The 126,714-nt window shown below is 36.1% G+C and overlaps 4 protein-coding genes across 10 annotated transcripts; all 4 read left to right on the plus strand.

Moving 5' to 3' along the window:
• The first annotated feature begins 9,516 nt into the window (after nucleotides 1-9,516).
• LOC110100105 (UDP-N-acetylglucosamine--dolichyl-phosphate N-acetylglucosaminephosphotransferase) lies at nucleotides 9,517-49,014 on the plus strand. Of its 3 annotated transcripts, none has more exons than XM_020827503.2 (12): nucleotides 9,517-9,755; nucleotides 9,844-10,274; nucleotides 20,158-20,245; nucleotides 20,624-20,715; nucleotides 21,251-21,369; nucleotides 21,568-21,683; nucleotides 21,794-21,921; nucleotides 22,022-22,108; nucleotides 47,637-47,697; nucleotides 47,783-47,823; nucleotides 47,897-48,017; nucleotides 48,682-49,014. In XM_020827503.2, exons 2-12 carry the CDS (start codon nucleotides 9,877-9,879, stop codon nucleotides 48,736-48,738), a joined length of 1,308 nt encoding a protein of 435 aa, XP_020683162.1. In that variant the 5' UTR covers nucleotides 9,517-9,755; nucleotides 9,844-9,876; the 3' UTR covers nucleotides 48,739-49,014. The 3 variants fall into 3 exon arrangements, with proteins under 3 accessions (XP_020683162.1, XP_020683163.1, XP_020683161.1); XM_020827504.2 differs by having other exon boundaries at nucleotides 9,517-9,727; nucleotides 9,823-10,274; XM_020827502.2 differs by having other exon boundaries at nucleotides 9,517-9,727.
• Nucleotides 49,015-53,270: 4,256 nt separating this feature from the next.
• Nucleotides 53,271-57,582, plus strand: LOC110100109 (inactive leucine-rich repeat receptor-like protein kinase CORYNE). The gene is made up of 2 exons (XM_020827512.2): nucleotides 53,271-55,271; nucleotides 56,943-57,582. The coding sequence occupies exons 1-2, from the start codon at nucleotides 54,367-54,369 to the stop codon at nucleotides 57,250-57,252; spliced, it is 1,215 nt and encodes a 404-aa protein (XP_020683171.1). The 5' UTR covers nucleotides 53,271-54,366; the 3' UTR covers nucleotides 57,253-57,582.
• Nucleotides 57,583-62,615: 5,033 nt separating this feature from the next.
• LOC110100118 (54S ribosomal protein L19, mitochondrial) lies at nucleotides 62,616-91,122 on the plus strand. 4 transcript variants are annotated; one of them, XM_020827534.2, is made up of 2 exons: nucleotides 62,616-63,155; nucleotides 90,833-91,122. In XM_020827534.2, exon 1 carries the CDS (start codon nucleotides 62,616-62,618, stop codon nucleotides 63,147-63,149), a length of 534 nt encoding a protein of 177 aa, XP_020683193.1. In that variant the 3' UTR covers nucleotides 63,150-63,155; nucleotides 90,833-91,122. The 4 variants fall into 4 exon arrangements, with proteins under 4 accessions (XP_020683193.1, XP_028552546.1, XP_028552547.1 ...); XM_028696713.1 differs by lacking the exon at nucleotides 90,833-91,122 and adding an exon at nucleotides 87,443-87,767 and having other exon boundaries at nucleotides 62,616-63,154; XM_028696714.1 differs by lacking the exon at nucleotides 90,833-91,122 and adding an exon at nucleotides 86,110-87,419 and having other exon boundaries at nucleotides 62,616-63,154.
• Nucleotides 91,123-104,174: 13,052 nt separating this feature from the next.
• On the plus strand, nucleotides 104,175-110,936 carry LOC110100115 (auxin response factor 2A-like). Of its 2 annotated transcripts, none has more exons than XM_020827525.2 (15): nucleotides 104,175-104,515; nucleotides 104,630-104,742; nucleotides 104,840-104,935; nucleotides 105,036-105,092; nucleotides 105,236-105,391; nucleotides 105,518-105,602; nucleotides 106,366-106,456; nucleotides 106,546-106,710; nucleotides 106,836-106,955; nucleotides 107,060-107,135; nucleotides 107,198-107,363; nucleotides 107,468-108,393; nucleotides 109,723-109,913; nucleotides 110,057-110,263; nucleotides 110,552-110,936. In XM_020827525.2, exons 1-14 carry the CDS (start codon nucleotides 104,413-104,415, stop codon nucleotides 110,238-110,240), a joined length of 2,529 nt encoding a protein of 842 aa, XP_020683184.1. In that variant the 5' UTR covers nucleotides 104,175-104,412; the 3' UTR covers nucleotides 110,241-110,263; nucleotides 110,552-110,936. The 2 variants fall into 2 exon arrangements, with proteins under 2 accessions (XP_020683184.1, XP_020683187.1); XM_020827528.2 differs by having other exon boundaries at nucleotides 107,468-108,363.
• The last annotated feature ends 15,778 nt before the right edge of the window (nucleotides 110,937-126,714 follow it).

Below are 126,714 nucleotides of genomic sequence, written 5' to 3' on the forward strand. Positions count from 1 at the left end.
ACTTGTGACTTTAGGCAGTATTTGAACATCTTCAATGTTGATTGGTTCAATTGGGGCAGGGGTCCCCATTTTATGGTTCTTTCCATCCCTCCTCTTAACTAATATCAATTCCTCTTCATTCTCATTAATAACTTTCTCTTTGTTGATGACCGGAAGAACAATTGGTTTGTCTTGGGCTTTCGCTTGATTTGGACTAGAACAAGTATCCCTTTAGTTGAAATGGGTTATTGGAAGGATGTGGAGGATGGGGTAGGTTGTTACTCAGGATCATATTTGTATTGAACAATGTGATAGTTGAGCATGTCATCAATTGATTATACTTTTTCAGCTAGATGCTTAAATCTCATGCTAAGCCTACCTCAAGTTCATGAAAGAACTTTGTGCATGTATCCTGAATTGATTTCATCAAATTCTCCTAGAGAACACTCAAATCTTGAGCTAAAGTTGGAAAGGGTGCTTGTTGAGGAGATTAGGGGGGCTTGTTGGGGAGGAGGTGGTTTGATGGGGAGTATGAGAAGTGTGGGTGGGAAATTCTATTTTGGCTGTTAGGGAGGGTAATTCCTAAGAGGAAAGAGAAAGACTACTTGATGCAAAGTTTTGGATGCCTAGCAAATTGTTTGCTTCCTTTTGGGTAACTCCCTAGAGGGCATAAAAAATCTACAAAAAAATTATTTGTTAGCCCCAATTTTTCTTAGAGGTATTAATTGAAATTTGCTGCATGAAAAAATCTACATCCATACCTATCTTTCCTTTAAATTATCAAATAAATTAGAGGCATTCACGGAATTATATATAATATTAACACCCTATCGAAGGAATAGGGCCTTCAGTCAGGGTACCTAGGGACATGTATTGAAATGTGCTCTATGAATCAAATCATCATAAGATCAAATGTAAATTAACAAATTAATTAGTGAAATTAAATAAAAATCAGACCAAGAACTCTAACTAGCAATAACCAACATGCAGTTACAAAGAAGAAGACAAGCCCTAAACCTTTTAAAAATTGTCAAAATGAACAAAGTAAACATATACTTTTTTTAAGTATGCAATTAAAATGTAAAACTAAAAATATAGTTTATATGCATAAAATAAGCAGTTAATATGCTCATACGAAGTTATTGGCAAGTAAATAACTGACTAACCTCTTTTGAAGGAGAAGCCATTAGTGTAGATGAAAAATTGATCAAATGCCAGAAGTTACAAGGAGAACATTGAATGCGGGAGTTGCAAAGAAAATATAGAATGACAAAGAAAAAAATGAGTACTGGCTTGAAAAGTGAAAATTATTGCAATTTTAACTTTTTTCCTTGGACTTTGGCCAGGTTGGTCAGGCTGCCAAGATAAAAAAGCTGGGTCGGACAAGTTGACAAAAAAAAAAGAATACAAATGAATATCCAATTAAGGTTGGCAATCCACGAATCATGATTTTATTGTTGTATGGCGCTGAGGTACATCCGAACTCTACACAGAATAATTTCCTAAAACAAGGATGTACCACAAGATCTAATCTCCTACCATGATATCTCTGTTATAACCACATAAAGTAGTAGGAAAAGGGGGAAAAGACCTATAGCGAGCTACTGTTTTAATTTCACATGTTGGATCCTACTTCAAATTTTGGAAAGTCAAATTAAACTTGATTTAAATAAATTGGAAAAATTTTGAGCTTGAATTGAAATGAATTTGAATTGATTTAAGTCGATTTGAGTTCGAATTAGCTCGATCAAGTTAATTTGGTGAAACTAGAATTAAATAGATGTTGACTTGAGTCAAATTGGATTTGACAAGACTCAATTGGGTTGATCGAGTTCAATTAGGTCCGATCAGGTACGATTCAACTCAATTTGAGTTGAGTCAGCACAAAAAATGCAAACAATGTTCCAAAGTACATGTATAATTTATCTTATCCTTAACCACCCAATCATTTATCATCTCATTTCATTGATCTTTCTTTTGACATATGATATAGTGAGAGGGAAAAATCATCATAGGGAGAAGGTGGAAATAGGGAAGAAGGAGAGCTCGTTCTAGCTATACATTATTCCCATAACTATCCTCAAGATGAATGGACTAAACATTTTGAATGGTTGGAACTAAAAGTAGATTAGAACATTCAAAATGGAAATGTCTATTATGATCAGCTAAAGCATCAACATGATGAGAATTGAGCAAGATTTTAGGACAAATGCCCCCAAATTCACATCTACTTTCACTTCTCCTCCACCACCACTAAACCCCGGACCACCATGTATTAAGATTTTGAGTGTATTTGTTTCTCCTATTTTATATTCTTTCTATGTTTATTTACTCATCCTTTTGGAGATGTTAAAGGGGGAGTATTATTTGTATTTTTTTATTTGTGTTATGTGTATTACTTTTGGATGTATAATATTATTTCAAGTTGTTTTATATTTATTTACTTGTACTTGTGTTGTCTTTTAAAAGAAAATTTTTAATAATAATAATAAATATATTTTTGTATAATTTTTTTTATTATATTGTATTTATATTTGGCTAAATATTATTAGTGGCATAAATTGACAGAAAAACTACTTTCAAAAATAATTTTCTTTTTTATACAAGGCCTAAGAAAAAAATATTGGCCGTCATAAAAAGGGGTTGATTGTTACACCCTATGAGCTTATAAGCCTATTAAGATTTTGATGATTATAAACATTATTTTCATGTTGAATTTTTAGATGATGGGTTTGTGTGTGCAAGCTTTCTATTTATACTAATATTTTAAGTATTTAATAGGAATAGGCCAATAATATACTAAGTATATAAATATAATGACATTCACCAATTATAGCAGGTTCACTCAACCAAAGCATGAGTTAGAAACATTTATGAATAATCTAAATCCATGGCAATTTGCTTGTTGAAGTAAAACTTCTAGAAATTGTACTAGTTCTTGATAACAAGCATGGATGACTTTAATCATCTGACTTTAGTAAACAATTCTTCAACTCTTTTTAATAACACCACTTCAAATAATTCTCTTAGAGTTTTCAAAGTAGCATTGTGACATCTTGGGAGCACTCCCTCAAAATGGACATCAGCATCTAACTTTTATCAGTAGTCTTTTTAGTAATTATTCTAAGTCTCCAACCCAAGGCTGACTAAGTTTGAAGACATCTTTGGATCCTTCTTTGCAGCTAACTCGATTAAGATAACCGGGGGGGGGGTGTTTGGAAGATGAAGTATCTCATTTATAAAAGTTGAACAAGATTTCTTAAGAAGAAGTATTTCATTTATAAAAGTTGAACAATATTTCTTAAGAAGAGTAATATAAAATTTTACCTAACTTAATCCTACTCTCTCTCTCTCTCTCTCTCTCTCTCCACTCAACTCATTGTGAGTTATTATTCAATAAATAGCTTCTCATTGAGGAGCTTGAGCTTGCTCACTAATAAAAGAACCTCGTAAAGCTATCAACTTACTAGAAATATTTATATAATTTTTTAATTTAATACTTTCTTTCATAGTACCCATCTCTACACGTGAGAAAGTGGGCATTGATGGAGCAAACTATTTAATGACATTCACAAGTGAAAAAGAATTGTGGTTAGCTAATGGTTTTGACGAAGAAGTAAGTTCTTGAAAACATCATCTATTTATAGGCTAAGTATTTACTAACATGAATGAAAAGATAATATCAAAATTCAAAATCAACTTGATTGATAAATATTTAATATTAAAATAAATATTTATGAATGGTTTATAAATAATTACTAAAGAATATTCTTTATATTCACATATTCTTTTCATCGTAAATATTTAAAGATATGAGAGAATTGAGGAGCTAAATATGTATTAAAATATTTATGAAATAAGGTTTAAACCAAATCGACAAAATTCAACCAAGCAAACTTGGATTATTAGGTCTTAGCTCAGAAGAGACTTGATATTCTAGAAGTGAACTCACCTCAAGCTGGTTAGTACAATCTAATAATATATTAGTAAAACTTACGAAGTCGAGCTATGAGACTATCGAAATGAGTGCTTTCGTAGAAATTTATTAATCAACCATTCAACTATTGTTCCATCAATACACTCCAATATAACAACTTCTTAACAATTCGACATATAACTTCATTGAGTCAACCATTCAATTTAAGCTTACATCTCTTGTGATGTTCTCATAGTTGTTTTATGATCTCTGTAAAAGTAGGAGAGAGAGAGAGAGAGAGAGAGAGAGAGAGAGAGAGAGAGAGAGAGAGAGAGAAGCTCTAAGTTCTCTGTAAAATAGGTTTAAGTACAAAAAATTATGTTAACTTAGTACATATCTTGAGCCCTTATTTATAATTTTGTATATGGTTCTGAGCTTTACAAAATTTTTCAGAATCTCCTTGAAATCCCAAGAACTTAAAACCATAGAAATTCTCAAAGAATCTCCTTCAATAGAAGAAAGTTCATTGCATTGCTAAAACCTGACGAACTTCAAACCATGGAAGAAAAATAAACTCGTAGACCGATGAATGAGTAATGTCACTCAACGAATCTTGTACACCTTCAATAATGACTGATACATCATCAAAAAATTACCTTGATCGAGCACGAATCTCGAGGCAAAATCAAGTTGGAAACTTCAAAAATTAAATTGGAGAGTATCTGAATTTCGATTTCAGCAAACTTATAGTCGAACTGAGTGTCTCGGAAACACAAACCCAACGACACAAAAATCGACTCAATTCGAGCCCAAATGAGTCCAAATCAAAGCCTCGACGCATTTTTTGAAGGATTGAACCACAATTTGGGTTACCAAAGGATCTCCAATCATGAGATGCTTATATTCGAATCGAGCGGCTCGATGAGACGAATCCAACGAGCCCAAGATCATCAAATTCTGATATCATTAAGACAATTAAATATCCATTGAACGGTGCATGATCTTAAGAATCAAGATCCGTCGTCCATTCGAACCACTCCAAATTTACCCTTGATCTTCCACTTATTTTCAAGCCACGCCACTCAAGAATTCTATAAATATAACCTCATTTCCTCATGAGAAAGGGGGAGGAAGCCAAGAGAGAAGAAGGAAGAGAAAGAAGAAAGCTCTAGCCGCCTAGCTCCTCCTCGACCACCGTCGGAGTGCTGTCGCACCACCGCCGTAGGTCTGTCGCACCACCGCCGGACCACCAAGGGACACCGGAGTACTGCCGCACCATTGTCGGAGTACTGCTGCACCATCATCGTAGTTCTATCGCACCACCGCCGGACCACCAAGGGACGCCGGAGTGCTACCGCACCACCGTCGGACCACCAAGGGACGCCGGAGTGCTGCCGCACCACCGACGGACCACCAAGGGACGCCGAAGTGCCATCCGAAGCTGAAGTACCACCTGACACTAAAAGTGCGATTGTCGATCCACCGCCTGACACCGGAGTGCTGTCATACCACCATCTGACAGTGGAGTGATGTTGTACTTTTGCAAAACTCTCAGTTGATATTTGTAATCTGGTCGTCTTCAAGGATAAGTCAGACCATTGTACTTTCCTCAAATTTTAGTGGAATCATTTTCAACTGGGCTAGGCCTCGCGATTTTTTTCTTTTCCGGGATTTCCACGTAAAAAATATTGTGTTCTCTGTGTGTGAGCTGGATATCCGTGCATGCTAAGACATAGAATTATAACTCTATCGCCGCGTATATTCTAGCCCGCAACAGTTTGGCACCGTCTGTGGGAAAAGATTCCTAACTGGGGGGCAAATTATGCAATTCTTAATCGCCCCTCAGATATCAACTAATTCTGCATCAATTTCACTTGAGTCAAATGTAGGCTGGGGGCAACCATGACTGCAAACATGGCCAAGAAAATTCCTCCAAATCTTCTGACATCCACGATATTATCTTTGGAAACTATTTGTCATAAAGTTGCTAGAAAATGCAATGATGCTTCCATTAAATTGCAAGCTGCTTACAGTCTCTGGCTGGACTTTCTCATTCTTGGCGTTCGCCCCCTCCCAATCAAGGAAAAATTAATCCTTGGTGGATTCTCTCGACCTCTTTTATACAGGTTAACATCGTTGAGCAAAGACTCTGACATACAACCATGGATATGTCTCACATCCTTGGTGGATTCTCTCGACCTCTTTCACAAAGGTTAACGTCATCGAGCAGGGCTCTGACATACAACCTCGGATAGGTCTTACATCCTTGGTGGATTCTCTCGACCTCTTCCACACAGGTAACGTCATCGAGCAAGGCTCTGACATACAACCTTGGATAGGCCTTACATCCTTTGTGGATTCTCTCGACCTCTTCCACACAGGTTAATGTCATCGAGCATGGCTCTGACATACAACCTCGGATAGGTCTTACATCCTTGGTGGATTCTCTCGACCTCTTCCACACAGGTTAATGTCATCGAGCAAGGCTCTGATATACAACCTTGGATAGGTCTTACATTCTTGGTGGATTCTCTCGACCTCTTCCATACATGTTATCGTCATCGAGCAAATGCTATGACATATAACCTCATATGGGCTATATATCTTTGACAAATTCTACGCTCTACTGCCGTTGCCATATCTTTGGTTGTCTTTCTACCCGGACACCAAGTAGCGCCGCTCTTCTACCCGACATCTAAGTGATGCCGGCCTTTTACCCGGCCTCCAAGTGACGTCGGTCTTTTGTCCGATCTCTAAGTGACGTCAGCCTTCTTCCCCGCCTCTGCGTGACGCCGGTCTTGCACCTAACTTCAGAGTGACGACGGCCTTCTATCTGGCCTCCAAGTAGCGCCGGTCTTTTACCCGACATCCAAGTGATGTCGGTCTTCTACCCGGCCTCCAAGTGACACCGGTCTTTTATCCGATCTCTAAGTGACATCAGCCTTCTGCCCCGCCTACATGTGATGCCAGTCTTGCACCTGACTTCGGAGTGACATCGGTCTTCTACCCAGCCTCCAAGTAGCGTCGGTCTTCTGCTCGACCTATAAGAGCGGCCTTTTACCCGACCTCCAAGTGATGTCGATATTCTACCCGGCCTCCATGTGATGCCGATCTCTCACCCAACTTCGGAGTGACATTTGGCCTTCTTCCCGGCCTCCATGTGACGCCGGTCTTGCACCCAACTTCGGAGTGATATCGGCTTTCTACCCGGCCTCCAAGTGTCGTCGATCATCTGCCCGATCTCCAAGTGACGTCGGCCTTCTATCCCGGCCTCCATGTGACATCGGTATTGCACCCGACTTTTGAGTGATGTCGACCTTCTGCCCGGCCTCCAAGTGACGACGGTCTTCTACCCGACCTCCTAGTGAAGTCGGCCTTCTTCCCGGCCTCCAAGTGATGTCAGCCTTGTACCCGACCTCCAAGTGATGTCGGTCTTCTGCCCGACCTCCTAGTGACGTCGGCCTTCTTCCCAGCCTCCAAGTGACACCGGTCTTTCGCCCGAATTATGGGTGACATCATTTTTCCGCCCGATGTCGGCCTTCTGCTCGGTTTTCAAGTAATACCGGTCTTCTGCCTAACTTCCAACCTCACACTTTCCTCTTACTCAGTGAGGGTCCCCAGGGCTGAACAGGGGATACCCATCTGAACAGGGGATACCCATCTGAACAGAGCTAGGGGAAGGCCTCAGCTTGAGAAAGAAGAGAAGAGAGGGGAGGTGTAAATTTTCATACCCCAAAGGGGGTATTTATAGTGGTGTGAGGGAGAGATGAAGAGCCACTAATTTTAATTTATACAATAGTTATAAATTATGCCATTAATTTTAAGTTATACAACATTTATATAAAGTGGCTTTATAATTTTATAAATGTTATTATAACGTTGTATAAGTTAACTATATTAATTATATGTGTTAACCTTATAACGTTATTATAATAAAATTTTATAAATTACCTACACTAATCATATCTGCTAACTTTATTAGTTATATATTAATAAAGTTATACGGTATGTTTACTCATATATAACATTTATTATAATGTTTAATATTTCAGTTATATATTAATATATCATTTATATAAGTTATATATTAAAGTTAATATATTAATATATTAATATGTTATTAACGTCATATATAGCTTATTATATATGACATCATTTTTTTAAGAAATATGCTATCAAAGCTTAAGAACAATCTGAAACTTTGTTTTCATGTAAAGTGTGTGTTATCGATTAACTAATTAATTAAATTAGTAATCATATACGTATATATTTATACATATATAATTTTATCTTGTAAAAGTATGATTGAGATATTTTAATTTTTAAATATTGAAATTATACAAGTATTTTTGAACTTTGCAAGATTCGACGTCCAAAAATAGGGGGGCAACTGATACATCATAAAAAAATTACCTTGATCGAGCACGAATCTCGAGGCAAAATCAAGTTGGAAACTTCAAAAATTAAATCGAAGAGCGTGTGAATTTTGATTTCAGCAAACTTATAGTCGAACTGAGCGTCTCGGAAACACGAATCATCGACTCCAAAATCGACTCAATCCGAGCCCAAATGAGTCCAAATCAAAGCCTCAACGCATTTTTTTTAAGGATTGAAACAAAATTTGGGTTACCAAAGGATCTCCAATCATGACATGCTTATATTCGAATCGAGCGGCTCGATGAGATGAATCCAACGAGCCCAATATCATCAAATTCTGATATCATTAAGACAATTAAATATCCATTGAACGGTGCATGATCTTAAGAATCAAGATCCGTCGTCCATTCGAACCACTCCAAATTTACCCTTGATCTTCCACTTATTTTCAAGCCACAACTACTTTTGCAAAACTCTCAGTTGATATTTGTAATCTGGTCGTCTTCAAGGACAAGTCAGACCATTGTACTTTCCTCAAATTTTAGTGGAATCATTTTCAACTGGGCTAGGCCTCGTGGTTTTTTCCTTTTCCGGGTTTTCCACGTAAAAAATATTATGTTCTCTGTGTGTGAGCTGGATATCCGTACATGTTAAGACATAGAATTGTAACTCTATCGCCGCGTATATTCTAGCCCGCAACAATGACGAAGAAGGAAGAAAACTAAGGACTAACTTGTGAAGTGCACATGTTGATGAAAAGGAGAACGTTTCAAAATATTCATTAGAGGATCAAAGCATACATTGAGAGGGACTTGACCTTTATGACAAGAATAAAAATAATAATAAAAATGGTATGTCCAAATTATTGAATACATTGTAATGGATATATAATATTAAAGTTATGAAATGCATTAAAGTGGATATATAGATAAATAACTGATTTTAGTTGTTAGATATATAAATAAAAATTCATTAAGAAGTTCTTTAGTTGGCTATAAAGTGAATGCAATATAAAATAATATAGTATAAAATAAAAACAATGTAATCTAACTATTTGAAATTATTTGATTCTCTATGCTAAAAAGCTATTTTTCCTATTTAATTGGAAAGTAAAATAAAATCAGGCCAATTTAAACGAGACAATCGGACATTTCCTAAAATAAGTTTATTTACCGTACTAAAATTCCCCGACTGATCGAAGATCCAAGGTGGTCCGAGTAACAAGTATCTACGACGTAACGCGCTTAATAATTTCTCATTCATTTCATACCCAAATTTCCGAAACCTCGACGACAAAGACGAGGGAACCAAAATCGTCAGGGCCGGCGGCTTGTGAAGTAGAACTGTAGAAGAGGAGTTCGTGCAAGGACTGTCGGCGGAGATTGAGTGAAAGCCCTTACTTCTGTAAATCAGATTGTTCTCAGGCTTTTGCAGATCGCGTTTAATCTTAAACAGGTGGGATGCTACTGGATTAAGCATAACTGTATGTTTTGCTTGCTCCAAATAACTGTTGGTATGATTTAGCCTTAATAATCTTGAATAAATCTCAGTTAAATGTTGCAACCAAACAGATCTAGTTTTCTCGCGTCATACTTTCTGAAGTTATGGCTCCTAGGAGAAGGGTTTTGTCAGCCTCAGTGGAGCCCCAGCAAGTGGAGCCTCAGCCGATGGCGACTGTGGCAGAGGATCCGCCGATGTCGACTGTGGCAGAGGATCCGCCGATGTCGACTGTGGCAGAGGATCCGCCGTTGGCGCCGCCAAAACTAGGGCTGGTCCTGTTCGCCTCCGCCCATTTCTTTTTCCCGTTTGTCTATCTAGTCTTCATCCACTACAGGATCGAAGAGGAATTGAGGCGGTCGATTGCCATTTGCGCAGCTATGAGCTTCGCCGGGTTTGTCGTCTGTCTGAGGATGATACCAGTGGCCGCGCGGTACGTGCTGAAGAGAAATATGTTCGGATACGATATCAATAAAAAGGGAACACCTCAAGGGAACATCAAAGTGTCAGTTTTTTACTTCACAAATGTTTTTTTTTTTCTCGTTTGATTTGCTTTCTGCATATTCTTTAGTCATGCAACTTTAGCTAGTAGTAGGTTTTGATGTGGTTACTGTATTGCCTTTTTTATTTTTTATTTTTCCGAGATAAATGTAAAACATTGCCAACACTCAACAATAATAAATTTAGCTTGTGGCGGGGTTCCGGATTTAACCCTGCAATGAAGGAAGATGTGATACTTAGTTTTTAATCAGAGACTCAGAGTATCCTTTTTTTCCTGAGCCGTGATAGTAATATAGCCTGAACTGCATATGCTTAAAGATCATGAATTCGGGAAATACGTGAAAGAAGAAAATCAGGATATCTCAAATGATTGGGAAAAGAAAAAAAAAAGTGCTAATAGGAGTAAATAGTGGAAGGAGATTAAAGAAAGGCAGCGCCTTTACCAAAGATAATTGACAAATGCATACACAATTTGGAGGTGACCCTCTCACAAATCGTACCTAGAGGAAGTACAAAACAACTTTGGAAGCAACTTCCTTGACATAAAAGTGGGTTGGCCAAGACTCTCAACATGTGGAGTTTATTTTCATTCATCAAATTCAATGATAAATTTAACCAACAAGACTCTCCTTTATAGAAGAGGGCTAATGGTTCAAAAGCTGAAATAATCCTTAGTAAAGGGTTACCCCTAAAAAACTAACAAAACATAGTTTAAAAGGGTCAATTTTATTTATGATGATCAGATGGACTGAATAAGAAAGCAACCTGCAAAGCGTATCCATCCAGGGTATTAATTGATGACATTGCAGTAGTCGGAAGAAAGAGGATGTGAGAAAACTATGGAAGAACAAAGAAATCTAAGGAAGAGGAGATTGAAACCAAAATGAGAGAAAAAAGGAAAGAGAATCTATTTAATATGAGAGTTGATAAACTTCACACACATAGTCTGAAGGTTATGCATTTACACTACTTGGATGATGGGGAAGTGCGCACGACATTTGAAGCAACAATTCTTCTCTAAAATGTTGGTTGAAAATTATAGAAGCGCCGTAGTTTTGATTTAACATGACAATATTTACAAAATTATTTAAGAATTTCTTTTATAGAAGAGGGTTAATAGAATTGAAGACAAAAAACCTGCAAGAAACTAAAGATCATTTTTAAGTAGAAAATGATGTACTTGATAAAGGAGATTGAACATCCTAGGAGGTTGGAGTTTATTAAAGGGTTCTTAAAATTAATTTAAAACTAAATACAATGAGAAGGAGAATCACTAAGCAAGTTATGGCTTAGCTTTGGCTTATTTCAACATTAAGTCAGATTCCATGAAGACCTTAATTGTCATGCATTAATTTTGTTGAATTGTGAACAAGTTTTTTCAAAAGAGTTTGGGTGGTGGCTACAACGGATGGCTTATGATGTAGACAAAGGGGGGGTCAACACAAGCTGTTTTCTAGTTCTATGAAGCCTTGGCTGATTTCGGTTTTGAGCTTTAGTTGTTGAAATTTTAGTGGTGCAAGCTCATTATTATCATGTGGAGTTGTAGCTCATTATGAGCTGAGGTTTAGCTCTAAATTCATTATGAGGTGCAAGCTTTTAGGTGAGTGGAACTTGTCTCTTCCTCTTCTTCTTTGCCTCTTGAGCTGCTGCATTACTTTTCCCTCAATTGGCTGATGGAATCGTGGCCTTCAATGTGCTTTAATGATTGGCGTTTGGGGTTTTTCTGTGGTGGAACCCGTGGCCTTTATCCCCTTTAATTGATGTCTTTTTCAATGTGCTGGAACCGTGGCTTTCCCTTGAGAATTGCTATGACGTTTGGAGTTTCTCTGTGGCTTTTAAAAAAAAGCTTGCTGCTTTTGGTTTTCCTATGCTGGAAACCGAATTTTTCTGCCCTGTTTCCTGTGCTGGAGCCGTGACTTGCTGCTGTGACATTTGGAAATTCTGTACAGGAAATTGATGGCTTTTATCACTCCATTTATGGGAAATCTTGGGCTGTTTTTAGGCAGAATTTGGACAGTTTTTGGGGACGGTTTTGGAAAGAATTCTAAGAGTCTTTTGCTGAATATTGGGCAGATTCCTGCTACAAATTTAAGTGCCTTTTGATCTTCTTTAATTAATGCTTTTAGTGGCTATTGGTATTCCTTTCTTTGGTCTATAAATATAAAATGTGTGGCTGTTTTAGGGTGTTAAGAGAGTGATATGATGTTATTTTTGGAGTAAGAAAACCTGAGAGGTTTTTACTTTGGAAATCCTGCGGGCTCTTTCCAATCTTCTTCCCCTCCTCCTATGGAAATCTTGCGAGCTCTTTCCAACCTTCGCCTTGGCTTCTAACCTCTTTCTTCTCTCCGCAAGTGTCCACTCTATTGTATCCTTCTTCTCAAGAAAATGCAGTTTTAGGATTGATGTTTATGTCATGTTTGTGTCAAAGTTTGTAAGCGTCGTTTGTAAGAGTTTTTGTTTGTAAGTCGTTTTATTATATAAAGTTGTGTTTTATAGTATTTGTGTTCTTTTAAGTATTTTATGTCTTTCTATCATCCTAGAAAGAGTTTTTCTTTTTGTGATAAAAAATTTGGGTAGGTCCCTCCCCAAATTTTTGATTGCATCAGCTTAGGAGGTGGTTGGATTTGCTTAAGAACAACACATAGAATGACAGACTAGCGATCACAAATACAAGTAGATTTGAAGGTTTCCAGGCATGGTCTCAAGTAATTATGCATCTTTTACATATCTATCCTCAATACTGGGCAATCAATCGAGAGGAATGTTTTATTTTCTGTTTCAATATTCACTTAAAAAAAGACATTTCCTTATAAATGAAAGATGATGGGGAAAAAATGGAAACTTGATATTGTGCAGGTTAATGCCTTCTGCTACTTTTTGAGATTAACTCAACTAACCCTTGACTGCCATATTTGTTTGGCACTTGCTTTGAAATCCTGTTGGCTACTCCATATCGTTGTATCAATCATTGTTCTCTCCGGGAAGAAAGGCATTCGTCACCTCCATCTTCTTTACTCGCCTTGACTTGCTTTTTGGTTGAGGATCTAGTGGATGCATTAATGGAATAATGGCAATAGACATGACAATGGTGGCGAACAGGGATCAAGATCAACTAGTACCATTCGTAGCTTTTTAACATTACGTACCGGAAAACCTACCAAAAGGAATATAGGTTTGAGTGTGTTTTTGCTAGGACATTTAACTGTTTAATATTAAAAGAACGATATGGTAAAATAAGGATCCCCCTAGAAGTTATGCAAAAATCTTAATTGAGTAGAATTTACAATCCACAATTTGTACCCTAATAAACACTGTAGACAGGAAGCAATCCCTCATATAGATTCTGGCGAGCAATAACATATTAAAGAAATCTTAACCTTAGCCATTACAGATGGTAAACTAGCTAACTATTCTATTTAAAGGAAGCTTCATTGTATCATACAAAATGGAATTTGCTGTATCATACACCATGGATGGAATTCCCTTCCTATTGCTAGGTTCTTGTTAGAGGCAGTCCTTCCAATATCCATTTAGAGTTGTGCAAAGAGGTGTTGGATAAAATTCAAGCAACCTATAATTCAATTCTAGGAGAAAAAACTAGATAAATTAACTGCTTAAAAGAAAATGGTATTACAAGTAATCAAACGACTGAGAACCTGTGGAGTTTTCTGGGATAAAGTAGATAGTTGCCAGAGTCTGTAGAGAGAACTGCGACACAAGAACTTGGCTTCATCTCTTTGGGTTCATTTTCTCGTTCTGTTTCATAGACTGCTATGTATAGACGAACTTTGCTGGAATTTCCAGCAGACTATAGTGAAACTCTGGAAGAAAATGGGTAGATTCTGCTCATCAAAGTGAAGACAAATTAAGAAACAAAATATGAAAACATATAACCTGATTTTGGAGCATTTCTTGATGCATTAAATTACCTTGGATGTGATGGTTTCCTAGAAATCCTTTCAAATAGTCCAATCTCCAATTTCTTGTGTGTGTTTTCCTCTACTGTTTATGGGCTGCTGGTTTCAAGATAACTCAAGAGAAAGATTCTTGTCAACACTTGTTGTGGTAGATTGCTAAGGAATTGCAGATTAGGGGTGTAAACGAGTCGAGTTAAGTCAAGTAGTTGCATTATCGAGCTGAGCTTGTTTAGCTCATACTAAGCTCGATCTTGACTTGATTGCTCGAGCTCGTTAAGAAGCTCGATCTTGTCTCGAATATGGAGCTCAATTTTCTAATTTTAAATTTAAATTTTATGTTGGATATGACACCATTGGCAATAATTGAAAATTTCAAAATTATGAAGATTTTTGATAGTATGAATATTAGGCATTTAGTTTCAGCATTATTTTAACTAGGCATTAATTTTTAGCATTGAGAAGCTATAACAAACATTTTACTATAATTAAATCTTATTATTAAACAAACATCCTAATTCTATATTAATGATATCATGATAAACCTTAAAATTTATGCATATATAATAAAAACATCTTATTTAGACTTGCTTTGCCTCACAATAACGGTCATCATTGCTTTATAGATGATGAATGTGATTAAATAAAGTAGGAAAAAAAAAACCACTTCTCTACTCAATATGCTAATGTATAATGACATTCTTTTCAATACGAACAACAACAACAACATCATCATCAAGCCTTTATCCCACTGTGGGGTTCGCTATATGAATCGTTTTTCTCCCTTGTGTCTTGTTAAAAGCAATGCTTTGAAAACTGGACCGGATCGGCCGGTTCGACCGGTTCGGATCGGCCGGTTCGACCATGAACCGGTCACAAGGCCGGTCCGATTCAGCTCTATAACCGCTTCTACAAAGGACCGGACTGAACCGGCCAGAACCGCTGGTTCAACCGGCGAACCGGTGAACCGGTCCGATTATTTTTGAACCGGCCGGTTCAAATCTCACAAATTTTAAGTATTTTTTTAAATAAATAAATTAATATATATTAAAAACATTTAATTAAAGTTAAATACATTTTATATAATAAGTATTTTTGTCCTCAAAGCATCATGAAACATCTTCACATGACCTCCCCATGTGCTCTCTTTGTTCAAGAAATCTAAATATGCTATATAAACAATAACAAGAAAGTGCTATAATAAATATTTATTACGTCATCCGGTTCGACCCCGGTCGAACCATCAAACCTCTAACCCCTTCTTCTTCCGGTTCATTGACCGGTCCGGTTTTAAAAGCCTTGGTTAAAAGTCAAATTCTCGTTTAAATTTAATAAAAAAAGATCATTTTAATATTTTCTAATCAAGTCTTTTTAGGTCTACCTCTACCTTTTCTAACATAAGTTAAATCTAATACATATACTTTCCTAACCGGGTCATCGGAATGCCGCCGTTTTATGCGACCAAACCATTTAAGGCGTTTCTCTCTAATCTTATCTTCCACTGGAGCTACTTCAACCTTTTCACGGTTATGTTCATTTCGTATCCTATTTCTATGGGTAAAACACTCATCCACCTGAGCATCCTCATCTTTGCAACACTTAACTTAGTATTATGCTTCTCTTTTAATGACCAACATTCAACACCATAAAGCATGCAGGTCTCACCGCCATCTTATAGAATTTTACCTTAAGTTTGAGGGGTACTTTTCTATCACACAACAAGCCTGATGCATTCCTTCACTTCAACCATCCAACATGAATAATGCTGATAATATCGCCATCTATTTCACCATCACTCTGAACAATATATTCAAGATATCTAAAACGTGTACTCTTATTAATGACTTGATCTTCCAAAGTCACAATCCCCTCACTAGGTCTATTACTACTAAAATTACACTTTATATATTTAGTTTTAGATTTACTCAAGCCAAAATCTTTTGACTCTGAGCAAAAAGAATACACCAAGGTACATCCTCTTGCAAATGTCTAGTGAGAACACCCATGACTAAAGCAAAAAGATATGGGCTTAAGGCCGATCCTTGATATAATCCAACAAAAATAGGAAAATGCTTGGTCAAACCACCTTTGGTTTGAACACAAGTAATAGCTTATGCATACATATCTTTAATAATTTGAATATAATCATTATTAACTCCTTTTTTTCAAAACTCTCCATATTCTTTTCAATACGAAATTAAAAAAAAATGCAAGACAAAATATATAATTCAGTAGAACACCACACCATTACAAAATGATTGGAGATATTATCCAAGATTTTACATCCTAATTAAACACGTTCATAACAACTTAACAAAAGCTATCCAATAATGATGAGATTCCCCAAGTACATGTCTTTATTCTCCTCCTTCCTTAGCACCAATGAACTAAATACATAACTAAAAAATATAAAAATACATGCATTAAAGTCTAAATATGAAAATAAATAAGTGGAGAAGTGCTTGGAAGTAACAAAACCCCAAACGAATTAATACAGAAAATTGAACGTAAAGTTACCGTGAAAATGCACACTTGTTGTAGTAAGAACGATGCAAAAAGCACAACAAACACACACTTGCTGTAGTATAAGGGAAATATAAAGGAGAGGAAGCGAAAAAATTGCATGATTTTTTGATTCTATGGATGATTATCGTGAAAACACCAAATCCGATGAGCAACAAACAAGTAGAACAACCTTGGAAGCGAAAAATGCGGCGATGGGAAGGATATAAACCTAAGAGACGAAGAGAAACTTGAAGACAAAGTCAAAACCTCGAGCTGTCTCCCGTGATGCCAATGTGTGGAGTGTGGATTGTAATTTGCAAAATGACTGGGCGACGTGTAGCTAGGGTTTTTTAATTTCATTCATTTAATTTAATATTAGATAATATTTTAAAATAAATATAATATAATTATTTAATATAATCGAGTACCTCGACAAGCTCTCGAGTCGAGTCAAGCCGAGCTTGATTATAGGCTCAAACTCGAAGAACGATAAGCTCAACTCGCGAGCTTGTTAACGAGTTGAGTTCGAGCCGGCTTGGCTCACTTACTCCCTTACTGTGAACAACACCTTCCAGCCCAATTGCAACAGTTTAGAATCTTTCCAGCCGTTGGATCCTGATGTGGCCCGGCTTAGTTGTTAATCAAGTGGCCTACAAGTTCTAGGATCAATCATGGAGAAGTCTCGGGATTCTGTTATTGTCGCTTCTTTCTCCACCTCTTTATATTAAGAGGAAAATGGAAATCCACCCCAAAGGGTAGAAAAAAATTCTTCCCAAATAGGATTAAACCTAGAAAATACATTTGAAAAAACTCCCCTCTCTCAAAATAAGGCATGCACATATATAGATACCTATCCCTATTAACAACTATGAGCCATAATTACAAAATTGCCTCTGTGAAGCTACTTTGTATCTCTGTACTACTTAATTAATTGCCGAAAAGATTACTAAGGGGAAAGCAATTTAGACCATGTCAGATACCATGATAATTGAATTAGTAATTAAATCATTTTATATCTTAAGTGCTACATTCACACATCCTATCATAGAATAGTGAACATGATAAGTATTCAATTAAAGGTTTTCATGAGCATAGAGAGTGTACAAGGGTTTTTAATATGAGCAGCCCAATAAATATCATAAGGGGTGCATTAATTCAAAGCAGAGTTCACTATATCTTGGATAATTATCATGAATAAAATTATCAGAATAAATAAAAATTTCATTAAAGCAGTCATCATTGTATTGTCTTTTTGCAAATACTCATGTAAATCTAAAGATGGTGCATATTTTTTATCATATGGAGAATATAATAACATCAATATGTTGTGTGCATGGATTAATTGCATTTACGTTTTTTCTAGTATCAGCTGTCATGCTTATGTTCAAGCTTTTGAGATCATGTTGGTTTACTAGATTCAGGATATTGTGAAGTCCTTAAATTCTGTTATTTTTCAAAAATAGAAGTATTTTGTATCTGATTGTGTTCACTGTGTGCTTGCTGTGTTGGAAAGGCTCGACTATAAGTACTGATAGCAATAATTTGCAACTTTGCATATCAATTTTATGATTTTGTTGATAGATTTTATCAACTATACTATAACATTTGTGAGAATGACTTTTTCTCATGATGTCTATGCATATCTTTTAACTTAGATTCATGAGATTAGTGTTCAGGTTTCTAAAACATATTTATTAACAATTCTCTCACTTTTGCAAGCACTATTTTAAGCTTCCTCTAATGATTCATGATAGTAATATTTTTAATCATTTTTAATTTCATATCCAAGTCTGTTACTAAAAAATATCTAAGTTGATTACTAAACCTTTTTAAAGCTTATCAGATCACATTAGAAGATACTACAAGGTAATAATAAAGAAACTAATTTTCCTTTTCTTAAGTTTTTGTATCATTTTATAAATTTCCAATTTAGTTGATGGATGTTCATGTTTTAATCTAAAATTTCATGTATTTCCACCTATAGGTAGACAAATATTCATACATTTTGATGTTACACTTGATTAGTTTTCAATTTTTTTTGGGCAAAACTAATTAACTTAGAGCTAAAAGATTCTCTTTTTATATTCAGCCATGTAGTTACAAATAAAATAATTTTCTAGATTATTTAACCAATTGATAAATATATGAGGGTGTTTTGGTATGATGCAATATTCATGAATGCAATAGTGAGTGTAATCGTGTATGCCCATCATATTGATATGCAATATAATTCCCACTAGTAATGCAACTTGTTGTTTATGATGTCAAACACCATTGATGACGAAGTAATTACATAACAAGAATACCTATCAACGTTCTTTTATAAAGTTCTAATAATCAATTCCTAACTTGTATTTAGTTTTCCTTATCATAGTGATTTGAATCCTTTGCTCCTAAAAAGAATACATGTTGGCTTAGTAACGATTACAGGTCGTCCATGATGAACAATAGTTATATGGCATAAAAGCGATGCATCTATTTGTTCTTGAATATATATTGGTTTTAGATGATATAGATGCTCATGGTTTTTGAAATAGGGAAATCTCATTTTTTAGTGGTTGACAAGGGCTATGGTTAGGGTTTTACGAATTAAGGGTAACTAGGAATGGGCTTGTTTTAGAATGGTTGTTTTTGTTTGGATTTTGCGGAGGATTGTACAATGTTTGTTAGGGTTCTCCTAAAATTTAGGAGTTTAAATCTAACTTTTGAAATTCTTCTATTACTCCCAAGTTTAAGGAGAGATTTAAGAATGTAATACATTCAACTTCGACTACTTCTTGATTAATTTTGGTGCACCTTTTTACCTTTCAAGGAAAGGGTGCTGAGGAGATTGATGCAGCAACAAGCCTCAGCGATGTACTAGGTGTTCAATAAACGAACTCTCTTATATATTGGAAGTATCAAAATATTATCGGCAATTCCATGTTGGAGTTAGTTTTGACAGTTGATACTATAAACAGGAACAACACCCAACTTACACCAAGTTGATGTCTATGGGTTAGGGGGAAAGATTATGGATTTTGGAAATTCATTTGAAGTACTAAACCATAGTACCAAGATGACTCGAGTGTTTAGAAAACAAAACCAAGAAGATAAGTAGAAATTAGACAGTTATGAAGATTAGATAGAGATAGTCTCCAGTGTTTAAAAAACCAAACCAAGAAGATGAGTAGGAATTAGACAAGGAGGTATGAAGATTAGATAGAGATAGCACCTTATTCCAAAGAGATTTGAGAGAACCCTGAACACATCCACAGTCTGGAGCTAGCTTCCATTGGCTGCAGAATATGATTTGTTCATGTTCCTGCGTTTAAGCAAATCAACTCTAGATATGATGCTTGAGCAAGTTTAATATTTTCAAGTTGACCTAATCTATGTGAATTTATTTGTACCGTGTTATTGATTTTATTTTCCATCTGACCTGTTTTTCAACATAGTTGCATGATTATCTTTTTTTCTTCTTTCCAGGCCTGAATCATTGGGCATAGTCATCGGGATTGTCTATTTGGTCATTGCAATACTGTTTCAGCATTTCAATTTTACCGCAGACTCTAATGTATGTTTTTGTAGCCAACATACTATTTATATCGCTGTCACTTTGCAATTTGTGGATATTATAAGCTTTCATTTTTTTTATTTATCATTTTTTGTATTCATTTTGATAATTGTATTTATGCTGCTACTAATTTCCTTGCTGTTTATTCTTTTTATCAGTAATTACCCTTGAAATTTTATTGCATTAAGTAATATAGCCTTTTAATTGGTTAATATATGTTAGATGCAACACCTTAGGCGTTGAAGTTGGTTTACTTCGTGACTCCAATTTAAAGCTTTTAAATTGACAAAAAGATAATGAATTATTTAGGTTGGAGTCAAACCCACTCTTGGAATTGCTTTATAGGTTCTTGACGGGGCTTTTAATTCTGTTTTGCAGTGGCTCGTTGAATACAATGCAGCGCTGGCATGCATTTGCTTCATGACTCTGCTTGGATTTGTTGATGATGTTCTTGATGTTCCCTGGAGAATGTAGGTACCTACGTTATGAAATATATAAACATGCACATAGAGGTGTTGTTGGAGGGGTTTGAGAGGGAGGGTTTCCCATCTTACCATAGTGGAAATATTATTTCTCCTTGTCATTGGACATTCTTCATGCAACATCAAAAAAGAAATCAAGATTGTCTGGCAGGACTGATTTGATTTGAATAACTTACGGCAAAGAAAATAAAGATTGTTGCATTGCACTCATTATGCTAATCATTAATAACATATTGACTGCCCACTTGCAACAAATAATGATCATGAACATCGATGCTTTGATTAGTTATAGTGTCTGAAATCAAGATTGGTGGCGTTGATTGGCATTTTGTGCTATGAATATATTCTTATTGGGAAGAAGTGACTAGATAAAATGAAATTTTCATTTTAATAAACATCAGACTCTCATTGTATATGTGGTTTAGATCGTTTGCTTGAACTAATAAAGTTTTTTCTTTAATGCGTCTTAAGTTTTGAATTCTTCTAAATTTTTTGTTATAATTTTATATTTTTTGATAAACAGAAAATTGGTGCTTCCATCATTTGCCGCACTTCCATTGTTGATGGCATATGCTGGACATACATCAATAGTCATACCAAAGCCTTTGGCTCAGTTTGTTGGTGTAGCATTCTTGGATTTAGGTATGTCTAGTATATGGACTCACACATCCAAAAGGCAATAAATACCACCAAATTCTATGCCATCATAAATTAGACGTACATATCAATGTATCACATTTTTTTTTCTGGACCATTCAAATCTTCCAATATGTGCGGGTATGATGGAATCTGATTCATTCAGAAAACTAAAGTTATTTTTCTAATACTTTTGAATGGCAGGCTGGATATACAAACTCTACATGGGAATGCTGGCAGTGTTTTGCACAAATTCCATCAATATACATGCTGGTCTCAATGGCCTTGAAGCAGGACAAACAGTTGTTATTGCAGCTGCAGTAAGAAAAAAGGGTTTTGAGCGTACTTGCTGTTGTTACTGATGTTTTTACTGCTCAACACCGTAACAGGTAACGCTAATACAGAGATTGATATATCCATTTGATTGCAGATTCTTATACACAATGTGATGGAAATTGGTACATCTTCAGACCCTGAATACAAGCAAGCTCATGCATTCTCTATTTACCTAATGCTTCCCCTGTTGACTACTTCATTAGCTTTGCTTTCATACAACTGGTAATGATTGCTTGGAAGATTATTTTTGACGTCACTAATTATTTTTTTCAGGTTGTTTTTGTTACTTTAACCTGAATGTAGTTCATTTATTTTAATTCAGGTATCCTTCTTCGGTTTTTGTTGGTGATACATACACCTACTTTGCTGGAATGGCCATGGCTGTAGTTGGTATACTTGGTCATTTTAGGTCAGTTTTTTTTCCCGTATGTGCTTCTTAATGTGCCAACTGATATCACAAGTTTTGTTGTGCCATATCTGTAATATTACCACTTATTTTTTTCTTCAAAATTTAATTCGCTTTAATTGATTTTGCTACATATCGACTAAAATTGTCTTTGCGCTAAATAGAGGTGACACCTCATGTAACATTAAATAGGAATAGGAGGATGAGGATTCATAAAACTAATGATGATGATATACTGGAGAATGCAGAGCTGGAGCTGACGTTCCAGTTTGAGCTGGTTTTGATGAGGAGCGCTCCTCTAGCTTTTTTCTATCAACCTCTGGAATATATTTGATTTAGAAAATAAAGTTTATGCAAAACACGGAATACAAGTAACTGCTTTGAGGACTTCACCAAAATTTAGATGGGCCTTAGAGGCAACTAGAGGCTTAAGCTCCCTTGGGTCAGGTGAATTGACTGGTGTTAGGTTTTTTAGATGGGCATCAATTTTTTGTTTTCCTTAGTTTATGTACCTCACATTTTCAATATCTATGGAGTAGTGGTTCACGGCCAAAGAGTAGTAACTCAAGGTTTGGCGAGGGGGATCTAATTTTCTAGCCATTTCCTAATTTTAAATGATCTTATATTTATAATAAAAGCAAACAAAATCCTGATATAAACAAGAAAGTTTTATCCAAACACATGCAAGCATGAAAAGATCTTATAAAATAATAGCAATTAACATGTTACCTTCCTAGATATGAAACAGTATACTTAAATATAAGGTGTTGCTAGACCAACTTATTAACTATAACTTCTTTTCTGGCTTGAGTGTCGGCTCCCCCTTGTATTTTGCTGAAATCCCCGTCCCAATTTTTTTCTCTGTAGACGTGCATAGTTCATCTTTGTAGAATGTGTATAAAAGATAGATGCATCTATCCATGTTGCCGGAGAAGTACAATTATAAATATACATGCATTAATTATAACAACCCTCCTCATTATGCACTAACGGAATTTTGAGGGAGTTTCAAATCATGCTGTTGCTGTTGTAGTCGATTGTCACTTTATTTAATTCCCTTACTATTATAAGGCACTTTGTACAATCCCAATGTTTTTCTTATATTAAAAAGACATCATTAAATGAGCATAGTACTTAAGTCGTGTAGCGTCAATGCTTACAAATTGTGATCAATTATCATATTCAAGGGCCTTCTCCTTCACATACCCCCAACTATTAGAGGACTAAGTAAACTGCAAAACAAGAAGACTCTTTATTGCATTAGCTAATTGTTTCTTCTCTAACTCATATAATGTCTCTTCAGATCTAATACATAGTTTTGAGTATTACATGAGGTTTAACACCTCTATCTTTAAAATATGGAATATATATAAAGCTTTATCCCCTTTATTTTTTTTCTATTGCAAAGGTGGATGAATTCTCTGATATTAGTAAACAATGGATCAAGTTCTTAGTATCTTCCCTATACGCCTCCTCCAACTACATATATAAGTATCCATCATCAATCTATATACTCTTGGTGAATTTTCAACATTCATACAAATTCTCAAGAATATCTTAACATCTCTATGGTGCAATGTTCTTTCTTAGTAGTCCTCAACTATCTCTCTTGCGCATTGTCTCAAAGAACCATCTCAACATAGATTATGTTCTCATATTGTTTTCTCCCTTAAATAAACTTCTTTGTTTTCCTTTTTACCACATCACTACACTCCTTACCTAACATCCAGTTCTTGCACATAGCTTCTAGGTTCCTTGACGACATTGTCTTGGTAGCCTACCTTGCAACTCTTCATGGCCTATTGCACACGTCCTTAAAATCCTTCTTGTCGACACCTCCATCCATCTCATACACCTTCAAAACTTGTCTCAACACCTTGCTAACACTAACTTGCAATCCATCTCAAGGTTTAAAATTGCGTAACTGCGCCTCGAGGCGGTTTTCGTCCGTGAGGCGAGGCGTAAGCCTCGAGGCGGTCTGAGGCGTAAGCCTCACGAACACAGAATTGCGTAAATGAAAAATGAAGGATTTTAGCAGGAAAATAATAGCAATATTGGAAAATAAGAAAGTAGATGCAATAAAATTATGTCCCAAAGTACAAAATCACAAAATATCAGTTTAACAAAATTCTCAAAATACAAAAAACATATAAAATGAAATCATATCCCATCACAAAATTTCGCAGCTATCTCGATGGCATTCCCAACTACCTTGGACACCTTTTTTGATCACCTCGCCTCTTTGGCCTCCAACAAATTTTCTCAACACTTAGCTAATCTAAGGTACCTAAGTGTATAAAACATTCAAAAATTTCGTATACATTTTTATTATAACATCTCTAATATTACTTTGGAGCTTAATGACATTCCCTTGGCTACACTACATAAACACTCTTAATAACCTCATGATTAAGCAGATGAATTCCTTGACCCAAAGGTAAAGTTTTTCCTTCTTTTATCATCTCATATTATATTTTACCATCTCGAAAATATATTTATCTGCCTTGATAAGACATTTTATCTTGGTAATATATCGTATGAATCGAGACATGTTTCTATTAGGCGACCACTTATATCAGAATTCTCCTCTTTCTTCCACAATAATATTAGCTAAATAATATAATAGATGAATAATGTTCCTAGGAGACTAAGTCCCAACAACTTAAAAATCACTTATTACTTAATATAAAACAACCAATGGAGGCTTATAGGACTTCATTTGATAGTCTTCTTTGTTCTCACATATTTACAACTTTCTGGCATTGAATGCTTATTTTTAAGCTATTGGTAATGCTTAATGAGCATTACCTCCTTGGAAAGACATGGTTTCTTCTTGATAATACATAACAACCTCTTGATAAGGTCCATAAAGGCCTTGACAAGCTATGTTAGACTCATGACGACCTTATTTATGGTCTCTACTACCTTATTATTACTTTTTTCATCCTCTCAAATGTTCTTATATACTTGACATTCACCTTACATTTGTTTCAATTACAAACATAGATCTCTTGCTGAGAATCTTTAACTCTTAAGCAATTCTAAACAACCTTTCTAATATAATATATGCTCCATGACTCATCTTCTATGCCATATAAATTCTTTGCAAGGTCTTTTACAAGTCAAATGTAGCTCTTATGTCTCATTAGTTATGGTTTAGGCTGACAATTTGAGTCAGAGCTAGTTTATGTTTGGTTCATTAGTTCATCAAGCTCAATTCGTAAGTCATTTATTAAGTTTTGCTCGAGCTGGCTCACTATTCAGCTTGACTTAGTTACACTCTTAGGTTCAGCTACATTCACTGGTGCTTTTTATTTATCTACAAGTGGCTCAGCTAGTTAGGCATTATTTTGTTCAATTATATTACTAAGCTTGCATTGGTGTAATTCCTCATCTCTGTCTTTGATAACCCAAGTTATCAATATGGTTGGCATCTATCACTTTCAGGCATTACAGTATAGTTTGACATGCAGGTGATATGATAATGGCTATTAGACCAAAAAGGCTAGTTTAAATAATGTATTTGTAAATTATGTTGAATTTGATATCTTCCTTATTAATATGCAGGCAGCAAATTTAATCCATCCTGATGTTCAACTCAAATGTCTCTCAAGAGACCCTTACCCCATTTAATTATTATATATTATATATTATATGTACCATCATTTTCTCATTCATATCATACTTCACTTATTTCCTTTCTTTGAGAAACTCTGAGTTGGTCATGTTATTTAACACTTTTTTTGGGTAAGATAGGAACCATATTTTGTTGTTAGCAAATGATATTTCAGCATCATTTAGTTGATTTTGATAAATTTATTTTGAAAATTTTGACACATTTTATTCATTGTAGACTTTGTAGTGCAAAGAAGCTGTTTATCTCATATCCCTAATCTTGAATACACTCAAATATGGGAACATTGACCTTAATTCTATGGGCAGTATCATGAAGATCATCAGTTGGATGATGTTAACCGACTGTAGGTGTTCTTTGAGTGTCTTCTCTATACTAGTCTTATCTTTGGCGTGGATGGTTTTGATTAGTAATATTGTTCTGAGCATGTCCTTGATAATGAAGGATGTCTTTTGGCCTACAACATGATAGGTGGGCTATGCAGGCTGGTTTAAATTCCCAATACCTCATCAAGGATCCTAGAATTTGCTTTAGTATTAGATGAAATTTTCTGTTTTATGATGTCTACTAGTAGATTGCCCCATTTGCACATATTTGTGTGATATTTTTCATCATTTTTTAATAGTGGTCAGTGTTCACGTTATTCTCTAGGCTATTGATTTGTCATCTAAGTTTATTCTTTAAAGATGTGATTTTTATCAATACCAAGCAGACGATTGGTGTCTATTCTTTAAAGCAATCATTTTTGGCAAGATATTCTCCAAGATTATATTTTTGACTTGTTCTAGAGTGATATTATTGAAAACATTAATTTTGTAGGTTACAAAGTATAACTTAATTTGACATCTAAATGATATGTAAACAAATTTTCTTGAAATAGTTATAAGCAATTATTATTGCAAAAAATAAATAATTTTCTTTCACTATCAAATTCAAGTTCATTGCTTTTGAATATATAGAAAATAACTTTGTTTTAGAACTTTTAACAATTAACAAAAGAACTTTATGGAATACTCAGCTCACCTGCATGTTGTTCCTATCAAATATGATAAATTATAAGACTAGCTAGGCCAGGAGATCAACTAATAAGTTGTTTGTGCAGAACTATAGATTTGCTACAGATGTACAATTATCCTAACATCAATAGAGATTATACCTTATTATAGTATTGCCACATTAAAAAAGTTTTGATCTTTGTGCAAATAGAAGATATTCCTTTAGTAGTTGGTGGCTATGATAGTCAATGGTGAGTGGTTATGGAGTCGTGTTGTCGTGCACATGTTGATGCTGAGATTGAGGTTTCAGTTAGACGAATAACTTTAAAAAAAAAGTTAGAGTCAAGGATGTTGTTTTTAGATTGTAGTTGTGGGAGTGTCATTGCGTGGCTATAAGGGATATGTCAAATAAGATTGAAACAACAGTGTAGCATGAGTGGTTGACAAGTGATGCAGACATCTGAATATCTGATCATGAAGATTTTCAAAGGAGGAGACGAACGATCGACGGCCGATATCACTCCGTTTTATGTTAGTTTATTAATTGTATTTTGATTTAATTTTATATTTTTTTCCCTTTTTATCTTTTTATTTAAGAGTCTTGTCTTGTGTAATCCCAAGGGGCAAATTTGTTTTTTAGTTTCTTTTGAGGCCTATATATAGAGGCCCCTTCTCTTGTATTAGGTATGATGGATTTTTAATAAAAAAATTATTCTGCACTTTTGTTCTTTAGGAGGACGTTAGTGAGAATTCCTATGGAGGAAATCGTAGTTTTCATCTGCCGCAGGATAAGCCCGGGCTCGTGGCTTGAAGTCCCTTGGTGAAGGGCAACGCATCACCCGTCAGTCTTTGGAAGAGTACAAGGCTCGCGGTTCTATCTTTTTTTTTTTTTCTTTCTTTCTTTGTTTTGTTTTTCCTTATTTCTCTAAACCGTCACCTCCCCCTTTCCCCCCTCCAAGCCGCTGGTCACCTTGTGGCCACCCTTTTCACTAACCCCACCCAACTTCAACCCTAACTGCCACCTTTTCCGTTCCCTCTTCCCATTGGCCGAGATCCACCATGGTTCAACCCACTCATCAGACCACCTCCTTCCCTCCAAAAATTCCTCTTTCCTTATTTAGGTTGCCATTAATTTGAAAAGATTTTAAATTCAAATTAATCTAATTTGAATTTCATATCCATCCAAACTCCCTCTTGATTACCTTCCTAAATTAGATTTTGTTAATTTGAAAGTCATTTAATTTTGAATTTAAATAAATTTAAAATTCAAAACCTTTCATATTTAATAAATTATACATTAGGGAGCCTCCTCCAATTACTCACAATCTGAAATTAATTTCAGATTCAATGCCTCTAATCCTATTTATCCTATTTAATGCTTGATCCACATACCTCGAATGTGGACATTATCTTTCCCTCCACCCATGGCCGGCCCCTCCCCTTTCCATATTCTCTCCTTAATTAATTCTCCATCCCACCAATTAAGGCCATTAACCCCTCTTTCTCTTGATTGAAGCCAATCTCGCTTTGATAACCTACTTTCCTAAAATATTATAGATAATTTTGGAAAGAGAATCAATTTGATTTGAATTCAAATTCAAATTTTAAATTCTTTCCTAAATATCTAGGATTAATTTAGGAAACCCCTTAAATCAATCCCAATCAATTTCAAATTAAATTGGAGTAATTATCTCTCTTTCTAAAACTGAAATTCAATTTAGGAGAGCATTAACTCTACCAATCCACTCCCCAAATCAATGCATGCCGCCTGTTTTCCTTCTCCCCCTAGAATTTGAAATTCATATGACCCCCTCCCTTATCGTTCTACATCAACAAGAGAGCTGGTTGTTATGCGGTTGGGGTAGTGGTTGTATGGGGGAATACCAAAAATGTGTGGATGTGAGGGAAACACTCTACGACTATGAGGGAGAAGTTTTAGTAGCGTACTTAGTAGCTTTAGGAGTGTAGGGAACTAAGCAAACATAGGGTAAGTGGATATGGTAACAACAACAAGAAGCCTGCATCTCTCTATGTAGGGTCGGCTATATGAATCTTTTTTCTCCATTGTGTCATATTAAGTCACATTCTCTTTTAAATTTAATAGAAAAAAATAAAAATAAATAAATAAATAAATATATATATATATATATATAGGCCTACTTTTACCTTTATTAACATAGGACGATCACCCAATGTCACACCACTAGATCTATTACTACTAAAATTATATTTCATGTATTTGATTTTAGATCTATTCAAACAAAGGCATTTAGACTCTAAAGTTCACCTCCATAATCCAAGTTTTTCATCAACTCCCTCTCTAGTCTTGTAAACAAGATAAATATCATCGGCAAAAAGCATACACCAAGATACATCCTCTTGCAAATGTCTAGTAAGAGCATCTGTGACTAATGCAATAAGATATGGGTTTAAAGTTGGTTTTTGATGTAATTCAATTAAAATAGAAAAATACTTTATCAAACCACCTTGTGTTTGAACACAAGTAACAACTAATGCATACATATCTTTAATGACTTAATATAATCATTATTAAGTCTTTTTTTTTTTTTTCTAGAACTCTCTAAAGCATTTCCCTTAGAACTTTATCATATGCTTTCTCTAAATCAATAAATATCATATGTAGATCCTATACTTTTCCATCAAACTTCTCAACAAATGTATAGCTTCCATAATAGACCTACTCGGCATGAATATAAACTAATTTGGAGAAACATTAGTATCACGTCGTAATCTATGCTTAATTATTTTCCCATAAGTTTAATTTATTACACATTAACTTAATTCATCTATAATTTACATACTTTTGTATATCACCTTCATTTTTAGAAATAGGAACCAATATGTATAATCATGAATGCATTCACAGGTAGCAAATAGATCATGACGATGATGCTCGCTATCAAGAAGGTTTCCTTTGGGCCACTCGTATGAGGATCATCAAAGTAATTCGACCAAAGAGATCAGCGGGTTCTACTCGTCCAAACCTACTAAGAAACTTCCCAGCACGGGGTGAATAGGAGAACCCTCGTCAAACCTTCACCTATCGCCATCTCTCTCATTAGCTCTCCCTCAAAACATTCAAGCTCGCCCAACTTAACTACAGGAAAGAGCCTATTACGACAACTCCCCACACTATTCATCTACTATTGTTCATCCTAAAACTCTCCAATCCTGCACTATCCCACTCATCTTCTTCCCCCAAGGCAACCTAAGATCTCAAACACTGGTTATTAGTTACGCCTGACCATTCATGTAGGCTCACTTACAAACTCGCTTGGAGCTTATTCATCACCATTGAGCTTGCCCACAGAGAGCTTATTCATTGATTTCATCATTCTCCAACTTTTTAGGATGTGACATGTGTTTATATTAGCTTGTAACATTGTATTATGAGTATTATGTGTAGCTTCTAATTTTATACAATTTCTTTATATAGCCTTTATTATAGCTCTTAGAGCCCTATAAATAAGGGATGATGAGAAATGGTTTACGGGGACCTGATTTTTCTTAGATAGTGGATACTTTGTTAGTTTTGAGATTTGTAGTTCTTTTTCTCTGCTCTTTCTACTCTCCCTGCACTCTTCATTCTTACTCACAGGTTCTAGCTCCGAAGTATCACCCATTGACAAATTTAGATTCAAAAGAACACACTCCTTTACTCATTTGACTTTTATTAGTATTCAAAATAATATTAAAAACTTTATTAAGCTAAGAAATTTCTTGATCTCCGAAGTATTTTCACACTTCTATTGAAATACCATCATGTTTTACTGCTTTTTCACAATTCATTTTTTTTAAAGCCTCTCTAATTTCAGTTTTACTAATACGACGATAAAAATAAAAATATCTATTTTCATTTAGGGTGCTAAGGTCACTAAAGTCAATTATTTTCTCACAATATTCATTGAAATTTAGTGAAATATCTCATTCACTTATGTTGAATTTCATCTTCTAAGAAAAATACTTATTGATGTTCATTCTTAATGTCCTTCACTAGAATTAAATCTTTACTTCTCTTATTTCTTTATTTGGCTATATATATATATATATATATATATATATATATTTCACTCTCCTTAATTTGTATTATATTATATAAATCACTTGAAGTTAAATTTTTGAATAATATATTGCTTTCCTAGAATCCCTATGAGTCTTTTTATATCTTTCTCAAATTTTTAAGCTTTTATGTCTAAAATAATTTTTATAAAAATGCTTTTTATTTTTGATTTTTTCTTATACATTTTGATTCCACAATCAACTATTATTGTTGTTAATAGTTTTATCTTTTGATTATTCAAGCATATACTTTGTAATATTCTTAATATCACTAGTTATATTTTTCCCACATAACATTAGCTTTCTCATGAATAACTTAAATCATAAGATTTCTAATTTTACTCTAAAAAATATTTTTATTAATATTCTTAGGATAATAATTTATTTTATTTTACATTTTTTAGTCTTCATCATAATGCTTAAAACTCATAAGTGATATTTGATATATAAACTTTTATTCAGAATAATTTTACAAGCTTTGCAATCTAAATGATCTATTTTTTATAAGAAAATAATTAATTTGAGTCTTACTTGCCTATTTTTATAATTGATGAGATACTTCTCTTTTTTCTTAAATAAAGTATTAGTAATCATAAAATTGTAAGCTAGTTCAAAATCTAATATGATCCTACCACCTTTATTAGTCATTCCAAATTTATAGCCACCATATGCTTTTAAAATCTTCTTCCACTCTACTAGCATGTCTATTTAAATCTCCTCCAATAAAAAATTTTCTTTAAGAGGTATCCTTTGCATTAATTTTTCAAATTCATTCTAAAATTTTATTTTGGAACACATATCCAAACCTTTGCCCACATCCATCCATGATATGGGAACCCTTGCTTATTTATCATTGCATATGAGCAACAGGGAAACAACCCTTGCATAGTTTTCATTGTATTCAAGCCATACAATGTATCATAATCTTCTTCCACTCTACCAGCATGTCTATTTAAATCTCCTCTAATAAAAAAAATTTCTTTAAGAGGTATCCTTTGCATTAATTCTTCATATTCATATCAAAATTTTATTTTGGAACACATATTCAAACCTACTTAAGGAGCACAAGCACTTATAATATTAATAATCTTAGCATTAACAAACATCTTTAAAAATATAATTCTATCTTGTATTCTATCAATTTCTATAATATTGTCCGTCAATCTCTTATTTGTAATCATTCATACGTTATTTTCGGTACGAATCCTACATGAATACCAAAGTTTAAATCATATACTATCAAACTCCTTAGCTTTTTTTTCCCAACCCATTTAATTTCCTGAATACATAGAATATTCATCTTCTTATAAATAATAATATTTATTATATCATTAATTTGTTGGTAAGAGTACATATTTTCTATGTTCTTATTCTAATTTTAGTTTCATGTACTAGCTTATTTGCCCACATCTATCCATTATGTTGGAACCTTTGCTTATTTATCACTGCACACGAGCACTAGGGCAACAAGCCTTGCATAGTTTTCATTGTATTCAAGTCATACAATGTATCATTTTTAGGAATTAAGTTGGCTTTAACACTATGTGTTAAAGGGTTTATGTCATGATTGTTTGACAAGTTTACGCTGGTTGTCAACTATCTAATGTAACTCTATACTTTTCTTATCTAGGGCTTGGGATCTATCAACGATAGTGTTAGGATATGAGTACACACGAAAAAAATCGTGGGTGTGAGGGCTTTTTATATAATTGTTGCACTTGATGGAAGAAGCGATTGTGAATGAGAAAGTTGGGGAGGGTTGGATGGTGTTTGTTGTTATGTGTGCGACTGTAGAAGCAGGATGCAAAAATTGTGATGTGTTGCACGATTGTGAGATGAAAGTAGGGTGAGCAATATGTAACATGGTGTTAGCATGTGAGTGTGATTAACGAGATTAGCTCTAAAGAATTCTAGTTTCTTTACGGAATAAGGTTTGGTTGATGTGGCTAGTTCAGGGTTTCGGAGGGTCCAATTATGGGAATTTAATGTGACACTACATATGAAAGGCTATGATATCAAATTTGATGGAGATGATGAAGAAAATTAACTACACTTACACAAGTTGGAGTGATTCTTGCACAGAACTTAGACCTTGAGAACACAATTGAAAACAAATAATTTGCATTAATTTACTCATCATTCAATAATACAACTACACAACCTATTCTTATTTATAAAAATAGGTTTACTATGATAAATTTAAACATCTAAATTCAACACTAATCAATCTAAATACAAATGTTTGAATTTAAATTTATTCTTATCCAAGATAAAATCAACCTAATAAATTCAAATTGGAAAAAGGGAGAAATTCGGTTATAAATAGAATTGAACCTAAAAAAGCTTGAAAATGGGTCCGATTCGAATTTGTTATGGCTTAATTTGATTTTTATAATTGGCCTATGATTGCTTGGGCTTATGTGGGCTGATTTGACTTGTTTAAAGGCCTATACTGCATCACCCAACATCTTAAATCTGCTACTATTGTTGAACAATGCAGAAAATGGTAATAGCAAGTTGTACCATAGACCTGTCAATATTGGACCCGACCCGAAAACCCGACCCGAACCCGACCCAGAATTTTCGGGTTTGGGTTGACCCGAACCCGAAGCGGGTCGGGTTCGGGTCCGGAAAATCGACCCGTTTACAAAAACGGGTCGGGTTGACCCGAACCCAAATATTTCCGGGTCAATTCCGGGTTGACCCGAACCCGACCCGTAATCCGAAATTGACAGGTCTATTGTACCAATGGAGTCATGTTATTAGAGATTTCCATTTAACCTGATTGGCACCATCATCCTTTGTTGCAATGACTCTAGGCCCATAAACTTGGAAAGCCCGGTTAAGTTGCCATTGCAATTGACTGTTCCTCTATATACTTTTTAGATTCCTTGAGTATGTTTGTTGAGGTTTAGACAGGAAAAAAACTCCTTTTTCTTCGCAAGAACCCAGTGTTCCTCAACTATCGACATAACTGTACATAAATTGACGTTTGAAGGCCAATTATTTCCTTTTATCGTTGGAAAAACTACTTGCCTATTATTAATACTCTTGGAGGAATATTTACATAGAGGCCGATGGTTATTTTTGAATTGCTCCATAAATCCTAAATAATTAAATATTGCACTTGTAGCTTTGAAATTTTTTCTCATAAACTCCAAGAGAAATATTAAATATTCTTCTTCAATTGCCACTTCAAACTTCATCGATTTACGAATTGCAGTACCCAAAAATTTATTGGGAACTGCATGAGATTGTGTTTTGGCCAACCACCTCGATGAAGTTAGTTTAGCGATTTGCATAACACTAATGTATCATTGCAAGTAGCCCCTACAACTGCAAGGAGCCCTTATGTAGGCTTCTCAGTCGGCTAATACTGTATTGGGGCTGCAAGCAGCCCTTGGGCAGTTTGTGGTGCTAGAGCACATAACATGAAATTATGGATATTACATACAATGACTTTTATAACAGCATAGCACCAGGATAGTGATGAGTAAATACTGTTGGTTCTCGATAGTTAATAGTGACAGTGCTTTGAGAGCAGTGGAAAGCATCAATGAACCATGGGATTTGGGGAAGAGTATTGTTGTGCAAAAGGCCTGCCCAACCCAGTTGGGAGGCAGTGCTATTATTGTAGGATGGTTGGTTTATTAGCTTGTTCGTAAGCTTTAAGGCTTTGCTGGTAAATAATATAAATAACAAATTTCCTTGTTTTTTGGGATGACTAGATGGGATGACAGATATGCATCACTTGTTAATCACACTTATTATTAGAGCTTTAGTATCCCGCTGGATGAAGTGATGGGGACATCAGATCGTGGAAGGTTTATCCGAGGCGTGGCCGCCGATCTACGGCCACGATCGAGTCATTGTATTTTTTATTCATGTTATGTTTATTTGTGTCATTGTATTTGTTTTATTTTTTATGTTATTTTATTGTACCCTTCTAGTAAAGGGATGTCATATACTCATATGTAAGTCCCGAGGGCATTTTCGTCTTTTATTTTTTGAGTCTCATGTATTAGGCTATTTATAACCCCTTGTTTTATTTTCAAGGTAATGAATGATTGATTAAAATTTCTTCTTTGGATGAGTTCTTGTGAGAGCTTGAGAATTTGATTGGAGAGAAATCCCTAGGAGAGGGAGATCGGATCACCCAACAACCTTGGAGACGGCCGGGTTCATGGTTTTCTTCCTTATCTTTTTCCTTTCCCCTTCCACCACCACTATTGGACATCATTACATCCAAGTCATCTCCATCTCCAAGCCATTGTCTCTTCCCAACCGAGCTCCACAAAATTTTCCCCACTAACCGCCGGCCACCTTACCCGAAACCCCCTCCACCCACCGGCCATAGCCTTCTTCCCCTTAGATTTCCATTGCCTAATTTGGATTGGGTTAATTGGGATAGATTTTGAATTCAAATTTAATCAATTTGAAATTTAAAATCTTTCTAAAATTCTCAAATCTATTTTAGGAAAGTTTCTAAATTAACCCTATTTGAATTTCAAATTTAAATTAGAGTTAATTTAAATCCTTCCTAATTCATAAACCCAAAATAGGATTCCACAATTCCCTCCCACCCTCATGATGCCGTCGGCCCCGCTCAAATAAATCCACTTGGATTTATTGCCAAACTCTTCCACCCTTCCCTATTTAATTCCAATTGCTTTTGAATGTATATGAATTTGAAATTAAATCCAATCTAGATTTCAAATCTTTCCTATTTCCTCTTAATCCTTTTTGGAATGGTCCTAATTTAAATCAATCAATCAATGATAGATTGATTAAATTAAATCCCTTATTCCAAAATACATTGCACCTAGACACTTGCTTCCTCCCCTTGCTTGGCCAAACCCTGTCATCCCCCACCTCTTGATTTCTTTCTTAAATTCAAGCCTCTTTCTCTTAGAATTAAAGTGGGAATAATTCCTAAATCCCTCCCATTGAGAATATGAAATTTATTTTATATTTTCTACTTGTGTTCCCCCACTTGATCTACTACTCCTCTCCCTCTTCCCTAGGCGATTTTATTTGGTTCGGTTGACCGGATGCAAGAAACATCCGGTCCTAGGCAAAAAAATGCCTGTACCGTGGTGTACCGAGTTTTTTTTGAAAAAAACTTGGTACACCTCGGTACAGGCATTTTTTTGCCGAGGACCGGATGTTCCTTTGCATCCGGTCGGAGGACGTAATAACGGCTCCTTCCCTAGGCCGGCCACACGTTGCTGTCCCACTACAAGTTAAAGAGAAACTTCTTGCTCTTCAACAAAATTCGAGACTGCTAACACCCTTTGGAAGAGATCATCCTTGGCATCCATGAATGGCGGATCCAGAAACTAAATACGACCTTTCCTTCGACGAGCACGGATTTGTGTGCATCTTACATTCAACCTTCTTCGACGTCAACCCGAGGATTTATCACTCCGTAGAAGATTACATCGAACGAATCTTAGACACGTTAGTGGAAGCTATTGAAGAACAGTTAGAGATCATCGAGTGGTGGATTGCCGTCGATCCTTGACGAAGGTTTCCTACTCTTCCTCTTGGTGTCTTTCTTAAGCCTAATCTTTCTTGTGAGTTGATTGTAGTCACGAATGACGCCTCCATCTGCTTCTGCTAAAGCTTAGTAAGTGTAGAGATTTGAGTGTACTTCTTTGCTTACTAATTCTTACTGTTAATTTATGTATTTTTATTGAAACTACTATTCCGGCGTGATGTTATTTTCTAATTTATTTTAAAGTTTCAAATCTCTGGTTATGTGACTTAGCCTAAGCGGGCGTGACCCTTCTTTCATTTTACTTCGTCGTTTTTAATGTTTGTTGTTTTCCTCATTATTCTCTAATCAAGAGTTGTGCAAGATCTTACAAATCATCACATTCATACGTAGTTCTACATCATCTGGTATCAGAGCATGGTATGGTCTTGCATGTGTTAGGATTCCTGGTAGTTTCTCTTTTCGGCATTTTAGTCATCGCATTGGTGTCATTTGAGTTGCTGCCCTATTTGTTTTTCCCATCATTTTGCATAGCATCATTGTGTTTTACTTATATTAATTGCTTCCCATTACATCCTAGTCACTTTAGGTGTCCCGTAGTAGATCCCAATGGACCCGGAACAACTAGGAAGGATCTTAGACTTGTTGGTAGGTCAAATGAACAACATTAGTCTGCAACTCAAGGAGAACCAAGTCGACCTAGCTGAACTTCGTATGAACACCACTGAGAGGTTTGACACAATTGAGCGAGCTAGAGAGCACCCTACTCCTTACACCCCATCTAGACCACCTTCTATTTATGGGGATGAGACCTATCTGGATGAGAGGCAGTATCGTGCCAATCATCGAGTACCTTACCACGGACATGACCCACGTCATGATCCAGATATGCCACTCATGAAAAATATTAAAGTTAACGCTCCTACCTTTGATGACACACTCGATCCTCAGCTCTTCCTGGACTGGGTCAAAGGTATGGACAGTTTTTTTAAGTGGTATGACATCTCTGAGGCTGGGAATGTTAGTTTTCGGAGATGAAGCTCACGGGTAGGGCTAGTCAGTTTTGGACCAACTTAGAGAGCTTTAGGGAAGCTAGGAACGATTACCCCATTACCGATTAGTCGTCCATGAAGCGGGAACTCAAGCAGAAGTACTTGCCTCCCTCGTACTTCCCCCGACTATTGGACATTTGGAATAGGCTTACTCAAGGCAATAAACCAGTGAAGGAGTACATCGCCTATTTCGATGACTTCTTGATTCGTTGCAAAGGGGAGACCTCTACCAACCCCACACATATCTTATCTATGTTTCGTACCGGGTTTCGAGAGGATCTTCACAATGAGTTGTTTGCCCAGAACATCACGACACTGGAGAATGCCTACAACCTAGTGCTTGATTTAGAGGAGACCTGTTCACAGCACCCGAGCCGTTCACATGACTCTAAGCCCTTCTACAGATTAGCTGGTCGTTCCACCCCGCACACTTCTGCTACCCGACCCACTTCTGGGAGCATGAACTAACCACCCATGGGTCCTGCATCTCGATCTGATTTTAGAAACAAACCTCCCACCCCGAATACCCCTTGGTCCAGTTCGAGGACCAAGTGCTTTCGATGCTAGGGGTATGGACATATCGCTTCTCAGTGCTCTAGTCCATAGAAAGTCTCAATCATCGAGGAGATTACTGAGGATGATTTCGAGCCCGAGGTTGATCAGATCCACAAGGTCGAGGATGAAGGCGAATACTTCGAGGAGGATGACGACACTATTGTCCTCCAGTGCCTTCAGAAATTGGATACCTCTCCCATCTGCGTGGTGAGATGTGCGCTATCCCACCCGACACCCACGAATGACTAGTGTAGGACCTCGATTTTTCATACATACACCAAGATCAAAGGCAAGAACTGTAAACTCATCGTGGATAGTGGTAGCTGCATAAATGTTGTTTACTCCTGCATGGTATCCCAGTTAGCTCTTTCTGCCGTTCCTCACCCCAACCCATATAAGGTAGCATGGGTCAACTCCACTGCCTTGGAGGTGAAAGAACGAAGCCACGTCCCATCTCCTTTGCCACTTATAAGGAGAATGTTTGGTGCGATGTGCTTACAATGAATGTTGGACAAATTTTGTTAGGTCGTCCCTGGAACTATGATAACATTCTCCACTTATAAGGAGAATGTTTGGTGCGATGTGCTTACAATGAATGTTGGACAAATTTTGTTAGGTCGTCCCTGGAACTATGATAACGATGTCCACATTTTTGGGCGTTCGAACACCTGCGTGTTTGAACATGCGGGCAAAAAGATTAAGCTTTTGCCATCGCAGCCCCGGGTTATGGATGACTCGAAATCCAACCCAGCTAAATTTAAGAAAGGAGTGAATGTTTTCACCGCCAAGGTTCTGACTACTGAGGTTACTCAAGTCGTCCCTCTCTACGCCTTAGTGGGCTGTGAGATTCCCACCGAATCTAACGAACCCATTCCTCAGGAAGTTCGACCTATTTTAGGACAGTATGTTGATGTCTTCCCCAATGATCTTCCAGATCAGTTACCACCTCTTAGAGACATTCCACATGTCATAGACTTCGTGTAAAACCCGGAATTCATCATTTGAGTGCGTCGCACGCATATCGATGCGCCGCGACGAACTTAAGTGAAATTTCGATGTCGTCAAATTAAATAAATTTTATTAAATTTGTCACGAAATTTCGATCGAAACGGTATAAAGAACTTATATCCAATTTCGTACGGTTTTGAAATTAAAATTCGTCAAAGATCGTTTAAGTAAATTCTGGCTAGATTTTCCATTTTTACCCCTAAGACCTCTTAAGGAAAATGATTCTAGTGAGGGTACATGCGTAATTTCCCTCTCAACCCTTCTCTTAAGCCCTCATATCACTTAAGGGACCGATTATTTCGGTCCCTTGGTGATTTTTTTTGGCCGAACACAAGAGAGGGCTACGGGAGAGAGGAGGAAGCGGCGGGAGGAACTCCAAGGCCGGCGGCCGGCGGGTTTTCCGGCGAGCTTCTTTAGGAAAAATGTAGGGGAAGGCTTGAGGAAGATAAAAGGTAAGTTCTTTTTGAAGAATATATAATTTTTCTTGAGTTTTATTGAAGTAAGAAATTTTAGGGTTTGATTTTCTTAGGGATTTCTTTAGAAAACTTTTAGGGTTTGTTTGGATCTATGGTTTTATTCCCTACATGTTAAGATTTTTTAAGAAAAAAAAAATTAAATCCGAAATTATGGTTTCTCTTTTTATGTTTTATTTTGTAGGGATTGTTAGAAGAATGTGAGGGAAGGGTTTTAGATTAAGAAATGCAAAGTTTTCTTAAGGAATTTTAATTTTAAAAATTAGGGAAAGCTTAGGGTTTTCCTAACTTAGGGATTCTAGGATTGCATGTTCACTAAAGCTATTCCTAATGATTTAGAGATGTCTCTAAATAAAAGAAATTGCAATTTTGAGAAAAAAATAATTTTCTTAACTATTTTATGATTTAATTCCGAAAATAATAATTATTTGTTTATATGTATAAGAAAGGGGAATGTTTTAGAAGGATTTAGAATAAATTGGATGAATTTTTAGGTTCATATAATTTATATTTTATTTAAATCTGAAATTCATTAATAAAAAAATCAAAATTTGGTATGAGATTGATGATGTTGTACCTTAAGAATAGGTGTAGGAAGATTATAGGAAGCTTATAAAAGAATTCAAAATTTTATTTTGGCAAAAGGTTTAAGTTAAATTATTTTTCTTTAGATGGTGGCAAGAAGAAGAGTAATTAAAGAGGAGAAGAGGAGGAATTCATAATTTTTGGAGGTAGGAAATCTTTTCCTTACATGTTCATTTGTTATTTCATGTTTATATCCCTTATGATATGTTTTATAGAAATTGAATATTTGTTACACATGCAATATACTTCATTATTTCTTTCATACTTAAGTGCTTAAGTGTAATCATTACATGTTATGAAATTCATGTTTAAAGATTTCATGTCAAACATTTTATATGAAACGAAGGAATATATGTTCATATGAAAAGATATAGAATTGATTGTACATGATTGATTGCGGAGTACCAAGTACGGTGCAAAAGCACATATGAACAATACGGGAACATTATGGCCCTTGGGCAAATGAGGAAAAAAGGAATAAATGGCCAAAAGAGGTTTTTGTACCTGATCATTACACCCCTGGTACTCTGGGACGGTTGTATATGTTAAATAAGTAAGCATTTTGAGATGAAATTCATTTCATATACATATCTAATGACATATGCATATGACACATAAATTATCTCTCATTCATATGACATAAACAAGATAGCATGAGTAAGAAAAGAAAAGCATGTCCCCTTTAGTTTAAAAATGTACATTTCATTTTTAAGTCATATGAGCATGTTTAGGATTAGAAATTTCTATTCAGTGTTAGCTCATTCCCTAATGTGGGATACTTTTCAGAAGAAATTGGAAGAAGAGATGGCTGCCTGAGGTATACTTACAGTCGTCGTACCCCGGGTGACAGGGTCTTTTATTATGTTTTTTTTATACTAGTTGTAGTTCCTTACTTTTGGATGGCTTATCATAGTATGATTAGTTAGAAGTTAGCCATCTTGTATATATTGTGAACACTTTTTGGAATGAAAATAAAAATATTTAGAGGCGCTTTTTTGTTCTTGAGGTATTTTTAGAAAAATTTTGTTTACATGAAAGATGATTAGTGACTGATCTGAACGTCCGATTTCGTTCCCGCCTCGTATATATGAGCTAACCGGGCCAATTGTGACACTTCGTCCCTGGAGCCTCCCTCCCGAACCTGCCACATTATCGCATGAACCCCATGGAACATGCCGAGCTTAAGAAGCAGGTCGATGAGTTACTACTACGAGTTTTTATTAAGGAGAGTCTGAGCCCGTGCGCGGTGCCGACCCTTCTTACCTCGAAGAAGGACGGATCGTGGAGAATGTGTGTTGATAGCCGTGCTATTAACAAGATCACTATCAAATATCGATTCCGTATTATGAGGCTTGATGATATGCTCGATATGATGACGGGTGTAGGGGTGTCAAAATATGACATGACCCGAAACCCGACCCGGACTCGACTCAAAAAATTTCGGGTTCGGGTCAACCCGTTTAATATATGGGTCGGGTTCGGGTTTACATTTTTGACCCGTTTGTAAAATCGGGTCGGGTTCGGGTTGACCCGAAAACTCGATTTGACCCATGAATTTCAAAGAATTGCTAAATTGCCAACCCGCGTCAGTGGGAGTGTTGGACATTGAGACTGATTCTTCTTTATGTTTAACTTATATTTCTATGATCACATTAAATAAGGCTATTAAATAAGTCATGATATGACTCTTTTTCAGGAAATCTAATCAGATCTTTTGCATTTAATATTTATATTTTCTTTATACTCTTGGAACTCGTGCTTATTATTATAAAAATAAAATTAGTAGATCACTTCTCAACCTGTCACAGTCCCCTTCACGTTAGCTGTCATTCATTACTTGTGAGCCATCCTCCGCATCCGAATCCAAAAAGCAAAATGATGCCAACGGCTTGTTCGTCGATCCAACATGTCCTTCGACTGTTAAACGACACCGCAGGAGATACATGCTTTGGCGACTATCGGTCGCTCGACCCAGCAGGTCATCTGCAGTCCGCAGTGGCAGGCCACCAGGCTTCACCGGCACCGCCAGCTGACGTGCCGTCTCCATTCCTTGCTCGACGTCGCATGGCTTTTGTTTAATCAAATGGGTTCGCGGGTCGGGTCGGGTCAACCCGGTAACCCGCACAGGTCGGGTCCGGGTTGACAAACTTGACCCGTTTGTAAAATCGGGTTGGGTTAGGGTCAACCTGTTTACGACCTGGTCAAATCGAGTTCGACTCGAACCCGACCCGTTGACCCGAATTGACACCCCTAGACGGGTGACACACTACAACAACAACAACAACAACATCAAGCCTTTATCCCACTACGTGGGGTCGGCTACATGAATCCTTTTTCTCCATTGTGTCCTATTAAAAGTCAAATTCTCGTTTAAATCTAATAAAGAAAGGTCATTCCTAATATTTTCTAACCAAGTCTTTTTAGGTCTACCCCTACCTTTCTTAACACAAGTCAAATCTAATACCTCTACTCTCCTAACGGGTGACACACTATTCTCCAAAATTTATCTCAAAAGTGTGTACCACCAGATCCGGATCCGACCCGGAGATGAGTGAAAAACTGCCTTCAAGACCAAGGATGGTCTCTACGAGTGGTTGATCATGCATTTTGGGTTAAGTAACGCCCCTAGTATCTTTATGAGGATCATGACTCAAGTTTCGCGTTCGTTTATGGGAAAGTTTGTCGTCTACTTTGACGACATTCTTATCTATTGTCAGTCAATTAATCAGTACTTAGACCACTTAAGGCAAGTTTGTGAGGTCTTAAGGAGCAACTGTATGCCAATCCGAAGAAATGTACCTTCCTTGTAGATCGCGTCATATTTCTAGGCTTCATCGTGTCAGCCTAAGGGGTTTCCGTAGACCCCGAGAAGGTGAGGGCCATTGTGGAGTGGCATGTCCCTCAGAACATCCAGGAAGTTCGCAGCTTCCACGGATTAGCCACCTTCTATAGGAGATTCATTCGGAACTTTAGCACTATCGTATCTCATATATTGATTGCTTAAAGAAGGGCAATTTCCACTGGACCCCTGCCGCCACTAGAGCTTTTGATGAGATCAAGCAGAAAATGGTGGAAGCCCCAGTGATGAGACTTCCTGATTTCTCCAAAGTCTTCAAAGTGACCTGCGACGCTTCGGGGGTCGGAATTGGAGTCCTCTCCCAGGAAGGTCACCCAGTAGCTTACTTCAGTGCAAAGCTTAATGATATTCGACAGCGTTATTCCACGTATGACAAAGAGTTTTACGTTGTGATCCAATCTCTTCATTATTGACGACACTACTTGCTCTTGCAAGAGTTCGTCATTTTCTCGGATCACGAAGCTCTGCGTTATATCAACTTCCAAAATAAATTAAATGCACGTTATGGTCGATGGGTCGAGTTCCTTCAGGAGTAGACATACACCCTTAGGCATAAAGCGGGAGTTGAAAATAAGGCTGCCGATGCTCTCAGTCGTCGTATGATGACCACTATTGAAATGAGAGCAGAAGTCGTGGGATTTGACCAAATAAAAAGGGACTATTTGGAGTGCCCCTACTTCAAGGAGACATACACTCTCTTGTCCACAGGTAGCACGCGCCTTGTGGATGATTTCCTATTAGAGGATGGTTATCTCTTCAAAATTCAGAGGCTTTGTATTCCGAACACCTCCCTTAGGGAATTTCTGGTCTAGGAACTCCACGCCGAAGGCCTCGCTGGGAACTTCGGGCGGGACAAAACTATCGAATCCATGGAGTATCGTTTTTATTGGCCCAGCCTGAAGAGAGATGTCAGTCGGCTGGTCAGTCGGTGTCACTTCTGCCAATTGTCCAAGCAATGTAAGAAAAACACGGGTCTTTACACTCCTCTACATGTCCCTAATTGTCCTTGGCATGATGTTAGTATGAACTTTATCTTAGGCCTTCCCAAGACACTCCGTAGGCACGATGCCATTTGTGTTGTGGTTGACTGGTTTTTCAAAATGGCTCATTTTATTCCTTGCTCCAAAACATCTGATGCCTCTCACATTGCAAAGTTATACTTCAATGAGGTCGTCCGTTACATGGTCTACCCAAAACCATTATATCAGATAGAGATATGAAGTTCACGAGCTACTTTTGTAAAACCCTGTGGATGAAAATGGGCACCAAATTGCAATTTTTCATGGCCTTTCACCCACAAACGGACGGTCAGACTGAGGTAGTTAATAAAAGTTTGAGTAATTTGTTGCGGTCTTTGGTTGGTGATCACATTAGATATTGGGATTCCATTTTGCTTGCTGCTGAGTTTGCCTATTATAATTTTATGAACCGAACCACGGAGTTGTTAATAAAAGTTTCATTAGTTCAAGCCTAGACATCCATTAGATCTGAAACCCATGTGTTCTAGGTATAAGATTTCTAAGTCTGCATCATCATTTGTATCCCATTTGCATGAGCTTCATAAAGAATTGCACAACAAATTGAAAGGAGTAATAATGAATACAGACTACATGTAGACATGAAAAGACGCTTTAAAACTTTTGAGGTTGGTGACTCCGTGATGGTGCAGATTCGTCCGGAACGGTTCTCATCGGGAACGGTTAAGAAGTTGCATGCCAAGAGTGCTGGACCTTTCAAAATACTTAATAAAACTAATGATAATGCCTATGTAGTAGACGTGCCTGCAAATTTCAACATTAATCCCTCTTTTAACATAGAAGATTTAGTTGCATATGAATGTCCTGAGTTTAACCCTCCAAATACACTCATACAACAGCCATGTGTGACCCCACCATGTGAGATCCCAAACCTACCTCTACTATCAAATATTCCTAAATCTCCCATAGCAGAAAAGGTGGACACGATCCTAAGTAATAATATCATATCTACAAGAGAAGGTGGGCGAAGGAGATACTTGATTAGGTGGAAAGGAAAACCCGAGTAAGAGGATACTTGGCTAGACCGCGAGGAGTTGCAGTAGATTGACCTAGATGCACTAGAGATGTACGAGACTACCAGAGACACTTACTCGACGGAGTCGAGTTTTCTCTCACCCCGGGAGAATAATGGGGACATCAGATCGTGGAAGGTTTATCAGAGGCGTGACCGCCGATCTACGGCCACGATCGAGTCATTGTACTTTTGATTCATGTTATGTTTATTTATGTTTCATGTATTTGTTTTATTTTTTATGTTATTTTATTGTACCCTTCTAGTAAATGGATGTTGTATGTAAGGTTTGAGGGCATTTTCATCTTTTATTTTTTGAGTCTCATAACTATTTATAGCCCATTGTTTTATTTTCATGGTAATGAATGATTGATTACAATTTTTTCCTTGCATGAGTTCTTGTGAGAGCTTGAGAGTTTGATTGGAGAGAAATCCCTAGGAGAGGGAGATCGGATCACCCACCAACCTTGGAGACGGCCGGGTTCGCGGTTTTCTTCCTTATCATTTTCCTTTTCTCTTCCACCACCACTATTGGACATCATTAAATCCAAGCCATCTCCATCTCCAAGCCATCGTCTCTTTCCAACCGAGCTACACAAATTTTCCCCCACTAGCCGCCGGCCACCTTACCCGAAACCCCCTCCACCCGCCGGCCCTAGCCTCCTTCCCCTTAGATTTCCATTGCCTAATTCGGATTGGGTTAATTGGGGCAGATTTTGAATTCAAATCTAATCAGTTTGAAATTTAAAATCTTTCTAAAATTCTCAAATCTATTTTAGGAAATTTTCTAAATTTAAACCCAAAATAGGAAGCCCCAATTGATTGCCACAATTCCCTCCCACCCTCATGATGCCGCTGGCCCCCCCTCCAATAAATCCACTTGGATTTATTTCTAAACTCCTCCACCCTTCCCTATTTAATTCCAATTGCTTTGGAAAGTATTTGAATTTGAAATTAAATTCAATCTAGATTTCAAATCTTTCCTATTTCCTCTTTATCTTTTTTGGAAGGGTCCTAATTTAAATCAATCAATCAACTCATGATAGATTGATTAAATTAAATCCCTTTTTCCAAAATACATTGCACCTAGACACTTGTTCCCTCCCCTTGCTTGGCCGAACCCCCTCATCCCCCACCTCTTGATTTCTTTCTTAAATTCAAGCCTCTTTCTCTTAGAATTAAAGTGGGAATAATTCCTAAATCCCTCCCATTGAGAATCTGAAATTTATTTCAGATTTTCTACTTGTGTCCCCTCACTTGATCTACTACTCCTCTCCCTCTTCCCTAGGCCGGCCACACCGTGCCGTCCCACTACAAGTTAAAGAGAAACTTCTTTCTCTTCAACAAAGTTCGAGACTGCTAACACCCTTTGGAAGAGATCATCCTTGAGCATCCATGAATGGCGGATCCAGAAACTGAATACTGCCTCTCCTATGACGAGCACGGGTTTGTGTGCATCTTACATTCAACTTTCTTCGACGTCAACCCGATGATCGATCACTCCGTGGAAGATTACATCGAACGAATCTTGGACACGTTAGTGGAAGCTATTGAAGAACAGGGGGATCGTCGAGTGAAGGATTGCCGCCGATCTTTGACGAAGGTTTCCTACTCTTCCTCTTCGTGTCTTTCTTAAGCCTAATCTTTCTTGTGAGTTGATTGTAGTCATGAAAGACGCCTCAATTTGCTTATGCTATAGCTTAGTAAACATAGGGATTTGAGTGTACTTCTTTGCTTACTAATTCTTACTGATAAATTACGGATTTTTATTAAAACTACTATTCCGGCATGATGTTGTTTTCTAATTTATTTTAAAGTTTCAAATCTCTGGTTATGTTTCTTAGCCTAACGGGCGTGACCCTTCTTTCGTCTTACTCCGTCGTTTTTAATGTTTGTTGTTTTCCTCTTTATTCTCTAATCATGAGTTGTGCAAGATCTTACAAATCATCACATTCATACGTAGTTCTACATCATGAAGCGGCCCTATTATAATAGCTGGTAGTTTAGGGTGTTATATTTTGTAATATTTGAGAGGTCGGTGTTTAAGGAGTATTCAACAAGTTTTATGTTATATATAGTTATAAATATCCCTAGTCTATAACTACCCCTGTAGGAACATCAGTTGCTCATACAACTATGCATACATACAGCGCTGATAAAATTACTTGTGCTATATATAATTGTTTTATTACTAGTTTGTTAGAAGAAATACAACTAAAGATTAACAGTTTTATTAAAATTTCTACTCATAAAAATTTCATATATAGAGTCCTGATGAAGAAAAACTTCTTTAATTTTTCAACACCAAATATGCATTGCTTTCATAAACCAGTCACAAGATGTTTTTCATAAGTTGCTATATTGTGCTAAATGAAATGGAAATCATAATACAATTAGCATCTCTTTCCCTCGCCAAAAGTACAGCTAATGGTCAAAGTATATATATATATATATATATAATGTAAAGATCAATTAATAGAAGTTATTACTATTATTATTATTATTATTATTATTGCAAAAAATTGTACGTTCAAGTAACTCATGACTTAATCACAGAAAATTCACTTCTGAGTATGCATGCGAAAGCATGAAAACAACTAGGCAAACCACTAGTTGCAAACATGGGCTCCTTAGTCGTGTTTGGAATCTTGCATGCTGTTGCAATTTTTTTCTAAATCATGAGTTACTTGAACGCAGTTGTTTATTTGATTACTTCAAAATGACTTTTCCATGTTGCAACTAACAGCGAGGCACTGATAGTCTTCTTCTTGCCTCAAGTTCTGAACTTTCTCTTATCATGTCCTCAGGTATTCAGTATCCCACATAACTCCTTCAGTGTCATTTGAATATTTCCACAATAAATCTTTAACTTATTATATATTTGTTTCACAGCTCTTGAAGTTTTATCCCTGTCCAAGGCATCGCCTCCCAAGGTTTCTCTTGAAAACCACTTTTGTAAGGTTTTGCAACCAAATAAGACATTTTCTTAACCTGTATTTCATACAGTTTTGATCCTAAAACTGGGCTGCTTACTGGAACTGATGATGGGACGCTTGTTAACCTATTCCTCAGAAAATTTGGCAAATGCTCAGAAAAATCACTGTGCATCAGGCTTCTAATTTTCCAGGTAATCCCAATTCATGTCCCACTTCACACTAATTATGAAAATATTATCAATCTCTGTTGCTTGCTCGGCTTTAGAATACTCTCTCTTGATAGGTAGGGGTGTCAATTTCGGGTCACGGGTCGGGTTCAGGTTGAACCCGAAACTGACCCGACACTTTTCGGGTCAACCTGAACACGACATGTTTTTGCAAACTGGACAGTTTTGTGGACCCGAACCGACCCGCTTTGGGTTCGGGTCGACCTGACCCGACCCGAATAACTCGGAACAGACAAAAAACTACTAGTTTTGGGGTCCAAAAACTGGTCAATCACCACTTTTCGGGTCAAAATGGGTCAATCTCGGGTTGCCGGGTCAAAAACGGGTTTTCGGATTAACAACGGATCAATTTCGGGTCACACTAATTATGAAAATATTATCAATCTCTGATGCTTGCCCGGCTTTAGAACACTCTCTTGATAGGAAATAACATTATATTTCTCGTGCATAAAAAAAAAATATATTCGGAAATTTCTTCAAATATTTTGTCCTGTAGACCAGTTTCCTCTGTTCTTCTGCAGATTATGTAGAAGGATGGGAAAAAGTTTGTTCAATTGCTTTCTAAATTGCTTGTTGTTAATTGGGCAACTTATGGAGATTCACAGCTGCCTTACATTGTTCTTAGCAGGCTTTGGCATGTCTCCTGTGTTTCTGGTTTAAGCACATCCTTGCAGGTTGGAGGTAGGGATTAGAAACTATTGCAAGCTTTACAATCACCTTGCACTTCTTTTTGGCACATCAGCTTTTTATCAGAACAATATTTATTGAGGATTTTATGCTCATAGTTTTTGCTATGCGTGTCTTGAGGCTATGAATATCTAAAGGTCATAATTTTTTTCCCAATCTGTAGTGTTTATGTATAACTTGGCACCGGTGACAATAATCTGCAACTGAACATTTGTCATTAATCTTATCCCAATTATTTGGAGTCAATTTAATAAGAAATCCATCTGAACTTTTATTTTGTGTTGTATGAAACTGGTAAATCATTTGTAGGGGAAGTTCTTTAACCTAATTTTGGGCCATTAAATATTTTTATTCACCTTAATTTTCTGCTCATTTGATAGTTATTCTGCTTATCATCATATTTGTGCATCTTTGTAATATAATTATGTTTTGGCTATGTTATTGCTTATTGTTTTTACTCTTAGATACTTTTATAGTTTACTTGTTTCATTTGTTTTATGATATATTTATATGATGGATAAGATAGATAAATAGTACATTTCAAGTTGCTTAATAGGTAAGCTTCCTAATGCACGTTTATTTGATGGAATATCTACTGTAGCACGAGAAATTATTCTATGCGGAATCCGGTTATAGAGATGTGTTTGGATGCCAGTAAAATCATTACACGTGACGTGCTTACGTGGAAAGTTAGGATATTCATTTGACTTCTTACTCGGCACGTTTGTCTTTTCGGACTTACTACAGACGAAGAGAAATCCGCAACAAATAAGCAGAAAATGCACAACATATATGCAACAAATACTCAATAAATATGCAACAAATACCCAATAAAATACTCAATCAATACGCACATTTTACGCAACTAATACGCAATAAGTACTTAATCAATACTCAAGTCAAATAAATATCGCGGACTTTTAACTTTCCACGTAAGCATCCGAACACAGCTCTATAATCAGATTCCGCACATAATAATTTCTCCCGTAGCACAGCAGCCCTAAAATGCCTTACAGAAGGGTGCTTTACTATCACAATTATTTTTTTATTTTTTTTTACTTTCCTATCACATTTATTGACGTCTGCCATTCTTAGATTTAGGGTTTAGGGTTTATCCAACACATAAAACCCAATAATCATTAAATAGGACATCTTATAATAGGATTTAGAAAGAGGAGCGTGATATAAATTAAATTTAAAAAGATCAAAAAATGCATTGCATGCTTGCGCTTTGTTTGAAAATTCAAAAAAAAAAAAAAAAAAAAAAAAAAAAAAAAAAAAAAAAACGATTGCATTTTCGGTAAAAATGCAATTTTTTGCGTTTCCAATTTTAAACTATTTCTCTGCTGAGTTTTTTGTGATTTTTTTTTTGCTGTCTAATTGGCGAGAAAGAAAGGGGGAAAGAGAAAGTGGGAGAGAGAGAGACGTTAGAGAGAAAAATTTGTTAGAGAGTGTGTTATATTTTGAAGTTATAAAATATTTCTTGTACCTCCTATTAAAATTTTTTGTTTTTCAAACTTTGAAGTTATAAAAAATATCTATTAAAAAATTTTCAAATTTCAAAGTTATGAAAAATATATATTAAAATTTTAATAGTTATATTTATTATTTAATATTTTAATTAATTTTAATATATATAACTTTTGATTAATTGTAATTAATTTAAATTTTTTAAAAAAGCTTTTGAGTTATATTTTAAAGATTCAATAAAATTAGCTTGAAATAGTATAACTATTATATTTATTTTAAGACATAATTTTTAGTTAACTTAAATAGAAATATAATTTAAAATTAATTTAGTAATCATAATTATAATTGATCGCAAATCTCCGTAAAATAAACCCTAGGCGGGTTCTATTCAATTAAAATTATAAATATAATATTTAATTATTTATATATTATATTTAATTCAAATTAAATTCAGTGATTTATAGATTCATCCTTCTAAATTTTTTATAACAACATTTTAACTTAATTTCTTCTCATAATCATTAGCACAAACTTGTATGGACCTTTTGGAAGCTTTATTTATGGCCGAATATATGAAGCACTACCGAGATTCTCTCATTTCCAATGAATGTCTCCCACTGGCATTCATCCTGACCGTTCATTCCAACAAAGAAATGATCTTAAGATAGATAGAGCACATATGCTCTCTTATCATGATAAAGTTCCATTTTAGGTGTTGAAAGTTCTCTTTCGGCTTTCATAGTTTAGATAAAGGGGGCTTTCGTGAACTTAAACAAAAATCATCTAATGATTAAGGTAATTAATATGGGCAAGTAAGATAGTGCCATAGTAAAAACTTGTAAAATTAAAATTAGGATCAATCAATTTTCAATTTTCAATTTCAACACATTTATTGTCGAGCTAAACTTCATCATAATATGAACCCAACGACATCAAGAGTGATCTAATCATAGCTTGAATTGAACTAAATCAAGGGTCTGAAACATAATTGAAAATTTCAAGACATTAATTGGATGGTCAAATGGTCTCCAAATTGGACATGCTTAGTTGAATCAAACATCTTCATGAGGTGAATCTGACAAGCCTTAAGGCACTTAAATGTTGAACAAGCACCTTATGATCAATGAAATAAATATGGGTCATTTGATATAGTGTTCTAAGTTTTTGTTGTAGTTAAGAAGGATCTCACTCTAAAAAATTATAAATAATCCATCAGTTTTTACATAAAAGGGGGGATGAGAGTTGGAGCTTGAAATTAGCTTGAGATTCAAGATATCTCTCAGACTCAAGTATCCCAAAGTACCCCTGAGTAGAATTGTCGGACCATTCGTTGTTAAGTCTTTATTAATTGATTTGTGAAACCCCTAAATTTTCTTATAAGAATTTTTGATCTAGAACAGTCAATATTTATTTCTGGAGTCATAATAAGTCCAAATCACAAACCGTTTTCGCAATAACATTTATAATGTTGTGTTTTAACTTTTCTATTTTTTTTCATAATTTTTTAACACTGTTGAATTTTCTTAAGAAATTCGCACCTGTCGGTAGAAGTGGGATTTTGGGGACCATTTTCCTTTTGGTGCACTCCATGAATGCATTCTCATGCACTGTATTCTTAATTTAATTCTCACAATTTAGTTAGTTACTAGCAAGTTTTCTAATAGTGATAATCTCCTCAATTATTTACTTAGAAAAAATTCATCATATCTCAACCTAATAATCAATACGAAAATTTGTATTCTTATCACATTATCAAACATAATCAAACATAATAGAGTAACAATTACTCTTTGCATCATCATTTTTTCTTAGGATAAGCTAAAGTGTCAAGATAGTGGAAAACTAAAGGTTAGTAGCATCAAAGAACAAATTGAAGGGAAATTGCATAACACTCAAGAAGATCATAAGTTTGAAGCATTTATTATATTCTACCTCACACCCTCAAATTTGTGTCTTTGACAATGTAATGATTCTCCATATGGATAGCTAGTTTGGATATTTAAATGCATAATAAAGTAAATCAAATGAATTAATTTTATAGAAGATAATGAGGGCACGTCCTCATTCCTCAAGTTTGAATCTCTTTGAATTCAGTTTTTTTTTTTTTTTTTAAAATTCTAAGCAAATGTTCAAAATAATATTTGAATAAGATTGAATATTATTTGGACCTAATTTTGAACCTTTATTTTGAAACTAATGGTCAACCCTTAAGTTTTAAAAAGAAGTATGAATTTTATTCAAATAAGATTCAAATAATTATAACTGTGAAACTTATTTAAATCTAGCACGAACCTAATTTTGAAGCTAATACGCATATCTTAATAAATTCAATGCATAAGTTAGAACTTCATTTGAACAGGGTTCTAACCCATAATATGAGGCTTGGAAGGGTTTGAAAAAATTTCAAACCTAAAGCAAACTCATTTAACTCTCGCTTTTTTATTTAGGATTTTATCCTATTGTTCTAAGCTCCAATTCAAACTTATCTTTAGAACCCTTCTCCTTTTGTCTCATTCCTATTGTAATTTAGAAGGGTGATTGATGATGGGAGAGACAACAGATGAATTCCAATTCAAATTAAATTTTAAAAAAGTAAAGCTCGCCTTTTCTATTGGAATTGGGATAGTGTGACAATTTGATGAAGACTTCGACGACACTAACTTTAAAATTTGCTAGGAAAGAATCTTCGAAGGAGACACACACATATATATATATATATATGAACTCATAGTATTATGATTAGAAAAAAAATTGATAAATCAAGTTAGAGCACTTATTTGATTAAAAAAATATAAGAGATTTTTTTTTAAATTATAAGAATTATAAGGCATATAAAGTCAGAATATTTTGCTTAAATTTATTAAATTTTTAATAATTTAATAAAAAGAGGGAAAAAGTATGAAGCATAATGTAGTAAAAAAAATTGTTAAGAGAAACCTACGGTGATGATTTCGTCTCTTCCCGCACGGGCATGAATCCGAGTATCCGACGCAAGACCTCATTTTTTAATATTTAATCGCTGATGACGATGATATCCGCTTCAGCGGCTGCAAGGCGGGAGTTTCCGACGTTAAAACTCCGCGGTAAAAAATCCTTTTAATTTTTGTGGGACTTCCGTGGTGAAAAATCCAAATTCCCAAAAGAGGAGAGAGAGCGAAGGGACAGAGAAAGCAGAGCAGTCACGCGAATCGAGAGCTTTTTAGTTTTTCCTATTTTCTTATGATAAAAAATTCCGATTCCTGCAATTGTAGTTTGGCTCGCTCCCTTGTTTTTCCTTGCGATAAGGTAATGATTTGCCGGCGTCGGGAGGGAAAACAAAGGGTATTGGCGCTGTCTGAGATGGATTATCTATCAATTTGTCCATAAGGTCGCTTTTTTCCTTTCATTTTATTTTTTAAACTTAGCATGGACTGTGGAGTTTTGTGACTTTTGTCTGTACTGTGTTTTCGCGATTTAGGCTTACTGTTCTGAAAAAATGTTACGGTGTTCTGTTTCTATTTTTCTATGAAATGAACTTGTTTGTAGCATCACAGCTGGTTCGGAAAAACAAAATTCATTAGCTTATTTGAACTTTCTTCTTTAAAAAAAAAAAAAAAACTTATTTTCTAGCGCAGCTAATTTTTCTCTCAAGAGATTTAGATTTGAGGTTTTATACTTTTATGTATATATTATATATGCGAATTTATGATTATATTTATTTAATGAAGCATAAATAAAGTTAAAAATATTCTTTTTCAAAAGATCCTTGTTTTTATGTATATCGAGGCTTGGTGCGCTCCTTGTGGTTTCAGTTTGAGATTCTTTGATTGCCCCCTTCAAAAAATTTTTTTTTGATGAACCCCATTCAAAATTTTCGGTTTTTAGGTGGTTCTCTTGATTTGATTGCAGTTCTGTTTTGTTTTCTGGATACCTAAAAAATGAAGGTAGCCATTTTTATTCTGATTTGTTGTTTTTTAGTTGAGGCTTCGCTGTGTATTGAGGTATTTTAACTCGTCACCCACACCGCCAAGAACCTCAAGGACAAAACCCCCCATCTTGGTTTTTCTCCTGCTGATAATGTGCTTTTAAGTTCAGTATCCAGCAGGGAAACCAAGAGCATCTTGGCCTCTGCTTGAGAATGTCTTGAGTTTCCCACCTCCACCTCACTGATTCTCTCATGGAGAAGAAATTTTTTGGAAAAACCCTAGCTCTGCAATACCTTATTTGCCTATTCTTCCTCCTCTCCCAAATCACAGGAACCTCCTTCTCACCATTTTCTGATTCAAACTTATCGCAACCTCCAAGTTCTTCCCCACCATCCAATCTTCATCCATCCTCAAGCCGCGCCAGTCTTAGGCGAATCCTCCTTGGTATCCTTTTCGGCTCCCTCACTGGTGCTGTTGCCTCCATCGTCTTCCTCTTCTCGATCCGACTATTCCTCCTGTTTGCCAACCGTACCCCAATACTCAAAGGTCCAGTCATCTTCACCCCCAAAATCTCTCCTAAATCTCTGAAAGTTATTTTTTCCGGCAACGATGAATCTCTACAAATGCTTGGTTCCAGCCCCAATGGCAAGTACTTCAAATTATCACTTAACAATGAGGTGACAGTTGCAGTAAAGGTGCTTGAATCCACTTGCTCTAGTGGTTCCCCTGGAACAAATTCCAATTCATGGAAAAGGAAAGTGCAGAGAGAGCTTGAATTGCTTGCAAAGGTTAGCCACCGGAATGTGATGAGCTTGAGAGCTTACGTACGAGACCATGATCGGTTCTCTTTGGTGTACGATTATATTTCAAATGGAAGCCTAGAGGATGCCATGAAAAGGGTGAGATTGAATCGGTTGAGACTGGGATGGGAGTTGAGACTTCGGATTGCGATAGGGATGGCGAAGGGTTTGAAGTATCTACACTTCGAATTCATTCCAAGGATTTTACATTACAATCTGAAGCCCACAAATGTGTTGCTAGATGAAGGTTTCGAACCAAAGTTGGGAGATTGTGGCTTGGCGAGGCTGGTAGTGGCTGGTGTGGATGCGCCAATCTCCTCTTGTTATGTTGCACCAGAGTGTTTTCAGAGTTGCAGGTATGGTCTAAGTTCTAACTTTTAATTATGTTCATGATTCAAGTTGATAAGGTGCCCATACGAACTGCACTTTTATGGGTTTGTGTTTTTTGCTAAATAAGAACTTGTTTCACTTCAAGCATCTGAGACTTGTAGCTTCATCAAATTCTAGCTCCAAATAGTTAGAATCTTGCTAAGGGCATCTCCAACAGAAGATCAAGCCTAACTGCAAAACTTCCGGTATTTGGTTGTAGGTGAACATTGTGACGCTAATATTGACGTGCACTGTGCACCCGCGTTATTTTTTTGTCTCTACCGGATTTGTTGAAAAAAATGCGCTAAGGAGGAGAAAGGAGGTTATCTTCTACGAAGGGAGCAAAATGGAGTTCGATTGGAGATGAATCACGTCATTTTTTAGTTTTAGTGCATTTTGGAGTGAAAAATGAGATTTTTGGTTGGAGATGCCCTAAGATTATGTTGATGTCGTTTGCGCATTTAATCTGAATTCTGCTAACGTTGATCATAAGTGGTTATGTTAATTTTTTTATTGTTAGTTGCCCTTAACAGTGATGTGTGATGACTGGGCTACTGTGTTTGAAATTTATTAATGACTTGCTGCAAACTCTGCAGACTGGATTATTCTCATTGTTGTTGCTACTATACAGCAAGTTGTTGTTGTTTTTTTTAATCATCCACAAAGTTTTACCCTTGATTGATGCTTTAGATTTTACTGCAAATTTTGCCTATTTATTTATGAGCACCAGAGTTTTTAAGCTATTCTACTATTTATCAGCATTTTGATAAGTTCTTAGCTACTTCAACATTTGGTTTCTTGTTGTTGGGTGTCAAGATATGCTTTGAAGACTATGTATGACTTGCGCTATTCTGATGGGAAATTGGAATTTGGTGCTAATTTCATTATGAAGTTGGAGTTTTTTGTTTTATTTTAGGGATTTTTATATACATAACATCTAAAACTATTAAAAATATATATTGAACATCTAAACTTTATTTTTACTAATATATCACCTAAAATCCCCCTTTCTTTCTATTATATCACTCCATTGAAGCGATAAGATACTTGTATTCACTGTGAAAGGATGCCATTGACGGGAAGACGATCACTTATAGTGATTTTTTACGAAAGGTTTAAACGGAATGTTAGAATTGATTAAAAGATGGGTTTTAGGTGGTATATTAGTAAATATAGAAGTTTAGGTGTTAAATATGTATTTTCAATAGTTTTAGTTTTAGGTGTTATGTATGTAAAAATCCCTTTATTGTATTATTGTTCTGTGTATCTGTTCTGTATCTTATTTCTTGGGCGTTCAACTTTAATTAGAATTGATTTAGTACAGATTCATCTGAACAAGGAGAATCCATAATTATAGATAGGCAATACAAGTGAATTTTGGTTATCATTTCTCGTACAAATATTAAGCAAGCTCAGATACCTATAAGGTTTCAATTGTGAAACAAAAAAATGCCATTTTCCTTACCATCCCTCTCATATTTGCAAACTGCATCATGTTCCAATGAATTTTCCACCAAGTATTTGTCAAAAGGGGACCATACAGATAGATCATACATTCTTCATGATACTTATACATAATTGATTCTCTCAATCTCATATATTACAACAGCTTGTTCTAAATCAAATAACTATGGAATTTGTTCTGTTTTATTGAACAGGTACACTGATAAAAGCGACATATATAGCTTTGGAATGATCCTCAGCGTGTTGTTAACAGGGAAAGATCCTTCGGATCCATTCTTCATGGAAGAGATGGGGAGGGGCGGTCTTGGTCCATGGCTGAGGCACTTGCAGCAGGTTGGAGAGGCACGAGAAGCCCTCGACAAAGGAATGCTAGCTGAAGGAGAAAAGGAGGAGGAGATGTTGATGGCAATCAGAATTGCTCTTGTTTGCCTTTCAGACTTGCCTGCTGATCGTCCTTCTAGCGATGAGCTCGAAGCAATGCTTACACAGCTCCACAGCTTCTGATAATCAGATTTCGTTTGGGATGGCTTTTTTATTGCTTCTTAAAGTTGTTTCCTAGTAAAAAATTAAAAATTTTGTACTAAAAAGTTATTTTAAAAAGCAATAAGAAAGTTGTCCTAAACGAAGTCTCAGAATCTCTTTGTGCATATTAGCTCTCATGGTTATGATTGTCTGGATTTCTCTCGGTTTCATTGATGCCTGACCGTTTGGGAGTTTGCCGTGAGCTTCAGCCTTCAGCTATGCTATGAATTTTGATATTTGCATTTAGAATTGTGCAGCCTAAGGCCTCTTGAGTGCTTGTATTGTTTTGTTGACTCTTTTTTTAATATATATATATATATATAATGCAGTAAACGTGAATGAAAAGGCTGACAGGGGGCAGGCATGCATGTGGGAGTACTGGAAAGTCTTTTGATATCTGCCCCACAGAGAGGGAGAGGGAGAGGGAGAGGGCGCCCATGGATTACAAAGCAAAAGAGAGAAGTGGAAAAGCTGAACGCAGCAAAAGAAAGATCGGGCTTGGTGTTGAGTTATTAAGCCTAATTTACTTTGTTCCCCCTATGCTTAATGCTAATGAGATAAGTTTTAATTAGGAGTGTAAATTCTGGTCAACATATCGGGTTTGGGTTGAACCCGGAACTGACCTGGCATTATTTGGGTAAACCCGAACTCGACTTGTTTTTAAAAATGGATCAGGTTTTCGGACTCGAACCTGACCGGATTCTGGTTCGGGTCAACCCGACCCGACGCGAATGACCTGAAGTTGACCTAAAATTGTTAGTTTTCGTGTAAAAATTGGGCCAATTTTTGATTTTCGGGTCAAAATTGGGTAAAAAAACGGGCCAATCTCAAGTTTCTAAGTCAAATAGGAGTTTTCGTGTCAATTTTGGGTCATTTTCGGGTTGCTGGGTCAACCCGAACCTGACCCAATTTTTAAAACGAGTTGATTTGTTGAACCTAAACCCGACCTGTTTCGGGTCCAGGTTGACCATAACCCGAATTTTTCCGAGTCGGGTTCAGATCCTGTCATAAATTGACACCCCTAGTTTTAATTAAGCATTATAAAGTGAGGGAATTTTTTTTTTTTAATGTTTTTGATAAACTTTGCTAGCGTTTGAAAAATGATTAAAAATGAAAGAATGGTGACACAATTTGTAGGCTTATTAATATTGTAATTGCCATTGAATAGGGATATATGCCACAAAATCTCATTCACTAACAACTTCATAATTAATTCACTTTATAAGTTGTTATGTTAACTCTCTGTGGTTAATTTGGAAATCACATGAAAGTAGTAAGCTCTTAGAATAAAATATCTTTTCATTAAATTTAATAAATTGATAATTAATTACAAATTTATTTTAATTACTAGCCACATTTTTCATTCAAAAAAATTCTCTTGCATAAGGTACATAATAGAGCTTATCAATAATCAAAATCCCAAGCATAGACTCACATTCATTTCATATATAGCCAAATATACATAGAAGCCTCTTATTTGGAGATAGATAGCTTGCATACATAGCATATTTCTTATGTTGGAGCATTTATTTGTAAGCATGATTTTAATTAATATATATCAATGTCATCTTAATATGCATGATAATGATTGTCTTGACCCAAATAGGACTGTGCGTCTATTTGAGTAGTTTTGATTGTATATAATTGGGTTATCTCATATATGCATTCCTCATTCTACCATAAAGTATAAGTGATCTTTTCAATCCACCTCTCAACATTCATTTGTTTAGCAATTCTAAATTTTCTTTTCTCAAATTGAGATCACAAATCTAACTCTAGATGATGTAATTTATAGTCACTGATAGAGCACTTCACGATTAGGTTGGGCTGACTATCTTCATAGTTTCGTGATTTCAAGTTTGATAGTATAGACAACGAACTCACGAAATTATGAATAAATTGTTTCTATATTTTCCTAAGCTCCTAACTTTTATGTATCACCTCATTGAGCATTTTCATTCTCTTTTGATTTTGGTAATTGAAAAAAAAAATTGTATAAATTTTTTATATGGAGAGAGTTGTCTCACTTGGTTAGTGTGATGCCCCATTCCTAAGCACCTAACTTTTATCTATCACCTTATTGAGCACTTTCATTCTCTTTTGATTCTAGTAATTCAAAAATAATTATTGCTTAAAAATATTTATATGGAGAGAGAGCTGACTCACTTGGTTATTGTCACTTCTTAGAATCTAAATAAAAAAATTGTTTCTTTTTTATCTTTGTATTATGATCAGAGTTACTAATTATCCATTAATTTTATAAATTCTAGCAAAAGCCAAAGCAAATCAAATGCATCGAAATGTAATTCTATATTCATTCATTCATAATGCAATTTAGAATAGCTTGTAGATTAGTCAATAAATTAATCTATCTTTCAGCTCCTAACTATATACCAAAAAAAGAAATACAAAACAAAATAAAACCTAAAAACACTTATCAACCTCACTCTTTTGAATCACAACTCCTTCTCTGACCTGAAATCATAACCACATAATAAGCTTACAAATCCCAACAAACAACCAAAACTACCAATGCTTCCAATTGAATGCCTCTAGAATCAATATGCATGCTTATCTCAATCTTCATAAAATCATTCATCATCAGTATATACAATAAACAATTTGTGAAATCACAATAAGAACCAAAATGATTAGTAGATCGAAAGCATCTCATAGGAATATATTAATATATAACAAAACAAATAAAAGGTTATAAAACAATGTCAAGAGTCGTATAATAAAATAAATGTTGATTATCTATCAATTATATTTATACTAATAATTTTATTACTCACTTCTATCAATTATTATGTCATATCAGTATGCTGTATTAAAATGTTTATCAATGTCTTTCTTTGTCCATGTCATATTTTATGTTATATTATATTAGTCTTAATATTGGTTTTATTAGTTCTAGTGGCGGAACCACGTTCAGCCCTTATAATAGGGTTAAGTAAGTAATCCCCTCCCTCCCTAAATCTCATCTTATGTCCCCTCTTTTGCCCTAATCGCCTACATATGCGTGAAAGAGTCACACTATGCAATCATCACTCATGTTTTCCTCCTGGCTCCCTCTTCTTCTTCTTCGTACCGTGAGCAGATCTCCACCTCTCCCCTCTAGGTTGTCGGTGCCAACTACCTCTTCTTCATGCTTATGCGTCCACAATTGTTGGCGTCCATGATAGCAGCCATCCCGCCCATCCTGCGTGTTTGTAGTCGTCAAAGCATCTTCTTCAGTTGTTTCTTTGGCTTATCTGGTGAGCCTCTTCCAATATCTTCATCTTACTCATTTTCATGAATCGTGACCTTTTTAAGTATTTTTTTTTTTAAGTTGAGTTTATTTTTTCTGTTTTGTTAAATTTTTGACATTGGTGAATGGTGGAACAAAATTTGCATTTGTTATGTGCTTCTTATTTGTACGGTGTGCCATTTTTGATATCATACCTTTTGCTGTTCCACAAATTCACAACTGAGAGGCATAGACAACATTGAATAATTTAGTTAGGGCTATTTGGCATCCTATTGTACACACACACACAAAACTAAAGAAAAGTTAGCATAACAATCATCTATCCCAATCTTATCCATTGCCATCTTATTAAGTAGGCACACCACATAAATTATCAATGATTAGGGACCAAATAGTTGAAAAATACCTTTAGCAATAAATGTATAAAAAATGATACTTTTTTGTTAGAAATGCAAAATAAAATGAAAAACTAATAATTTTGTTATTTAACAATTATACTGCAATCTAAGAATTTGTTTTGAATTTTATCTTATACCCTTTCCCCAAAAACTAAGACTGGTTCCACCTCTGACCAACTTTATATCAATTCTATCCATCAATAAGTTCATATGCTCTTATGTCAATGTATGTAAACATGGATACAATCATGAATAGCAAGACATGGTGTTTTCATGTATCTTATATCAACATCAAGTGTTAGGTGGCTATCTATGAATAGTCATCTCTCTCTTCTCCTCTTGTCTTCCTCTTCTCTCTTCCTTTCCTTAACTGACAAGAATCTAGAATTGGGATGGGTGGGATGGTGGTGGTGAGATGTGGAGATTTATATAATAAAAATATTTTTCGATGACCAATGCCCAACACCGTGGCGCCCAAGACTAGCACTATTGCGATGGATGCCGCCCCCAAGAGTTAGTGTAGAACAGATAGCAATTTTAATTAGAGGTAATCTATATTTATATTAAATTAATTCATATGTGAAATTTCAATCAAAGAAATATAATTCCGCTTCATCTTTTTTTTTTCAAAATTTAAAATTTTTTTATCAACATTATTATTTAATTATTATTTATTTTTATTAAACTTTTAATTTCTTTTACTGGGCAATCAGATCAGGTACAATGAAAGTTACTATAATTTTTTTATATTGAAATTTAATTCGCAGACATTTGAATTCATAATTTTGTTTTTTTGTTGTTGTCGAATTTAGAAACATAAGAAGCTATCGAGCCTTCATACATTGTTGTAACTGAGCTTATAGGAGTTTTACAAATTTTAATATTAGCAATTATAGCTAATGTTCTTTCAAGGAAATTTCTTGCATTTTAGGTACAAGGTTTGCAATATATTAAAGTTGTTTAAGTTGGCCTTATAAATTATATAATTATTTATTTATAACATATTATATAAAAATTAATAATTATTTATATGCTTTGCATTTGATTAATAGTTTATAACATATTAGTCAAATATAAGTGTATTTTTTTATAAAAAAAAAAGTGTATTTTTTTATAAAAATTTATTAATTAAATTCAATTTGAAGTTATAAGTTTATTTTTTTTATTTTTTAACTCATATTTGATCTTATGATAGAATATATCTTCCAATTAGAATCATATCAATTAAATAAGAAGCAAGATTTTTTTTTTGTTGAATAATGTATTCCATTGATATTAGAGACTGAATAAGCAGCTCAATACAATAAATAAATATTCAATTGATAACATAAATGATAATGAAAATATATCCATATAGGAGCAAGATGTGCTTGTGACATATTTTAAATTATTATATATATCATTTAACAACATAAATTTTTATTAATAATTAATTAATATATATAATTTGTTATTCGGCATCACCAATATATAATGAGTTTCAAATACTATTTAATCATATTATTAAGAATCAAATTCTCTTTAGAATTATGCATATTTTTTTATCATTAAACAAAATATAATATGTAAAACTATTAAATAAATCTTTTTAAAATAAGCAATATAGTCCATAATTTTTTATTTAATTTTTTTTTATTAATTTTGAAAGTTTTATAAACATGTATTTAAATTAGTATTACAAGCGGGCTATTTTGGGCATGAGGAAAGAGAAGCCTAGCGAGCGTTTGCCATCCGCTGGAGTACCGATTGCGCTCTCTTACTCTCTGATGGCAGCCGCTAAAGAGATTCGGCGCCCAATCGCTGCTACGATCCGCCTCACCGTCCCCGCCGGCGCCGCCCGACCGGCTCCTCCCGTTGGTCCCGCTCTCGGCCAGTACCGGCTTAATCTCATGGCCTTCTGCAAGGACTTCAATGCCCGGACGCAGAAGTACAAGCCGGATACCCCCATGGCAGTCACCATTACTGCCTACAAAGACAATACCTTCGAGTTTATCGTGAAGTCGCCGTCGGTGACCTGGTTCCTGAAAAAGTCCGCCGGTATCGAATCGGGAAGCGGCCGCCCTGGCCATCTTGTGACATCTTCCATCACTCTCCGCCACGTATACGAGATCGCCAAGTTGAAGCAGTCCGATCCCTACTCCCAGTTCATGAGTCTCGAATCCATTTGCAAGTCTATCATTGGAACAGCGAATAGCATGGGCATCAAGGTTGTCAGAGATCTGGAGGAATAAAAGAGGTTTATTTCCCTTTTTGCGGTTAATTTTTGATGCTATTATTTCATCATCTAAGTTTGACCATGAGGAAAGTGCCCCGGGTGCATGCTGATCTCTATTTGTTATTGAATTGTTCCATATGCACAAGATGCCAAGAATTTCTTGTGAAGCTTATGTTTGTTGTTAACGTTTATGGAGGTTTTCATGATCTACTAGCGTTACATCTTGCGGAAGCATTTAATAGCAAAAGTTTGAATTCATTTTTATGTTTGTTTGTCACAGGGAGCTGCTCTGATTTATTGATATCCTGTGTTGGAAGATATTTATGCAGTTTATAAGAATGAGAGAGTTTTGCATTATACCAGCAAAAGAAATCAACGTTCAGGCGTAGTATAGAAGAGTAGAATTCATTCGTCTAAACCTCTGGTGGGAAATAATTATGAGGTTGACCCAATTGCAAAATATACTATTTCTAGTGATATTTATAATGGTATCCAACTCCAAGCAGTTCGAGGAACTTTGACATAATTTTAGGCTGTTAGAATGAAAAATGCTTAAGTTGGTCCTCATACGCATTATTAGTAAACAGAGTAGAAGCTAACATCGGTAAGCAGTGTCATTAAACAACATGAAGAGTTAGGCTTCCAGGGAGTGTTGGCACAAACTGTGATTTGTTGTTGTTGCAATCTTGAACGTCTTCTATTTCTTTAGTTAGTTGCTAGTGACATGTTCTTCGTTAACTATCACTAGGAGTAGGCTTGTTGACACTTGATAGTGAGCAATTTAGTTGTTGTTGGTAGTGTCCGTTAGTGGCATCTTCGACATTGTTATTGGCACAAGCGGGATGGTAATCAATGTGAGTGTAATGACTGTCAATAGTGGTTAAGAAATTTCTCCGGGGCTCAGATTTGTAGAGAAAAAAGTCACAGAGCGATTTGAAAATAATGCCTATTTATAAATTTTTGAAAGGTTATTTTAGACTTTGTTTTGAATATTCTTCGTGTTTATTTGATGATCAATACTAAATTCTTTCAGTATCATAATTCAATTGAATAGTTGTTGCCTTGCTTGACATGCATACCCTGGCTAATCTGAGTGGTTTGTGATTGTCTCCTTCGATGATGTCTTAGAAAACTAGCTACACATAGCACATCAAACACCACACTATTAGTGGTGGTGACATCAAGATTTCAATGGAAGGATTGACAAGAAGGTTAGCTGTTGCTTGAAGGGATCTGTTAAAAAAATGCGATGAGATCTTACTACTTGATGAATAAACTACTTTTCCAATAGGAATATTTAGAGATGAACTGCACATGAAATGGTGAAGTTTAGGAGGCATAATACCTTGGAGAAGCTTGGACCTTCTGGAATGAACTGCATATTAATTACGCTTTGACACAATCAAAAGCTCACAACATGCTCCTCATAGTTGAGCAAACTTAACGGTATGTTCGATGGTGGTGTTACCACCTGAGCATTCCACACATAGGCACATTGCCCTAAGTAGATGAAAAATTGGGCCTACTAAGCCCCATCTAGGTCAATCAGGCATCGACGTGTGGGCTCAGTGTCCATAGATCAAGTGCAAAACATTGGATCTTATCCAGGGAAATCACACCCTTTTGTGTTTGTTTGGTTATTCAATTGGCTAAATCATGTCAAATTGGGCACCAATTTATCCCATCTAAATTGCCATGCATGTTTCATATAAAAAATGTGCTTGGTTAAATAGGGATTTTTATAGTCCTAGCAATTACCTCTCCATTTTTTAAGGTTTTTGTTGATAAATCAAACAAATCCTTCATTTCATAGCATACTTAGGATTTTTTTTGGCTTGGTAAATGATCATGAATGAGACATGATTTATGTCAAAACCTCATCAATTATAGTTGCTCTCTATACATCAACATGGACATCTCCTCAGACTACAAGCCAAGTTATTGTTTCATTGAACAATGGGGCTCTATAATAGCCCCCTCCTCTTTATAATGAAATTCCATATTTGACCCTTTGCTTTCTTCTTTGTCGCTATGGATTCAAACAAATTCAATCGACGATGCAAGTCATACCAAACAGACACTATTTAGGACTCAAGATATTTCTAATTGAACTTAATAAGAGAATCTAGTGGCGAAGTTTAATGAAAGTTCAGGTTTTTTTACCAACTAATTGGTGCCCTCTTTAAAACTCTCTCCAAGATTTCGGTATGATTTTTATCTTGGTTTTTCTTTTGTGATACAAGTGCGAGAATATAGATCTTCTGTCATTTCTCATTTTGCTTTTGAAAATTCAGAAAATAACAACTTGCTGGCTTGGTCAAATGCTGAAAAAATTTCAAGGTAGTCTTCTGGGGAGGTCTCTTTGTTCCAATTTTTTTTTTGTGCTAGGAGAAAACTTCATTTTGTTCCCAAAAATATCATCATCAACACCATAGACAAAAATTTTTGACACTGTGCAGCCAGTAAGTAAAATGTTGAGTTATGGACCCCTTCCTCCCCCCTTCTCCAAAAAAAAAAAAAACCTCATTTTGAGTAAAGGCTCATTCTTAGGTTTGAATGCAGGCCTTTTTTTAGAGGAACAGTTGACAATTACCTACACAAAAAGCTTCGGAAAGAATTAAGTGTTAAATAATTCTTGGTCAAATGTCTACTTCAAAAGAAGACAGATGGAGATGTTTGGACAATGTGTACTATGAATGACACACCAGAGTGTAAAGATTCATGTCGAAGTGTAAAGATTCATGTCGAAACATAGTGCATAGTGCATGGCATGACGCGCATCATTTTAAACATGACATCAACAACAACGACATGATCAAGCCTTTATCACCCACTATTTGGGGTCGGCTATATGAATCATTTTTCTCCATTTTGAACATGACATAGAATATAAAATAATTTTAAGCAAACAATAGGTTGATTTAAGCAAAATTTAAGTATACATATCATGCTTGCCAAATAGCAAAAATGTCAACTTTAAATCCTACAGAAACTTGCATCAATAGATTTGAGCTGGATTTAAGCCTAATTTCACATAAATCATGCTAAACAACAAAACTGATATCTTTAAATCCTATTTTTTCTCCATTTTACTTTAATGTAATTTAACCGAAGAAGCATGTGAAAGCGAAGAAAGATCGTTACCTTCACTTTCAATTTGATAGTAACGTCGTCATCGAAAGAGGCAAAGAAGCTTCATTGAGCTACTCTTTCAAAACCCGCTTCAGGCGAAGCACGTGATACGAGAAAGGGCAATTCGGCCCCCCTTGTGGGGCCCATTAAAAATATCATTACATATGTGAGAAGAGAAATTAAGGAATGGATTAATTAGTAGATGTTTCCTAATTAAAAAGGATAGATTTGGGGCTGATTTGAAGGAGATTAATTAGGAGATGTTTCCTAATTTAAGAGGGTAGATTTGGAGGCTGAATTGGAGGAGATAAATTTGGAGAGGGCTGATTTGTGGGTTGATTTGAGAGGAAATTGGGGGAGGGTTGTTTAAGAATTTGTTGTTTTATTGTTTGCTATAAGTAGTATGATTTATGTTATGTTTGTATGCAGAATTTGATTTGAGAGTTATGTAGTTTTCTTTTTATAAGGGATCCTAGCGCGTCTAGGGTTTGGGAGAGAAGGTTCTCCTCTTGAAAGAGGACCATTGCATCTTGCTTTATTCGTATTTGATTTTTATCAATAAAAATCTGTTCTTGTGTTGAATCTCTTGGAATTTGTTGATATTTTTGATACCAAGGTGCATGAAATTGGTATTACAGCGGTGTCCTGGACCAAAATTGCAATTCTCTTCGCTGATTTCTGCTGCGTACTTCCTCCATATTGCTAATTTTTGCTGTTTGAAGACCATAATAGCTGATTTTTGTTGTTTTGTGATTTAAAACTTAAATCCATGAATGGAAGCAAAGAAGGTTGATGCATTGGAAGGAGAAGTTGAGTAAATCAAATCCAGGATGAAGGAAAGATTTTCAACTCGGAAAAATTGGATGGAGAGCTGATTGGGAGGGATGGAAGAGATGATAAAGAAGCTCATGGAGACGCAATCCAATGCCCTATCAACTCTTCTGATTGCTAACCCTCAACATGATTTGACCGGGGTTCCCTTGGCTAAATTGAAGGGAAAAGAGATTGAACGGGAGGAGTTCGACGAGGCGAGTTTCTTCCATATAGAACCACCCCTAGGGGCTCTGAGAAAGGGTGGATCAGGGTTTCTGGATGAAAGGATAGCAGGAAGAGAGTTCTATGGTGGGATTTATGGAGCAGGTGGTAGGACGACTGACCACTATGGTAGGCCGTTTGGACAAGGGGAGTGGACAATTAAGAGGCCGGTGGACGAGCTGAGCCATAGCGACCAGGTCATAGGAGGCTGATGGAAGAAATGTGGGATTGCCACCCTTGATACGAGGGGGGAACTATCTATGGGAGAGAAAGTTGAAGTGAAGGCGAGGAAGTTGAAGATGATGGTGTTTGAAGGGGAGGATGCCCATTGGTGGGTTACCGGGTGGAGAGGTATTTGGCGGTGAATGAGTTAAGAGAGGAGGAGAAGCTTACAACCGAAGGGTAATGTCTGGAGGGGAAAACTCTCGCTTGGTTCCAGTGGAGAGAGGCTAGATAGTCGATCCGTTCATGGGTGGAGTTTAAGGATTGCTTGTTTGAATGTTTTTGAGCCATTCAGGAATGAGACCTACATGAGCAATTCCTTTCCTTGACACAGGAGGGGACTGTCATGGAGTACAGGGAGAGGTTTGAGTTGTTGTCAGGGAGGTTGAGGGGAATTTCAGAGGCAGTATTGGAGAAAATTTTCATGAAGGGCGTCAAGCCCAACATACGAGCGTACCTTCAATTGCTGAGGCCGAGGGGGTTGAAGGAGACTATGGAGCTAGCAAAAACAACAGAGGATTGAAGGCAGATGGAGAGAAGCAATAAGAGCGGGGTTGCGAGAGGCTTTTACAGAAGTACCTCAACTTCATTGACTCCAAGGACTCAGACAGTATCATTTCACCTTGAAGCACCAAAGGGGAAGAGTGGGGGATTTTGCCCTGGGGCCAATTTCAAGCGCCTCACAAAGGCAGAGATGCAGGGCTAGAAAGGGAAATGTCCGTGTTTTTGATGTGATGAGAAGTATGCACCAGGCCATCGGTGCAAGGATCGCACACTCCTGGTCCTTCTAGTTTGTGAGGAGAAAGAGACTTACAGTGCAGACTAGGTAGAGGAAGCATAAGAAGGAAGAGAACATCTACACCTTGATGTGGCGGAACTGTCCCTAAATTCTATGGTGGGATTTACTCCAAATCACACCATGAAGGCGAGGGTACATATGGTGGAGCAGCCAATGATGGTCTTGATGGATAGCGAGGCTACTCATTATTTCATCTCCAACTGGATCATATAGAAGGGATTGAAGTTGGTGGATACAGGGAGCTTTGAAGTCATGTGAGAATAAGAAAGATAGAGAAAAGTAGGGGGGTTTGCAAGAGGTTGGCATTGAAACTCTAGGCTATACAGATAGTGGAAGATTTTCTTCCCTTGCATTTGGGGAGCACTGATGTGATTTTAGAGATGAAGTGGTTACGGACGATCGGGGAAATGAAGGTGGATTGGAATTCTCTGATTATGGAGATTCAGGTAGAAGGCAAAAAGGTGGTACACAGGGAGATGCCAGTATGTTCAAAACCATGTTCAAGGCGATGCAGGGAGTAGGGCTGGGCTACTTGATGGAGTTGCAGAGCTTAGAGGAGTTACGAGACTCAGAGTCGATGGAGGTCCCTGACTGTGCAACAGTTTATGCAAAAATTTTCTAAGGTATTTCAGCAGTCTAACGGGTTAATGCCACCTCAAGAGCACGACCATGCCATTACCTTGAAAAAAGGAGCGTTGCTTATCAGTGTCAGACCATATCAGTTCCCACAAATTCAAACGAATGAGATCGAGAAGCTCATCAGAGAGATGCTCGAGGAAAGAATTATCATTCCCAGTATGAGCCCTTTTTCTAGCCCCATGCTATTAGTAAGAAAGGAGGCCATAAGCTGGAGGTTTTGCATAGATTATTGGGTCATGCACAAGGAAATTATACTGGACAAGTTTCCTATTCCTGTAATTGATGAGTTGTTGGATGAGCTGTTTGGAATGGTCTTTTTCTCGGAGATTAACCTAAAGTTAGGATACCATTATATCAGAATGAAGCTAGGGGATGTGCACAAGATAACTTTCAGGACTCATGAGGGTCACTACTAGTTTTTGGTGATGCCTTTCGGCCTCATCAATGCTCCAACCACTTTTCAGTCTCTCATGAATCAGGTTTTTTAGCCCTACCTTAGAAGCTTGTCTTAGTATTTTATGATAACATTTTGATCTATAACAGAGCAGATGAGTCATTTGAAGATGGTACTAGAGACATTGAAGGAGCACCAACTATTTCCAACCTTAAGAAATGTTCGTTTGCACAATCATAGGTGGAGTACTTGGGACATGTGGTCAGCAAAGTAGGGTTAGTAGTCAACCTGTCCAAAATTGAGGCTATGCCGGATTGGACTTTTACCTAAGAACCTTAGGGAGTTGAGATTGTTCTTAGGCCTCACCAGGTACTACCGAAAGTTTGTACAAGGGTATGACACGATAGCATGGCCTTTGACTGAGCAGCTAAAAGACAATTTTAAATGGCGGGAGGAAGTTACGCAAGCTTTCGAGCAGCTGAAGAAGGCGATGAATAGTGCCCAGTGTTAGCACTTCCCGACTTTAGCAGACCATTTGTGTTGGAGATAGATGCGTCAGGTTATGGACTGAGGGCAGTGTTCATGCAGGATCAACGACCTATCGCCTATTTCAGTCAGGTGCTCACAGCCAGGGCAAGACTCAAGTCTATATATGAGACAGAGCTAATAGGTTTTTTCTTGGCTATTCAAAAATGGTGATCCTATTTGTTAGGGAGACATTTCCTAGTCAGGATAGATTAGAGGAGCCTAAAGTATTTGTTGGAACAACGGATGATCATGAAGGAGCATCAACAATGGTTATCCAAGTTGATTGGATATGACTTTGAGACCGACTAGGATTAGAAAACAAGGCAGCATATGCTTTTCTCGGAAAGGAGAAGAGCCTCAATTAGCAGCTTTGTCAGTACCCATGACCCTAGATTGGGAAGCTTTGAAATAAGAGAGTGAACAGGATGAACGACTGAGGAAGATCAGATCCGATTTCCTACATAACCCAGATAGTCATCCTGGTTACATGTTGAGAGGACTCCAGCTACTACATCAGGGGAGATTTGTTCTATCGAGAGGATCAGGATACATTTCCACATTGTTGCAGGAGTTTCACGATAGTGCAGTTGGAGGACATTCAAGAGCTAAGAAAACCTACAGTCAATTGTTAGTAGATTTATACTGGGTGGCAATGCGCCGTGATGTAGAAGACTGGGTAGCTAGATGTGATGTGTGCTAAAGGCACAAGTACTTAGCCATGAAACCAGCAGGGTTACTACAACCTCTAGCCCTGTCAGAGAGGGTATGGGAGGAAGCAACGATGGATTTTATTAAGGGGTTGCCGTTATCGAATAGATTTTCAGTGATACTGTTAGTAGTGAATCATTTGAGCAAGTATGCACACTTCATCCCTCTGAAGCACCCTTACACTGCGGTATCTGTGGCTACTATTTTAATTCTAGAGGTGGTATATTTGCATGAATTTCCAGAATCCATTGTGTCAGATAGGGATAAGATATTCCTTATCCACTTTTGAAGGAGTTGTTTCATTTGCAGGGGATAGTCTTGAAGAGAAGCACATCATACCATACCTAGACAAGTGGTGAATAGAAGCATAGAGACCTATTTGAGATGCTTTGTATCAGATACCTCGTAGAGTTGGGCAAGGTGGACTGCATGAGCAGAATATTGATACAATACCTCTTACCATTTAGCAGCAAAGACCACTCCTTTCAAGATTCTCTATAAGAGAGATCCACCCCATATGATTCATTATGAGCGGAGTGCTACACCTATATTAAATGTTGAGTAGTACTTAGAGGAGAGGGACAAGGTATTATCTGAGCTAAAGAAACATTTGTTTAGAGCCTACAAATCATGAAATGGAAGGCTGATGAGCACATGAGAGAAGTAAAATTCAAGCTAGGAGATATGATTTACTTAAAATTAAGGCCCTACAAACAGAAAACACTAGCTAGAAGGAGGAGAAATTATCCTTGCGGTACTTTGGGCCTTGTGAGGTTATGAGGCGTATTGAAGCAGTAACCTATTGACTGAGGTTACCACCTTCATCAGCTTTGCACCCAATCTTTCATGTTTCACAGCTGAGGAAGACAATAGGAGAGTATACACCATTATCTCTACCCCCGACTTTGACAGAGGACATGGAGGTCATTTTGGAACCTTGGAAGTAGCTAGTCTGTGCAGAGGGGAGATAGGGGAACAGGAGGTGCTAATGATGCAGACATCCAACGGTGAACGATTATTTGAGAAAGAGACGAAGATCAACGACCGAGATCATTCCACTTTATCTTAATTTACTAATTATTTTTTTTTTTATTTACGCATTTTCTATTTTTATCCTCTCTTGAGGGAGTTGTCCTTTGTAAGCCCTAGGGGCATGTTTGTCTTTTTTAGTTTCTTTCATTTTGAGGTATATATATAGAGGTCCTTGCTACTGTATTAGTATGATGGATGAATATTAAGAAAAAACTTCTGCACTCTTGTTCTTTGGGAAGAACTTTAGTGAGGTCCCTATGTGAGTGAAGCATAGTATCCACCAGTTGCAGAATGTGTCCGGGCTTGTGGTTCGAAGTCCCTAGGCGAGGGCAGCGCAACACCCATTAACCGTAGGATGTGTTCGGGCTCATGGTTTATTTTTCTTTCCCTACACTTCATTTCTCATTTCTCTAATTCTCCTTATTTCTCCTAGCCGCTTCTCTAACCCCCTCTTTCTCCCATAGTTGATTCTCCCTTTACCATCGGCCAAGCCTCCCTCTTCCCCCCCTTCCCCCTTGAACTGCCGGTTTTCACAACCCCTCCATCACCTCAACCGAGAACCCCACCACCACTCCCAAGCCTAACCGGCCAACCCCTTCCTTCATTGGCTCCATAAATTTAGTCTTGCATTCATAGCCCTTCTTATTTAGCCCTCTTAATTTGGCAATGAATTCGAATTCAAAATTCAAATCAAATTGAATTTAAATTTGTTTCCTAATTAAGGATTCCTATTTTAGGAAATTAAGTCTTTCCTATTCTAGCCCCTCTTAATTTAGTAACAAATTTGAACTCAAAATTCAATTTAATTTCAATTTTTTTTCTAAATTAGGATTCCTATTTTAGTAAAGTTGCTTAAATTAGATCTAATTAAATTTCAAATTGGATTTGATTTAAATTGATTTTCTAATTAGGAAATCTCTTTTAGGAATCCCCAAATCTCTCAAATCTGAAATTAAAATCAAATTTAATTCCCTAATCACATTTATTGCTTGGGTCCACATATATTGTATGTGGACACCTCCTCTCTCCCCATATGGCCAGTCCCCTCTCTCCCCATTTCTCTAATTAATGCTCCTCAATTAAAGCTCTCAATCAACTCCATCAGCCCCTATTAGCTGCCCCCTTATTCCCCATTATGGATAGCTTGAATTTCAAATTATTCCCTCCCTCCTTTTAGGAAATCTGAAATTAAATTTAGATTTCTTCATTTATTTCCTTCCTCTCTCTCTAGGCCGGCCCCTTCCCTCTCTCTCCAATCCACTTAATTCCCACTAATCCCCCCCCCCTCTTGGAGCGTTAATTCATTCTTAATTAAAGGGATAATTTTCCTTTCCATCCCCATTTGAAATTCATGTTTCAAATCACTCAATCACATTCCCCTTTCCCCGTTCCCTCCAAGTTTCAAACCAAGCAATTATAACTTTCTTTATTGGCCACGTTTTAAATTAGGAAGGTGTTCAAAATTCAAATTTTAATCTTGGCTAGCTGCTCCTCTGCTGCATCAGCTAATCAAGTGGAAAGATCTGCCATAACTATATGCCACATGGGAGCCATACGAGGCAATCAGGAGACAATTCCTTACCTTTCACCTTGAGGACAAGGTGCATTTGGGGAGGGGAGTATTGATACGGGAGAGGGCAATTTGGCTTCCCTTGTGGGGCCAATTAAACCTATCATTATATATGTGAGAAGAGGAATTAAGGAAGAGATTAATTAGGAGATGTTTTCTAATTAAAAATGACAGATTTGAGGGCTGATTTGAATGAGATTAATTATGATATATTTTCTAATTAAAGAGGCCAAATTTGGGGGCTGAATTGGAAGAGATTAATTATGAGATATTTTCTAATTAGAGAGGGCTGATTTGGGTGTTGATTTAGGGGTTGATTTGAGAGGGAATTGGGGGAGGGTTGTTTTTGAATTTGTTGTTTTATTGTAGTTTTCTTTTTATAAGGGATCCTAGCGACATCTAGGGGTTGGGAGAGAAGGTCATCCTCTCGAGAGAGGACCATTATATCTTGCTTTGTTCATATTTGATTTTCTATCAACAAAAATCTATTTTTGTGTTGAATCTCTTGGAGTTTGTTGCTATTTTTAATACTAAGGCGCATCAACACGCAAAAGGGCAAAAGCGATTGTTACTACTTACCTTCATTGTGAGCACCCCTCCCTTCTTTTGCTCTATCGACATGTATGGTTTGAACCCTTTTGAGCGGGAGTGAAGATGAGGATCATGCCAATGGTGAGAGTACTCCTCAAAAGTAGGCTAAGAAGTTTGGTTTTCTTTTATTTTCTTATTTTTGGGATAAACCCCGTTTACTGTCGGAAGAAGGGCCATATGGCCTGGTGACTAAATCATATAATTGATGTCTACGAATGAAATATACATTTGACTACAACATTATTTTTTTTTTTTGAAAGCTATAACATTGCTACTATCTTTATAATGTTTATTGTTTCATATTTTTACTTAATTTCAATGAAAATTTCTTGGTGATTTATTGGATACATTATCTCTTCTTGGGAATTTTCTCTTAAAAGAAAGTCTTCATTTGCCCACTTCATTGAGGATGGTTATGTTGGATTCGTAGAGTTTGTGCCCCATAGGGGAGGTGGAAGTAATCCAAGTTGATCTTTTAAGGAACTCAATATGTTTGAAGCTTACTGAAATGTCTTCTATTTGGCGAGATGCTTGTATGGGATTTGAGTATGCTCTTGACTTTCGACGACTGATAAATTCCTTTGATAGTGCTGAGTAAACGAGGATTCACCCACTAGGCCATCCTGGGATTTACTCAAGGGAAACCCTTATGTCCATTTTAGTGGATGTAATTTTATCATTGCATTGTACGCCTTCACGAAGGTCAGAACCATGGTGAGCTCATCCTGAAGCCTTGTATGAGTGAGGGCATATGATGCATAGAACGAACACGGGAACACGAACAACACACGATACAAGACATGTCAATTATTGAAAATATATGATACGAACATGGTATTATAATTTTTATATATTAAAAATAATATACAAAATTGAATAAGCAAAATATTAAGAATAATTAAAAAGTAATAAGTAATTTAATTATGAATTGTGCTAAAAATGATTAATGTTAAGATGTTGAGAGTAGGACATTGATGTCGTGTTAAGTATTAAGAAGGTAAACAATAACAACCTAAAAAATCTGGAAAATATTTTAAAAAAATATGAATTTCTTTTTGAACTTGAGCACTACGACACTGTGTTTGTGGGTGTTGCGGTGCTGTGCTTCACAATGAGACAAAAAAATCGTCGTCGCGGCGTTAAAGGCTATGTTCTATAGTAATTCTGGAGTCAGCATGCAGTGCAACGGGGCTGGGTCATGGCGCCACGGTGCTGAACACTGAAATGAGTTTTTATATATATTTTTCTCTCCATTTAGCTCCCATACTCACCTCAGGTTGTGGCTTATTGTGGAAGGAAAGAGGAGAAGGGGAAGGAGGAGATAGGAAAGAGAAAAAAGGGTTTTTAGTAGTAGGTTTGCTTCGCTACTAATATAAAAATTCTGTACATCGTTGTAGGTGACTTCTTTTCTATTTCTGTTTTCAAAGATTTTAATTTCGACCATTTGATTCCTCTCAAAATGATTTTAATTGCATTCTCTCTGAATTTAATGAACTTCTATAGAGAACTTTTCATAGGTTATAGCACTATTTATTTTGGACATTTTTGACTGATTGATTTTGTAATTTCATTGGTTAAAAATATAGTTATTTCATTTTGTATGATTTAATAAGAATAGTGATTTTGTCATTTTAATCTGATTCTACTATTACTACAAGCATAGTGAATGAATACTAGTTTATGATTGGATGATAGTTGGTCATTATTGCTTATATAATATTGAATAATAATGTGTGAAAACAAGTAAAGGCTGTTTATTATCTGATGTAAGATGAAGATTGACTGACCTATAAAGGATGGTGGGCCGATGTGTTATTTTTTATTATTGTAGTTTGTTATTATCTTCTACTGATTCATGTGATTTGTTGATTGAGAGTTATAAGAAGTTCATTAATCTACTGACAGAGAAAGCGTGACGACTCTGTTTGCTAAGCAAATGATTACTAATTTAATGATTTGCTGATTTTTGAAAAAAAACACTGCCTAAGCCAGAGCTCTTTATTAGTGTGATTTATGGGATGCATTACTTATTTACTGTTTATGTATTAATTTATTGTTACCGTACTATTTTATTGTTACTGCTACAAATTTTATTGTTACTGATTTGTTATTATTGTTACTGGTCAACTACTACTTATACAATTTTTTAGTATTGAGCAATTGATTTCTAGTGTTGAGCATGTGATATAAGATACTAATTAGTCTAATTTGGTGTTAATATAGAATGACTGAACATCATGTGTATACTGATTTGATAGTACTATATTGTTATGGATTTTGACTTTCTTCATAGATGCTTTTGTTTTACTAATTTATATGATTTTCTTATTGATTGGATATACTATTATGATGTATGAATGACATCCGTACTGTGTTTTCAGATTTTACTGTTTATGTATTGCACTATTTTATTGGCCTCTGTACCGTACTGATTTACTATTGTACATATTTTACCACTAAACATGTATTTAATTATTTCTGCACAGATTTATGATCATTTTGATTGTTACTGTTATAAACTGAATTATTGTGTAATATTTTCTTATCGTGCTTTGAGTCTAGTTGGAGGATTACAATGGCTTTCTGAGTTTGTTGGGCTCATTATATATGGTTTAAATGATTGCATGTCATGAAAGAGAATCGAGAGTGTCAGACTTATCAGTTACATGATTCCTCAGGTTTATGTTGTTTTGTTTTTTTATCTTATAGATGTTCTTTTGTAATCAGGAGTGGGCTGGGCAGATGGTATATTGAATTTGTATGACTCCTGGCTATTATACATTATTTTTAGACAGTGATAATGATAAGCCGCCGGCCCAGGAGGGGCCGGCTGGACCGGTCCAGCTCTATTCACGCCGGAACAGACCAAGCAAGGGGGCGGGACTCATGGGTGGGCCAAACTTGTATTAATTGCTATTAGGAGGGAAAATTTGAATGTGAGAGGCTGTTTTAGGAAGTTGATTATTGTCCTTTATGATTAATTTGTTTAATTAGGAGATTGGGGGGGGGGGGATTAGGATCATCTTGAATTTGAAGGAGAAGTTTGAGGGAATTGGGGATCATCTTGAATTTGAATGATAATTTGAGATCTAGGGTTTTTTGTGCTTTGGGCTCTTGGCGATTGCCGGAGATTGGAGAGTTGTTCTTCCTCTCGGATTGAAGAACAAGTGTATCTTTGCTATTTTACTTCATCGTCTAGTGAAATCCAAGTTTCTTCTTGAGTTTTCTCTCAGATTTTCTTGTGGTTTTGCTGTTTTCCTGCTGTGGACAGCAGATTTTCTGCTCTTTGCTCTTCGTTTGGTGTAAGGACTGCTTGAGAACTCAAGTTTACCCTTAGGGATACTTGCGAAACCAAGTATTTCCTATCAAATTGGTATCAGAGCGTCGATTGGGGACCGTTGGCGGCTGGATTTTTGAGATTTCAGCGGGAGATTTGCCTCAATCGGAAGAAGATTTCTCAAGTTCTAAGAAGATACTATGGCCGGAAGAAAAGTTGAGGTCTTGGAAGGAGTGCTAGGGCAATTGAAGACGGATTTCGAAGATAAAATCTCAGAATTTCAAAATCATTTTTCATCAATCCATGAGAAGATGGATGAAAGATTTGCCGTGCTAGAAGAATTAATGAAAAAAATGATTGAAGAAAAACAAAAACCGGCATCATCTGAAACCATCGGCGGCCATGGAAGGGGAGGAAACCCTAACCCGTTTGGGGGTAGGGAAAATCCAGAAGTGGAAGTTTTAGAGGGAGATGATGGGATGCCTCCGCTAGAACCGCTTTCGAGGGAGGAGTTGAGCAGGGGATATGACAAATGAGAGGCTGAATTTGTCGGCAGAAGGGAAGAGTTCCATCGCTGAGGTGCTGAATTCGAAAGAATCCAGCGTTGAGGTGCTGATTTTGAAGTGCGAAGGGAGGAAATCCATTGCCGAGGTGCTGAATTCGAAAGAATCCAGTGTTGAGGTTCTGATTTTGAAAGGCGGAGGGAGGAATTCCATTGCCGAGGTGCTGAATTCGAAAGAATTCAGTATCGAGGAGCTGATTTTGAGGGAAGAAGGGAGGAATTTCATCGTCGAGGTGCTGAATTTGAGGGAATTCAGCGTCGAGGTGATGATTTCAAAGGAAGAAGGGGGTTGTATGAAGAGGGGTTCGAGTATAATCGTCGGAGGGACGATCGGGACACCTGGGGAGCTCTTCTCCATCGAGGGATGGGAGGTTATGGAGGATATCGGGGAAATGGAGGAGATCCAAGGGTGAGGAAGCTTAAGATGCCCGTCTTTGAGGGCGAGGACGCCCATGGGTGGATCTATAATGTGGAGCGATATTTTGCTGTCAATGGGTTGACGGAGGAGGAGAAATTGACAGCGGCGGGGATGTGCTTAGAGGGAAAAGCCTTAGCCTGGTATCAGTGGCATGACAGGAGGGAACTCATTCGCAGCTGGAGAGAGTTCAAGGATTGTTTATTGGAGCGTTTTCGAGTCGATGATGGAGAAGACTTCTATGAGCAATTCTTTGCTCTGATTCAGGAGCGGACCGTGGCAGACTACCGGGACAAGTTTGAGTACTTGGCTAGCAGATTGGATCACATTTCAGAGTCAGCCCTGGAAGGGAACTTCATGAAAGGGCTGAAACCGGAGATCCGAACAGCAGTCAGGGTGCTGGAGCCGAGGAACTTTGGAAAGGTTATGGAGCTGGCGCAATTGGTGGAAGATCAGAAGAAATCAGAGAGAGGAGCTCGAGGGAACTATTCTGGAGGATCTTACAAGATGACTACCACTTTTTTACCATCAAAGGGGGGGGGGGGGGGGCACTAGGTGGTCAGAAGGAAGCACCCAGGGAAAAGAATGGAGGGGGGAATGAGGGATAGTTCAAAAAGCTGACGAAAAAAGAATTGCAGGATAAGAGAGCGAAAGGATTGTGCTTCATATGTGATGAGAAGTACATGCCGGGGCACAGGTGCAAGGACCAAACTCTTCAGGTCCTCCTTGTATGTGAAGATGAAGAAGACGAGGGAGGTGGAAGTAGATCTGAAGAGGAGGGGGAGGAGAAGCTTCACCTGGATGTGGCAGAAGTCTCTCTGAATTCTGTAGTGGGTTCACCCCGAGTCACACTATGAAAGTAAGAGGAGAGATAGCTGACCGCGAGGTGGTTATGTTGATTGACAGTGGGGCAACCCACAATTTCATTTCCAACCAGATCGTTGAGTTGTTGGGGATGGAGTTAATGGATATCGGAGGCTATGGCGTGATGATGGGCACGGGAAAGGTGGAGATGGGTAGAGGAGTTTGTCAAGGAGTAATTTTGAAGATTCAAGGGGTCCATGTAAAGGAAGACTTCCTTCCCTTGGAATTGGGGAGTATGGATGCCATCCGTGGGATGAAATGACTGCAAGCCTTGGGGGAGACCAAGATCGATTGGGGGACATTGAGGATGGAGCTAGTAATGGAGGGAAGGAAAAGGGTGATCCAAGGTGACGTTGGGCTGACCAAGGCTGGGGTGTCACTTAAATCCCTAATCCGAACCATCCAAGAGGAAGGGGGAGGATACTTGGCGGAGTTACACCATTTGGAAGGGATCAGAATTGAGGAAGAAGGCACTATTCCTTCCTCAGTACAGCCTCTCGTACAACAGTTCAGGGAGGTTTTCCAACCTCCGCAGGGTTTACCACCTCAGAGGGAGCTAGAGCATGCCATCACTTTGAAGGAAGGGGAGACACTGATCAGTGTCCGCCCTTACCGTTATCCATAGATCCAAAAGGACGAGATTGAGAAGTTGATCCGGGAGATGCTGGAGGCAGGGATCATCAGGCTAAGTGTTAACCCTTTCTCTAGTCTAGTCTTCCTGGTCAAGAAGAAGGATGGGAGTTGGAGATTCTGTGTGGATTACAGGGCTCTGAATAAGGGCACTGTACCAGACAAGTTCCCAATTCCGGTGATTGATGAGTGACTTGATGAGCTGCATGGGGCCGTGTTGTTCTCTAAGTTGGATTTAAAATTGGGTTACCACCAGATCAGGATGATGGAAACTGATGTGCCAAAAACAACATTCAGAACACACGAAGGGCATTATGAGTTTCTGGTGATGCCTTTTGGGTTGACTAATGCCCCGGCTACTTTCCAATCCCTGATGAACAGAATATTTAAGCAGTACCTCAGGAAGTTCGTCCTGGTCTTCTTTGATGACATCCTGGTGTACAACAAAACTGTAGGGGAATATTTGGAACACTTGAGGATGGTTCTAGAAGTCCTACAGGAGCACCAATTAAAGGCTAATTTGAAGAAGTGCAGCTTTGCCCAGACCAGTGTGGAATACTTGGGACATGTGGTGTCCCAAGGAGTGGCAGCAGATCTGAGTAAAATTGAGGCAATGCAGAAGTGGCCAAAGCCTAGGAACATAAAGGAGCTTAGGGGATTCCTAGGGTTGACAGGGTATTACCGGCGATTCGTGAAAGGGTACAGCTCCATTGCCTGGCCGTTGACCGAGCAGTTGAAGAAGGACAACTTCATATGGGGAGAGGCAGCAACTCAGGCTTTTGAGAAATTGAACAGGCCATGACGACAGTACCAGTTTTAGCTCTACCGGATTTCAGTCAGACCTTTGTGGTAGAGACGGACGCATCAGGATATGGACTTGGGGCAGTACTAATGCAGAACCACAGACATGTAGCATACTTCAGTCAAGTGCTGTCAACCAGGGCAAGACTGAAGTCAGTGTATGAGAGGGAGCTGATGGCCATTTTCTTGGCGATTTAGAAGTGGCGACCCTATCTTTTGGGACGACATTTCATCGTCCGGACTGATCAGAGAAGCCTGAAGTACTTGTTGGCGCAAAGAATGGTCACTGAGGAGCATCAGCGATGGTTTTCCAAGTTATTAGGCTATGACTTTGAGATCCAGGATAGGCCGGGCTTGGAAAATAAAGCAGCTGATGCTTTTTCTAGATGTGTGGGGGAGCTTCAAGAGTTAGTTGTATCTGTGCCACTGATGGTAGATTGGGGAACCATCAAAGAGGAGAGCATGATGAATGAAGAGCTAAAGAAAATCAGAGAGGATCTGAGGAAAGACAAGAGCAGCCATCCAGGTTATTACATTGAAGGGGAGAGGTTGTTGTATCAAGGAAGGTTTGTAGTGCCAAGAACCTCAATACATATTCCTCAGCTGTTACAAGAGTTCCATGGTAGTGCAGTGGGAGGTCATTCAGGGATACATAAGACATATAGAAGGCTGACATCTGAGCTTTACTGGAAGGGGATGCATAAAGATGTAGAGGAAATGGTGGCAATATGTGAAGTGTGCCAAAGGAACAAATACATAGCTATGGCTCCAGGGGGACTGCTACAACCCTTGGCACTTCCCAACAGAGTATGGGAGGAAGTGTCCATAGACTTCATCGACGGCTTACCACGATCAGAGGGATACATTGTTATCCTGGTGGTGGTAGACAAACTCAGTAATTATGCACATTGTATCCTATTGCGACACCCCTACACTGCTGTGTCAGTGGCAGTAGCATTTATCAGGGAAGTGGTTAGACTACATGGGATCCCTGAATCGATAGTGTCAGATCGATACAAGGTGTTTCTCAGCCAATTTTGGAGGGAATTGTTCCGGCTGCAGGGGACTATCCTCAAGAGAAGCACCGCCTACCATCCACAGACAGATGGGCAGACAGAGGTAGTAAATCGAAGTCTGGAGACTTATTTGAGGTGTTTCGCTTCGGAAACACCACGGATGTGGGCGAAGTGGTTGCCTTGGGCGGAGTATTGGTATAATACCTTGCATCATTCTGCCTCTCAGATAACGCCCTTCAAGGTGCTGTATGGAAGGGACCCCCCACACCTAGTGCACTACGGAAAAGGAAATACACAGGTCTCTTCAGTTGAGCAGTATCTGGAAGAAAGGGACAAGGTGCTCGAAGATTTGAAGAAACATCTGCTGAGGGCCCAACAACTCATGAAAAAACAGGCAGACTCACATAGAAGAGACATGCAGTTTGAAGTTGGAGAGAAAGTCTTTCTCAAATTACGACCCTACAGGCAGCAGACAGTGGCAAGGAGGAATGAGAAATTGGCACCAAGGTACTTCGGCCCCTATGAAGTGTTGGATAAGATCGGAGCTGTGGCATACCGATTAAAGTTGCCCCCATCAGCTACCATACATCCAGTTTTTCATGTATCACAATCACTACGGGAAAACACGCGATTACCATCGGAATTTCCGGCGGATTTTTTTGCGCCGGCATTGACGGCGCAGGTTCCGGCGGAATGATGCGACGTAAAGTTTACGGTGTTATTTCCGGCGGAACTGACGCCGGAAATTTACCGGCGTCCATTGCGCCGGAAATAACGCCGGTGAAACTGACGCCGGAAATTACCGGCGCAACAATTGCGTCGTAAACCAAGCGTGGAATTTCGATGACGCAACTCCGGCGCCTTATCCGCCGTTGATTACCGTCGCATGATACGACGGTAATTACCGGCGCATAAGGCGCCGGAATTCTCCCATTTTTCACGTCGGCAAACAAAACGTTTAATGCGCCGGTAGTGCGTCGGAAACTGCGCCGGAACTATTTCCGGCGCAACATATGCGTCGGAAAAAAATTATCGACGCACCCGAAACCGGTGGAGAGCTTTGCGCCGGAACATGCGCCGGAAACTAACGGTTCCGTCGGATATTACATTAGTTCCGGCGGATTCTGTCCGCCGGTAATAACAGGTTTTCCTGTAGTGAGTTGAGGAGAGTTATTGGGGAGCATGCAGCTAGTACGGAGTTACCTGTGACACTGACTGAGGATTTGGAAGTAATATTAGAGCCTATGGAGATTACAGGCGTAAGATCAGATAAGGATGGCAACAAAGAAATGCTGATTAGGTGGAGAGGCCTTCCCGATTTCGATGCTACTTGGGAGCCAGTGGAAAGAATGAAAGAGTAATTCCCTTCCTTTCACCTTGAGGACAAGGTGAGTTTTTGGGAGGGGAGTATTGATAAGCCGCCGGCCCAGGAGGGGCCGGCTGGACCGGTCCAGGTCTATTCATGCCGGAACAGACCAAGCAAGGGGGCGGGACTCATGGGTGGGCCAAACTTGTATTGATTGCTATTAGGAGCGAAAATGTGAATGTGAGAGGCTGTTTTAGGAAGATGATTATTGTCCTTTATGATTAATTTGTTTAATTTGGAGATTGGGGAGGGGGGGGGGAATTGGGGATCATCTTGAATTTGAATGAGAATTTGAGATCTAGGGTTTCTTGTGCTTTGGGCTCTTGGCGATTGCAGGAGATTGAAGAGTTGTTCTTCCTCTCGGATTGAAGAACAAGTGTATCTTTGCTATTTTACTTCATCGTCTAGTGAAATCCAAGTTTCTTCTTGAGTTTTCTCTCAGATTTCCTTGTGGTTTTGCTGTTTTCCTGCTGTGAACAGCAGATTTTCTGCTGTTTGCTCTTCGTTTGGTGTAAGGACTGCTTGAGAACTCAAGTTTACCCTTAGGGATACTTGCAAAAACCAAGTATTTCCTATCAGATAACAGATGTATATTGATATTTTGATCAATAAATTTTATTTTTCGCTGATATTTTATTATTGGAAAAAATTAGATTGTATTGGTTGTTAATTAAAAGATAAAAAAATTTATTCTTTTAAATTAGATTTTTGGGAGTCACAAACTTGGTATCAGAACATGATTTTTGAAAGAATTTAATTGTCACAAGAACTGTAGAAATTAATTCTGTTAGGTAAGATTGAGTAGATTAAGAGACATTATTGTGCATAATTAATTGATTGCATGCCTGAATTTTTAAGATAAAATTGTGTAAGTGAACAATTGAAATAGATCTGCTAGAGCAAAATATACCAAATGAACAATACAGTGCAACTCCAGTACCATCAGACAGTGTTATGCAGTTGGCTAGTATTATAGCACAAGTAATGAGAGTTACATAGAGTAAACAAACTGGGAACAAAGAAGAAGAGGGGGGTGAACATTTACATACATTTCATAAACTAAAGCCCTCACTGCTCAAGGAAGCTATAGGACTCCATATTGCAGAAGATTGACTACTGAGGATAGAGAAGATATTCGACAGTATGCAATGCTTGCTATTTTTCTATTTGAAGGTGAAACAGAGAGATGGTGGGTCAGACAACAATAAGATAAATTTTAGGGTAAAGTCGATGCAGAGATTACTTGGGACAAGTTTATTGCCATGTTCATGATTTGGTTTATCTCTATCAGCCTGACAATAGATGCAAGAAGCATTTATCGGATTGGAATAGGGATGCAAGAAAGTGATGCAGTATGAAGCTGAGCTTACTGCATTGGCTATGTATGCTCTTTATTTGATACCCACAGCTGAAAAAAAGTGTTATAGATTTTTGCAAGGATTGAACAAGGAATTAAGACATCCATTAGTGCCTCTACAGATTCAAGAGTTTTCTGAGTTGTTAGAAAGGGACAAATTGAGAGAAGATTGATTTGATAGTACCGACATCCAGGTATGATGCAGGCTCCATGTATAATGTGAGCAGGAGGGTTATAGATGAATCAAGCAAAGATAGAGGAAGTGTTAGTGATAAGATAAACAAATATATTGATTCAAGAGCATTTGTATTGAGAACATCTACTAGTAAGATGTTTGTTTTGAATGATTGTTTGATATGACATTTCATTTCATACTGAATGGTGTGTGATTGACTGAACTGCATAACTGTATGATAATAAGCAATTGCTAGTTTAACGTGGTTCCTTTGACTAGATTTTGATTTGATTTGAATTTTGGTGTATGCATTTATTTTAGAACAAATTTATTTTGTATTGGTTTTATACCAGAATTCTTAGTGGAAATGTCGCAGTTGACATTTTTTTAAAGTGGGTAGATTATAACAACCCTAAAAATTTAGAAAATATTAAAAAAATGAATTTTTGTTTGAGCTAGAGCACAATAGTGTTGTCTATGGGTGCTACGGCGTTGTGCATGTGAGTACAGCGGCACAAAAAAATCGCCACCGCGGTGTTAAAGGCTCTATATTATAGTAATTTTGGATTTAACATGTATCGCAGTGGCGCTGGCTCATGGCGCCGTGATACTGAGTGTTGAAATAAGTATTATGTATATATTTTTTCTCTATTCAGCTCCCTCTTGCACCTCATGTCGTGGCTTGCCATGGAAGGAAATAAGAGAAGGGGAAGGAAGGAGAGAGGAAAGAGAAAGCAAGATTTTTGGCCGTCGGTTCGCTTTGCTGCTTATATGAAAATTATTCAGATCACTGTAGATGTCTTATTTCCTATTTCTATTTTCAAATATTTTAATTTCGACAATTTGATTCCTCCCAAAATGATTCTAATTGTATATTCTTTGAATTTAGTGAAATTTTATCGCGTAGCATTTTATATGTTATAGTATTGATTATTCTGAATATTTTGACGGGTTGATTTCATAATTTCACTAATTAAAAGTATTACTTTTTATGCGATTTAATAAGAATAGTGATTTTAACATTTTAATCCGTTTCTATTATTATTGTAAGCGAAATGAATGAATAATTGGTATGTGATTGGGTGATAGCTAGTCGTTATTGCTTATATAATATTTAATAGTATGTGTGTGAAAATAAGTTGTTTGGAGATTGACTGCCCTGTACAATGATGGAAATTTTGACTGGTCAGGCTTTTAGCTTTACATATGTTGTAGTCATACTTGTTAACGGCTAATGGTGCACCATGGCGCAAAGGTCCTATTTGAGCCATGGCGCATAGCGCAAGGCGCGGCGCGCGCCATTTTGAACATGGCGCAAATTATAAAAGAATTATAAAATAATAAACATGAATATGAAATATCATTAAATTGAAAGACAAACTATCATAATAACAAGCAAACAATGACAATACAAATAAATAACAATCCAACATAATTTCAAATCCAATAAGTAGTTAATCTTTATACAACTAAAATATATTTAAGTAAAAGTAAATAACATTAAGAAGATAATAATATGCAATCTAACATTTATCTTAATACTTTTAATATTTTTAAAAATTAGAAAATATATTATCTTTAAAAAATATATAAAAAATATTTATAATTAGATTAAAACAAATGGCGCGTGCTATTTTGAGCTCTGCGCCATGCGCCATGGCACGCTGTGGCGCAAATAGCGCGCGCCATTTTGAACGTTTGCGCCTCGCCATACACATGGCGCCGTAGGTGCGCCGCGCCGCGCCGTGTGCCATGGCGCGTGCTATTTTGCACCATTGACATCTATGTTGTAGTACTTATTATTTTGGACATTTTGATTGGTCAGGCTTTTTAGCTCATTATCTATTGTTTAAATGATTTCAGGTGAGGGAAGAGGATCGGAAGTGTGAGAATGATCAGTTACAGGATTCCTTTGGTTTTACTATTGTTTTATTTCTTTTGGTCTTTTAGATATTCTTTTGTAGTTATGAGCAAGCAGATGGTGTATTGAATCGGTATGACTCATGGCTATTGTACATGATTTTTGGACAATGATTACATATGTATATTGATGATTTGATCAATAGATTTTGCTCCCGCTAATATTTTATTATAAAAAAAAAATAGATAACTTTGATTGTTAATTAAAAGATAAAATAAATATTTTTTTTTAATTAAATTCTGTGGCGTTACAAAGACGACAATACTTTTGATTGCCAATTATCATTGTTGTGTAATGGGCTTTGAACATGGATGTCAAGACGATGTCAATTGTTGATCTTGAGATGACTTTGTGTCGATGTTAAGATGATATTGGACAAAAATGAGATGTCAAGATAGCATGGGGGTGTGATTGTGGGTGTAAAAATTATTGGCATAGAGCTTCAATGTTAACACAAGATCTGACTTTGATGTTGAGATGATTTTAAAACACCGATGTTGTAATGCATTGGACGTCTATATCAAAATGACATCGAGCGTTGTTTTAAAACCCTAGTCGCAACCTACCAGAGAGAAATGAAAATGAACGAAGAAAAAAAAAAGAATGTTCAAGGAATGGGGTATTAAGTGCTGACAATTTATTTTAGGCTTTGAAGAGGAAATAAGAAATTTAATTTTTACTAAAAAAAGTGAGATTCAATAAATTATATTTATTTTTTTTTTCATAAATATTTTAGAAATAGGTGTCGGACACACGTGTCCAATTTATTTTTAATATTTTTTTAAAACGATACATCTTCGACGTGTTGGACATGTGTCATGTACGATACGTGTCGGATACAACATTCCTCTTTGAGAAGTGTTGGTGCTTCATAGGTGAGGACTCTACCCAACACTAGGTTCCTCTTGGGGACCACTAGCTGGCAAACCCTATTGGAGACTTTGAAATTTCATTAGGTAAAGATCCTATCTACACACCTATCTTGTTAGGGCTTAATGTGATCTTATGGGAATTTTTGGTGTGTCCAACACTAGATGCTCTTCATGCTCCCCTTCAAGGATTTTGCTTGCTATTTAACATAATAGGTAGTGGTGTTTGGTACTAAGTTTTTTGTTAAAGCCCAAAATGAGTTCGCATACTGTTTAAAGGAGAAAACCTAGGCATGTAGCCAGTAAAGGTTTACTGAGCATGAATGCATGGAACTTGTTATGCTAAACTATAAAAAAGATTCTGACCTACTGAAACTAAGGTGGTTATTCTTCCTTACTTCCTCAGGAATATGCTTACTGGCATAAGCACTTGTGAAGGTGATCCAATGAGATGAGATGTTCAATCTCTTCTTTGACTGATCATCATCATCATTAGAAGTATCCTAATTATTTGGGTTTACTTTATGAATTCTTTTCCTTGTTCACTTGTGTTGAGTGTTACTACTGGAATTAACTCTATTTTACACAAATATTACTGAACAACTTTTTTATCCTGTATCCGTGGTCTAATTCCCTAGAACTAATACTCAATTTTTGTCTACTGATGCAATTTGTTTAAATTAATTCACATAGCATTCTTGAATTACAATGCTAATGCTAACTAATATTATCAGATTGCAAATGCTAAATTTACTGAACACAGTAGTGTCAGTAGCGTGCATATACCGTATGTTACGGAGGGTGAGCTTCATGAACGAATCCAAGCCGTCATTTATAGCTTCTTCTACTGCAAGGGTCAACTAGTTTCATCGAGAAACTGAGTGATTTATATGGGCTTAGTTTAATTATTATTTTTTGATCGAGTTTAGTTGAGAATTTATGGTTATTGGTTAAGTGTGGCATGCATAAATTCATCATAGCTCAATTAGAATTTGTAGAGGCACTTAAACATTCTTTAAATATTTTAAAAATTACCTATTTCATATTTCATAACTATTTTTATAAATTTTGGCCAGACGTCCTAGGATTAAAGAATCTACTTTTGTGGGTCTTTATCGCAACTAGTAACCAGCTAGGCTAGAAGAACCTGTCATCGACCAAATTGAGCAATCTGAAAGCTAGCAAGTGGCAGTGACATCCATCCGGCCACAAATAAGTTCTTCATAACAGAAATTTTTGAACACGCGACAAATCTCTGGGAGAAAAATAGAGAAAGGCCATAAAGCAAGGGCTGAAATATCTGAGTTTGAAGTATAGTAACGAAAAAAAGGCAAAAAACGAAGAAAAGGCATGGAAAGAGTGGAGAGGTGCTGATATACAGGGAGAGATAAATTTAAGTGCAAAAAAGGATGAGAGAGAGAGAGAGAGAGAGAGAGAGAGAGAGAGAGAGGAGTGTTTTGGAAGAAAGGGAGTTGCAAAATAGAGGTGGAGGGATAGGCTTCACACATTATTCTATGGAGTATTAAAATAACTTTTTTATTAGATTTAAATGAGAAATTGATTTTTAATAGAATAGTAGAGAAAAATGATTCATGTAGCCGACCACATGTGGTGGGATAAATGATTCTTGTTGTTGTATTGTATTTTATGTGGTGTCTTAAGAATGTTAGTGTCCTACATGTGTCCACCTTAGAACTTTTTTAGAATTGTTCTTACTTCATAGGTTCCTTCTTATTTTTGCTTAAAAATACTCGGGAATGTTCTAAATTGCTCTTCCTTGATGCATATTTATGGCTTTAGTATAATTGATGTCATACATGCAAGGAGTTTACGAGAGATTAACAAGAGAATTTATTAAAAGTTAACCAATATAAAATTATGCGTCAAATCAAAGTAAGATTTTATAAATTCGCAGTCTTCCACTTGCTTAGGCAAAGAAGTACATGAAAATTAATCAAAACGCTCTTAATCAAATACAAAGGCAATCATAATGTAATAGCTTATTAAATAAATTCACAATTTAATAATGAGAGGTTCACCTTGAAGGGTTTCTCACTCAACTACTCTAGGGTTTAGCGGATGAAGATGCTCCACGCTAGACTTGAGATTGCCACTAAGAAAAGGGAGCCGAGGAATTTTGTTGTTGGGAAGGTAGCCGGCGGTGGAGGAGGCGTGGGATGCCCGATAAGAGTCCACGGTACTCTGGGTTGTTAAAGCTCGATTGTCTCGGCGAGGCAATAGATGATGCGGTTGACGTAGCTTTCCACCGAATCGTCGTACTCACAATCGGGTTCGTAGAAAGGAGTTTGGAAGATGTCTATCTCTCCTTGGGCGTTGTAAACAAAGCCGTGGTCGATCTCAGGATCGGCCATACACTATTGGAGAGGAAGGAGGATGTTGTCTTCTTCTTTGGCTTCCAAACATACGGAGGGTTGGGCCTTCAAGAGGGAAGAGGCACGTGGGAGAGGCGGCTTGGGCAAGGAAAGGTAGAGGTAATGTGAGTTGGGTGAGAGGTGGAGAAATATTTTAGAAAAAAAAGAAAATCTGATTTTAATTTCAGATTTTGAATTAGAGGGAGGGAAAATTAATGCGAATTCAAAATTCCTAAATTAGGGCTAGGGGGCTGGCGGTTTTAGGAGAGGATTAGGGGAGCATTATTTGAAATTTGAGTTGGATTGGAGAGAGAAAACATGAGGAAGGGGGGGCCGGCCATGTGAGAGGGGAGAGGGGGAGTTTTGTATTTAATATGTGGGCCCCAAGGAAATTAATGTGATTGAAATCAAATCTGATTTGATTTAAATTGAAATAATTTCCTAATGGGGTTTTAACTCTCTAGGAAGGGGTTTGAAATTCAAAATAGATTGATTGCCAATAAGGATTCTTTCCTAAATAGCATGGAATTTTAGGAAAGTAATTATGGCAAAATTTGAAATTCGAAATTCAAATTAGGTGGACTAGGGATTATGGGCCGGCGGGTTGAGCATGTAGAGGGGAGAGGGGAGGGCTGGCTGGCGGCTGGACTGGTGGCCGGCTGCTTGGGCGGCGGGTAGGGTAGGTGTTTAAGCTTAGGTAAGAGAAAAAGAAAGGGGTGAGAATGGTGAGGCCGGCAGGTGGATGGGTTAGGAGAGGGGTTTTGAAATAGAGAAAAAAAAAAAAAAGAAAAGAGATTGTAGAACCGCGAACCTTGGAATCCACCAAAGATTGACGGGTATTGCTTTCACCCACCTAGGGTCTCTCCTCTCAAGAACTCACTTAGAGATCAAGCAAAGAAAATTGAAATTTCATTCATAATTCATCATCCAATACAATAGAGGAGGCCACAATATATAGGCCTGAGGAAATAAAAGTACAATGACTCATATGCCCCTGGGGCTACAACTCAAGCAGACTCAAAAGAAAGGGTACAACCAGAAAAAAATTAATACATAAAAGCATTAAAATAAAGACTAAGCATCAGAAATAAAGACTATGGATCGTAGCCATCGATCTACGACTCCTGCGCTGATATACTCATCAATAACGTTTGTCGATGTCCTCATTATTAATCTTGCCTTATGTTTAAGTTCTCTTCCTGTACCTTTTATTTTGGTAGACTTGGTGAAGGTCTTATTTTAGCAAATTTGAGATTTAAGTTTCTTTTCATCCTATACTTTGTGCGACAAACTTAGTGAAAAAATTTGACCTAAATTGTCTCTGTGGACTTGTCAAGAGTTGAATATATGTTTTGCCCTATGCTTTTTGCTTTGATGAGCTTGGTGAAGAATTTTGTTTGAAATATCTTGTTTGACTTGTCAAGATTTGGGGAGTCCAAACTTGTTCCTCTTCCCAGACTAGCCACTGTTAGAGGTATTACCATCAAACCTCTTTGTACTTGCAGTCCATCACAGCTGAGTTGCTATTAAATTGTTCTTTATCAGATGATCTTGCTCTACCAACTTAAAGAAATCAGAGATGAAATGAGACTAGTGGCTACCTCAAATATCTTGGAGCTCTCTCAAAAACCTGTAACACTTATACTCGGGTGTGTTAACCAACTGTGGAGCATATCTGGCTAAAACAATAAAATCTGCCTCGTACTGTATGACATATTTGGCTCCCCTGAACCAACCTAAAAATGTCTCCTGCATCTATTGACATACATAAGGGGTACAAATCATGCTCAAAATATATCAATGAATTCCTCCTACCTGATCAAAGAGTTCAGTCTCCCCTTAAATTTTTCCTCCCATTGGCCCATCTACAGCGCTCTACCTCTTCATCTAACAAAAAAATTGTCGAAGGAATCTTCCTCTCAGGAAGACACTGCATACCATCAAATGTCTTCTCCAATATTCTCAATCAATCCTCTGTTATGGGCTTAACAGCTGCTTGAAACCTCAGAGCCTTCAACCTCAAAAACATCTATAAATTTCGGTCTAAATCATCACATCAAGCAATAAGAACCATACTCTATGCCTCACCTATTAGTTGGACTATCAAACTAACAAACTATGAAACAATATCAGAACTGACTATTGGAGCAATATTGTACTGGTGTTGCCTAACTAATTGTGACGCCCCAAGATCTAACTTGGAAAGAATTTCAATCAATTCATCAAAACCAATTACCAGAGCTATCTATAACATCAATCAGACAGTCTAACAAAAATCTATAAGATTTAAAACATCAATGTACAGGTCGATTAAATCAAAGAAACGAGCTCTCACACTAATAATGGCCATTTATTATATCAGGATCTTGTGGATCCATAATCACACAAAACACTCAACTGAATATATATGCACATAAAAACAAACAAGAATGAATGCCCAGGCAGACTCAAAGCTATCTCACTTTGCTTACAGATCTAATCTTATAGTTCTGTTTAACATTCAATTTTCAAAACTACTACTATGACACAAAAAAGAGAAGACTATCACAATCCAACTCGATAAGACCCACAAATGGGTCAAGTCCTATTGTGTTGGCTTTCAATAGACTTACTTTAAGATATAAGTTTTGGAAATTATTTAGAATTTTTTATCCAATTTAAACTTTAAAACAAACAACACTCAAACCATATAGTTACTAATAACTCCTAATATACATAAAATTACCCATCCATAAAATTTCATGCATTTATCATCAAAATATAAATGCACAATAATTATATTACAGTACATGGTTACAGCCCGAAACACATAACAAAACAGACTAAATAATTAGGCATGACTATATAAAAATTTAGAAAATAAATGCTTATATAGATTCAGATCGGATCTTGAAAACTACTTGTCAACATAGTCTTTCCTTTACAAAGACCCTAAAAATATAATGCAAAACAACTCTGAGCTAACACATCTCAACATACCATATTATCAATCTAAATTTCCAATTAAATCCTTTATTATGCATTTAATGAAAATATTTTTAAGCAATATAATTAATTAATGTGTTAGGTGGAATAGTAGTTGCAATTATCATAAATTCAAATAATAATGATGGGAAATAAATAAATATGTACTTCATATCAGACAGAATTCTTGAATCTTGTCTCTTATGCATCACATTAGACAATTCAGATAATTCTAACCCTTTTGCCTCCCATTGGATAGAATTCAGAGAATTTTGACCCTTATGGCTCCTAATAAACATTGTGTGCACATAACAACAAAATATGTATTTAGCATCAAATCTATAAATTTTCTCCACCTACACTAGATCTCATCAGAATCACATATTTCAATCAAATAAGCATATACTTCATTGCATTATAGTAAAAAATTGTAAATAGACATTTCAAAAATTAACAGAATGCTTTAATAGTAGACAATAGAATGCACTACTGAGCCTAAATATATTATTTCAGAATATAAGCAAATTATCAGAGATTGTTCGGAGTATTGTTTTAAAGCTTTAATTATACATCAACATTATATTGGAAAATTAGAATAAATTTTTATTTTGCAAAAAATCACACATTTTTAAAAATTTTTTGTGAAAATTTTGCAGAAAAAACCTACATGCTTAAAACTATCATATATATAACATACAAAATAATTATGCTATGAAAATTTTCAAGATAACAAGTTATCCTCATTTTTCGTTAACAGAATTATAGATTGAATAAAAAAAAAATTAGGAATTTCATTATTTTTTAAAATTGAGAAAGACAATGAAATCTTCTTCGAGCCGACAATTTTCAAAACTAGGCCGACAACTAAAAATGACCTATAGCGGCTCGAAACGGACTTTCTCTCACTAGAATTTCTTTTCTCTCTCTATCTCTAGCCGGCACCTTTGAGGGAAATGAAATGAATCAAATAGTGGAAAATAATATTTTTAATCTAAAACTCAGCTTAGCGCCAGAGCACAAACCATACTGTCGCAACATGAATTAATTTTCAAAATTCTAGAGATCTTAGTGTCGTCCTGACGCTAACCCCATCATTATGGTGCTTAGAGAGAAAAATTCATTTTTCTAGAACATGCAAACAGATCCCCAGGACATGCTTTAGAATATTTGCAGATTCTCACATGCACACAAAAAAAATGCTCAAACAAATGCAAAAGAGTTCTAAATGCAAAAAAAATTAAATGGACTAAAATCAAGTCGGGTTAGAACAGGTGAAATCGTATATTGATAATGGAGATGTCACATATAATCCATAAGCCTCATAGCTCGTAGGCTTTTTTTATACCGAGACCGCATTGCCTCTATTGGATTGCACTGCCCATCGGGCTCACACTTCACCTATCTGCCTCTCACCTAACATTACATTTTCTCAGGCTTATTTAATCATCTTTTTTTTTTTTCTCGTTTCTTCTTACAACAACCTATTATGTGTTGTATGTATAAATATGTACTTGCATGTAGGTTAGTATGATCATAATGTGTATCACTATAAAATTAGGTATAATTGTATAGATTCCATGTCACAATTCAAAGAATAATAGAATTTCATATGAGATTAAAACATAACAAAATCTATGTACATCATAATATCAGGCTTAGGCTAATTAAAACATGTGCAAAATAGATATTACACAAAACTAATTAAAATGCACGTATACAAATTATTCAAAATCAAATAGCCTACTATATTAATAAAATTGTATATCTTACCTTATTGCTGTGCAGACTCATCAAGTCAGACACCTTGTATTCGTTTATGTGTGTAATACACTTACACCAACCCAACTGTCTTAAATTTACAATTTCATCATCTAAATAATAAATTCCCAACATACATTCCAATTCCCTCTCCTCTTATACAAATGAAACCCTTAAATTTTCCCACCCTATATACTACAAAAGTCCTAATTAACAATCAAATAAATTTAAATTAACACTTTACACCAAAACAATTATATACACAAAATACATGTCCATGCATAAAATATCACATTCTTACATTTCCCTTCTCCATATACTTTTCCTTCTTCCTTACCTGAAATTTCTCTACAGCCTTTCTCAGCCAGCCGAATTTCCCCTTCTCCAGCCGTTTGATCAGCTTCCCTACTCACACGAAATTCGGCTCTGGAATGCACGAGCAAGACTCCCAGCCAAGGAATATGAGATGCTTTTTAAGAGCTGAAATGAGGAATTAAATGTTTAATTTATTCCCACTCATCCTAATGATCTAATCACAGTCCTTCATAGTGCATGCGGTGACTGCATGACTTGCTTAGTGTTTTCAACTACCGAATCTCAATAAAATGTCTAACAGGTGGAGTGGACATGTGGATATTGAATATGTCTAATGTGTCCGCGGAACTTTAAACTAAGCGCATCAAAAGCGCAACTAAAGTGCTGGTAAAGCGTAGATAAAGCGCAACTAAAGTGCAGGTAAAGCACATGTAAAGCGTAGATAAAACGCAAGTAAAGTGCACAAAAAAAATCGCAACTAAAGTGCACTCAACGTGTCAAATTTTTAGTGGATGTCAGGACGTATCTCTACGTCTGGTGTCCGGGGCTAATAATTTTCCGTAACATGGGGTGTGCAAGTAGGGCGACCGGTTGGAGTATTGTGCAGATTGGTGTGAGGTGGACTTGGATAGGGGTTGGGTGGCCTGGCTGGTATGCAAATTAGGGCTAGGGGGCATGTGAGAAGGCTAAGGTGGCTGCAAGCGGGGTGATAGGCGGTGACAGGAAAATCAGCTAGCCGCTGGAGGTTAATGAGTGCCACTGTAGGTGTGGGGACACTGGACAGTAGAGAGAAAGTGCTCTCAGGATTTGAATATATATATTCATCGTGTATCTCTATTGTAGTAAGTTTTTATATTTATACATGAATGTCTCTATGTTATGGTTGAGATTATCATGGACTTAAGTTTGTTTTCAAGCTTAATTGATATATAAATGTTTGTATCTATGGTTCATTTTGATATGACTTATGAGGGATGAATTTTTTGAAATGCAAATTTCTTTTTTATGGAAATTTCAACTGGTCATTTTCTTGCTTTGGCATGTGGCGTAATAAGTCTTATTTGCCATCTTCTCTTCTATGATCTTTATTATGTGCTAGAAACACTTCATGCTTTGGGTTGTGAGTTTTTCCCCATCATATGTATATATTATTTTTATTATTTCGAACTTCTCTGCTCTCAAATCTCAATCAACAATGGAAATAGGCATAAGGATTCATAATCCAATGTTTTGAAAATTGGATTGGATCCGCCAATTCAATTGGTTCAGCCATGAACGGGCCAAGTTATCAGTCTTTATTATTTCGAACTTCTCTGCTCTCAAATCTCAATCAACAATGGAAATAGGCATAAGGATTCATAATCCAATGTTTTGAAAATTGGATTGGATCCGCCAATTCAATTGGTTCACATCCGCCAATTCAATTGGTTCAGCCATGAACGGGCCAAGTTATCAGTCTAGTCAACTTTGAAAATTGATTTTGCATCAAACCAACTCAAACTAGTTTGAATCGATGGTTCGACTGGAAAACCGTCAAACTGGTCCTTATTTTATAGAACTAGTCGGTTCTATAAAATATTTAATTTTATGTTAACTAAATTTTAAATAATATATTTCAGTTAATTAATTTTTTTAAAAAAAATAAATATTGTTATTAAATATTAAGATGAATTCGATAATGATATATGCATGCCATCTCATATAATATTCTTTATTGTAAGATGTCTACTTTATCGTTTATGCTATATATAGAGAGAAAATCATAAATTCTTCTATGATGTGGGACTAAAAAAATTACATGAATACTATATGAGTTAGAATATGAATTTAGGCTAGATTGGGCTATGAATATGTGCTAGTTGGACTATAAATTTGAGTTGGTTGGGTTACAAATTTTTTTAATATGTATTGTAAATTTATATATTATAAATTTTTTTATAATGTGTATTTTGTATATGATTGTACATATCAGTATGAAGGCGGATTTTCATGTCGTGTCAAATATTGACACCCCTAATTATAATATACACATTTGTTATTTTTTTGAATTGTGCAAATAGATGTTATGTCAGGTATGTTTTGGACATTGTCGCGTCTTAAGCTCTCAATGAAAAACTGAAAGTTTGTGTTAGATAGTTGATAAAGACGTAAAATATGTCGAACAATAATGATATAAATACTTTAATATATTATATTAATACTAAGGCATTTCCAAGAAGCTACTTATTGTATTATCTGAATACAACAAAAAGTATGTCTGAGTTGGTACAATGACACTCGTGTGCAGTGTTAAATAAGCAACTGTGTCACACCTCAGGACCTAATGGAAGAATTAAATCCTAATTCTACTTATGTATTCACCAATAATATACCAGAGCCACTACTAACATCCAAAAATAATTGCATAATATATAAATTTTTCATTTATCTAGAAATTTCCAATATTCAAAAAACAATCATCCGAAACATAATCTTTTCCGTACACATAAGAGTTTCTCATATCAAAAAAAAAAAAAAAACTCCCTTGACATAATTACCCTTTCATGAGCTTGTCTAGGGGTATGAGTGAGCCGAGACGACTCGAGCTCGACTCATTAACGAGCTAACGAGTCAAACTTATTGAGCCATGAGTTCGAGCTCAAACCTATACTCAAGCTTGAGTTCAGGCTTGCTCGACTAAAAATCTTGTTGAGCCGCTTAATTAACTTAAAAAATATTTAAAAATTAATTTAAATTTGCATTATGTAATATATTTAATATTTTAAATTAATTCTATATTAAAATTAAAAACTCTAAATTTTTTTAAAAATTTTAAATTAAAACTAAGAAATAGAGTTTAACAATCAAGTCGAACTCGAGCCCATTAATTTTTGAAACGAATTGAGCTTAGTAAATGACCTCCAGTTGAGCTCGAGCTCAATAAGATCTAAATAAGCTCAGCTCGATTGATCAGATACCCCTAAACTAGTCTTTATCAACTCTACAATTTAAAACCCTTAAACATTTATGCATGAGTAATATTCAGCTATCAATTATGACTTTACGCAGAATGAGTTAAACATGCATTTATAAACATTAAAATGCATACATATTCAGAATTTTAATTAGAACTGAGACAGAATCATTTAATAGTAACCGAGCCAACATCATTTAACCTAACAATTAATGTGAGATTTTTAATTATTTATTTATAGTTGTTTATGTGTTTATATCTCCACTTTTACTTATGCCTCCCTTTTTATCTCCCACATTTGTACTTTATAGATGGACCAGAAAAAGAATTACCCTCTCACATTCGATACAAATAGATGAGGCAAGAATGCTCAAACTGAAAGTTCAATAATTGATTGTGAAACCTATTGAATGTTAAAACGACACACGAAAAGAAGGAACTTCTATTAGGTCCGCTGTAAGGATGTAGAGGAACGTCCGGTCGGAGGCAAAATCTTGCCAAAAAACTCGGTATTTGCTCGGTATTGCTAGGTATTATTTGATAATAACGAGGAATACTGCTCTGTGAAGAACAATACCGAGTTATATCGAGCTATACCGAGTTGTACCGAGTTTTTTTAGTAAAAACTCGGTACAACTTTTGTGTAACTCGGTTTTGCTCGGTATAGCTCGGTATAACTCGGTATTGGGTCTTCACGTGATGGTATTCTTCGTTATTGTTTGGTATTGCTCGGTATTTCTCTTTTTTTGGCGCAATTTGGCCTCCGACCGGACGTTCCTCTACATCCGGTCGGAGGACGTAATAATTGTTCCAAAAGAAGAGGTGAATTGGTGATTTATTTTTTTTTTTTTAAATCTTTTTGATTAAAAACCAAACTAAGATTTTAATGCGGAAGCTTTTTAATAAATGTAATCACAACTCACAATAACAACCCTAAAAAATACTAATTTTTTTTGTTTTTTATTTTGTAGAAAAACATATAACACTTTTTTTGTTCTTTTTATTTTTCTAATTTTTTTTCTTTTTAAATTTAAAATAAATATCAATATCAATTAATCACAATGATTTTTGTATCACGATGCTGTTCAATCTCAACCCATATTACAAATAAATAAATATACCAGAGAGTAAATGCAAAAAAAAAAATGAACGCAAACAAATTTTTATAGTAATTTGATCAACTTGACCTATGACCACTCCTCGAAGTTCTTCTCTTTGGATATTGCTCTAATCAATAGTGACTCGCCTTGAGCCCACAGTTAGGCAAAGAAGATCGTACAGTCTCTTCTCTCTCAAAGAATTTCTCCTTTCACTTCCTCGGTCCAATAGAGTTGTAAAAATCCCTTTCACCTCCTCAATGCGGTGGAGTAGCCAAAATCTCTTTCACCTCGTCGATGCAGTGGCGTAGTTGAAATCCGTTTCACCTCCTCGATGCAGCGGAGTAGACAAAATCCCTTTCCCTTGCTTGGTGCGATGGAGTAGCCGAGACCTTTAACACCAAAGACTTCTTTATAGAGCATCCCTCAAGACATACACCGACACACACGGAGGAACTTAGGTGCAAGTTGGCAAGAACAACCATGTGAAAACTCATCTCACACTCCCTTAAATCCCGCAAGGTTATTCTCCCTCTCACTCAACCCCACCCTTTCTCTCCTTTACTCAACGCTATCTCTTTAAACACTCTCACAGAAGGAATAGACCTCCAACTACCAAAAGACTCATCCAAAGTTATAACAAGAGTTTATATAGAGGGCATAAGAAAATCCTAATTTTCAATTCTGACATTTCTTTTCTTATAGTACGATAGAATTATCATATAATACAATTAATTAATCTTTTGTTATACAGCCCATGATTGTCAAGTATGATTAGTTCAATCGAAATGTAATAAAAAAGCTGAGTTTTAGGTTGAACATGTCATTAAGATGATTATTGGCATGTTTAAAGGTTTTGGGAAAGGTCCTAAGTTCAAAGTCCACCATTTGCAAAGTCTAGGGCATAGACTATAAATATTTGAAGGTTTTAAAGCCTTTGGATTTCAATTGAGTTTTTGGGGTTAGAGTTCTTGGATTGACCTAAAATTATAGGGTTGACACTAGAGACATGACTAGTCAATATGCAACTGAAAAATTATGAATCCAAGGCCAATTTATTTGGTTTTGTAGTGATTGAAAAATCAGCCAAAAACGGTTTTAGGACATGGACTTTTGATCACAAGTTTTGGTTTAAAATTTTGGTTTTGAATGTGATTTTGGGTTTGGTTGGTTGAATTTGATTTACCCACATCAATGACAATCATTTAGATCATTATCAGTAATTGGGTGGAAAATATCAAGTGGTGGTTAACATGTGACTAATATTTGATGAGATTTGGATTTGATTTGAATTTGATTTTTTTTTTTAATTTGAATTGAGTTTGAATTTAGATTTGGTTTTGGTCTTAGAGTTGGTTTTGATTGAAGAACTTTATATAAAGATGAGATCAAAAACTGGTAGTTGCTATCAGACCTTTGTAGCAAGACTGTAATTATCGAACCTTTCACCAACCAATCGCCACCCTCAGAACACCACTTCTTACCAACTACGGTCCTCAGAACACCATTGTCCTAGACAACTAAAAAATGTAATAAAAAGGAAATTTTCAAAAGTAGAGATTTAAATTTATGTTTTATACATATTTTTATATATTTGGAAGACTTTTAATATTTAAAAATGATTTCATGTGCTATAGAAAGAGTCCACTTGAGCACCACCGCCCCTAAACCCTAGCCACCCAGCCATAGCCATAGGACCACTGCCTGGCCATCGTTAGACCTCCCCCTAGCCATCATCATCAGACTTTTGTTGGCCGACCACCACTTCTAAACCTCCACTCGACCATCATTTTTGAACTTTTATCGGTCGGTCGTCACATTTAGATCACATCTTGTTTTCCATATATGGACTTTTCCCTGCCAACCACTACCACCAAAATTTTAGAAACTTATAGCGACTATCGAACCTTTGTTATAAAAACAATATCATCGAACCTTTGTTATAAAAACATTATCAACGAACCTTTAACGAACCAATCATCATCTTTAAAACACCATTTTCTTCCACTTACGATCCTATGAACACCATTGTCTGACTATAATCCTTTGACTATCATCACTTGACTATAATCTTATGACCTCAATCACCCGACTATGATCCTTCTACTTATGTTACCTAACTATGATCCCTTAAACATTTGTCACCCACTAACTATGATTCTTGGACCACCATTTCCAAACTACAGTCCTTCAACCTTAGTTGCTTAACTATTATCATTCTTACCTCCATCGCTGGCCAACCACCAACAGCTACCCTCAAACTATGGTCGCACGCTTATTATAATCTTTGGACTACCATTCTCTAATTACAAATCCTTGACCATTATCACCTTGCAATAATATTTTGACCTTCATGTCCCTAATATGATCCTTCAACCTATGTCACCCAAAATTATGATTCTCAAACCACTATCGCCCATCGACTGAGGTACTTGGACCACCACCTCTCAACTATGATCCTCCAATCCCTGTCACCCAACTACAATTTTTTGACCTTAGTTGCTTAACTACAAACTTTCCTACCTACATCACCAATTGACTATAGTCTTTTAATCAAAATCACCCAACTATGGTCCTTCTAACTTATGTCGCCCACCACATATAGTCCTCAGACCAGTGTTTCCCAACCACGGTCCTTTAATCCTATTTGCCAAACTATAGTGCTTCTGACCTCCGTTGCCTGCCAACAAAAATCCTCAAAGCACCATCATGCATCTATGACCTATAGACTATTATGGTCTAACTATGGTCCTTCGACCTCAGTCGCCTCACTAATGTTCTTTTGATATATATGGACCATTGACTACGGTCCCTTGACCACTGTTATCAGATTAAAGTCTTTCAACTTTAGTCGCCAGACTATGCTACTTCCGACTTCTATCACCCGTTGACCATGGTCCTTCTAACCTCCTTCACCAATTGATTATAGTGCTCAGACCACTTCCACCCAAATATGGTCCTTGGACCACCATTGTTCCACTTTGATCCATTAACCTTAATCACCCAACAATTATCCTTCCAACTTTTTTTGCTTGTCGACTATAGTCCTTTTAATATCCTTCGCTAGCCAACCATAATCCTCGGACCACCATTTCCCAACTTTGATCATTCCAATCTTCATTGCCTTGCAACTACATTCCTCTAACCACAATTGATCAACTACAGACCTTTCAACATCTATTACTCATTGTTTATGACCCTCTAACCTCCATCATTCAGTATTACCATTTGGCTTCTCCAATGTCAATTGGCTTTCTCATTTATGATCACTAATAATGCCAACACATGTCATCACTTACAAAATGGATGTACAATGCAAACATCAACCCTAACTCCCAACTTTAATACTTGATTTTTTTTTTATTTCTACCACAAGGCTCTTACAATCTCACTAATATAATATGTACTTTTTAAACGCCTTCTCTTGAGGAAGAGATTCACCTATATCCAAATACAAATTCTACTCGAATCATTTAAATTGGGCTGAGATCAATGATTTTCCCTTTCCATGATTTTTCACGTTAAAAATTTTGGTATCTTTATAATTCTTGGTTTCCTCTCCATTATTTGTATGTATGATAGATCTTCATGCAAAACTAGGATGTTAAATTCATATCTCTTTACCATAATGAATGTTCCATCAAGCAAATAGAATTTGGTATAAGAGAATGTTTGATTTGATAAAAAATGAGTGTAAATATGCCAAATGAATGTGTTTTAGGATTTTTTATGTCATGTCTGATCAATAAAGAATGCAAAGTAAATTTTGGTAAATTCCAAATTTACTCAATAGTTCATTTTTTGGTAATCAAAATTTACTCACCTTTAGCTAAATCCCAATTGCACCATAATCTAACTCTACTCTCACAGCCACCCTCTAGCTACCTCCATGACTAGCTATCGACTACCTATTACCATTGATAGTTGCCGCTTGCTTGCTGTCGACCACATGTCATTTACATCCCTGCTATGGACGACACTCATTGCCAACCACCAGCCATCATTATCATTAAACTTTACAATGCATTTATTTCAAACAAATATAAAACTATATATATTTATTTTAAAATATTTTAAATATATTATATTTCATTTTACTCTATACTTATTTTTCATCAAAATAAACGATCCCTAACTAAATAGCTTTTTTTTTTAAAAGCTTGTTATTCCTTATTACAAAAACTTTCTCTTGTACCTTCCAAACTCTCTTATGGACCAAGTTAATCAATCACTGGTATATCCTTGGATGATCATCTTGGCATCTAGAGGATTACTTAGTTTAAGAATAGATTAATAATTTGTAAATGCACTTTTGATCATTTTGAGTTCAATGTTTTTGAATTTACATTATGCTTTTCAAGACTTTACTTTTTTTTAGTATTGCTCTTTCTTTTTATGCAGCTTATTATCATTCAATCTCTTTTTGACGTGTATCATAGTTGTACAAGTATTACAATTATGCTTTATATTTTTTTAGGAGCTACACCTAATTTTCAAAAAAAAAAAAAAAAGAATTCCACAGGCGCACAAAGAGGAGATCAAACTGTCGTTGAGTGACGTGTGTTTCCTTTACGTAACTCCTCCCACCAATAGTCAAAGAAAAGATGAGTGTGCGACTCAGAACTAACATTACAGAAAATGCATGAATTAGAGACTAGAATGCTCTTTTTAATAAGGAGATTAGTTGTTTGTAACATCTCCTTAATAACCAACCAAGCAAAAGCGGAGAATATAATTGCATATTTCTTGTGCCACACCACACTATGCCAAATAACTTATGGAGAACCAAGAAAATATTGAGTGATGAAAGATCTGAAGGAGGGTTCTCGGATCCTTGCCACATGCTATAGGTAGGGGGGTTAGAAATAACCACAAAGGTGATTGCCAAAGGAAACATGCTGAGAAAAAAAATGTGAAATTAACCAGCTGCCATTAGAAATGATACTACAAATCAGAAGGGAATATCTCAAATTATTCCCCCAAAAATTGTTATCCATAAGCTCCATTAATAATTTTCCATTACACCAAGGCTCCCAATAAGATCGTCTTTTAATGAAATGCAGGACTTGAATTCGTTTGCAACAGTGCCAATAAATTTCTAGTATCTAGAACCCTTAGGAGAATCCGTTTCCAAATATAGTGATATTTCTATCTTCACCAATCCATATGCAAATCTCCAGCATTCAGAAATTCCAAAATAAGAGAGCAACCAAAAGGCATGATAAAGTGAGTCCATAGCAGGGATCCCAAGTCCCCCATTAGGCCATGGAATACAAGTTCCAAGAGATAATTTATAATTTCCTTAAATCAACATTGCCAAAATATAAGAAAAGAGTCCCTAATTCGTAATATGACAATTGAAAATAAATTTAAGAATTTCTTTGACTTATTTTTAAAAAAAAAAAAAAAAAAAAAACCGCTCCTGTGGTCCGGTTCAGTTCTGCAGCTGACGACGACGCGGACCGCACGGGGGGACAGCGGTCTGTGGGCGAGGAATCACGAGAGGGAAAGCAGTTTGGGAGGAGCTGTCGGCCCGGGCCGGGCTTGTCTGGTGGGTCGGGGCAGGGGATGGGCCCACGGCTCGGCGGGCCAGCCAATGCCGGCTGGGACAACGACACTTGCGGGCCCGGCTTCAAGGGGCGGATTTCACGAGCCACAAATTTTCACTCCACTCGCGCGCACACGCACACTCACTCTTTCCCCCGGGCAGGGGAAATTTTTTTCATCCATGTCGCTCAAGCAGGACGCCGAAGTGTAAAAGTGGGGGGAGAAAGATGGAGATGGTTTTTGCTTAGTTGAAACACCAACGCCGCTCAACATCTTGGGGTTCATCGCCGATTTTCTTCTCCCTCTCCGATACGATCTTCACTCGAAGTTCCGGCCCCGTGAATGTGAGATAATCGACGCCACACTTGGGATGGCGTCGTTCGACGTCTCCGCGAAGCCCGGCAGCTGTAGTATTCATGATGAAAACTTCTTGTCCGGCGCTAATCCTTCTGTTTCCTCGCCAGCCCAGAAAGGTATCTGTATCACTACAACCGCCGCTGCCGTCAGCGATGCCAATGATCCGCGGTTTGTTTATTTGAGGCGTCCTTTTTTTCAAAATTTGGCTGAATTTATGGTTTTGGTCTCAGGAGCGGAGGACGTGCTTTACAACGAGCTTTGGCAGGCTTGCGCCGGTCCACTGGTGACAATTCCGCGCTTAGGAGAGCTGGTGTTTTATTTTCCTCAGGGACACGTCGAGCAGGTAGCTCCGCTTCTTCTACTCTTCTTCGATTTCGTTTGCTGATTTTACTTCATCTGTACGGTCTTAATATATTTATGTTCCTTGGGCGGCCTTGCAGGTCGAGGCGTCCACGAATCAGGCGGTTAACCAGCAGATGCCGATCTATGACCTCCCGTCAAAGATTCTCTGCCGCGTAGTGAACGTCGATTTGAAGGTATCTGTCTCTTTTGCAATATTTTTTGTTGGCTTAAGAATATAGTTGGAGATTAATCCAGAATTGCTGAAAACCTTCGCTTGACTTTGTTGCTGCCCAGGCAGAGCTGGATACTGATGAGGTTTATGCTCAAATAACTTTGTTCCCTGAGCCAAACGTAAGTGCTTGGATTTCTGTATGGCTTTCTACTTTTGTCTTTCCCGGTCTATTCCTGAAACGGTTGCAATTGTGCTTGGAAGTCATTGATGCTTAAAGAATTCTTGTTTTTTTTAATTGTTTAATTTTTCTTTGGTCTGTTAGCAAGATGAGAACGCAATTAAAAAAGAGCCCCCGCCACTGCTGCCTCCAAGGCCTCATATCCATTCATTTTGCAAAATTCTGACTGCTTCGGATACCAGCACACATGGGGGCTTCTCTGTATTAAGACGGCATGCTGACGAGTGCCTTCCTCTCCTGGTTTGGGATTTTGACCTCCGTATCTTTTTATTGTGCTGATTATCCTATCTCAATTGACGTCCATTATCATATCGCTGATCTTTTTGATTAATCAGTGAAATTTTTTTTTGCTAAATTGCTAATCAGGACATGGGGCGGCAGCCTCCAAGTCAGGAGCTGGTGGCCCAGGATTTGCATGGGGTTGAGTGGCGCTTCCGCCACATCTTTCGTGGTAATTCCATAATTGCTACATTATTTAGTGGATCATCATCTTTATGAGTTCGATGTAGAATCCATGTTTCATAGATCTGATATGAGTTAATCTTTATCTCCTTTTACTTTTATTTGTTCTTTTGAATCCCGGATTTTCTGTTTTCTTAAGCATGATGCAATGTGGGTGTTGCTGCTTCTTTTATTTTAGCAATTTACTGCAAGCATTTTCTATTGATTTGAAGTATGCTGGGATAATATGAATTCGTCTTTTTCTCTTTATTATTTCCAGCCCTAGTGATAAAATTCGGAACTTATTGAACAAATTTCATTTCCTGGAAGCACTCTTGTTTCAATATTCAATGGTGATCTGTGCTATGAGCTAAATAGAAGGAAGCCTGGATTACATTCTTACAATTCAGTGAAAATTGTCATTTTTACTAGAGTTTTTTTACTCTATTATTTCTGGCTCTACTGATAAAATATTGGAACTTGCTGAATAGATTGCATATCCTGGAGGCCTTGTTGTTTTGATGTCAAGGATGATGTGTGTTATCAGCTAAATAAAGGAAGCTTAGAATTATCATATTTTGACAATTCGTTTTAAACTGTTATTTTGACTAACGTTCACCCGCCTGTTTCAACTGCTGTGTATGCTTGCTATTAATTTCTTTACATTAACTAATTTTAAATTAATTTTTTTTCTGGTTAATCATAAAATTTGAGTGTTGTTTAATAGAGTATTTGTTCTTTTACTCATCTTTCTTTTGAAATAATAAAAAAAGGACAACCAAGAAGGCATTTGCTGCAGAGTGGGTGGAGTTTCTTTGTTAGTTCTAAAAGGCTTATTGCAGGTGATGCCTTCATTTTTTTGAGGTCAGCTATTTTTCTTTTGTGATTCTGAACTTTTGATTGTCATAACTCTTTCTCAAATGCTTTTGTTCTGAGAAACTTTTTCTATTTAGAGGGGAAAATGGAGAACTTCGTGTGGGAGTGAGAAGAGCAATGAGGCAGAAGACCAACATTCCATCCTCAGTCATCTCTAGCCACAGCATGCATCTTGGCATCATTGCAACTGCATGGCATGCTATTACCACTGGAACCATGTTCACTGTTTACCACAAACCAAGGTTAGCTGATCTCACTTCACACCTGTTAGGATTTATTCCCTATGTTTCAATATTTCAACGCTACATGGTTTTTACTCTTTCATGCTTTGTGTTTTTCACTTTTTTGTTTAACAATACCATGACAGGACAAGCCCTTGCGAGTTCATCATTCCATTTGATCGGTACATTGAGTCTCTCAAAAATAACCATTCAATAGGAATGAAATTCAAAATGAAGTTTGAAGGTGAAGAAGCCCCAGAGCAGAGGTATATAACTTTATGTGCTGTAGTACTGCTTTTAATATCTCTATGATGAATTTGCAGAATAAAGAGCATACCATCTTTAAAATTTCTAAATCTCTTGGTGTTAGGTTCACTGGTACGATAGTGGGCATAGGAGATCTTGATTCGAGCAGTTGGCCTGCATCAAAATGGAGATGTCTGAAGGTAATCTATTTCCTCTTTGTTTCTGTGCTCATTAAATACATTGCTCATTCCTTGTATTTTAGGTGCGATGGGATGAGATTTCTTCTATTCCTCGGCCTGAGAGAGTTTCCCCTTGGCAAATTGAGCCAGCTACAACTCCAGTTAGTCCCTTACCTCTACCAAGACCCAAAAGACCTCGGGGGAATGTGATGCCCTCCACTTCCAATTCATCTGCTCTTGTAAGAGAAGGTATTTTAGAACATAGAGTCCTAGATACATGCTGCATGGATTCAACGTCGTACATATAATACTTGCTACCAATGCAAATAAATCCTACATTTTTATTTTTTTAGGGACATGTAAGGTTGCTGAAGAACCTTCTCAAACACACGAGATTGTAATGGAAATGAAAGGAAAAAATGTTTCAAATTTGAAGAATAGTAACTCTAGAAATGAGATGGATTTTGATCTCAAAACTAGTGGCTGGACGACCTCTATTGAAGGGGTGAAAAATCTGGGTTCTTCACAGAAAAGTTTGAGTTTAGATGGTTGCATTCATAAGGTTAGGCATGAAACTATGTACACTGACATGCTAACAGGCTTTGAAACCTCTGCTGGTTTGCAACATTATGGTATGCCATCATCTGTACATTCTTCTGGTGATGCAAAGTCTTCAAGGAACTATTTTCCTAGCCAGGATGGTGAATCTAACCTGCTTTCGAGCGAATTATCTTTGATGCCATCTCATACTTCCATGCATTTTGAAGGAAAGATGCCAACACAGACTAGTGAGCTGTGCTATCGTGATAATCAAAATCCTGGATTTTACGGGGTGGGAAGATACTCGTTGGCTCATTGTCTCGCATCCCAGCAACATTATCCGAACTGGTTGATACATTCATCGGTGAATTCTGGAGCAGAATCTTTATTACAGGCAAAGGTGCCAACTTTGCAGCCTTTCACAGCGGCCAATGATGAAGTTTTAAAGCCTAAAGAAGGTGGTATCTACAAGCTATTTGGGTTTAATCTCAATGGAAACCCTTGGAATTCAAAGCCTGTAATGCCAGAAGTAAACATCTGCCAAGAAGCGACGTTGTTTACTGAGCCGAAAGCTATACTGCCTAAACAATTTGTTCCCGAATCAGACCAACTTTCTGATCGGTTCAAAGGTAGAAAATCAGTTGACGTTATCTATTCACCGAAGGAGTATGAGAAATGTGCTCAATTTTCTCTCCAATCTGCTAAAGATGTACGTGGATCATTAAGAAGCTTCACAAAGGTTTTTTTTGCAATGCATTGTTACAAAATCTGCACTAAATCTAATGCATAATCCTTTTAAATGTTTAGTGAATCTTTCTTAGTTTAATGATTCTTGCAAGTGGATGAATTTTGAACAATTAATAAACTATCGCCTCCTTTATGATCCATTTTAAAAGAGAAATATAAAATTGAGTGTTGCAAAGATGAGGATGCTCTGGTGGATAAGTTGCTTCACTCTTAGAAATAGAATGTGAAACAAGTATATATGTTGAAAGGTTAGAGTAGCTCCAATGACTGATAAGATTAGAGAGAGTTGTCTTAGATAATTTGGACACATAAAACGTCAGCCTTCTAATGATCCGGTTAGGAAAGTAGGTGTATTATATTTTGCCTATGTTAAGAAATAAAAAAGACTTAGCTAGAAAATATTAGAAATGACATTTTTTATTAGACTTAAATGAGAATTTGACTCTTAACAAGACATAATGGAGAAAATTGATTCTTGTAGCCGACCCCACATAGTGGGATAAAGATTTGATGTTGTTGTTGTTGTCATGCTCTAATCAAAATAGAAATGCCTTTTTTGCTTCATAAAGCTTTCTAGTTGGAAACAATACAATCTTCTGCTAATATAATATATTTGCTGGATTTATTAGATTTTTTTGGTTCCCTGAGCCTAATTCAAGAAGACTTACTTTAATAGTAGTTCCTATTAGTCTGTCTTTGACTTTTACATGTCCGGTTGAGATGCATCTTTGAACCATGCTGTTTTGCTCTGTGAAACATTACCTTTTGTTGGCTGTTTAAGGGTTGTTTGGTTGCCTACAAATGGAGTGTAAAGTATTTCAAAAACAGGAGTTTTGAAAATATTGGTGTTTGATTTGAAGTAAGACAAATGTAATATAAAATTTTGGTGCTTTTAGAATGCACCATCTTGTTCATTTTTGGTTTATTTATAATTTCTCCGATTTGGGCGAGTTCCAAATACACCGGAAATTCATTGCAATTCTCTGCCACCTACCATCGTTAGTCGCCAGCCACCCTCCACCGTTAGTCGCACGGACCACTACCGCCGCCGACTGCCACTATCGCCGGCAACCCACTGTCGCCAACCATTACCTTTTTGCACTTTACATTACATTCATTTTACGTCAAATCAAATAATAATAATAATAATAATAATCTCTTGCATTCTTTTTACAATCATCCAAACAACTTTAATGTATTCTTTTTACAATGCATTCCTTTTACACGTCATATCTTTTTCAAACAACCAAACTGCCTTTTAACTAGGAATCTGGTGCAATTTTTCCTCATTTATAAGATCAAATTCTTGTGTTTGGTTCAGATGCATAAGCAGGGAATTTTACTTGGGAAGTCAGTCGATCTTACTAGGTTTAGCAGCTATGCTGAACTCATTGCAGACTTGGATAAGATGTTTAAGTTTGGAGGTGAATTGATTGGCTCTAGCAGAAAGTGGATGGTAGTATATACGGACAATGAGGGTGATATGATGCTTGTTGGAGATGATCCTTGGGAGTAAGTTTGCTTTTTTTTTTTTCCTTCTCAAGTTAACAATTCATTTCCTTATACTTGAATAGGACCCTTTCATGTTAAGTACTACTCAGAAAAGTTTTGGTCACCATTGTAGATCTTACTAAATATTGTATTCATATAAACAGGGAGTTTTGTAGCATAGTATGCGAGATTTACATATATACTACAGAGGAGGTGCATAAAATGAATCCTGGAACACTCGAGCGAAGACCTGAAGACAATGCACGTTTGCTGAAGGATAATATAGTTGCAGAAGAAATAAAGGCCGCTCCATCAGACTTTGAATCTAAGAGCCATGAAATTCGATAAGAAATATCTCATAGATTTGCAATGTGAGTTCCTTTCTTGACCTATTTTATTACACCTACCCTTTGTTAGTTGCCAAAATTTACTTTAATATTTCATTTCATACACTCATATTTATTCTGTGTTGTACATATAGAATATTAAAGTTTTTGGTATTAGATATGTAAATAGTATGAAATAAAGTGGTATGTATGTAAATTTCACTTGAACTTATTTAGCTTTTACCATATTATGGAAAATCTTCCTTTTTCTTTTTTGAGACGGCTAAATGTAGAGGCCAGAGGGTGACTTGTTTTTCCATCCGCTTGGTGCAGGACATCATAGCCGATTGAATGGAAATTTCGAGGACCATTACCATAATTGATGTGATAACTCTTCTTCATTCTTATCCTCTTCTTTCCCACTCCCCCTCTCTCTTTCTCTCCAGGCGGGCCAGCCATTGCTGAAGTCTCGTCCTTCTCTGGAACAGTCGCTCTCATTGTGGTTGGGCTTCCCTTAAATTGAAATACAATTATGGATGCGATTGTGTTTTTTATTAGCTTTTTATTCCTATTTAACACCTTTGCCTTCCCCACATACCACTTCCTGCTTCTTAAATGTTTGTACAGGCTTGTGATTTTTGTAAAAGTTTTCTGTTATCATGGTAACCTTGTCATTTTTCATGTGTAAATATATGATGTGTTTCTAGTTCAATTTCTATTCTCTCGTTGTCTATTTCTGAGGTTCTTACACATTGGCATTAACTGCATAGCTCAGGTGGGGAAATTATTGGGTTCGGACACAGGACAACGTCCGGAGCCCAATGAAAATGCGTCACATCACTTTCTACTCGGTACTTCACAGTACCAAGCAGTCGGTACTGCTCGGTACTATGAAGTATCGAACTCAGTACTTCATAGTACCGAGTTCAGTATTCCTCGGTATTGTGAAGTACCGACTGGTAAACTGTGTCGGGTGTCCGAACGCAGTAATCCCTCCTTTGATGGTTCCTTCTTACTAATAATACACTGCCCCCTAAGTGCATGTGTTTAATATTTTATTTTAATTTATATATTATGTTATATCTATTAGATGGAGAAACCGATTATTTTAATTTATATTTGGAAGCAAAATATTTGATTATTTTATAAATGATATTAAATTCTGATATTAAATAGTAAAAATAATAGATGTATTATTTTGAATTAATAGTTATTAGAATGGTTTTAAAATATGAATAAATCAGTTGTCTGTAATTTTCAGGTATTAAGGTTATTATAATATTTGACCTGTTTATTATTTAAAGATTATTTTTTATTTTTAATATTTGATTCTTAATGAAAATGAGATGTTCAGCTATTGTTATGTTAAAATTAAGTATTTTTTTAAATTATTAAAGAAAATATGAATGTGCCTTGAAATGGTAATTTATGTATGTGAAATCTATTTGTTTTTGTAAAAAGTTGTTTGCTTTTAAAATAGCAAATTGAGTTTTTGAAAATAAAATAAATAAAATTAATATTTTAAATTTATTTACTAATATTTAAAAATCTTACAATGATAATAAAAAAAAAGTTGAGTTTTACTTTAATAAGATTTAATGGGTTATTTAGTAAGTATTAAATATATAATTAATTTTTTATATGATTTAAAATAAAAATAATAATCAAAATATTTCCTATTGGAGAGTGATTTTTTTTTGTTCCTGGAATAATAATATTGCAGATTTGTGCGCTTTGCGCAAGTGCAGAAATGTCCATGTTATGTTTGGCCAATGTGATTTGTTGGAGAGGTTATTACGTGTAGAGTTCGGACACAGAGAACCATTCGATTTTGTGAATGTGAACAATAAAAGCACAGGGGTGATAGTAAAATCACAGCGGTGAACAATGATTGTGTTTATACTATTCATAATCATAAAATCGAACGGTTCTCTTTGTCTGAACTTCACACATAATAATCCCTCGATTTGTTGATGGTTTCCTTTACACAAAAGAGTTTACGGCGAAACATAAATATAGTTCAAATGTATGCTTGCCTTCGCGTTCCTTTTAACTATGTAAAAATGCATTTAGCAGTCTTCTTCTTGTGCCGTATTTTGGAATTGAGAGCTGTAGTTCAAATTTAGATTTCATTAAACAACTTTTTTTATTATTTTTTTAAAAGAGTTTTTTAGAACCAAAAAATTTTGGATTAGAACTTTTATACCAAAAAATTATTTAAGAGAGCAGTAAAAAAATTATCCTAAATTAAATCTTTTAGTTGTTTGAGGGGTTTGAATTTGATTAAGTAGAGAAAAGGAAGTAAAGAAATGTCCATTTTTATTAGTTTTCGGACGCCCTTTTTACTCCGCACAGAATAATAAATCCAGAAATAGACAACGAGAGCATAGAAATTGAACTAGAAACGCATCATATATTTACATATGAAAAATGACAAGGTTACCATGATAACAGGAAACTTTTACAAAAATCACAAGCCTGTACAAACATTTAAGAAGCAGGAAGTGGTAAAGCAAAGGTGTTAAATAGGAATAAAAAGCTAATAAAAAACACAATCGCATCCATAATTGAAGGGAAGCCCGACCACAATGAGAGCGACTGTTCCAGAGAAGGACGAGCCTTCAGCAATGCCTGGCCCGCCTGGAGAGAAAGAGAGAGGGGGAGTGGGAAAGAAGAGGATAAGTGTGAGAACCCTTTGAATCATTCAAGATTTTTGGTGATGTTCGTCCAGTACGAACTGAGTTCGTTCGGGACGAACAGTTGGAACTTTAACTTCATCTGTTAAAATCGTCTGGACGAATTGAATGAGACCATAACAGAGACGATCGTCCCGGTACGAAATTAAATATCGTATGTACGATATTCATCTGAGAACATAACAGAGCCATTCGTCCTGATACGATATTAATTATCTTCTGTACGATTTTTGTCTAAATGCAAAACAGAGACATTCGCCCTGGTACGAGCGTAAATATCGTCCCGTACGATCGAAAATATCTTCTCTATATTTAATTTTGTTATTTCGCCGTTTGGAGAGAGAAAGACAAGGAGAAAAAAGAAGAAATCCGATTTTGGGCGACTTCGGTCCATTTTCATTCGTCGAAGCAGTTGAGGAAGTTGTTCAACTCGAGGTAAGACACATTTTACATATCTCAATTTTCAAATGCAAAAGTTTTAATGAATTTTACAATCAAAATTCTTTATATGTTAGCGAAAAATGGTAATAACTTTGCGCCGGTAAAACTTTCACTGCGTAACTTTTGATATGTCGTAAAAATTATGATTCTGCATATTCTGATTATTTTCTGAAAATTTTTCACCGGGTATTCTGAAATCTGTGAGATTTTTAATGAATTGAAAATTATCGAACTGTTGAAAAATAGTGCAATAGTACAAGCAAATTCTTAAAACATTGTTTTACGCAATCCCTAGTAATTTAGTAATTTTCTAAAAATGTGTATTTTTGCCTCATTGGATTTTCTATTGTCTACCATTACACAATCTGATGATATTTTGATATATGCTCAATTGCTCTATAAATATTATAATATGATGATATATGTACTCATGCGATTAATAATATCTGTTGGGAGTTATAAGGGGCCAGAATCCCTAGAAATTTTGTCTATGTCAGGAAATAAAGGGAGGCATAAGGGGTCAGAATCCTTCGAGATTCTGTCTGTGTCAGGGAATAAAGGGAGTCATAAGGGGCAAGAATCCTTTGAGAACCTATCTGTCTCTGAGGAATGAAATCTGATCTGAATAATTCTACATATATGATATGTTCTGGTGCTGTAAGCATAAAGGGAGACATAAGGGGCCAGAATCCTTTGAGATTTTATTTGGATTCGGGAAAATTAATGTGAATAACTCTATGATATGAATTTCTATTTATTTAATTTATCTATTCTGTACAATTATCTATTCTGTACGATTATCTGTTCTATACGATTATCTGTTCTGTACGATTATCTACATTTTGTACGGTTATCTGAATCATGAAATGTATGCTATGTATTTCTATTTTATGATTCTCAGTCCAGTGAACTATTTTAATCTGCAATTAACTGCTTTTAAATCTTCAGTAAAATGTTTGAATTAAGGATATTTGGAAATTTTGATCGACCAGTATAACTTGCTGAGCTGTTAGCTTACTGTGGTTTTACTCATTGTTTTCAGGATCTGGTAAAGGGAAAGAGATTTTGGACTAGCGATTCAGGATCTGATCTGAGGTTATAAGTATTTTATTATTTTAATTTTTGTACAGTCATAGCAGTTTATTGTTCAATTCTGTAATCTCTGTGTGAAGCCATGTACTATAATGTATATGATTATTTTGATGAATGAAAGAAACTTTGTGGATGCATTTTTTTTGTATTTGGATATTTTAGTAGTTATGTAATTAAGTATTATGTTAATGAATATCGAAAGAGAATCTGAAAATAATTCCAAAACTAGATCTAGGGGTTCGTCTGTCATGGCTCAATACGATAGAACTTTTTCCTCGTCGAGTTGGGTTATGACAAGCTTAAGTAGTATCAGAGCTACTTGTTTTGGAATTGGATCATAAAACAGAGCTATAGGAATTGATATGAAAGTCTGGTGGGGTAGTTTCATGTCTATCTGATTGTTCATTTTTTTCATTTTATGTGCATGTGTATAGTGAACATTCTGTGTGATTATGCATCTGCCAGACCTGGATATGACCGAAGAACAGAGTGATAGTCTTACAGCTCCTGTATATAGTCTGCACCATCTGTTAGTTTAGATACAATTTCGTAGTTTGCTACATTAATAGCTCAAATGATGGGTGAAGCACAGAACATGATTTCTGTTGCTAAAGCTGAAGAGGTAGATAGAAATCTATAAATGTTTCTGCAATTGAAGCCTCTGAGATTTGAGGGCACTATTGAGCCCAGAGTAGCAGAGGATTGGTTGAGGAGGCTGGAAAAGATATTTGATAGTATGCAATCTCCTCTTGATAGAAATGTATTGTTAGCAATTTTTTTATTAGATGGTGAGGTAGAACGCTGGTGGATGGGCCAGCAAGAGGAGAAATTTTAGGGGAAATTGAACTCTCTGATTACTTGGGAGGAGTTTTCTGAGGTGTTTAGGGCTTGGTTTATACCCCCTTCTATACGGCAACAAATACATGAGGCTTTTCTGAAATTGGTTCAGGGGCGCAAGATGGTTATGCAGTACGAAGTAGAATTTACTACTTTGGCTAGATATGCTCCACAATTGGTTGGTACCCCTACAGAGAAGTGTTATAGATTTCAGAGAGAACTTTGAGATAGTCTGAGGCAATCTCTTGTGCCATTTCATATTTCTTATTTCTTTGAGCTTGTGGAGAGAGCTCGATTGATAGAGAATGATCTGATGGCTACTCAATAGTAGTAGACTGCTAGTAGGAAGAGGTTGTTGCAAACCTATTTTCATGACCTATGTTTTGATGATTGACAAACACTATTGATTCTCTTGGACTACTTGTTTCTTCTAACTTTTCAGGAATCAAAGATCGGACGAACAGACGAAGCCAGTTCAGGATTGCTAAAGGAGAGTCACGTTTTGTAGTGCAATACTTGGAGGGTGCCTCCAAGGAGTGGACGTAGGTCGAGTTGACCGAACCACTATAAATTTCTGTGTTCTTATTTTCTTGCTTCCGCACTTTTAATTCCGCATTTATTTTTTGTGGCGTGATTTTGGTTTATATTTTTTATTCTTTGTTAAAAGAAATTTTTAAAAAACCAATTCACCCCCCCCTCCTCTTGGTTAGCTTGGGCCAATTCTATAGGGCTTAACATGCCTAACGAACTTTCAGAGGTTCAGTGGTGAAACTTCTAGTAATGGATTTTGTGGGAAGAAGAGTAGATTTACATCTAGAGATTCTAAGAGAAGTGGGCAGTCAGTATCTGTATCAGTTTTGGGTAGTGGCAGTGTAGCGAGTTCTGGTTCTATTAGTTGGGCACCAGTGTGCCAGAATTATAGTCGTCATCATTTTGGTCAGTGTTATTGAATGATTGGACAGTGTTTCAGATGTGATCAAACAGGATATCGGATAGTAGAGTGTCTACAAGCAGAATTTGACCGACGATCTGAGTTTATATTAGAGAGCTTTGTCAGACCAGCAGGGAGGTCAAGGGTAGTTCCTCCCCATACTATTTCTGAAGGATCATCTGGTAGAGCTGGTGGTTCAGGTTCAGTAGTAAGAAGACCACCTAGCAATAATCATAGGGATCATAGTAGTTCCATAACCCCAGCTCCAATTCAGCCACGTGTGTACAATTTGACTCAGCATAAAGCACGGGATGCTCCAGATGTGGTGATAGGTACGGTTTATATTTTTGAGCATCTATGTCATATTTTATTTGATTCTAGAGCTAGTCATTCGTTTATTTATGAACGTTGTTTCAATGTATTACAATTGGCTTCAGTTACATTACCTATTTAACTTTTTGTTATTTTGCCGGATGAAGATAGTATGATAGCCATAAAATTTTATTTATTGTGAAATTAAAATTTCTGATAAGAAGTAAAAATCTTGTTTGATTTTATTACTCATTTCTTCATATGATATTATTATGGGTATGAATTAGTTGAGTCAGTATGGGACTCCAATTGATTGTTTGAAGAAGTGTATTACATTATATATAGGCAGTAAAAGTTGTATATTCCAAGGAGTAAGAGGTGTTTTATCCTGCCTAATCTCTACGTTGGAAGTAAGTAAGTTGTGAAAGAAGGGTTGTATGATATTTCCGGCATCAGTCCGGGATAAGAATATAAACACGAGTTCTCTTTCAGATATCCCGATAGTATAAGATTTTTTAGATGTATTTCCTGAGGAGTTAGTCGGTTTACCTCTGGATAGAGACGTAGATTTATGTATTGATGTATTTCTGGTTACGGCCCCGATATTTAAAGCTTCGTATAGGATGGCACCAAAGGAATTTATGGAGTTAAAGGTTCAACTCTAAGAGTTGGTTGATATGGGATTCGTTCATCCGAGTATTTCTCCCTGGAGAGCACATGTTCTTCTGTGAAGAAAAAGGATGTGTATGTGCGTTGATTACAGAGAATAAACAAAATTATGATCAAGAATAAGTCTCCATTGCCATGGATTGATAATTTATTTGATTAGCTTGCTAGATCTTCTATATTCTCAAATATTGATCTGCGATCGGGTTACTATCAGGTGAAGGTAAGAGAAGCTGATCTGATGAAAACAGCTTTTAGTACTCGATATGGATACTATGAGTTTTTTGTTATGCCATTTGGGGTGACCAATGTACCAGCTATTTTTATATACTTGATGAACAGATTATTCAAAGATTATCTGGATCAATTTGTGATCTTTTTCGTACATAACATTCTGATATATTCTGCTTTTAAGGAAGATCATTCCATACATTTGAGAAGTGTATATGAGACTTTGAGGCAGCATCAGTTGTATGCAAAATTCTCTAAATGTTAGATCTGGTTGAGGAGTATTTCCTTTTTGGGATATATGATGAGTGGTGATGATATATTTGTTGATTCCCAGAAAGTTTAAGCAGTCGCTAATTGGCCAAGGCCTACTACGGTGTTTGAGATACGTAGTTTTTTAGGCATGACTGGATATTATAAAAAATTTGTGAATGAATTTTCTTAGATTTTGACACCTCTGACGAGACTGACTTAGAAGTCAGTAACTTTTATTTGGACATCAGAGTGTGAAGCTAGTTTTTAAAGACTGAATGATTTTTAACTTCTGCTCCAGTTCTAACCCTTCCCTCTAGTATAGAAGGATTTCTGGTATTCAGTGAAGCTTCATTAAAAGATTTGGGATGTGTTTTAATACAGCATGGTCGGGTGATAGCTTATGCTTCAAGACAGTTGAAACCATATGAAAAGAACTACCCGACGCATGATCTAGAGTTGGTTGATGTTGTATTTGCTTTAAAAATTTGGCATCATTACTTGTATGGTGTCAGATGTGAAATTTTTATGGATCTTCAGAGTTTGAAGTACATATTTACTCAAAAGGATTTGAATTTGAGACAAAGGAGATGACTTGAGTTGATCAAGGACTATGATCTGACTATTCAGTATCAACTTGATAAGGATAATGTGGTGGCAGATGCTCTAAGTAGAAAGTCTTCTAGATTATCATGTATACAACTCACTTCTGATGAGTATTTGATACGAGATATGGAGAAATTACAGTTGGAGGTGATTCCTTCTAATGATTGAGATTCTTGAATGATGACCCAGATGATCATTCAGCCCTTTTTAGAAGAAAAGATTCATGAAGTTCAAAAGTTAGATACATAATATTCAACGTTGATTGATCAGATCAAATCTGGTAAGAAATTTGAACTACGAGTTTTTTATTCTGGTATCATTTTCTATAATGATAGACTTTGTGTTCCTATTTTTAGAGATCTGCAGAAAGAGATTCTACATGAGGCTCATTATTCAGGTTATACCATTCATCCAAGAAGTAGCAAGGTGTATGGAGATATGAAAAACATATTTTGGTAGCCTTGATTGAAAAAGGACATAGCAAAATTTATTTCAAAATTTTATGTCTGTCAGCTAGTGAAGGCAGAACATCAACGATCGAGAGGTCTTCTGCAATCGTTGCCTATTCCTGAGTGAAAGTGGGAAAAAGTGACAATGGATTTTGCTATGGGTTTCCCTAGATTAAGGCAACGACATGATGCTATTTAGGTTGTTGTTGATTAACAGACAAAATCTACCCATTTTCTTCAGATTAGACAGACGGATCTGGTGGACAAGTTTGCATAAATTTATATTAAAGATTTTCTCATATTACATGGTGTGTCGAAAGTGATTGTATCTGATTGGGATGGTAGGTTTACCTCCAAATTATGGAAAGGTATTTAGTAAAGATTGGGTACGAAGTTGTATTTCAATACGGGTTTTCATCCATAGACTGATGGACAGTCTGAAAGGACTATTCAAGTACTGGAAGATCTTCTGAGATTATGTGTTTTGGATTTTGGGGGCAGTTGGGAGGATCATATCCCATTGATAGAGTTTGCATATAATAATAATTATCAGTTCAACATAGGCACGGCTCCTTATGAAGCTCTGTGTGGTAAAAAGTATGGGACTCCTTTAATTTTGAAGTATGTGGGAGATAGACAAGTGATGGGTTCAGCCTTTGTGGATGATACTATTACAAAGATTAATTTGATAAGAAAAAGATTGAAATATGCACAAGATAGACAGCATAAGTATTATAATCAGAAGCATAGACTGGTTGAATTTTAGGTTGCAGGTGACCTTGTGTATGTTAAAGTCAGTCCTATGAAAGGTGTTAGCATATTTGGAAGAATTAGCAAGCTCGGTCCAAGGTATATTTGACCTATTAAGATTATTTAAAGAATTGATAATTCTTCTTACAGGTTATTATTACCTGATCACATGTCTGATGTATATAATATACTTTATGTATCATCTTTAAAAAAGTAGATATCTGATTCTGGGAAGAGATTATCTGCGGATGATGTAAAAGTCCATGCAAATCTACAGTACAGAGAAGAACCTGAAAAATTTTTGGCTTATGATGTGAGAAAGCTGAGAAGCAAATAAATTCATATAGTTAAAGTGCAGTGAAAGTATAGGACAACCAGCGAGGCTGCTTGGGAGAAGGAATCTGATATGAGGCAGTTATATCCAGTTTTGTTCTGACTCATTCTATTTTGGAAATGTCGATGACGACATTTTTCTTAAGATGGGTAGATTGTGAGAACCCTTTGAATCATTCAAGATTTTTTGTGAAATTCGTCCAGTATGAACTGAGTTCGTCCGGGACGAATAGTTGGAACTCTAACTTCGTCTATACGAATCATCTAGATGAATTGAATGAGATCAGAACAGAGACGATCGTCCTGGTATGAAATTAAATATCATATGTGTAATATTCAGCTGAGAATAGAACAGAGCCATTCGTCCCAGTACGATATTAATTATCATCTGTACGACAGGGATGTTTGTCCTGATACGAACGTAAATATCGTCCCGTACGATCGAAAATATTCTGTCTCTATTTAATTTCATTATTTCACCATTTGGAGAGAGGAAGAGCTGAAGAGAGAAAGAGAAGGAGAAAGAAGAAGAAATTTGATTTTGGGCGACTTCGGTTCGTTTTTATTCGTCGAAGCAGTTGAGGAAGTTGTTCGACTCGAGATAAGGCACATTTTGCCTATCTCAATTTTCAAATGTGAAAGTTTTGACAAATTTTTCGATCAAAATTCTGTATCCATTAGCAAAAAATGGGGATAACTTTGCACCGGTAAAACTTTCATTGTGTAACTTTTGATATGTCGTAAAGATTATGATTCTGCATATTCTGACTATTTTTTTGAAATTTTTCATCGGGTATTCTAAAATCTGTGGGGTTTTTAATGAATAGAAAATTATCGGTCTGTTAAAAAATAGTGCAATAGTACAAGAAAAGTCTTAAAACATTGTTTTATACAGTCCCTGTTAATTTGATAATTTTTTGAAACTGTGTATTTTTATCTCGTTGGATTTTTTGTTATCCACAGTTACACAATCTGATGTTATTTTTATACATGCTCAGTTGCTCTGTAAATGTTATAATGTGATGATATATGTACTCATGTGATTAAACGATATCTGCTGGGAGTTATAAGGGGCCATAATCTTTTGAGATTCTGTTTGTTTTAGGGAATAAAGGGAGGCATAAGGGGTCAAAATCCTTCGAAATTCTTTCTATGTCAGGTAATAAAGGGAGGCATAAGGGGTCAAAATCCTTTGAGATTCTGTTTGAATCCGAGAAATGAAATCTGATCCGAATAATTCTGTATATCTGATATGTTATGGTGTTGTAAGCACAAAAGGGAGGCATAAGGGGACAGAATCCTTTGAGATTCTATCTGGGTCCGAAAAAATTGATCTGAATAAATTTGTGATATGAATTTCCATTTATCTAATTTATATGTTATGTATAATTATCTATTATGTATGATTATATATTTTGTACGATGTACGATTATCTGTTATGTACGATTATCTGTTATGTATGATTATCTATTCTGTATGATTATTTGTTATGTATGATTATCTACATTATGTACGGTTATCTGAATCATAAAATGTATGCTATATATTTATGTTTTATGATTCTTAATCCAGTGAACTATTTTAATCTGCAATTAACTGCTTTTAAATCTTCAGTTAAATGTTTGAATTAAAGGTATTTGGAAATTTAGATCGGTCAGTGTGACTTGTTGAGCTATTAGCTCACTGTGGTTTTACTTATGATTTTCAGGATCTGGTAAAGGGAAAGAGATTATGGACTAGCGGTTCAGGATCTGATCTGAGATTATATGTATTTTGTTATTTTGATTTTTTTACAGTCATGGCAGTTTACTGTTCAATTCTGTAATCTCTGTCCGAAGCCATGTACTATAATGTATATGATTATTTTGATGAATGAAAAAAATTTTGTGGATGAGTTTTTCTGTATTTGGATATTTTAGTAGCTCTGTAATTTAGTATTATATTAATGAATATCGTTAGAGAATCTGAAAATAATTCCAAAACTAGATCCTCAGGTTCGCCTGTCACTGCTCAAAACGATAGGACTTTTTCCTGGTCGGGTTGGATTGTGACAATAAGAATGAAGAAGAGTTATCATATCAATTATGATAATGATCCTTGAAATTTCCATTCAATCGGCTATGATGTCCTACACCAAGCGGATGAAAAAATAAGCCACCCTCTACATTTTAGCAGTCTCAAAAAAGAAAAAGGAAGATTTTTCTTAATCTAGTTAAAGCTAAATAAGTTCAAGGGGAATTTACATATATATCACTTTATTTTTATACTATTTACATATCTACTACCTAAAACTTTAATATTATGGGTGCATGGAATGAAATATTAAAGTTTATGGGGTGCTATGTGTGGTAAGAATGAAATATAGGAGTAATATATTTAATGTTAAAATTTTATGTGACTGATAGGAATGTAATATTAAAGTTTTAGGTGCTAGATATATAAATAGCATGAAATAAAGTTTATCTATGTAAATCCCCCGTTCAAATATGGATCATGGACTTCTGCGTGTCAGCTTGTATGAGATGTAATAAAATAGATAAAAAAAGGAACTCACATTGCAAATCTATGAGATGTTTCTTATGGAATTTCATGGCGTTAGATCAAGAACCTGATGGAGCGGCCTTTGTTTCTTCTACAACTATATTATCCTTCAACAAACGTGAATTGTCATCAGGTCTTCGCTCGAGTGTTCCAGGATTCATTTTATGCACCTCCTCTGTAGTATATATGTAAATCTTGCATACTATGCTACAAAACTCCCTGTTTATATGAATACAATATTTAGTAAGATGTGCAATGGTGACCAAAACTTTTCTGAGTACTTAACATGAAAGGATCCTATTCAAGTATAAAGAAATGAATTGTTTACATTAAAAAAATGCTTTGAATGCCCCATTAATTCATAGCCTGTTTAAATTTTGAATTAAATTGGGATGAAATCTTTCATTCCAAATTTGATTTATTAATTTAGGAAAGCTTTGAATGCCCCATTAATTACACCCATTATATCCTTCCTTAACCGCCGGCCTCCCTCTCACTTCTCATTAGATCTTAAATTAAATCCCCATTAATTATTTTCCTATTTAGCCTCTTGTTATTTGGAAAGAATTTGAATTCAAATTCAAAATAATTTGAATTCCATAATCTTTCTAATTAAACCAACTCTCATTTAGGAAACCCCTCAAAACTCTCAAACCTTAAATTAATTTCAGATTTAATTACCACATCACATTTAATGATATGGTCCACATACATTGTATGTGGACATTTCTCCCCCTCCTCATATGGTCGGCCCTCTCTCTTCCTTATTTTAATTATTTCCTTCTTTATTAAGGAATCCAATTGGGGGAATATTAATCACCTATTTATTCTTCCCTCCATCTTATTTGAATTTCAAATTCAAATCCTTTAATTAATGGAAATATGAAATTGAATTTCATATATTTTTTTATTTTTTATTACCCCCACCCTCGTTCTACATCAGTTTGGTATCAGAGAATGGTTGCCCGGGGTGCGAACTCAACGGAGTCGAACTCTTTTCCACCCTGGGAGAATGATGCGGACATTCGATCATGAGGTTTTTCAAAGGAGGAGACGACGATCGACAATCAATATCATTTCACCTTATCTTAATTTGTTATTTATAATTTTTTACTTTTTATTATGAATTTTTTGTTTTTTAACCTTACTTAAGAGTGTCGTCCTATGTATGCCCTAGGGGCATATGTGTTTTGTTTTAGTTTCTTATGCTTATATATAGAGGCCATTGCTTGTGTAATATAATGTTGGATGATTAATAAAATTTTGTGTTTGCACTTGTGTTCTTTGGGAAGAACCTTGGGTGAGATTCCTATGGGAGAAATTCATAGCTTCCACCAGCCGCAGAATGTGTTCGGGCTCGTGGTCTGAAGTCCCTTGGTGAAGGCCAACGTAGTACCCATCAGCTGCAGGATGTGTCCGAGCTCGCTGTTGTATCTTTCTTTTCCTAAATCATTTTCTCATCCTCCCTTGATTGCCAGCCAAAATCCCCCACTTTCCACTACTAATTCTGTCATAAACCCTTCCACTTCCACAAAACCGGCCCTCCCCTTGGTTTCCCTCCCAACCTCCTTGTCATTAAGCCTTTCCTAAATTAGTTTTCATATTTTAGGTAACTATCTTAATGATCAAATTCAAATTTGAATAGTTGCCTAATTTATAAATCCTATTTTAGGAAAGTTACTAATTCATAGCCTATTTAAATTTTGAATTAATTGGGATGAAATCTTTCATTCCAAATTTAATTTATTAATGTAGGAAAGCTTTGAATGCCCCATTAATTACACTCATTATATCCTTCCTTAACCGCCGGCCTCCCTCTCACTTCTCATTAGATCTCAAATTAAATCCATATTAGTTATTTTCTTATTGAGCCTCTTGTTATTTGTAAAGAACTTGAATTCAAATTCAAAATAATTTGAATTCCAAAAGCTTTCTAATTAAACCAACTCTCATTTAAGAAACCTCTCAAATCTCTCAAATTTTAAATTAATTTCATATTTAATTACCACATCACATTTAATGCTATGGTTCACATACATTATATGTGGACATTTCTCCCCCTCCCTATATGGCCGGCCCCCTCTCTCCTTTATTTTAATTATTTCCTATTTTATTAAGGAATCCAATTTGGGGAATAATTAATCACCTATTTATCCTTCCCTCCATCTTATTTGAATTTCAAATTCAAATCCCTTAATTAAGGGAAATATGAAATTGAATCTCTTAAGGGAAATATGAAATTTAATTTCATTTTTTTTTTTTCCCCCCCCCCCCTGCGCTTCTTCTCGTTCTACATCAGTTATAGAGTATTTGAATTCTGATTTCACCAAAATTATAATCATATTAGTAATCTCAACTAGACTAACCCAATGCCAAAAGTGGTTTAATCCAAGTCAAAAGGATCATAGATGAAACAAATAAAGCATATTTAAACTTTTTTATATGCTAATTAAAAGATCAAATGCTCTTTGAATTTTACATGCTTCAACATAAGGATAAAGCCTTGCTTTATCTTTGTCTGAGAGTTAATTTGGTGAAGTCTTGAGGCTTTTGGAAAGGGACTTAGCACAACAAACTCACCCCTTTGTGAGAGCCCTTATGTAGTTGCAACTATTGTTAAGTAAGGAACCTTCAAGTTGAAAGATTTTGAAGGGGAGACCCTCTCTCGAATTTGGAACTTTAAAAATCTTTGCAAGTATTACTAGTAACTCTTAGGCTAAAATTTTTGTAATAAAACTCTTTTTTAAAAAAGCAATAAAAAAATCGTCCCAAATAAAACCTTAGCACATAACTAATACATAGCTTTCATTTTCCTATTCGAACAAATTATATCATATCATTTCTATTAGAACAATAAACTCTAGTTTCTTTTTCTTAAAATTTGTTTGTACTTAGACGTTTTTCGTATCTAAGCATTACCATAACCACAATTTTAAAAATAAATAGGAGTATTAAAAAAAAAAAAGATCAACTTTTGTCTCTTATTCAAGAAATATGTGACCCTTGTCACATCTCAATTAAGTTGTGATCAATCCTAGAAGGTTTTGATCAAACATCCTCCATTATAAATTGAAGTCATTGAGTAACACTATATAACAAACAACTTATGATAGAGCAAAAGTTGTTGGATTCCTCTCAATCTCCCTCATCACAGGTTAAAATTCAAGGCAAAGCTCAAAAGAACCTAAGGCAAGCCAAATTCCTAAGGGAACTTATAATCCTCCTCAAATATTTCAATCATAGATACTGAATATAAAGTGTATTCTGTACTACTGAAGCAATCACGATATTATTGTATAGTTTTATAAAAATGCTCTAATAGATATCAAATAATTCTCTACTTGGTGTTCTATAGTTTGCCAAAACTAAGCTTTAGAATTCTACCACATTACTAAAGATTATGTATATAAATATTCTGAATCTTTAATTAAAATAAAATACTATTTAATCAAAATGAATATATGAATTAATAAAAAATTATTATTTTTTCAAAATCACATGACGAAAAATTTTGAATAAATATTCAAAATGATTAGAACTATCATATCGATAACATATCAAAGTTATACAGATAAAAGTTACCGGAATCAAATAAAATTGCATTTTTATAAAATCAAATTATAAATTTCATTAAAAAAAAAATCTTATAAACACTGAATTGTTGAAAACTAAAGTAAGTAAAATGCAACTTACCATCAGATGAACAAATTTCCCAATTGGGCCAATTACCAAAATGTTTATATGACCTTCAAAACTTAGTTTTTTATTATTATTATTATTACTTTCTCCTCTATTTTTCTCTTATTATCAATTTTTCATTCTCTGTTGCAGAATGGGAAAAATGAAACTCTATAAGTGGAAATGGAATTTTTTATAAGAAAATAATCAAAGGACATATTGGTAATTATTTTAATTGTTTAGTTTTTGCATATAATTCATATAATTTTTTCTATATCTTTAAATATCGATATCCAAAAATTATGTAAATAATTTCATAAGTTAGCTAAACATATCTAGAATGATCTAGTTAAATCTATTTGTAAAATGGACACCTAATGATCATAAAAAATCTACTTGCACCAACATTTGTCAACTTATTAATGAAGTGCAATAATGCTCATAAAATTAAAAAAATATTATCATAATTAGAGCATAATAATATTCATGTTATGAAAAAAATGATCTGTAATTTTAATTTATAATAACTCCTGAAATAATTTTCTTATTATTGCAAATCAAAATATATCTTTTAAAATTTAAAAGGATTATTACAATACCTTTCTCTTCCTCTTCAAGATATTTTTTCTGCATTAAGAGCATTCTTCTCTGCTACAAGTTTCCTGAAGTCTTTTACTCTAGCA

This window comes from Dendrobium catenatum, unplaced genomic scaffold, assembly GCF_001605985.2.
Source record: "Dendrobium catenatum unplaced genomic scaffold, ASM160598v2 fragScaff_scaffold_822, whole genome shotgun sequence".
Classification (NCBI taxonomy): Eukaryota; Viridiplantae; Streptophyta; class Magnoliopsida; order Asparagales; family Orchidaceae; genus Dendrobium; species Dendrobium catenatum.

Excerpts from the sequence above, each read along its gene's own strand:
- LOC110100115 (XM_020827525.2), top strand. The coding sequence starts at position 104,413 with ATGGCGTCGTTCGACGTCTCCGCGAAGCCCGGCAGCTGTAGTATTCAT. Across the intron at positions 106,956-107,059 it reads GAAGAAGCCCCAGAGCAGAG|GTTCACTGGTACGATAGTGG; the intron begins GTATATAACTTT and ends TCTTGGTGTTAG. Across the intron at positions 109,914-110,056 it reads GTTGGAGATGATCCTTGGGA|GGAGTTTTGTAGCATAGTAT; the intron begins GTAAGTTTGCTT and ends TCATATAAACAG.
- LOC110100109 (XM_020827512.2), top strand. The coding sequence starts at position 54,367 with ATGGAGAAGAAATTTTTTGGAAAAACCCTAGCTCTGCAATACCTTATT. Across the intron at positions 55,272-56,942 it reads GAGTGTTTTCAGAGTTGCAG|GTACACTGATAAAAGCGACA; the intron begins GTATGGTCTAAG and ends TTTATTGAACAG.
- LOC110100118 (XM_020827534.2), top strand. The coding sequence starts at position 62,616 with ATGAGGAAAGAGAAGCCTAGCGAGCGTTTGCCATCCGCTGGAGTACCG.
- LOC110100105 (XM_020827503.2), top strand. The coding sequence starts at position 9,877 with ATGGCTCCTAGGAGAAGGGTTTTGTCAGCCTCAGTGGAGCCCCAGCAA. Across the intron at positions 47,698-47,782 it reads TTCTCTTATCATGTCCTCAG|CTCTTGAAGTTTTATCCCTG; the intron begins GTATTCAGTATC and ends TTTGTTTCACAG. Across the intron at positions 47,824-47,896 it reads CCAAGGCATCGCCTCCCAAG|TTTTGATCCTAAAACTGGGC; the intron begins GTTTCTCTTGAA and ends TATTTCATACAG.